This window comes from Choloepus didactylus, chromosome 2, assembly GCF_015220235.1.
Source record: "Choloepus didactylus isolate mChoDid1 chromosome 2, mChoDid1.pri, whole genome shotgun sequence".
Taxonomy (NCBI): domain Eukaryota; kingdom Metazoa; phylum Chordata; class Mammalia; order Pilosa; family Megalonychidae; genus Choloepus; species Choloepus didactylus.
In genome coordinates, this window is record NC_051308.1 from 200725514 (window position 1) to 200869692 (window position 144179).

The following is a 144179-nucleotide window of genomic DNA, read 5'->3' on the forward strand; positions in this document are numbered from 1 at the left end:
ACCAAACAGTATAAATGATGAAAGTGAGATACATTTTAAGAAATCTCATAATAAGAACCTTGGATACTACTCTGCATTAGAAGTGAGGAAGAAGAATAAAAAAGAAAAATGTTTTAAGGAAGAATGGATTTAAGAGAAAATTCCATTAGACTCTACAGTCTTCTTTATGCTGAATCTTTTGATGCTTCAATATGATGCAAAAAAACAGAATTCACCGAATAAAAGTAGCCAGGAAGGGAAGCAAACATTTATAAGATATATTTATTATTTTTCTGACCAAAGTGCAATGATTTTTAAATCTTCTTAAACAAGTAACTATGAAAAAAAGTATTCAAGAAAATAAAACACAAATAAAAAATTTAATCAATAGCATCTTCTTGTCTACTTTATACTAAACCTATATTTAATCCAGGGGGGGAAAGAACAACATTGTTACTCAATGCTAACTGAATAATTTTACCAGAAATCTACCACATTCATTTCAAGGTTTCACTGCTAGGAATTTTGTTAAGACCAGTTTAATCATTAATAACTCTATATAATAGAGCATAAGGAACATATGTCACTAGGTGTGATCCTTGTCCCCTACCCTCAAATTTAAGTCAGAATAAAGCTGACATTCTGCCAGGCTCTGAACCCCAGTGTTCCCAACCCAAACCCTGGAAGCAAAGAATATGCGCTGTCACACAACTCTGTACAAGTTGTAATAAAACAAAGCCCACATTTTCTTACCTTTCTATAGGAAATGGTCAATTATTTGATAAATACTAAAACACTTCTGAGAATCCATTTTATGAGTTTCTTTACCGAACACATTTCCAAGAACTAACTACACAAGTTCCTTTGAATTTGGTCCATAAATTCACTTAACAGGTTGGAAATTTAAAACCTGCATGAAAAAGAGAAACGGGGGATCCCTAATCCTAATATGTTTTAACTAGTAAAGGGATATACACACATACTAAAAGTTTTGCTCACAGAAGGCACAGACTATAAAAGGGATACTCTTTTTGAATAAAAAGAAAGAACTAGCTGATACCCTTCTTTGTTTTGTGAGCACCATAACTAAGATGAAATTGAACCTAAAGTCAATGTCACTGTGACAAAAAAAAAAAATGAAGATAAAAAATATAATTTGTCTTACTACACACTTTCCAGACATTGAGATGAAATTATTAAAAGATTAAAACTGCCTTAAAAAGGGGTCATGATAGCAGCTATCAAAGCAATATTCAAGCATGATTTCAAGGATGCTTTCAGGTTTAGAGTTAGCCTTCTTTGTCAAAAATCTTCACAACTTCATCAAAAACCTGTAAGGAAAAAGATAATAATGATTTTTAAAACAGACATTGCTAAAACACTGAATAGTTAAGTTCTTGTTAAAGACAGTCAATTTTAAATTAATTTTCAAAATGGCCGTCATTTTAAAAATCACATTAAATTTTTTAGTTTCATTTATTTTACTTTAGACAGTGATTAATATAATACAATATAACATAATATAAACTGTAGTATAATTTTTTTATTAGTATTTTTAGGACAAATTTCTTGATAGGCTACCAATAATTTGATAAAATATAAACTGAAGTGGCTTATCTTACTAGCTGTGATTCTAAAACACTAAGTTTTCTCATGTACTACCTTACCTCCATAGGAGGTAGCACTGGATAATAAACAAAAGTGGCTATAAGATAAAAATGAAAAGTCTCAGAGGAAGAAGATTCAGGGAATCAGGGAAAGAGAGATTAGATGAACCAGGGAACCCGGCAATCTTTGGGAACTAAGGGCATGCAAACCACAATTTAGAGATCCCTGGTTTATGAAGGAAGGGAGACTGATGAGTGGTGGAAACTCTGCACCTACATGCTTCATGATGGAGAAGAAGAAAGCAGCCTGGGGCTTTTGCGCTAGATGAATTTGCCATTAATATCACAGATTTTTTTGTAAATGAACATGGCCCAAATCATAGTTCTCAAAATGCCAATTTTCGAGTGCTCAAGAAAAGGAGTTCATAATTAATAAACCATCCACTTCTCATGAATAACTCTGAAATTATACTGCCCATTTTAGACACTAAATGAATAAGGAGAAAAGCCTAATTCCTCATTTAGTCTCCAGTGTCTAAATAAAACACTAATCCATCATAGTTTTCCCCCTACTACCCTAAAAGAAAATAATCACATTTTTACTTGACTTCTTTTCTAAGGCTGGCTAGGGATACTCACTTCATCAACAGACTTAGAAGCATCTATTTTCTTGACTTTCCCCATTTCCTCATATAAGTCAATAATTGGCTTTGTTGACTGAAGATAGGTCTGAATTCTGCAAAAGAAGCAATATTGCAAGGTTCTAGTTATCCATCCTTTTTCTTTTTTCATGTTACAGGAGAGCTTAGAGGACAAAAATGGATCTGACCCAACTCACTCATAATCTTTTTAGACAAGATCCTTTACATATTTAATCTGTCACTCAAATTCCCACTGGAAATGAGGTGGCTATGCATAAAAACTTAAAAGTACCTCTTTTCCAAGCTCTCTCTGTTGTCATCAGTCCTACCACTACTCTTTCCCCTTTCAAGGCATCGTTGAATACAGATCTAAAAAGAGAAATAAAAAGTTATTACAAGAATAAAAAGTTGTGAATTTGCCATTTGTTTAACCTGAAAACAGAATAAAGTTTGAAGAGATTACAAAAAAGTTCTGCAATAAACCCAATGTGTCTAATTCATTAATCAACAAGCAAGGCCCTTTTAAATTTAAACATGTGGTTCGATTTATATAAACTAGGCATAAGAATTCATTCATGACTCAACTTTTCCTGTGTTTTTTTTCTTTTACAAACCACAACTTAAGAAGATCTGTATGTGTATGGTTCCATCTAGGATATGTTATTAACTTATTAGGTATGAAGTTCATGCCTCAAACTTTGTTCCATTTTTGCCTGTTGATAATTCCATAAATATCCAAATAGTTAGGAGTCGACATAAATGCATTTATATAAAGCATCCCGTTAATAGTGGGCAAACATTCCTTAGTTATAAACCTGTAGTAACACTCTAAAGTTAACTTTTACGAGTAAGTGAAAACATATTTTTAAGGGTTGGAAGAAGAGAGTCACAAAAGCTTCAGCATGTCTCCCCAGGAGAGGTACACTGAACCTAAGAATAGCAAACCTGCTGCAAGGCACTACAAATTCCTTTTCTTTCAGGATATTAGCATTAATTTAATGAATTTTATATTACAGCAGCTGTCAAACACATTGAGGCATTTCAATGAGATGATTCCAAGAAATTCATTTAATTACTCAAAGGTAAGTCTAGGAGTATTATTAGAAATGTCAGAAAGAAAAAGAGCCTTTCCCTGCTTTTCTCCAGATCATTTCACTCTCAGAAGACAAATCAGGATAATCTATGTTTCTTTAAAATAGAACTTTTCCAACTTCCCAAAAATGTCTTTCTCTTCTAGTAAACAATAACCTAAGACAAGACACTGTATGACAGTGTGCATACTTAATAGTTCCACTTCTTAGCTAACATCACTGTACATGTCAATTCTTATTTTTTAAAAAATAACCAGATTCTTCTTATTTTAAAAATAAAGCAAATTTAAAGTCCACAAGATTGTTGATGCCAAACAGTTTTTTATACTTCAACAGCAACCGATCAATTTGGAAAATATTACTACCAATATAAAACGTAAATCTCAATTTAAATAATCACTTTTTTTTCTAATAGTTGACTATCAGTTGCTAAAAACCCAAATGGGCAGAGAAAGATTTCCTTTACCTCGTTATTACAGTCAAAAAACAGAACAAAAGCTACATCTGCCTTCCCATCCATGGTCTTATTCCAACCTTGAAGGTTGTCTTCATTTCTTGGAAACCCATCAATCAAGAATTTATTCTTCTGAGCATTGGCAGCCATTGTCTGATCCATCTCCTAATGCAAAAAAAATGGGACTTAGGTTCAATACTGTACACAAAACAAAAAGCATGGTGGATACATGGGCATTTATTATTATTGTTTAAACTATAAGAATGGAGGGGGCATAGAAAAGACTAGCTAATAGGGAAATAAGCCAATACATTAATGTGGTTGCCTCAAGCTGGTGAAGTTAAGGATATGTGCCCCCTCCTCTATATTTATTTATATATATATGTATTTATAGTGTGTGTGAATGTATATATACATATGTAAATGTATATGTATATATGACTTTTTCTGTAGTTTCCAAATTTTCTACAGTAAGCATATATTACTTTCACAGTTATTAATAAACAGCAATAAAAAAAAACAAGCAGTAACTAATATCCTTGCTCCAGCCACCTGAGAGCCTATCTTGCCTCCCCTTTCCCCGTCCCAAGTCATTCTGGTGTGGCAGGAAAGATGTTGCGTCTACAAGTGACCAATTCTGCTATAATTCAACTCCGATAACAGAAAGCTTTGGACAAATATACTCTTTTTTAAAAAAAAATTAAACCTAAATGCCACTAGCTACCCCAAAATACAGGTAGCAAAAGGAAAAATACATTGAAAAAGATGGCGAGAGCAACACATTTCACTATCCTCTTCCAAAGTCTGAATTTCGTAGATAGAGTGTGAGACTATGTGAATGGGAAGTACAGATCTCTAATCACCAAAGTCTTGCCACTGCCAGTCACCATAGGGTAAGCACAGATGCATGGCTTTGACAAGGTCTAGAAGAGCCTCTGTTCTGAAATAAATTGAGGTCTATCCCCTCAATGCTAAGATGGCTTCCTGGTTCCTCAAGAAAAACTATGGCTGTCAAGACCCTGATTCCTTTGGCATTTGAGGTCTGGCGTTATCCCAGCATCTAGCTTCCTTTCAAATATTCACAAAACTTCCACAGAATGCTTTTAGGCCCCATTATAGCATTTCTATCCCTACTACGGTAGTGAAAGATGTCTGAAGAAGGCGTATCAGTGTTCTACTCACTCAACATACATTTATTCAAGGCCTACTATCAGGAAACATGAAGAGCAAGGACATGGCTCTTGTACCTGAGGGCTCACAGTCTAGAGCATGACAAATACATGTAAGGAAATGCGTTAAGTTCTAGGATAAGGTATGCAAAGGATGCTTTGATAAGAAAGAAGTAAGCACAACTGCCTGGACAATAACCAGAGGACACGTTACCAAACAGATGGCACTGAAATTGGATCTTGAATAAGTAAATGGCAGGCAGACAGGCATCAATGTACTCCAAATAGCAGAAACTGGATGGATAAATGCTCAGAAAAGAGAAAGTATAACAGCTCTGATGAATCCAAAGTAAGCTGGCACAGCTGGATCTGAGGATATATGTAGAGAGTGGTGGGAGAGATGACTGCAAAGGGACAAGATAAAGAACCTTTTACGACACTAAAGATTTAGCTCATTCTGGAAAGTTTTAAGCAGATAATGACATGTTCATATTGTTTTTTTAGAAAAAAAATCATTCTAACTGTACCATGAAGGATGACCAAGAAGAGGACAAGGCTGATTAAAGGCAGAACTACTAATTAGTAGGCCTAATGATGGTCTAGATAAGAAAAAAAGAGGACCTGACCTAAGGTAATAGTGGTGATAGAGAAAATATACTAGATAGAAGAGGGCTAAGAGAAGAATAATTGAAGAATCTGCTAACTGAATGGATTGGGAACAGGAGGAAGAGGTGGAAAACACAGAATGGCTCCCAGATTCTGGGTTGGGTAACTGAGTAGATGGTAGAATCACTGACCAGGACAGGAAATAAAGGAAGACCACATTTTAGATGATATATATAGCCTCTGATATGTTGATTTGGAGACACTTAGACATGCAGATGGATACCTAGTAGTCAGTTAGAAATATAGGTCTGGAGTTCAGAACAGAGATTTGTGCTGGAGCTATAGATTTAGGCATCATTAGCATCATAGTGAAAGCCTTGGGCATGGTTAAAACCATTCAGCAGAAATATATAAATGAGAGTTTAAGAGAAACTTGCAGAAGAAGAAGAGCTACTAAAGGAGACTTGGAGCAATCACTGAAGTAAGAAGAGAACTGAGAGAAACAGTGTTACAAGAAAACAAAAGAGGAATGAGTTTCAAAAAGAGAATGATTAGGGTTAATTGCTACAAGAAAAATGACAAAGTATTCTGTAGAAGGCAGAGTTATAGGATTCTCGGTGGTAGTGGTGGTGTTTCTCCTTTTTATTTATTTTTATTTATTCTTTTATTTTTTTTCTCCTCTTCTTCTTCCTTTGCAGAAGAATTAGAAATGTTCTCATATAGATTGTGGTGGTGAATGTGTAACTATATGATTATACCAGGAGCTACTGATTGTTCACTTAGGATGGACTGTTTGATGTGTGAATAAAATTGTTTAAAAAATAAAAAGAAAGACACAAGTGCTGGAGAAGATGTGGAGAGTAAAATATACCTATTCACTGTTGGTAGGGAAGTTGAATGGTACAGCCCCACTGGAGGGCAGTGTGGTGGTTCCACAGGAGGCTAAGTATACGGTTGCCATATGATCCTGCAACCCCATTATTTGATATATATTTGGAAGAACTGAAAGCAGTGACACAACTAGGCATTTGCACACTGGTGTTTATGGCAGCAGTAATCACAATCAGCATGGATGGAGGTAGTCTACAGGTACAATGAAGGGTGAACAGAAGGGCAAACTGTGGTGTACACATACAATGGAATATTGAATGGCTGCAAAGAAGGAATGACATGAGGGATGCAACAAGATGAATGAACCATCAGGACATTGTGTTGAGTGAAATAAGCCAAAAATGAAAGGATGAATACTGTAATGTCTTACTAATATAAACTAACTATCATGAGCAAATGCTGAGAATTGAATTTGAGGGCACAGGTTATCAAGGGATAGAATGTGGGCAGAGATTGGACAACTGACAATGCAGAAACACAGAATGTTCAAGACGGCTTATTGTAAAGGTCCCTAGATTGCAAGCTCTTACAGCAGTCACATCCATTCCTGAGTTTTAACTGTTATTTAAGAGATATTCATTTGATATAAGATTTATATTTTCTGTATCACACTATCTAATTTTAACCTATATGGTCAGTTTAAACAATGTAATTACATGGAACCTAGAATAGGGAATGAGATCTTGTTGTTCTGTACAGGTTAATGTAATACCCTGATACACCCCAGAATACTTTGGGCAGAAAATAAGAAAAGTATTTACAAAGTCTCCTCGAGGGACTAGGGGAAAATGTGGAATATTAAACTTCCCCACCTGGGGAATTCCTGATATCCTCACAAGCATTAAGGATTCCCAAATTTAGTAAATCAAGCCCTTGATGTTGGGGCTTGCCCTTATGAAACTTATCCCTGCAAAGGAGAAGCTAAGCCTACTTATAATTATGCCTAAGAGTCACCCCCAGAGAACCTCTTTTGTTGCTCAGATGTGACCTCTCTTTCTCAGCCAACTCTGCAAATAAACTCACCACCCAGCCCCCTACGTGGGACATGACTCACAGGGATGAGCCTGGCCTTGGCATTGTGGGATTGAGAATACCTTCTTGACCAAAAAGGGGAAAAGAAATGAAACAAAATAAAGTTTCAGTGGCTAAGCGATTTCAAATAGAGCCGAGAGGTTATCCTGGAGATATCTTTATGCATTATACAGATATTCCTTTTTAGTGTCTAGTGTATTAGAATAGCTAGAAGGTAATACCTGAATCTGTTGAACTGTAATCCAGTAGACTTGATTCTTGATGATGACTGTATAACTATATAGCTTTTATCATGGGACCATATGATTGTGAAAACCTTGTGACTGACACTCTATCCAGTGTATGGGCAGATGAGTAATAAAATAAACACACTATAAAATAAAAATAATGGGGGGGTAAGGGGTATGGGATGTTTTGTGTGTTCTTTTTTATTTTTATGTTTTTCTTTATTTTGGAGTAATGAAAATGTTCTAAAATTGATTGTGGTGATGAATGCATAACTACATGATGATACTGTGAGCCACTGATTGTATACTTTGAATGGATTATATGGTATGTGAATAGATCTCAATAAAATTGCGTTTAAGAAAAAGTATTCTGTAGATTTGATAGAGAAGAACACTGGTAACATCAACAAGAACAGTTTCAGTGGTGAGGGAAACAGACCCTGACTACAAAGTGTTGAGGAGTGAATAGAAAGTGAAAAAGTAAAAAGAATGCAGACTACTCTTTCCCAATATTTAGCTATTAAGTAGAAGAAGAGGATTAGATCCAGAGAACAGGGAGAGAAGATTCACTCCAGAATAAAAGCAGGTTTCACCAACCTCTGAGAAGAGAGGTGGTAAGAATGTGTGTAAATAAGCCATCTCTTCATCCTCATGTGGCCCTGGTTCCATCCATATGTTTATATATCTCTTTCCCATCAGGCTTCAGCTATCTCTTGCTGCTTCCACTCTTGCATTTCTCCTTCACACTTTCTTATATGTGAAAATACCTGTTAATGACTACAGTCTTAGGAGTCCATACTGGAGACTCATCAATCAATGCAAGGTGTTGTTTAGAAGGGACATATTTTAGTTTGATAGCTATTAGTCTTAGCATTCATGCTAAAGATGGTGACACAAGCACCAGAAAAGAAGTTCTCAAGACTGAGAGACTATCAACAATGGGTAAGCTCATAGGTTAAAAAAATGAGAGAGAGAAAGAAACAAAGAAGATTTACAAGAAAACAGAAAAGAGAAATAAGAGGAAATAGAAGAGAGAATGATTGAATGTTGGGAAGGAATAAGCAAGTGCATATATATAGATATTAAGCTGAAATGTAGCTAATCCAAAACCAAGGTATAGAAAATCTCTGCTACTGTATAATAGCAGCACTTCTTCCCAAGTGAAAACAGAGTTTCCAGTCTACTATGATCTCCCAAAACTTGACCACCTTCCACAAGCAAGAAATTCAATACCCTGAATACCATGACTCAGATAAAAGGTGAATGTAATTTCTTTTCCTGCTAGTTTGAATTGGTTGGCAGTCATACTTCTTACCCTCTTTAATAAACTGATGGTTATCTCAACTGGCACAATCTTTCCTTCTTTAATGTACTTTTCAATGAGTTCACCATACTGTGAATCTGGGTTCTTCCTTTCATCACGAAGAAGTTCTCCTGCAGAAAGGTGTGTGTAGCCATATTTCTGAAACAATACACAGGAAAGAAAAAATCAGAATACATTCAACCCAATGATAGGACTATGGATTTTCTTCCCTTTGTGTTAATTTGTATATTCTAATTTTCTTACAATAAACAAATTTTGTTTGTATACTAACTAAATAACTAATTTGAGAGATTTCATGCAACCCAGTTTGCTTAATAAATATCCTTAAGCTACATGGGGTATAGTAGCTATAATATTCATACACCATGAAATCACCCCTAAATTTATCTAACTATTCAAGGCAGATTAGGAATTGGATATATGTTTAACATCTCACTATATTTCCTCACAAACTTAATCAAATTTTAAATGTTATTAGTGTTCAAAGAAATGTCTAACAAAAATCTAACTACAACTGAAGGCAAAAAAAATTCTAAATCTTATTTGTTGACTATACTCACCTGCTATAAAATTTCTCCCTCCTTAAGCTTAACATGCCTAATTTGAACTCATCACCCTTTACACAAATCCCATTCTCCTGGTGTGTTTTTTTTTTTTTTTTTTTTTGCCTTTCTTGGGAAGCAGCACAAGTTCTACCTCCTCCATGAAATCAGCTTTCCTGACCACTCTTGGGAGTGGTAACATTATCAAATAAGCATTTTAGGGTATCACTGTCTTTTCAACTAGACCATATCCTCCTTACCATGCCTAAAAGTCCACTTCATCCCTAATACAATGCAATATAATAAAATAATACAATATAATACATAATGCAATAATATAATGCAATACACTATAAATTTTATAAGGTTGTGGGGTGACTAAATGACACATAGTAGAGGTTAAAAGCTATCAATTACCTCCTTGTTATTACAAAGATACCTATCTTAAATAATTTATGTTATTTGTATATATATATTATATCCATAGCATTTGTATATTATTTTTTTTCACTTTAATGGTTTTGATAGAAAGACCTAGTTAAGGGAGCTTAAGTGAGATAACAGATATGAATATTTTATGAAAGGTCAGTAGCATAACATTATTATGAGTGAGAGGATCATTATCATTATCATTAAGGATTTACAAATGATATATTAGGTCAAGATACAGGGTAAAAGTTGAGTTAAGTCACATCAGATGCTAAGTTACATCAGATGCAGATCGGATATTGTTCTGCCTCTTTCCCATGGGTGTAAAACAATATTGATCTGAGAGATAATTCTGAAAAATGAAAAGTGTCTTTTTTCACACAAACTTGCATATTCCCTTTTGTTAAACCAAAATAGCTATATACTCTTATAAAAAAAATTGTTTTTACTCTCAAATATTAGGACACTCAGAACTATATTCAATGCTTAGTTAAAACAATCCTAAGTCCTAAATAGGTTTCATCTGAAGGCACAAAACATATTTTTCCCTGTTAACGTGTATTTATTTATTTATACAGACTTTCCCTGTATACATAGACAGTTGCAATTAGCCTACATCTATAATTTTATACACAATACATATCTGATAACTTAAATTTCATCTTTTAGATAAAGATTTGAGGCAGTCCCTGACCCCTTTAAGGTAGAATATTTAAAATGCACATTTTACAAAAACCAATTCTTTCAACTATCCAGGCTTTGCTGGGTTGCCATTTTTGGACTGTAAAAGTCATACATTCTTCACACCTTTTCTACTTCCAAATTGTTGGTTAAGTTTTGTCTTGCTTACTAAACAGTAAACTAACAGTAAGGTAACCAGCAAAGGAAAACAAAACTCTAGTCCATTTGTTGAATAAAATTGGGTATAAAGTTTAATGAGAATAAACAAAAACTATAGTATCATCCATGTCTTCTCTCTCTTGGTTGTATTATATAGCCTCAGCCATTAGAAGAAATTACCAAAAGTATATTTAATCGTAGTAATAGGCTTTAAAAAAAAACTTCCAACATTTACAGAAAATAAATAAATTTTTAAAATTAATTATTTTAGAATGATTCCCACGCCATTTATAAACACCCACTTTGATCACCAAACATAAGCAAACTTTTGAAAGTTGAGTGCAGAAAGGACTATAAAAATGGAGTGTGACCTACTTTCCCATTTACTACGTACAATTTTTAAAACGTATTTTGCAACTACTGCGCACAAAATTCAGCCTCATTTCCCACTGTTTCTTTTGGCTCCTGCTTGGCAGTCTGTTTTCCTGACACTCTAGCCTAGTGATTATAGCTTATGATAATATTGAATAAATGCTGAGACAAACAGTACTAAACAATGGCAAATGATCACAATGAAACACCAACAATACAGACTGCTCTATGATGCTTCGCTGTATGAACAACATATACATTTAGAAGCCTAGCTAGTAATTTAAAAATTAGTGCATATGTGGTTTGTTTCCTGACATTGGAAAGCTCAAATTTGCACACTTTACATGGCATTAAACTGGATTTTGGCATTATATCACTAGTTTTGTTTTGTTTTTTAAAGAGAAACTAGCTGTGAATTGTAGAGGTATGCAATTGATATTTTTTTAAATTACTGTTCGTCAGAAAGAGAAAATACCTTACCTGCAAAGTTCAAGGAAACAGGAAATTTAAATAAACATGACCATGTCAAACCTATACATATGTCTATTTATCATCCACATTCCATTTTTCAAAATTGTCCACTGACCAGTTACATTTCTAACCTATATTTTTCTTAAGGATTTTCTTGAAGCTTTCCTTTCAATACAGAGTCTGAACAACAACAAAGAACTATTCTTTACATGCTAGTTATTGTGGTATTTTAATAAATAACTAGACTTTAAAGAGCATTTAATGTTTTCAAAGCATTCTGCAGTCATTAAGTAATCACCGATGCTAATTTCGAGAAAGTGAAAACGGAAAATTTCCAGCCTTAACCAAAACATTTTCACATTCTATGCAAGTCTGAACAAATTAAAACCTGGTAGATCAAAAACTGCAGTCATAAGAGCAACATTCAAAACCACAGCAGGTTATAAATACTACAAACTAAAGTATAATTACAAGCTACTTACCACTCAACTAAAAATTGCAGTTTTCTAGTGACAAATGTATAAACTCAACTCATTCATATGTCTCAAATTTTTACTTTCATTTCCTTAGTTAAGAAGTTGAAACACAACTCAATAACCTTTATGTATCATACACTAAGATTTAGAAGGGGAAAAAAGCACCATGTTCTTAACAAGTGTAAAATGGCACTCTATTTTACTATAAATAGGAACATGTTGACAATTTTACAGTGTCAAATCTCAAATCATCTTGACCAACTTTTCTCACTCATTAGCAACTGCCTTCCCACCTTCTAAATTTAGGGAAGTGTTTGTTCAGCTTCCTACATGAATAATAGCAAAAAAATATTTTTTTAATAAAAAGCAAAACCAAAACAATAACATCAAAAAATAATGTTCAGGGAGGGGGCAAGATGGCAGCATAGAGAGCAGTGGAATTTAGTTATTCACCTGGAAAAACTAATAAACAAACAGAACAACTAGTAAATAATTTTGAATAACTGCTGGGGGACAACTGTGACTTTCCATATATTGTACACCAACCTGGATTGGGAGGAATGCCTGAGATCACAGCTTAATATCTATAAGTAAAAAATGCAGACCGGCGCTGGGAGCCCCCTCCCCCCATGGCAGACTGAGCTGCAAAACCTCACTGTGGTAGAGGGCAGCACTCTCCCAGCAAGCAAATATAGCTCAACTGAGCTCCAACTGGGGTTTTAATTAACAAACCAGGACTGCTGAATACAAGCTACAAACTCCCAACAAGCAGACAGAGGCTTTTAGTGATGACTGACCTTAAAGAACCAAAAGACTCATTTGTCCCAGAAGGGAGAGCCCAGAAGACCAGGTGTTACCTCTGGCCAATGAGTGAAACTGGGGGGCCATGCACTGTCTCTGAAAGGGGGCTTTCTGTCCCTTTTCCTCTCTCTCAACCTGAGGGGCTCAGAGGAGAGACGCAGCCATTTTCAGTTCATGGCACTCTGACCCCGAAAGGGGTTGAGATAACAAAGTCAGAGAGACAATTCAAATGCAGATGATAACTCCCTAGGGGGTGTGTATCTTCCCTAAGAGTAAGGAGGTGGGGCCCAGCTTTCCCTTCAGAACCAGACCCCAGAGCCTGGGGGAAAACAGCCAAAACAGAAACTGAAGGGGCCACATCTCCTACACCAGTCTGACAGGCTGACAGGTGCCACCTGCTGGGCAGGTTAGGAAAAGCACAGTGACTGGAGACCTCACAGGAAAGTCTGTCATTCCTCCCTGAATATAACCGCATTCTGAGACCTGAATCTGTTCTGGTCTGGGAAAATTTCATTGGGGTAACCAAGGAAACCAGATGCCTAGACAACAGAAAACTATAATCTATACTAAAAAAACTAAAGACATGGCCCAAAGGAACAAACTTACACCTCAATCAAGACATAGTTGAGATACTGTTTCACTTTAATGAAATAATCTATTAAACATTTTCAAAGAAATAGGCTAAATCAAATAAAAAACAAATTAACGAGTTCAGGGAAGATAAAAGAGATGAAGGCTATAAAGAAAACACTAAGCGAACATAAGGTAGAAATCAAAAGTTTGCAAAAACAACTGGCAGAATCTACGGAAATGAAAGGCACAACACAAGACATGAAAAATACAATGGAGACATACAACAGCAGATCTCAAGAGGCAGAAGAAAACACTCAGGAACTGGAGAACAAGACACCTGAAATCCTACACACAAAAGAACAGATAGGGAAAAGAATGGAAAAGTAAGAACAATGTTTCAGGGAACTGAATGACAACATGAAGCACATGAATATATGTGTCATGGGTGTCCCACAAGGAAAAGAGAAGGGAAAAGGGCAGAAGCAATAATAGAGGAAATAATCAATGAAAATTTCCCATCTCTTATGAAAGACATAAAATCACAGATCCAAGAAGCACAGCGTACCCCAAACAGAATAGATATGAATAGACCTATGCCAAGACACTTAATAATCACATTCTCAAATGTCAAAGACAAAGAGAGGATCCTGAAAGCAGCAAGAGAAAACAGATCCATCACATACAAAGAAAGCTTGATATGACTATGTGTGGATTTCTCAGTAGAAACCATGGAGGCAAGAAGGAAGTGGTGTGATATATTTAAGATACTGAAAGAAAAAAACCACCAATCAAGAATCCTATATCCAGCAAAACCATCCTTCAAATATGAGGGAGAGTTTAAAATATTCTTTGACAAACAGACAACGAGAGAGTTTGTGAACAAGATACCTGCGCTACAGGAAATACTAAAGGGAGAATTACAGACATGAAAACACAGGAGTCAGAGGTTTGGAACACAATTTTGGGTGATGGTAGTACAGCAATATAAGTACACTGAACAAAGATGACTGTGAGTATGGTTGAAAGAGGAAGGTTAGGAGCATGTGGGACACCAGAAGGAAAGAGGAAAGATAAAGACTGGGACTGTATAACTCAGTGAAACCTAGAGTGCTCAACAATTGTGATAAAATGTACAAATATGTTTTTACATGAGGGAGAACAAATATCAACATTGCAAGGTGTCAGAAAATAGGGTAGTATTGGGGAAAAAAATACAATCATTAAGACTACACTTAACAGAAACATTGTATTATGCGTCCTTTAATGTAACAAAGGCAATATACCAAAGCTATATGTCTTTAAGAGGGGGATATAAGGGAAGGGTATAGGACTCTTGGCATTGGTGATACTGCCTGACTCTTATTCTACTTTAAGTTAACTCTGTCTTTCCTTTTGTGGCTTTTTTAGCTCTCATAGTTTTGTTTTGTTTTGTTTTGTTTTTCTTTCTTTCTTTTTATTTTGTCTCTCTGTCTTCTTTGACCCTTCCTCCTCCTTTGTGGAAGAAATGGAGATGTCTTTACATAGATAGTGGTGATGGTGGTGAATACATAAATATATGACTGTACAGGGAACCATCATTCCCTTTTTGTTTACTTAGGACGGAATGTATGGTGTGTGAACAAAACTGTCTTTAAAAAAACAAAAATGGATTGATGAAGAAACCTTGAAGGCACTACATTGAGTGAAATAAGTCAGACACATAAGGACAAATACTGGATGGTCTCACTGACATGAACCAATTATAATATGTAAACTCATAAGACATGAAATATAAGTTACCAGGATACAGAACAAGGCTAAAGAATTGGGAACAGTTGCATATTATGAACAGAATGTTCAACTAGGTTGAATTTTAGTGTATGGAAATGGACAGAGGACGGCAGCACATTATTGTGAGAATAACTAACAGTGTGAACGGTATGTGAATGGGTGGAAAGGGGAAGCTTAGAGTCACCAGAAGGAAAGTTGGAGGTTAAAAGATGGGAATGTATAAAACAGTGAATTTTGTGGTGGACAATCTCCATGATTAACTGTACAAATATTAAAAATCTCTTTCATGAACTAGAACAAATGTATGACTCTGTAACTAGAAGTTAATAATAGAGAGGTACATAGGAAAAAATATACCTATTGCAAAGTATGTACTATAAGTTAGTAGTATTTTAACATTCTTTCATCAATAGTAACAAATGTACTATACCAATACTATGAGTCAAAAATGGAGGGGGGTGGCTAGGGGTATGGGAGAATTCGAGTTTTCTTTTTGTGTACTTATTTCTTTTCTGGCATAATGAAAATGTTCTAAAAATTGAAAAAAATAATTGTGGTGATGGAAGCACAGCTGTATGATGGTACTGTGGGCAACTGATTGTGCACTCTGGATCTTTGGATAATTGTATGGTATGTGAAAAATCTCAATAAAATTAAATTTCAAAAAAATAATGTTCAAGCTACAAATGTTGCATAAATGGCATCACTGGAGACAAGGTGAAATCTTGATCCAAGGCATTACTTCCTGTTTCTGTGGCAAGTAGTAAGTGCTACTGCGTCTTCCATTATATAGAGCAAACAGAGCTATTAGATAAAAGTATTTTAAAATTAACTGAGTTTAAACTATTGGGTGTCCATTACCTAGCCTACGTAAGAAACATTTAACACCAAATTTACTTTGCATTCCCTGTAAGATTATTGAACCTTAAAATCTAAATACTAGTTACGTTCTGTCAACAATCCACCTTCAGCAAACCAGGAAATGCTTCAAGGACTATGCTGAGCCATTTAGACTCTCCAAAGTTGCAAAAAAAATACTGTTTGTTACCTGTTACAAAAAATAACATTAGAGCTATAGCATCCCAGCACACACCTTATGTAAGGCTAACATTTGTTTCAAAGTCATTTCAATTAATCTAAATGAGATGTCTGATAAGTATTTTCCAAGAATGACACCTGCCTGTCCTGGGAAACTTACTTTTCTTTGACTCTAAGTACAACTGCTACACAGTGCTCAGATACTTAAAACTGGCCAACTTTTTAGGGTTCCTTACAGTTCTACCACAAATAGTTGGAAAAAAGTTTTTTTCCTAAAATAATAATTTAAGAAAGGTTACCATTAAGAAAAAGACTATATCAAGTGGGAGAATAACTCAGTTTAACATCTGACTTCAATTGCTAGAGGATTTCCAATCTCATTTTTAGTCTGCCCTCATTGTATTTCTAAATGTGTGCACTGCATTTGACCATGCACACTTAATTGCGAATCTACATATTAACTATAAACTATGGAAGTCATTAACCAACCTTAATCTTTTCTTAAGCAAGAAGCTTTAGCACACAGATTCAAAAATAATGTGAAGCATACTTCTTTCTCTAATTAAAGAGTGATATTTTAAAAGCTTACATGCTGCAAAGGAGAAGAGGGATATAATCCATTCAAATGCAGACAATTACAGCAACATTTAATTTTCCTCAGTGTTTTGCTCCTCATGCAAAAACACCTTAATTCAGGCAATCCTTGGAACGTTCTTATTTTAAATCCATAAATATTTACTGAAGGTCTACAAAGTGCCAGGCCATGTGCTGATTCAGGGAAGGTAAGCAGGTTATATCCCTTAAGGATGCAATAGTTGGCCTGCCCCACCTTGATGGTTGCTAACATGACCACAGACATAGGGGACTGGCGGTTTGAGGGGTTGAGCCCTCTACCATAGGATTTACCCTTGGGAAGACGGTTGCTGCAAAGGAGAGGCTAGGCCTCCCTATAATTGTGCCTAAGAGCCTCCTCCCGAATGCCTCTTTGTTGCTCAGATGTGGCCCTGTCTCTCTAGCTAAGCCAACTTGAAAGGTGAAATCACTGCCCCTCCCCCCCTACGTGGGATCAGACACCCAGGGGAGTGAATCTCCCTGGCAACGTGGAATATGACTCCCGGGGAGGAATGTAGACCTGGCATCGTGGGACGGAGAACATCTTCTTGACCAAAGGGGGGATGTGAAAGGAAATGAAATAAGCTTGAGTGGCAGAGAGATTCCAAAAGGAGCCAAGAGGTCACTCTGGTGGGCACTCTTAAGCACAATTTAGGCAACCCTTTTTAGGTTCTAAAGAATTGGGGTAGCTGGTGGTGGATACCTGAAACTATCAAACTACAACCCAGAACCCATGAATCTCGAAGACACTTATATAAAAATGTAGCTTATGAGGGGTGACAATGGGACTGCGAAAGCCATAAGAACCACACTCCACTTTGTCTAGTTTATGGATGGATGAGTAGAAAAATAGGGGAAGGAAACAAACAGACAAAGGTACCCAGTGTTCTTTTTTACTTCAATTGCTCTTTTTCACTTTAATTATTATTCTTGTTATTTTTGGGTGTGTACTAATGAAGGTGTCAGGGATTGATTTAGGTGATGAATGTACAACTATGTAATGGTACTGTGAACAATTGAATGTACGATTTGTTCTGTATGACTGCGTGGTATGTGAATATATCTCAATAAAATGAAGATTTTAAAAAAAAGGATGCAATAGTGATTTACAAATATAAAGTGACTAGAGCTCTACTACTACTCATAAAAGCAATCTTCATATTTGCATAAATTTTCCTAAGTAATTCAACATCTTTACTAGCACTGTCTGCTTCAGAAAGAAGTTGATTTTTCCGAGTCAAGAAGACAGAACAATAAATAACAATCTGTTTGAGTGAAAAGCCACAAACAAATTGTTTCTTCATCTGTGTAAGGCCTGGATATGTTTCCAACATTTTGCAGAAGGCTTCTCGGATAATTGAGGATTATGACATCTGATATACATACCAAAAGGCCCCCTTAGCAACTGTGAATTAGAATTCACACTCCAGTTTCATTCTCTAGTTGGTCATTTCCAGTATTTTTATTTATTTTAATTCACCCAAACCATTCTGAACAATCTACATTCCCTAAATAAGAAGTGGATGGAAAATGGTCAGAAATGAAGACCAGGTCCAGAAACCGCCAAGGATTCTAGTTGCCTGTAGGCAATAATTTAAAAACTTCCAACATTAATGGATAGGCACGGAGGTCTTGATACTCTTAGGAAAACATTCATTTTGTCTTGCTAATTCAATGTCAATTCTTACAGTCACTGCAGAGCCTACAAACTACCCATCTTATTTCTGGAGAGAAGCAATATACTTGTTTACCTTAAGAAGTCTCTCATATATATAACTACAACTCAAATATTGTTGCAGCTGGCCAAAGAGCCTAGAATTCAGTTCACTCAATTCTTGTGAGGACATCAGGAGGACAGATAGCAATGGTTAGTGTAAATTTTTATAAATATCTGACTCAAAGAAGCCCTAGCCTCTGCTATTTCTTCTTTTAAAAAAGAGATGTTTCTTAAACACTAAGCAGGCCCAATTTACTTGTTTCTCATTTTAAAAAAGTAACATTAGAATGAGAGTATCATTTACCCAGGGAAAAAGTAAGTCAGTCAGAGATACAACTTGAGAATGCAACTTGTAAAGATACTCATCACAAAATAATCACATTTTAATAGCTCCAGTTCTCTTTAAGAACTAGAATTTATTTGGATTTAAAAATCAACTCTTGAGAAAAATGTGCAAAGGACATAAAACTCTGAATAGTATATGCAAACCTAACATTTGAGCACTCGCAAAATTATCAAACCAAGAGGGAAACGTATTTAGAGAAATACAAAGCATTCAACAAGGATCATGTGAACTTAAGAATCTTGTATGAAGTCACACTCACAACACTGAACTGGAGTTAGTAGATAAGGTTTTACAACTAAACTCTGTCACAAACCACCTGTGACACTGCATAATTTACTTAACCTTTCTAGGTCTCAGTTTCTTCATTTGTAAAACAGAAATATCTATACTACCAGTATTCAACAACAGTAAAACATCAATAGTTGTTACTAGAAGTATCTAGTGAAAAACATACTCCTAGAACCTGGACTACACTTCTAGATTCAAGACCCACTATGAGAGTACTCAAATAGGTGAGAGAGAAGTGAGACAAACTTACAGGTTATTCCTAGAGCAAAGTCCTAAAGAATCAAAGACTAAACTACAAATTATACACCAATAAAGGAACAAAACTACCAAACTGGATCAACATGAAACAAAATGTTACATAAGAAAGCAGCAAAGGCAAAGAATAACTATAGAGCAAGTAAAGTATAATACACGAAAACTCAACCCACTAGGCAAATACACTCCAACATAGAGGCTCCAAAAGTTGGTATCACAAATATATGTGAGTGTACCAAAATAAAAACTTTGCTGGTCCCCCAGTTCCTTCTATTTATACTGAGCCCAGGACTATGCCTGATAGTTCACAAGCAGAAGAGATCACAGAGTGGGGCCATTTGCACCAATAGTCTTAGAGTAGGGGCTGGCCACATCAGAAAGAGCAACCCTGTGGTTAGGGTGCAGGGTTCTGAGACCACTGTCATGTCAGCCCGACTTCCCTGACCTCTGGAAGAAGAGGGAGGCTGGAGACTGAGTTCAATCAGGTGGGCACTGATTCCATCAATCATGCCTACATAATGGAACACAAAACAAACTCAGGACACTTGATGCTTAGGTGAGCTGTCACAACTGAGAAGATACATTGCTGTACCATGGGTGACACATCCTGACTCCATGAGAAAAGGAAGACAGGATGTGAAAGCTTGCCTTTGAAACCCTCCCAGACTGTGCCCTATGCATAGTGCCACTTCTTTTGGTTTCTTCTTTTGGCTTCTTCTTAAAGTATAAGGATAAAAAAAAACTATAATCGTTAAGTATAGTGCTTTCAATGAGTTTTGTGAATTGTTCTAGGCAATGACTGAACACAAGGGAGTGTGCAAAGCCCCGAAATTTGTAGCCAAATTTGTAACCTGTAGTGTCTGGCCTAACTCCAGATAATTAGTCAAAATTGAATTGAATCGTACTGTAGCTGGTGATTGAACTGAAGTTTTACAACCTTTATAGTGAGCATAATAAAACTTTTATGAGAAGTGTGGTGGTTTGAAACTGTATGCACCTCAGAAAAACATGTTCTTAAGTTTAATTTGTTCCTGTGGGTGTAATCCCATTTTAAATAGGACCTTTCGATGTGGTTACTTCAGTTAAGATGGGGCCCACCTCAATCAGAATGGGAAGTAATCCTATTACCAGAGTCCTTTATAAGAGAATAAAAGTCATACAGACATGGAGAGAAAGACACAGAGAAAGCAGCCAGAAGCTGAAATCAACAGAACCTGGAAGAGAAGGAGGAGACCAGGAAATGCCACCATATGCCTTGCCATGTGACAAACTATGGACCAAGGATTGCAGGCTGCCAGCCCCAGAACAGCAGTCTTCAGGAAGAAACACTGCCTTGATGACACCTTGATATGGACATTCTTTTAGCCTCAAAATCAAGCCAATACATTCGCACTGTTTAAGCCAACCATTTCACAGTATTTACTTGAGCAGCCTCAGTAACTAAAACAAGAAACAAACAAGAATTTATCTAATTTCTCTACTTATAAATAAACAAGATCAAAAGCCTCCCAACATTCTAGAAAGGATTAAATAGACATTTTTAAAGATTCTTTTCAAAAAACAGCAATGAAAACATAGATCTAAAACTAAAATTGTATGAAAACGCTAAAACAAAACAAAACAAAACAAAACCCTGCCATAAAACTAAACAAAACCAGTATCATAAAAATTCAATACTGTAAATAGCGAAAAGAATATTAATAATTACAAATAGGGACTTGTCCTACCAGGTGGCATAAAATATTATAAAGCTTCATTAATTAAAACAGTATGATATTGGTAAAAAAAATAGACAAATACAACAGTGGAACATAATACAATCCACAAAACAGGCTCACTTATAATGGGAATTCAGGAAGTAATAACATTAGCACCTAAAACGTAGTGGAAAAAAGATGAAGATACTTGTGCAACTGGCTACCCATGTAGAAAAAAATAAAATTAGATCTCCAGGTGGATTAAAGATCTTTAAAAAACACACACAAAAAAACAAAAATATTATAATCATAATAGAAAATATAGGATTGCAACAGCCTGAAAGAAAATATTTTCAGCATACAAAGGTGATAGGTGAATACAGATCATATACAAAGAGATCCTACTATTAAAGTAAACAATAAAAAAAAATGGCCCAAAGGGTAAGAACAATTTACAGAAAAGAAAAAAAAAAAAATCAAACAGATGCTCAACCTCACTAGTAATCATGAAAATGCAAATTAAAACAATATGATTAGATTTTCCACCCATCAGATTGGTTAAAATGAAAGACTGTAATATCTGGCCATGGCAAGGATATGGGGGAAACCAATATCCTCATACTTTGTGGGAATAGAAATTGATGCAGTATTTTAGAGAGAAACCTGGCAATCTGTTTTTTGCATACCCTTTGACTCAGTAATTTCATTTCTGGGAGTTGTACTACTGAAATAGTTGTAAATGTGCACAAAACACGGGTACATGAATGTTCACTGCAACATCATTTGTAAACAAAAAAAATCTAAAGGTTCATCAAAATATGAAAAGCTCTCTGGGATGTACTGTTAAACAAAAAAAGCAAATCACAGAACAATAAGTAGCATATGTGTGTGTGCGTGCATGCATCACATGTATGCATAAACACACTGAAAATGAACCAGAAAAGCAAGCAAAAAAATTGATAACTGATTGCATAAGGGGAGTAGGATGAAGTTGGTTAAGGAGACCTTTCACTTTTACTTTACGTATTTTCTAAATGTTTGAAGTTTTTACAATGTACATGTATACATATAAACTTGTTAAAACTTTAACTAAAAAGAAAGCAAGTGTATATACTTACCCTCACATCTTTAATAGCTAAATATCACAAAGCAATACTGAAGGTTCAGATGTTTCAGTATCAAATCCTAAAAGCACATCAAAATGAAATTCAGGCTTCCAGCAAGATGGCAGATTAGGAGAGGCAGAGTAAAATTCTCCTCCATGAAAAACAAGAGATAAAGGACAGAGAGCACTCCAGAATAGGAGTTCGAAGATGCCACTTACTGGGCAGCAACTTCTACACCACTTAGTAAGGATGTAGCCGTAGAGGCAGAGAGACGGCGTTTAAGGCAAGTGAGTGTTCAGCTTGCAGCACCGCTGGGGACCGGCAATTGGAGCTGGCTGCAAGCGCAGAAGGGAGCAGCCATCCATGCCCCGTGCACCCTCCTCAGCAGTTGGCTGGGGTGATAACCCTTCGCAGCCCCATGGCCTAGAGCTCCCATGCCAAGGACTGGTGGTTGGAGCTGGCACACGAGTGGAGAAGGGAGCAGCTTTCCATGCCCCATGAGCCCATCTCAGCAGTTGGCTGGGGAGATAACCCTTCATAACCCCGAAGCTGAGAGTTCCTGTGAAGGAACTTGGGATTCAGCAGACTTGTGACTGCAAACCCCCTTGCTTCCAGAGAAGCATGCAGTATGCACAGCCGAGAGGAAAAGGTGTCACACAGAAATGCAAGGTGACCCTCCCTAACCCCAGGGCTCGCAGGCACACAGCAGACAAGGACTGTGGTGCATTTGAGCTGGAAAGTGAGACACACAGCCCCGCAGCTCCAGAGTGGTCCACTCACAGCCATGGGAATTTCTGGGACCACTGTGCCATGGAGAGGACTCCATGCTAAACTGCTCAGGACCCACTCTCCTCCCACAGGGCTGGCAGTCCCCAGTGCACACAGAAAATTGGGGCACTGATTGGATCGCCACCCAGTCTGGACCTACCAAACTGTAGTTCTGCAAAACTGTAGATAAATGTTCAAATAATCTTGCATATCCTAAAACAACCTTATCAAGATAAGCAAATGCCATGAGGCCAACAGCAACAGAAAATCACAAAGCATATGAAGAAACCAGAAGATATGGACAACTCAAACAACCAAATTAAAAAGGTGGAGGAGACACAGAACTTGGAGCAATTAATCAAAAAAGTATAGACATATCTAAAAAACAGCTTCAGTGAGATGGCTAAGGACATAAAGGACACCAAGAAGACCCTAGAAGAGCATAAAGAATAATTTGAAAGAGTAAATTTTAAAAATTGCAGGTCTTATGGAAATAAAAGATACTGTAGATCAAATTTAAAATATACTACAGACACACAACAGCAGATTTGAAGAGGAAGAGGGCACAACAAGTGAACTAGAGGACAGCAATGGCATTCGAGCACACAAAAGAACAAATGGTGAAAAAAATCGAAAAATTCCTAATGGATCTCACAGAAATGATGGACAACATGAAGTGCACAAATGTAAGAACCATTGGTGTTCCAGAAGGAGAAGAGAAAAGGGCTAGGAAGAGTATTGAAAGACATTGTTGGGGAAAACTTCCCAACCTTTCTAAACAACATAAATATGCAAATCAAAATACCCAACAAACTCCAAATAGAATAAATCCAAATAAACCCAATCCGAGAGATATTCTGATCAGATTGTCCAATGCTGAAGAGAAGGATAAAGTTTTGAAAGCGGGAAGAGAATCAATTCACCACATACAAGGGAAACAAGATAAGACTAAGTACTGACTACTCAGAGGTACCACTGAGACCAGAAGGCAGAGTTATAATGTATTTAAAATTCTAAAACAGGAAACTGTCAGCCAAGAATTCTTTATCCAGCAAAGCTCTCCTTCAAATTTGAGAGAGAGCTTAAAATTTTCACAGACAAACCAATGCTGAGAGAATTTAACAAGAGACCTGCCCTGCAAGAAACACTAAAGGGACCTCTACCAGCTGAGAAAAAAGAAAGGAGGGAGAGGTCTGGAGAATAGCACAGAACTGAGGAGTCTAAGTAAGGATAACTTAAAAGAAATAAAAGAGAGAGAGGGGAAAAATAGATCTGACAACAACAACAAAAAAGGTTAAGATGGCAGACTCAAGAACTGCTTTCACAGTAATAAAATTGAATGAGAATGGATTAAACTCCCCAGTTAAAAGACATAGATTGGAAGAATGGATTAAAAAGTATGGTCCATGGATATGCTGTTTACAAGAGACTCATCTTAGACCCAGTGGCACAAAGAGATTTAAACTGAAAGGATGGAAAAAAATATTCCACGGAAGCTACAGCCAAAAGAAAGCAGGGGTTAACCCAACTCGGCAGGTGAACTCACTGCCTTCCCCCCATGTGGGACCTGACTCTCAGGGGTGTAAATCTCCCTGACAACACAGGAAATGACTCCCGAGGATGAATCTGGACCTGACATTGTGGGATTGAGAACACCTTCTTGACCAAAAGGGGGAAGCGAAATGAAACAAAATAAAGTTTCAATGGCGTCAAGAGGTCACTCTGGCGGACATTCTTACACACTATATAGATAACCCTTTTTAGGTTTTAATGTATTGGAATAGCTAGAAGTAAATACCTGAAAGTATCAAACCCCAACCCAGTGGCCTTGACTCTTGAAAATGATTGTATGACAGTGTAGCTTACAAGGGGAGACAGTGATTTGGACACCACAGATTACTGTATGATATGTGACTATATCTCAATTAAACTGAATTTAAAAAAAGATCCAACTAGTTGAACTGGGAGTAAATTTAGAATTAAATGATTATTTTTAACAAATTTAAAAAAAAAGAAAGCAAGCAAGCTGGGGTAGCAATACTAATATCAGATAAAATATATTTTAAGTGCAAAGATGTCAAAAGAGACAAAGGAGGACACCATATACTAATAAAAGGAACAATTCACCAAGAAGAAATAACAATCATAAATGTTTCTATACCCAATCAAGCTGCTCCAAAGTACATTAGACAAACATTGACAAAACTGAAGGAAGCAATAGACATTTCTACAATAATCGTGGGATACTTCAATACACCACTCTCTTCTATAGATAGAACAACCAGAGGATCAATAATGAAACTGACAACCTGAACAATGTGATAAATGAATTAGACATACACAGAGTATTACATCTCAAACTACCAGGATATACATTCTTCTTTAGTACTCAAGGAACATTATCCTGATAGATCATATCCTGGGGCATAAAACAAGCCTAAACAAATTTTAAAAGATTGAAATTAGTCAAAGAACATTCTCTGACCACAATGGAATACAACTAGAAGTGAATAACCATCAAAGAACCAGAACATTCAACAAATTTGTGGAGGTTAAACAACAAGACTCCTAAACAATCAGTGGGTCAAAGAAGAAATTGCAAGAGAAATTGCTAAGTATCTAGAGACAAATGAAAACAAGAATACAACATATCAAAACCTATGGGATGCAGCAAAGGTGGTGCTGAGGGGGAAATCTGTACTCTAAATGCATACATTAAAAAGCAAAAAAGAGCTAAAATCAAAGAACTAACAGAACAACGGAAGAAGGTAAGGATCAGCAAACTAACCCGAAAGCAAGAAAAGAAATAACAAAGATTAAAGCAGAAACAAATGATATGGAGAACAAAGAGAGAGAGAGAGAGGGAGGGAGAGAGAGGGAGAGGGAGAGAAAGACAGAGGAAGGGAAGGAGGGAGGGGGAGGGAGGGAGAGGGAGAGAGAGGGAGAGAGAATAAACAAAACCAAAAGCTGGTTCTTTGAGAAGATCAACAAGATTGACAAACCCTTAGCTAGACTGACAATAAAAAAGAAGACCCAAATAAACAAAATCATTAATGAGAGGGGGGACATTACTGTGGATCCTGAAGAAATTTTAAAAATCATAAGAGGATACTATAAACAACTCTACATCAACAAACTATAGACAATTTACAGGAAATGAATAATTTCCTGGAAACACATAAACAGCCTAAAATGACCTGAAAAGAAACAGAAGACCTCAACAAACCAATGACAAGTAAAGAGATCCAATCAAGTCATCAAAAAGCTTCCAACAAATAGAAGCCCAGGGACAGATGGCTTCACAGGGAAATTTTACCAAAAAATTGAAGAAGCTCATTTTATGCAGCTAACATCACTCTAATACCAAACCAGATAAAGATGTACAAGAAAGGAAAACTACAGGTCAATCTCCCTAGTGAATGTAGATGCAAAAATTCTCAACAAAATACTTGCAAATCGAATCCAAAGACACATTAAAGAAATCATACACCACAACCAAGTGGGGATCCTCCCAGGCATGCAAGGGTGGTTCAACATAAGAAATCAATCAATGTAATACAAAACATTAACTAAATCGAGAGGGAAAAATCAAATGATCATCTCGGTAAATGCTGAAAAAGCATTCGACAAAATTAAGCATCATTTTTTTGATAAAAACACTCCAAAATGTAGGAATGGAAGGAAACTTCCTCAGTATGATAAAGGGTATGTACAAAAAACCCACAGCAAGCATTGTACCCAATGCAGCGACTGAAAGCCTTCCCCCTAAGATAGTAAACAAGACAAGATAATACTCGCTGTCACCACTATAATTCAACATTGTGCAAGAAGTTCTAGGCAGACCAATCTGGCAAGACAAAGAAATAAAAGGCATCCAAATTGGAAAGGAAGAAGTAAAACTGTCATTATGTGCACATATGATCATATATTTGAAACTGAGAAATGAACAATATGGCTACTTGAGCTAATAAACAAATTCAACAAAGTGGAAGGATACAAGATTAATGCACAAAAGTCAGTAACGTTCCTATACACTAGAAATGACCTAACTGAAGAGACATTCAAGAAAAAAATTACATTCACAATAGCAACAAAAAATCAATAACTAGGAATAAACTTAAACAAGTATGTAAAAGACCTCTACACAGAAAATTATAAAATGTTACTAAAAGAAATTAAAGGGGACCAAAAGGGATGGAAATACATTCCATATTCATGGATAGGAAGGCTAAACATCATTAAGATGTTAATTCTATCCAAACTGATCTACAGATACTGCAACTCCAATCAAAATTCCAATAACCTACTTTGCTGACTTGGAAAAGCTAGTTATCAAATTTATTTGGAAGGGAAAGAGGCCTCAAATTGCCAAAAAATATTCAAAAGAAGAAAAATAAAGTGGGAGGACTTACACTTTCTGACTTTGAAGCCTAGTATAAAGCCACAGTAGTCAAAACAGCATGGTATTGGCACAAAGACAGATACATTGATCAATGGAATTGAATCGAGAGTTCCGAAACAGACTCCCAGATCTAAGTTCGACTGGTTTTTGATAAGGTTCTCAAAGCCACTGACCTGGAACAGAATAGTCTCCTCAACAGATAGGGCTGGGAGAACTAGATATTCACATCCAAAGCAATGAAAGAGGAACCCTACCTAACACCCTATACAAAAATTAACTCAAAGTGGATCAAAGACCTCAATATAAGAGACACTACCACAAAGATCCCAGAAGACAATGTAAGAAAACATCTTCAAGACCTAGTATTAGAAGGTAGCTTCTTAGACCTTACACCGGAAGCACAAGCAATAATAGAAAAAATAGATACACGGGAATACCTCAAAATCAAAAGCTTCTGTACCTCAAAAACTTTGTCAAAAAGGTGAAGAGCAGCCAACTCAATGGGAGAAAATATTTGGAAACCATATATCTAATAAGAAACTGGTATCTTGCATATATAAAGAAACCCTACAACTCAATGATAATAGTACAAACAGCCCAATTACAAAATGGGCAAATGATAAGGAAAGGCATTTTTCCAAAAAGGAAATACAAATGGCTAAACAATATATGAAAAAAATGTTCATCCTCACTAGCTATTAGGGAGATCCAAATCAAAACCACAATGTTATACCATCTCACACCAATAAGAATGGCTGTCATCAAACAAACAGGAAACTACAAATGCTGGAGAGGATGTAGAGAAATTGGAACTCTTATTCATTGCTGGTGGGAATGTATAATGGTACAGCCATTGTGGAAGTCAGTTTGATGGTTCCTCAGAAAAGTAGATGTTACCCTACAATCCAGCAATTTCACTTCTTGGTATACACCCAGAAGATCTGAAAGCAGTAAAACAAACAGACATTTGCAAACCGATGTTCACAGCAGCATTGATGATAACTCTCAAGAGATGGAAACAATCTAAAAGTCCTTCAACAGATGAGTGAATAAACAAAATGTGGTACATACATAAGATGGAATACTATGCAGCAGTAAGAATGAACGGGATCTTGTAACATACAACATGGATGAACCTTGAAGACAGAATGCTGAGTGAAATAAGCCAGACACAAAAGTAGAGATATTGTACATTACCATTAATGTGAACTCCATTGACAACGTAAAATAGGTGTATTATTATATACGAGATCTACAGATAGACAGAAGCTAGTGAAAGGAGAATCATAACCTAGTATGTACAGACATGATAATGAGGGTGAACTTAATGGTATAGGAATGGTCAGGTGTGATTATGGTTCGTTAATGGGATTATAAGTATCAGTGCTGCGCTGAAGGCAAACACATTCAAGAGTGGATGCTTAAAGGCATATAACACACAGAATAACACTATAAATATAAAGTGTTTGCAAGATATACTTCTAAGGTATGGCAGTAGTACAAGGAGTTAACAACAAAGTGGTACATGGAAAAACCACCCATTAACTACATATATATATTTTAAATTTTATTTTGAAATAAATTCAAACTTACAGGAACAGTTGCAAAAACAATAAAACCCCATACACAGAACTCCAGCATACCCCAAACGCCTCCCCCTATACCCCGATTCACCACCTTTAACATCCTGTCACACCACCATTTCTTTCTTTCCCTCCCTCCCTCCTTCCCTCTTTATCATCCATCATCTATTGCTCTGTCTTCTGAACATATGAGAGCAAGCTGCACACATCCTTGAACAAACAATATAATTCACATATACATTTCCCATGAACAAGAACATTCTTTTATGCAATCCCATTAAGCTTTGCTAAGAAGTTCAAGAAATTCAACATCGATACAAAGCTTACATTCTACATTTCCTTTTTTTTTTTTTAACTTATGTCCCAACTGTGTCCCTTTGAGCCTTCTCTCCTCCATCCTCAGATCCCATCCAGGATCATCCTTGGCATTAAATTGTCATTATCTATTTAGACTTTTTTTTTTTCCAATTGTGGAAACATATATACAGCCTAAATCTTCCCATTCCACCCCCTCCTTAGCATTCCATTAGTGGGATTAATCACATTTAGAAACTTTCAATGCCATCATCTTCCCACCATCCATTACTAGAAATTTCCCTTCACCCCAAACAGAAACCCTACGCTCATTTCTTAACTCCCCATTGCCCCTTCCCCCACTTCTCAGAACCCCTACTCTACTTTTCATCTCTATGGTCATATTCTCTGATACTTTCTTTGTGTTTACTATGGGGCTTCAATTTAACCTCTTAAATCTATAACAATCTGTTTTTCTTTGATACCAGCTTAACCTCAATAGGATACATAAACTATGTTCCTATACACCTCCATTCCCCCACCTTTATGTAGTTCTTATCAAAAATTACATATTTTACATTGAGTCCAAACCACCGATTTATCATTACAGTTTATGTATTTTAGATCCTGTAGGAAGTAAATAGTGGAGTTACAAATAAAAAATACAGTAGTATTGGTATTTATATTTACCATGAGATCTTTACTGGAAATCTTTATTCCGTCATGTGGTTTCAGTCAATTGTTTAGTGTCCCTTCCTTTCAGCCTGCTCAATTCCCTTTAGCATTTCTTATAGGACTGATCTACTGGTGATGCAGTCCCTCAGCTTTTGATTATCTGGGAATGTTTTCATCTCCCCCTCATTTTTACCCTCCAGGTGTTTGTGAATTTTCTAAGTCTCTGATGGTTATTGACTTCTATTTGTATTCCACTGTGGTCAGAGAATGTGCTTTGAATAAATTCCATTTTTTTTTTTAAATTTATTGAGGCTTGTTTTATGTCCCAGCATGTGGTCTATTCTGGAGAAAGATCTGTGATCACTAGAGAAGAATGTGTGTCCTGGTGATTTAGGATGTAATGTTCTACATATGTCTGTAAAATTTCTCCATATCTCTCTCTCCTTTCTTTGTTTCTGTTGGTAGGGCTCTGTGCCAGTTTGAATATATTGTGTCCCCCAAATGCCATTATCTTTGATGTAATCTTGTGTGGGCAGACGTTATCAGTGTTGATTAGATTGTAATTCTTGAGTGTTTCTTTGGAATGTGTCCCACTCAGTTGTGGGTGAAGACTCTGATTGGATAATTTCCATGGAGATGTTGCTCTGCCCATTCAGGATGGGTCTAAGTTGAGTCACTGGAGCCATATAAATGAGCTGATGAACACAAGGAACTCAGTGCAACTGTGAGTGATGTTTTGAAGATGAGCTACAGCCAAGAGGGACACTTTGAAGAAAGCACAGAAGCTGCAGATGAGAAACAGTTTGAAGATGGCCATTGAAAGCTGACTTTTGCTCCAGAGAAGCTAAGAGAGGACAAACGCCCCAAGAGCAATTGAAAGTGACATTTTCGAGGAACTGAAGCCTAGAGAGGACCACCCTGGGAGAAAGCCATTTTGAAACCAGAACTTTGGAGCAGATGCAGCCACGTGACTTCCCAGCTAACACAGTTTTTTCTGGACACCATTGGCCATCCTCCAGTGAAGGTACCCGATTGGTGATGTGTTACCTTGGACACTTAAGGCCTTAAGACTGTAACTGTGTAACCAAATAACCCCCTTTTGTAAAAGCCAATCCATCTCTGGTGTTTTGCATTCTGGCAGCATTAGCAAACTAGAACAGGCTCCCTTTAGTATCTGAAGTAGGGCAGGTCTTTTATTAGCAAAATCTCTCAGCATTTGTTTGTCTCTGAAAAATTTAAGCTCTCCCTCAAATTTGAAGGAGAGTTTTGCTGGATAAAGCATTCTTGGTTGGAAATTTTTCTCTCTTAGAATTTTAAATATGTCATGTCACTGCCTTCTCACCCCCATGGTGGTCACTGAGTAGTCACTACTTAGTCCTATGTTGTTTCCTTCGTATGTGGTTAATTGCTTTTCTCTTGCTGCTTTCAGAACTTGCTCCTTCTCTTCAGTGTTTGACAGTCTGATCAGAACATGTCTTGGAGTGGGTTTATTTGGATTTACTCTATTTGGAGTTCGCTGGGCATTTGTGCTTTGTATACTTATACTGTGTAGAAGGTTTGGGAAGTTTTCCCCAACAATTTCTTTGAATACTCTTTCTAGACCTTTACCCTTCTCTTCCCCTTCTGGGACACCAATGAGTCTTAAATTTGGACATTTATTTACTCCATCATATCCCTGAGATCCATTTTGATTTTTTTGATTTTTTTCTCCATTCTTTCTTTTGTTCTTTCATTTTCTGTTCCGTGGTCCTCTAGAACACTAAGTCATCATTCAACTTCCTCTAATCTTGTACTATGAGTATCTAGAATTTTTTTAATTTGGCCAACAGTTTCTTTTATTTCCATAAGATCATCTATCTTTTTATTTACTCTTGCAATTTCTTCTGTATGCTCTTCTAGGGTCTTCTTCATGTCCTTTATATCCTGTGCCATGCTCTCATTGTTTATCTTTAGTTCTTTGATTAATTGCACCAAGTACTGTGTCTCTTCTGATCTTTTGATTTGGGTGTTTGGGTTTGGGTTACCCATATCGTCTGGTTTTATCATATGCTTTAAAATTTTCTGTTGTTTTTGGCCTCTTGGCATTTGCTTTACTTGATAAGGTTCTTTCAGGATATAAAAAATACCAATCTCTAACTTGTCAGATCTAGTTTGGTGGTGTACACTTTCTCTAACTAACCAGCAGATGGCATCCGCGAGTCACCTATTCCCTTCAAGTCAGTTCTCCCCAACTTTGTTTTTGTGGTGTGTGGGGATCTGATTCTTGTGGTGCACTAAGTTTGGGTGTGTTGTTGGTGCTGTCCACCCTGAATGTGGGGCGTGTGTCTGGGTGGTTAGGGAAGCAGGGCAGCTTTAATAATCAAACCTCCTAGGTGTTCCCAGAGATTTAAGGCTGGTATAAGAGTCTAAGCCTTCATTTCAGTCTTGCCACAGATTGTCTCTGCTGCTGACCCACAAGTCCTTGGTATTGGCATAGGGTCCCTGGGATTTCCGAGTGGGTCCCCCTTCTCAGCCATGCTCTTTCAGGACCTCTGCTGAGGGAAGGCTGTGCCACGTCACAAGTGTGCGCCGGCCCTCCAGGAAAGCCCTGGGCCGCCGAGCCATACAGGGGTGTTCCCAGCCTGCTGTGAAGATGGTTGAATGGGGCGTGTTAATTTCCCCCTTTTCGCACAGCCCCGCCTTCCAAGCTCCAGAACAATTAGCTGTGGGTGCACTAAAGGCCACTGTCCACGGCTGATATTGTGGTGTGTGCATGGTGCTGCGGGAAACACTCCCTGTCACACTGGGACCTTTGGCGCGGCTCTGGGCTATGGCTCTGGCCCCAGGCAGGAGCGTTCCCAGCCCACTGGGGAGATGGCTGCAAGGGGCGCAATTTCTTTCTCCTTTTGGCTCCCCTCTGCCCCCTGGCCCCGAGACTATCAGCAGCAGGTGTGGGAAGGGCTATCCTCCACGCCAGACACCGAGGCGTTGGCACAGCCCGCTCCTGCCGTGCTTCACTGCGCGGTTCTCACTGCTGTATCTGCAGCCGCTCCCAGGTTTTTTTTTTTAAAAAGAACTAGTCCATCTCCAAACGTCAACCCACGTTTTCCCCACACCACAGCATGGCCACTGTACTTTTAGCTGGCTCACTCACTCGTTTCAGAATGCAGACTCCCGGTTTCAGCAAATGCATGCATGGTCCCTGTGGATTTAGCAGACCTTGTCCGGCTGATGCATCGCTGGAACTGGTGTTCTGGGTCACTTTCTGGCTTTTATGTAGTATTTTTAATGGAGGTGTTTTTTTGCCCTGTTTCACCTAGCTGCCATCTTAGGTTCTCCCCTACCCATTAACTATTATAGACTATATTTAATAGGAATATCTTACCAGTACTACACTAATACTAGTGATGAATAATTAGTGGCTGATACTAGCTCTGGGATGTTTTACGTTATGATAATTGTTTAAAATTGAGAGTGAGGATGATTGTACAACTAAGCGAAGATAATGTAAGAAAATGACTCTTTATCTTGGGAAAGAATATATATTATGTGAAATTAGGAACCCCCTACTTAATAAATTAGGCCCTCAATCTTAAGGCTTGCTCTTGTGAAACTTAGGGCTGTACATGGGAGGCTAAGCCTTCCTATAATTATGCCTAAGAGGCACCTCTAGACAACCTCTTTTGTTGTTCAGAAGTGGACTTTCTCTCTCTAAGCCCAACTCAGAAAATAAATTCATTAACCCCCCCTCCCATGTGGAACATGACTCCCAGGGGAATGAGTTTCCCTGGTGATGCGGGACATGACTCCCAGGAATGAGCCTGGCCCTGGCATCGAGGGAGTGACAATGCCTACTTGACCAAAAGGGGGAAAAGAAAGGTAACAAAATAAGGTTACAATGGCTAAGAGATCTCAAATAGAGGTGAGAGGCTATCTTGGAAGTTTCTCTTATGCAAGCTCCAGCTAGATATCCCAAATGGCCACAGTATGCCATCTCCTTATCAACAGTTGTTCTGAAATACCTAGGTTCCTATATGAGATTCTATAAAAGATTTACTCACTAAGTTTTATCTCTCAGAAACTTAAATCCACCAGGGTGTTCCTATGCCAGACAAGTCCTAAAACCCAGAGGCTATAGCCTCTTTAAGAACAACAATCAGATGCATCCCCCTTCCCCATAATGTCGACACCCCCTTTCAATAGGAACAAGTTAGGGTGGTCACTAGACACCCTGGAAGATTGAGAAAACAATTAAATGAGAGGAAGAGGTAGCAACAAGATTTAACAAAGGATTACAAATAGTGAAGATTTGTATATATACATTTAGATGCTAGGGTATTAGAATAGCTAGAAGGAAATAACTGAAATGGTGGAACTGTAGCCCATAACATTCTTGGAAATTTGCTCTCTAACTACTTGCTAAATCATACTTTGAATGTTATCACTGTTATGTGTATATGTTAAAGTACACAAAAATGCATAAAAAATAAAATTCTTTTAAAAATTCTTAAAAATGAAATTCAAAGTAACCTCACATTAACTAAGAATAAGAATCACAATGTAAAACACCATCTGATTTCAAGAAAAAAGGGAAAAGTACCTACACTATCAAAAACATTTAAAACTAAATCACTGTAGAGAATAATAGCTTTAGTAAAGCCAGATATTGCTGAACTGCTTTAAAACCAAAACTCATTTCAAATGTTGAGATAAAAATTTCTCTGCAAAGTGATCCATCCATTAAACAAAAGAGAAACAAAAGCATAATAGAGCAAAACAGAAACACTCCATGGGCATGAAATCAAGAGACACAAGAAGAGACAGAAAACAGTCCAGTTTTATAGCCTAGAAACAGATGGCAACTTAGAGACACACTCCATTTGAGAAAATCCAAACCTTTGAGGCAGAGCAGCAAAGGTTTAAAAGGAAACATTTCAAAGTAGCCCTACTCTAGACACTAGAGTTCAAAGTTACAAGCAAGATATTCTGGAAATGCTACCTCCACCCCATAGACAATATATCCACCCTACTTCTAATCCCCAGAATGACCTCACAGAAAACTTTCAGAATTTTATTGTGCCAAGCAACATCTCAACTGACTTTGAGAGAAAATGAATCATTCTTTGGACAACAAAAATCACCCTCATTTTTAGTCCAACAATTAAATAGGAAAAGTATGAGCAAAATCATTTGACCTTTAAAGTAATACATGTTTTTTAAATTTGAGGAGGGGGGATAAAGTTTACCCCAATGATTACATTTTGCTCAACCTAAAATTAAAGTCACTCAAGGAATATAAACTTTTGAAGACACAGCAATCAAATCCCAGTCAAGCCTGGAATTTAATATTGATAATATTTCTTTATGGTACAGTCTTTTTTTAATCATTAGGAAATTGTGGGGTTACAGAACAATCATGCATAAAATACAGGATTTCCATATACCGCCCTATTAACACTTTGCATTGATGTGCTACATTTCTTACAATTGATGAACACACATTTTCAGAATTGTACTATTGACTATAGACCATGGTTTAACTTAGGGTGCATAGTTTATGTTGTAAAGAATTTTTCTTCTACCAGTATCTATACAACTTAAAAATTTCCCATTCAAATGTATAATTCAGTGCTGTTAATTACATTCACAATGTTGTGCTACCATCACCACTATTCATTACCAAAAGTTTTCCAACATCCCAAATAAAGACTACATTTTAAGCCTTAACTCCCTATTTCCTACTCCTAACCCAACCCGTGGTAACCTATATTCTAGATTGTGACTCTCTGAGTTTGCTTACTCTGATTACTTCTTATCAGTGAGATAATACAATATTTGTCCTTGTGTGTCCGGCTTATTTCATGCAACATGATATGTTCAAAGTTCATCTATGTGGTTGCGTGTATTAGAACTTCATTCCTTTTTATAGCTGAATAATATTACATTGTATGTATATAAAACATTTTGTTTATCCATTAATCTGTTGATAGATACTTGAGTTGCTTCCATCTTTTGGCTATTGTGAATAATGCTGCTGTGAACTTCAGTGTAAAAATATCTGTTCAAGTCCCTGCTTTCAGTTCTTTTGCATTTACACCTAAAAGTGGATTGTTGGGTAATAGGAGTGTGAAAATATCTGTTCAAGTCCCTGCTTTCAGTTCTTTTGCATACACACCTAAAAGTGGATTGCTGGGTAATAGGGCAATTCCATACTTAACTTTCTGAGGAACTGCCAAACTGTTTTCCACAATGGCTATTACATTTTACATTCCCACCAGCAATGAATGAGGTTCTGATTTCCCTACATAACACTAGCAATATTCCATTTTTTCAAGAGTAGCCATTCTAGTAGGTGTGAAATGGTACCTCATTGTGGTTTTGATTTGCATTTCCCTAATGGCTAATGATGTTGAGCATCTTGTCATGTGTTTTTCTATTTGTATATCTTCTTTGGAGAAATGTTTATTCAAGTCTTTTGCCAATTTTTTAATTGGGTTGTTTGTCTTTTTGTTGTTGAGTTGAAAGATTTCTTTGTATATTCTGGATATTAAACCCTTATCAGATATGTGGTTTCCAAATATTTTCTCCCATTGTGTAGGTTGTCATTTACTTTCATGATAAAGTACTTTGAGGCATAAAAGTTTTTAATATTCATGAAGTCCCATTTATCTATTTTTTTGTTTGTTACTTGTACTTTGGGTATAAAATCTGAGAAACCAGTGCCTAACACAAGGTCCTGGAGATGCTTCACTATGTTTACTTCTAGGAGTTTTATAGTTCTGGTTCATATATTTAGGTCTTTTCAAAGAACCTACTTTTAGTTTCACTGGTCATCTCTATTGTTGTGTGGTTTTGGTTTTTTGTTGTTGTTGTTGTTTTGTCTCATTTATCGCCACTCTAATCCTTGTTATTTCCTTCCTTCTCACTTTGAGTTTAGTTTGCTCTTCTTTTACTAGTTCTTACAGTTTTGAAGTTAGGTATTTCATCTGAAATCTTTTTTAATAGGAGCATTTAGAGCTATAAATTTTCCCCTCAGCACTGCCTTTGCTACATCCCATAAGTTTTGGTTTATTATATTTCATTTTCATTCGCCTCAAGATATGTCTTAATTTCCCTTATGATTTCCTCTTTAACCCACTGGTTGTTTAAAAGTACATTAATTTCCACATAGTTGTGAATTTTCCATTTTTCCCAATTATTGATATCTAGCTTCATCCCGTTGTGGTTGGAGAAGATAGATTGTATGACTTCAGTATTTTTTTAATTTATTGATACTTGTTTTGCAACCTGAGGTTAAGTTCTATCCTGGAGAATGATCCATGTGTACTCAAGAAGAATATGTATTTTGCTGTTGTTGGGTGACGTTTTCTATACATGTCTGTTAGGTCCAGTTGGTTTAGAGTATTGCTCAAGTCTTACATCTCCTTATTGGTCTTCTGTCTAGATGTTCTATCCATAATTGAAAATGGTATCTTAAAGTCTCCTACTATCATGGAGAACCATCAATTTCTCCCTTCAAATCTGACAGTATTTGCTTTATATATGTTGGGGTTCTGCTGTTAGGAGCATATATGTTTGTATTTGTTACACCTTCTTTTTTAATTGACCCCTTGGATCAGTATATTAGGACCATCTTTGTGCCTCTTAACTGTTTTTTTATTTAAAGTCTATTTATTCTGATATTACTATAACTATCCCAGCTCTCTCTTGGTTGCTATTTGCATGGTATATTTTTTTCCATCCTTTCACTTTCAACCTACTCATGTCTTTGAATTTAAGATGAGTCTCTTGCAAACAGCATATAGTTGGGTCATGCTTTTTTATCTACTCTGCCAATATCTGCATTTGACTGGTGACTTTAATCCATTTACATTTAAAGTCACCATGATAATGCAGGACTTTCTTCTGCCATTTTGCTATTCAGTCTTTGTAAGTCTTACATCTTTTTTTCCCTCAATTTTCCTATTAATTCTCTTTTCATATTTATTTGATTTTTTTGTATTATACCATTTAATTCCCTTATTTCTATCTGGATATATTTTCAATATTTTTTCCTTGTTGTTACCTGGGTTAAAATCTAATATCCTAAATATAACCATATAGCAATCATACTTGATTTGATATCAACTTGACTTTAATAGTATACACATACACTGTTCCTATAGTCCTATCCCCCCACCTTTTCTTGTTTTGCTACAACCTTTATCTTTGTATCTTGTATGTACAAAACCATAAATTTTTAATTACTTTTTAAGCATTTGCATTTTATCACCTGTAGGGAATAAGAAATGGAATTACATACCAAAAACTACAGTACAATATTACTGACATTTATAATTACCCAAATAGTTAAGTTTACCAGAGGTCTATTTCTTTATGCTGCTTTGAACCACTATCTGGTGTCCTTTCCTTTCAGTTGGAAGAGTTCCCTTTAGCAGTACTTGTAGGGCAGGTCATATGGTGATGAATTTCCTCAGCTTTTGTTTATCTGGCAATGTCTTAATCTCTCCCTTATTTTTGAAAGAAAATCTCGCTGGATATAAAATTCTTGGTTGGCAATTGTTTTCCTTCAGCACTTTAAAATTTCAACCCACTACCTTCTTGTCTCCATGGTTTCTGATGAGAAATCAGCACTAATCTAATTGGAACTCCCTTATACACAACACGTTGCCTTTCTCTTGCAGCTTTCAGAACCCTCTCCTTATCCTTTGCATTCAACAGTTTGATCAGTAGGTGATAAGTCATTTTTTTCTTCAAGTTTATCCTGTTGGGTGTTCTCTGGGATTCATGGATGCGCATATTCATACCTTTTGCTAAGTTTGGGAAGTTCTCTGTCCTTATTTCTCTGAATATTCCTTCTGCCCCTTTCTCTCTTTCTTTTTCTGGGACACCCATAATGCATATATTGGTATACTTGACGGTGTCCCAGAGGTCTCTTAGGCTACTTTCCCTCTTTATAAGTCTTTTTTCTCTCTACTTCTCAGGCTAACTCAATTATATTCTCTTCAAGTTTGCTGATTTTTCCTTCTGCCAGCTCCAATCTGTTGTTAAAGCCTCCTGGGAATTTTTCATTTCAGTTATTGTGGTCTTTAACACCAGCAGTTCTGCTTGGTTTCTTTTTTAAATTTCTATCTCTTTATTGAGATTCTCATATTGTTCATTCATTAATTTTTTGATATCTTTTAGTTCTCTGTATTTTCCTTTATTTCCTTGAGCATACTGAAGATCATTTTCTTAAAATGATCTGGTTTTCTTTGTTGATGTTTTCTGGATATTTATCCTCTTCCTTTGCATGGGTCATCACTTCCTGTTTCTTTTCTTGTCATCTTTTTTTTGCACCCTGTACATTTTAATATTTTCAAATGTTAATTCTGGAATTTATTCCTTGGGTGTCAGCTACTTGAGTTTGTAACCAGCTGGTGATATGACAATTTTCAGGAAGATCAGCCCAAGGCAAATCCAAAGTTCAGAGTTCTCCTTGTCTTTTCTGGGCCTGTGTCTTGTCCTAGGCTTGTGCTTGCTAGTGGCCTTGGGCATTCTCCTATTTACAGGGTTTGAATGTTCCCTCTACTTCCCAAAATACTCACTTTCTCCCTCTCAGGGGTGTTCCATATCACACTTAAAGCAGGTAAACTTTTGCCCCAGGCTGCCCACCTCAGTTGTTTCTCACACTGCTTTGTCTCTGGATACTCTTGCCCAGAGGGCAAATTCTTGGAGTGGGGCACAACAAAGAGGAGTTTCCCAAGGCAGTCTTTTCCAGTGGGGAAAAAGGGAGCACCAACTGGCTCTAAATTGCCCTGCACATGGGATGAGGGAAAAGTCACAAAGGACAAAAAGGAGCTTCTTCCACAGCTTCCTAAAGCTGCACTTTCTTGACCTGCCAGCAAATGCAGCTCTTCAACTGTCTTCTGCAGCTCTGAAAAAGCATACTGTCTCTAAGTCTCCTCTGCCACCTTTGTCCAGGGCAGGTTGGAGGAATGGCCATCCTCAGAGCTGGGAACCCAACAATATGAAACAGCTAATCAAAAGCCATGAACTGTGTTCTGCCCATGGCCACCCCACATTGTGGGAAGTGGATTTTTATGTCCTTTTTTGGCACCAGCAAGCTATGCTAGGGGCCAGACCCCACTGCTGCCTGCTGCGACTCTATGTGCTGCACAGAGAGCATGTTTCTGGTATTTACCATAACTTACCGGCCTTTTCCACTCTTCTCTGGATGTTGAACAGTGTTTCACTGGACTCCAGAGTTTTGAAACAGTTGATTCAGACAGTTTGTGCCTGTCTAATAGCTGTTCTGGTAGAAGGACTGATTCTGGAGCTTCCTACTCCACTATCTTCCCAGAGTCCTCCACCGTACCCATTTATATAATCTATACCAGAATTTAAGGGGCCTGATTCTTGACTGGATCCTAACTTCTTCATATAAGAGACTTTCCTTAAAAAGTAGTAAGCATAAGGGAAACTCTTAGGAAAATTTTCTTTCTTCCCATGACTAAGCAACAGGAGAAACATTGGAAACCATATGCAAAACAGGCAACTTTTCCCACCCTATTAGTCTGACTTAATTAACTTGAACACAGTTATGCTCTATAATTGGTCACGGAGGTAATGAGAATCTATTACCTGCACTTTTCCCTTCCATCTGCCACTATCCTCTTTCTTTTCCTCCACCCTGTTTTAGTTTCCCAGCTGCTAAAACAAATACCATGAAATGGGTTGAATTAACAACAAAAATTTATTGGGTCATGGTTTCAGAAGCTAGGAGGCTTTCTTCTAGTATCTTTAGTCAGTATCTTCTGGCTGGCCAGCAATCTTTGAGATTCTTTGGCTTTTCTACCACATACCAATGCACATGGCAGCACTTGCTCCTCTTCTGGATTCTGTTGAATTTCCAGTTCCAGAGGAAGCAGAGTGGTCCTCATGCACCACAATCTATCCAGTGGTGACCTGAGGGAATCACCATCTCAGAAATAGCCCTACATGTATGTACCAGTTTGGATACATTATGTCCCCCCAAAAGCCATATTCTTTAATGAAATCTTGTGGGGGCAGATGTACTAGTGTTGATTAGCATGGAAATGTGACTCAATCAACTGTGGGTGAAACATTTGATTAAATTATTTCCATGGAGATTTGGACCTTGCCCATTCAGGGTGGGTCTTGATTTAATCACGGGAGTCCTATTAAAGAGCTCACAAACAGAAGGAGCACAGAGAAGCTGAGAGAGACATTTTGGAGAGAAGCTAGTAGCCAACCCAGACACATGCTGATGCCTAGAGATGCTTGGAGATGCAGACAGAAGGTCATTTGGAGATGCTAAGCTAAGAGATGAACCCCAGAGTTTGCCCTGGTGAAGCTAAGAAAGGAACTCAGACACTTAGATGCACAGGAGCTGAAGAAGCTAAGAGAGGACAAAATGCCCCAAGAGCAACATTTTAGAGACAGCCGTTGAAAGCAGACTTTTGCTAATGCTTTGGAGATGCTAGACCAGAGTTTGTTACCGAGAAGCTAAGAGAGGTACCCTTGAACACTTTTATGGCCTTAGGACTGTGATTTTGTAACCAAATAAACCCCCTTTATAAAAGCCAATCCATTTCTGGTATTTTGCAAAACAGCAGCATTAGCAAATCAGAACACCTACCTTCCTAAAACACAGCATTTTTAACAACAGCCCTGAGTGCAGAAATGCATGAATTTTAGGACCAGTCTCCTATGTGGAAGAGCAACATGCGCTGCTTCCTGTCGATCCTCCCAAGGTGGCTCCTCCCATGCCCACTGTTGACAGACAAGGAAGTAAACCTGACTCAGCATAGTATACTGACAGATGGGCATACAGGCAATCTGCTACCTGGATGGTCGTAGCTGTCACAGCCCAGTACTGACACCATCTGGTGGGAGACTGGAACTTCACAAAGAAGCCAGTGGGCCAGCTGCGGGCTGTATGGATGGTCACTGTCCACGAACCAGGGGGCACTTTGACTGTTTGTACAGACAAATGGACCATGTACCGGGGCTTAACTGTATGGATGGACACCTGGAAGCAAGAACAATGGACAGCAGTTGGTCATCCCCTGCGGGAAAGAGAAATGTGGGAAGTCATCTGGACTTCCTGCCACAAATGCAAAGTAACCGGTTTTCATGTCTTTGACATAACACCAATTCATTACCAGGTAACATAGAAGCCAACGCCCTGGCAAAAATCCACAGCCTAGCACCAACAACGCACAAAGCTGCTGAGTGGCTGCATCAAAAAACAGGGCACCGAGGATACCAGACCCTGTGGAGGCTGGCACAGCAGTTTCAACTACCCATCACCAGACACCTGTTAAAAGAAGTAGTGCGCGCTTGCCCCTCCTGCTTGCTGCGATGGCCCAGAATGCTTCCTCACCAACTTGGGCACACTGGCCAAGACCAGATCCCTGTCACCTAGTATCAAGTAGACTATATTGGCCCCCTTCCTCTGTCCAAAGGGGCAAAATATGCCTTCATCACAGTAGATACAGCTACAGGACTGCTACTGGCCTTCCGAGTGGACAAGGCCAACCAAAGGACTACAATACATAGCCTAGAAAAATTGAGTGCCTTTTTCAGGGTCCCCACACATGTGGACAGTGATAGAGGGACCCCATTTACCAGGCAGCTAACCCAAGCCTGGGCTGCCAAGCATGATGTCCTTTGGACATTCCACCTGCCTACAACCCCACTGCGGCAGGGGTGATTGAGAGAATGAACGGCCTTTTAAAAGAACACTTGAAAGATGATAAAAATTCCCGACAGCAATGGACTTAATGACTGTATTCAACACTAATCAGTATCAACTCCAGGCCTAGGGTGGCTGCCCCGGCTCCCTAGATAGTAACCCGCTGGGCCTGTGCAAGCTTTGCAAATTCAGGTAATGGGATCAGCAACCTTACAACTGCAGCAAGATAACAATGACAATTTACTCTTGCCTGTGCCACAAGCACTAGAAATTGGGGAAAATAAGGTCGATTGGCCCTGGTCCTGGCCAATGCAGCTTCGTGGGCTGGGTGTCCTAAGCCCATGGGGGGTTGGGACCACCCCAAACCTAAACATCAGAACACAATTTAACCATGGATGCAACCCCTGGGGGTCCTTTGCAACCCCAAGGGAAAAGGATATGGTATTTAAAGCCCCCTCATAATGCCCCCTCACCCAGAACACTGTTATCCACTAATGGAAATGTAGCTTGCATGTTGTTAGACCACCAAGACTTGCCTCTTATTGTACTCCATAAACACCTTTTCGCCTATAGCACTGCAGGAAACACATTTCTACAGTGGGCATCTGCAGTAACCTCCTCATATAACAGGTCTCAGTGCTGGGTACGCACTGAGTTGCAGTCATCTGGTGCCACTGGCCTCCTGTGGACCATTACTGCTGCCAACCAGATGACCTGGGACTCCATACTGATGTGGCAACACACTCAATGACAGCAAGCGTGGAAAGACTTCTTCCCTTTCTCTGCATCACCAAATATTTTTCCCTCCAAGACTGGAGTATTCAGTACATGATGGTTTAGGATGGCTCTCTGCCAAGACTGTAACTATAGATTAAGTGGCTCCGGTTTGTATGGAGTGTAGCAAAGGATACAAAGAAATGGGATGGCTGCACCATGAACTCTGCGGCATAACCATCCGCCTACAAAAAGATAGCTATTTTCAGTGGCTATTCATCCCCTAACGGATGGCTCTGGACCTGTGGGCAGAACGGCTAGCCCTACTTGCCTTATGACTGGATTGGACGATGTACTTGGGGGCAACCCTACGTGCCTGCTACCTTTTATGACACCTTACCAGATACACTCAGCAACTGGGAACTGTCAAAACTAGATATAGGGGAGGGCGGGGCAAGATGACAGACTGGTGAGCTGTATGTTTTAGTTACTCCTCCAGGAAAGTAGGTAGAAAGCCAGGAACTGCGTGGACTGGACACCACAGAGCAATCTGACTTTGGGCATACTTCATACAACACTCATGAAAACGTGGAACTGCTGAGATCAGCGAAATCTGTAAGTTTTTGCGGCCAGGGGACCCGCGCCCCTCCCTGCCAGGCTCAGTCCCGGGGGAGGAGGGGCTGTCAGCTCCGGGAAGGAGAAGGGAGAACTGCAGTGGCAGCTCTTATCGGAAACTCATTCTACTGATTCAAACTCCAACCATAGATAGACTGAGACCAGACACCAGAGAATCTGAGAGCAGCCAGCCCAGCAGAGACGAGACATCCATAGAAAAAAAAACAACACGAAAAACTCCAAAATAAAAGCGGAGGATTTTTGGAGTTCTGGTGAACATAGAAAGGGGAAGGGCCCTGAGGCGCATATGCAAATCCCGAAGAAAAGCTGATCTCTCTGCCCTGTGGGCCTTTCCTTAATGGCCCTGGTTGCTTTGTCTCTTAGCATTTCAATAACCCTTTAGCCCTTTAGATCTCTGAGGAGGGCCCGTTTCTTTTTTCTTTTTTTTTTTTTTTAATCCTTTTTTCTTTTTCTAAAACAATTACTCTAAGAAGCCCAATACAGAAAGCTTCAAAGACTTACTATTTGGGCAGGTCAAGTCAAGAGCAGAACTAGGAGAGCTCTGAGACAAAACGCAATAATCCAGTGGCTGAGAAAATTCACTTAACACCACAACTTCCCAAGAAAAGGGGGGTGTCCGCTCACAGCCATCATCCTGGTGGACAGGAAACACTCCTGCCCATCACCAGCCCCATAGCCCAGAACTGCCCCAGACAACCCAGTGTGACGGAAGTGCTTCAAATCACAGGCACACACAACAAAACTGGGCGTGGACATTAGCCTTCCCTGCAACCTCAGCTGATTGTCCCAGAGTTGGGAAGGTAGAGCAGTGTGAATTAACAAAGCCCCATTCAGCCATCATTTCAGCAGACTGGGAGCCTCCCTACACAGCCCAGCAGCCCAGAACTGCCCTGGGGAGACGGCACTCACCTGTGACATAGCACAGTCATCCCTCAACAGAGGACCCGGGGTGCACGGCCTGGAAGAGGGGCCCACTTGCAAGTCTCAGGAGCCATACGCCAATACCAAGGACTTGTGGGTCAGCGGCAGAGACAAACTGTGGCAGGACGGAACTGAAGGATTAGACTATTGCAGCAGCTTTAAAACTCTAGGACCACCAGGGAGATTTGATTGTTAGAGCCACCCCCCCCTCCCTGACTGCCCAGAAACACGCCCCATATACAGGGCAGGCAACACCAACTACACACGCAAGCTTGGTACACCAATTGGACCCCACAAGACACACTCCCCCACTCACCAAAAAGGCTAAGCAGGGGAGAACTGGCTTGTGGAGAACAGGTGGCTCGTGGACGCCACCTGCTGGTTAGTTAGAGAAAGTGTACTCCACGAAGCTGTAGATCTGATAAATTAGAGATAAGGACTTCAATTGGTCTACAAATCCTAAAAGAACCCTATCAAGTTCCGCAAATGCCAAGAGGCCAAAAACAACAGAAAATTATAAAGCATATGAAAAAACCAGACGATATGGATAACCCAAGCCCAAGCACCCAAATCAAAAGACCAGAAGAGACACAGCACCTAGAGCAGCTACTCAAAGAACTAAAGATGAACAATGAGACCATAGTACGGGATATGAAGGAAATCAAGAAGACCCTAGAAGAGCATAAAGAAGACATTGCAAGACTAAATAAAAAAATGGATGATCTTATGGAAATTAAAGAAACTGTTGACCAAATTAAAAAGATTCTGGACACTCATAGTACAAGACTAGAGGAAGTTGAACAACGAATCAGTGACCTGGAAGATGACAGAATGGAAAATGAAAGCATAAAAGAAAGAATGGGGAAAAAAATTGAAAAACTCGAAATGGACCTCAGGGATATGATAGATAATATGAAACGTCCGAATATAAGACTCATTGGTGTCCCAGAAGGGGAAGAAAAGGGTAAAGGTCTACGAAGAGTATTCAAAGAAATTGTTGGGGAAAACTTCCCAAATCTTCTAAACAACATAAATACACAAATCATAAATGCTCAGCGAACTCCAAATAGAATAAATCCAAAAAAACCCACTCCGAGACATATACTGATCACACTGTCAAACATAGAAGAGAAGGAGCAAGTTCTGAAAGCAGCAAGAGAAAAGCAATTCACCACATACAAAGGAAACAGCATAAGACTAAGTAGTGACTACTCAGCAGCCACCATGGAGGCAAGAAGGCAGTGGCACGATATATTTAAAATTCTGAGTGAGAGGAATTTCCAGCCAAGAATACTTTATCCAGCAAAGCTCTCCTTCAAATTTGAGGGAGAGATTAAATTTTTCACAGACAAACAAATGCTGAGAGAATTTGCTAACAAGAGACCTGCCCTACTGGAGATACTCAAGGGAGCCCTACAGACAGAGAAACAAAGAAAGGACAGAGAGACTTGGAGAAACGTTCAGTACTAAAGAGATTCGGTATGGGTACAATAAAGGATATTAATAGACAGAGGGGAAAAATATGACAAACATAAACCAAAGGATAAGATGGCTGATTCAAGAAATGCCTTCACGGTTATAACGTTGAATGTAAATGGATTAAACTCCCCAATTAAAAGATATAGATTCGCAGAATGGATCAAAAAAAATGAACCATCAATATGTTGCATACAAGAGACTCATCTTAGATACAGGGACACAAAGAAACTGAAAGTGAAAGGATGGAAAAAAATCTTTCATGCAAGCTACAGCCAAAAGAAAGCAGGTGTAGCAATATTAATCTCAGATAAAATAGACTTCAAATGCAGGGATGTTTTGAGAGACAAAGAAGGCCACTACATACTAATAAAAGGGGCAATTCAGCAAGAAGAAATAACAATCGTAAATGTCTATGCACCCAACCAAGGTGCCACAAAATACATGAGAGAAACACTGGCAAAACTAAAGGAAGCAATTGATGTTTCCACAATAATTGTGGGAGACTTCAACACATCACTCTCTCCTATAGATAGATCAACCAGACAGAAGACCAATAAGGAAATTGAAAACCTAAACAATCTGATAAATGAATTAGATTTAACAGACATATACAGGACATTACATCCCAAATCACCAGGATACACATACTTTTCTAGTGCTCATGGAACTTTCTCCAGAATAGATCATATGCTTGGACATAAAACAAGCCTCAATAAATTTAAAAAGATTGAAATTATTCAAAGCACATTCTCTGACCACAATGGAATACAATTAGAAGTCAATAACCATCAGAGACTTAGAAAATTCACAAATACCTGGAGGTTAAACAACACACTCCTAAACAATCAGTGGGTTAAAGAAGAAATAGCAAGAGAAATTGCTAAATATATAGAGATGAATGAAAATGAGAACACAACATACCAAAACCTATGGGATGCAGCAAAAGCAGTGCTGAGGGGGAAATTTATAGCACTAAACGCATATATTAAAAAGGAAGAAAGAGCCAAAATCAAAGAACTAATAGATCAACTGAAGAAGCTAGAAAATGAACAGCAAACCAATCCTAAACCAAGTACAAGAAAAGAAATAACAAGGATTAAAGCAGAAATAAATGACATAGAGAACAAAAAAACAATAGAGAGGATAAATATCACCAAAAGTTGGTTCTTTGAGAAGATCAACAAGATTGACAAGCCCGTAGCTAGACTGACAAAATCAAAAAGAGAGAAGACCCATATAAACAAAATAATGAATGAAAAAGGTGACATAACTGCAGATCCTGAAGAAATTAAAAAAATTATAAGAGGATACTATGAACAACTATATGGCAACAAACTGGATAATGTAGAGGAAATGGACAATTTCCTGGAAACATATGAACAACCTAGACTGACCAGAGAAGAAATAGAAGACCTCAACCAACCCATCACAAGCAAAGAGATCCAATCAGTCATCAAAAATCTTCCCACAAATAAATGCCCAGGGCCCGATGGCTTCACAGGGGAATTCTACCAAACTTTCCAGAAAGAACTGACACCAATCTTACTCAAACTCTTTCAAAACATTGAAGAAAATGGAACACTACCTAACTCATTTTATGAAGCTAACATCAATCTAATACCAAAACCAGGCAAAGATGTTACAAAAAAGGAAAACTACCGGCCAATCTCCCTAATGAATATAGATGCAAAAATCCTCAACAAAATACTTGCAAATCGAATCCAAAGACACATTAAAAAAATCATCCACCATGACCAAGTGGGGTTCATTCCAGGCATGCAAGAATGGTTCAACATAAGAAAATCAATCAATGTATTACAACACATTAACAAGTCAAAAGGGAAAAATCAATTGATCATCTCAATAGATGCTGAAAAAGCATTTGACAAAATCCAACATCCCTTTTTGATAAAAACACTTCAAAAGGTAGGAATTGAAGGAAACTTCCTCAACATGATAAAGAGCATATATGAAAAACCCACAGCCAGCATAGTACTCAATGGAGAGAGACTGAAAGCCTTCCCTCTAAGATCAGGAACAAGACAAGGATGCCCGCTGTCACCACTGTTATTCAACATTGTGCTGGAAGTGCTAGCCAGGGCAATCCGGCAAGACAAAGAAATAAAAGGCATCCAAATTGGAAAAGAAGAAGTAAAACTGTCATTGTTTGCAGATGATATGATCTTATATCTAGAAAACCCTGAGAAATCGACGATACAGCTACTAGAGCTAATAAACAAATTTAGCAAAGTAGCGGGATACAAGGTTAATGCACATAAGTCAGTAATGTTTCTATATGCTAGAAATGAACAAACTGAAGAGACACTCAAGAAAAAGATACCATTTTCAATAGCAACTAAAAAAATCAAGTACCTAGGAATCAACTTAACCAAAGATGTAAAAGACCTATACAAAGAAAACTACATAACTCTACTAAAAGAAATAGAAGGGGACCTTAAAAGATGGAAAAATATTCCATGTTCATGGATAGGAAGGCTAAATGTCATTAAGATGTCCATTCTACCCAAACTCATCTACAGATTCAATGCAATCCCAATCAAAATTCCAACAACCTACTTTGCAGACTTGGAAAAGCTAGTTATCAAATTTATTTGGAAAGGAAAGATGCCTCGAATTGCTAAAGACACTCTAAAAAAGAAAAACAAAGTGGGAGGACTTACACTCCCTGACTTTGAAGCTTATTATAAAGCCACAGTTGCCAAAACAGCATGGTACTGGCACAAAGACAGACATATAGATCAATGGAATCGAATTGAGAATTCGGAGACAGACCCTCAGATCTATGGCCGACTGATCTTTGATAAGGCCCCCAAAGTCACTGAACTGAGTCATAATGGTCTTTTCAACAAATGGGGCTGGGAGAGTTGGATATCCATATCCAAAAGAATGAAAGAGGACCCCTACCTCACCCCCTACACAAAAATTAACTCAAAATGGACCAAAGATCTCAATATAAAAGAAAGTACCATTAAACTCCTAGAAGATAATGTAGGAAAACATCTTCAAGACCTTGTATTAGGCGGCCACTTCCTAGACTTTACACCCAAAGCACAAGCAACAAAAGAGAAAATAGATAAATGGGAACTCCTCAAGCTTAGAAGTTTCTGCACCTCAAAGGAATTTCTCAAAAAGGTAAAGAGGCAGCCAACTCAATGGGAAAAAATTTTTGGAAACCATGTATCTGACAAAAGACTGATATCTTGCATATATAAAGAAATCCTACAACTCAATGACAATAGTACAGTCGGCCCAATTATAAAATGGGCAAAAGATATGAAAAGACAGTTCTCTGAAGAGGAAATACAAATGGCCAAGAAACACATGAAAAAATGTTCAGCTTCACTAGCTATTAGAGAGATGCAAATTAAGACCACAATGAGATACCATCTAACACCGGTTAGAATGGTTGCCATTAAACAAACAGGAAACTACAAATGCTGGAGGGGATGTGGAGAAATTGGAACTCTTATTCACTGTTGGTGGGACTGTATAATGGTTCAGCCACTCTGGACGTCAGTCTGGCAGTTCCTTAGAAAACTAGATATAGAGTTACCATACGATCCAGCGATTGCACTTCTCGGTATATACCCGGAAGATTGGAAAGCAGTGACACGAACAGATATCTGCACGCCAATGTTCATAGCAGCATTATTCACAATTGCCAAAAGATGGAAACAACCCAAATGTCCTCCAACAGATGAGGGGATAAATAAAATGTGGTATATACACACGATGGAATACTACGCGGCAGTAAGAAGGAACGATCTCGTGAAACATATGACAACATGGATGAACCTTGAAGACATAATGCTGAGCGAAATAAGCCAGGCACAAAAAGAGAAATATTATATGCTACCACTAATGTGAACTTTGAAAAATGTAAAACAAATGGCTTATAATGTAGAATGTAGGGGAACTAGCAATAGAGAGCAATTAAGGAAGGGGGAACAATAATCCAAGAAGAACAGATAAGCTATTTAACGTTCTGGGGATGCCCAGGAATGACTATGGTCTGTTAATTTCTGATGGATATAGTAGGAGCAAGTACACAGAAATGTTGCTATATTAGGTAACTTTCTTGGGGTAAAGTAGGAACATGTTGGAAGTTAAGCAGTTATCTTAGGTTAGTTGTCTTTTTCTTACTCCCTTGTTATGGTCTCTTTGAAATGTTCTTTTATTGTATGTTTGTTTTCTTTTTAACTTTTTTTTTCATACAGTTGATTTAAAAAAGAAGGGAAAGTTAAAAAAAAAAAAAACAAAAAAAAAACAAAAAACAAGGAAAAAAAAAGATGTAGTGCCCCCTTGAGGAGCCTGTGGAGAATGCAGGGGTATTCGCCTACCCCACCTCCATGGTTGCTAACATGACCACAGACATAGGGGACTGGTGGCTTGATGGGTTGGGCCCTCTACCACAGGTTTTACCCTTGGGAAGACGGTTGCTGCAAAGGAGAGGCTAGGCCTCCCTATGGTTGTGCCTAAGAGCCTCCTCCCGAATGCCTCTTTGTTGCTCAGATGTGGCCCTGTCTCTCTAGCTAAGCCAACTTGAAAGGTGAAATCACTGCCCTCCCCCCTACGTGGGATCAGACACCCAGGGGAGTGAATCTCCCTGGCAACGAGGAATATGACTCCCAGGGAGGAATGTAGACCTGGCATCGTGGGACGGAGAACATCTTCTTGACCAAAAGAGGGATGTGAAAGGAAATGAAATAAGCTTCAGTGGCAGAGAGAATCCAAAAGGAGCCAAGAGGTCACTCTGGTGGGCACTCTTACGCACACTTTAGACAACCCTTTTTAGGTTCTAAAGAATTGGGGTGGATGGTGGTGGATACCTGAAACTATCAAACTACAACCCAGAACCCATGAATCTCGAAGACAGTTGTATAAAAATGTAGCTTATGAGGGGTGACAAGGGGATTGGGAAAGCCATAAGGACCACACTCCACTTTGTCTAGTTTATGGATGGATGAGTAGAAAAATAGGGGAAGGAAACAAACAGACAAAGGTACCCAGTGTTCTTTTTTACTTCAATTGCTCTTTTTCACTCTAATTATTATTCTTGTTATTCTTGTGTGTGTGCTAATGAAGGTGTCAGGGATTGATTTGGGTGATGAATGTACAACTATGTAATGGTACTGTGAACAATCGAAAGTACGATTTGTTTTGTATGACTGCGTGGTATATGAATATATCTCAATAAAATGAAGATAAAAAAAAAAAAAACTAGATATAGAACAAAGCAGACTGCCTGGTGGTTTTATCCTTTAGCTATCTTTTAGCTCCACGTGATGCCGCCCTAGTAACTAAAAAACATGTAGCTGCTTTAGCTAAACACACAGCACAAGTACTCAATGAGCCAAAATTAGCTATATCATTGCTTAATGATGAAACTACACAACTTAGGAAAGTAAATCTTACAAAACAGAATGGCTCTGGATGTTTTAACCATTACCCAAAGCAGTACCTGTGCTTTAATTAATATTCAACATTGTGTATATATACCTGACAACTCACAAAATGTAACACAAGTTCTTAATCACATGTAAGAGCATACACAAAATATTGAATATTTATCTAATGATCCTTTGTCCAAATGGTTCCATTCTTTAAGTTGGCCATGGTAACAGGATTACAGTCCATATGTACTGGTTTACTGTATTGTTGTGGATTATGGATGCAATAATAGCCTGTCCTATGGTCAACGCAAATTGCTGCTTGGGGGTGGACTGTGGAAGCCCTGGACACAAGGCCTTCCCCAAGGGCGTTGAAGACTGTGTACACAGCAGCTTGCATGACCTAGGTCAGTTAAGGTTTGACCTACTCTCCTTGTAGGATCAGGCCTCCAGCTCTAAATGTAATCTATAACTTACCTCCTCCCTGAAACTCCCTGAGATACTATCATCTACAAGATAACCTATAATCCTCCACTCTTCCCTGTTGACTACAATCGATCCCTCCCTATTCACAAGACCCCTTCCCCCCACCCCACCCCCATGCTTATGCTCTCATACCCACTGGAATGTCTTTGTCCTAACCCTTACAAACCACTCCCTGGTACCCCCTGCTTTTGCAGAGTATCTTCACATTTGAGCTCTGAACTTGCCACCATTCAGAGCAGCTGACTTCCATCTCCTTATAAGAAAGCCCTGAATAAATGTTCATGCCTCAGAACATGCCTGGTGTCTTCTTTGGTCTCTTGGCAGGAAAGGCCTCCCTTGGGCCGTGACAAGGGCATATATGAAAAACCCACAGACAGCATGGTACCCAATGATGAGAGACTGAAAGTCTTCCCCCTAAATCGGGAAGGAGGCAAGGATGCCTACTGTCACCATTATAATTCAACATTGTGCTAGAAGTTCTAGCCAGAGCAATTAGGCAAGAAAAAGAAATAAAAGACATCCAAATTGGAAAGGAAGAAGTAAAACTGTCATTATTTGCAGATGATGTAATCATATATTTGGAAAATCCTGAGAAATTGATGACAAAGCTACTTGAGCTAATAAACAAATTCAGCAAAGTGGGGCAGGATTTTAGATTAATGGCAAAAGTCAGTAATCATCCTATATAATAATAATGACACAACTGAAGAGGCAATTAAGAAAAAAATTCCAAACACAATAGCAACTAAAAGAATCAAGTATCTAGGAACAAACTTAACCAAGAATGTAAAAGACCTCTACATAGAAAATTACAAAGTGTTACTAAAACAAATCAAAGAGGACCTAAATACGTGGAAAGATATTCCGTGTTCATGGATAGGAAGGATAAACATCATTAAGATGTCAATTCTACCCAAACTGATCTATAGATTCAACACTATTCCAATCAAAATTCCAACAGCCTTTTTGCTGACTTGGAAAAGCTAGTTACCAAATTTACTTGGAAGGGAAAGGGGCCTCAAATTGCCAAAAACATTCTAAAAAAGAAGAATGAAGTGGGAGGACTTACATACACTTCCCGACTTTAAACCTACTGTAAAGCTACAGTAGTCAAACCAGCACAGTACTGGCACAAAGACAAACATATTGATCAATGGAATCAAACAAAGCATTTGGAAATAGACCCCCAGATCTAAGGTCAACTGATTTTTGATAAGGCTCCCAAATCCACTGCACTGGAACAGAATAGTCTCTTCAACAAATGAGGCTGAGAGTACTGGTCAGCCATAATCAAAAGAATAAAAGAAGACCCCTACCTCACACCTTATACAAAAATTAACTCAAAGTAGATCAAAGACCTCAATATAAGAGACTACCATAAAACTCTAAGAAGATAATATAGGGAAACATCTTCAAGACCTAGTAATACAAGGTAGCTTCTTAGACCTTACACCCAAAGCACAAGCAATGATAGAAAAAAATAGATACACGGAAACTCCTAAAAATCAAAAGATTCTCTATCCCAAAGGACTTCGTCAGAAAGGTGAAGAGGCAACCAACTCAATGGGAGAAAATACTTGGAAACCATATATCTGATAAGAGACTGATATCTTGCATACATAAAGAAATTCTACAATTCAACAACAATAGTACAAACAGCCCAGTTATAAAACAGGCAAAAGGTATGAAAAGACTTTTCCCAAAAAGGAAATACAAATAACTAAACACATGAAAAAATGTTCATCTTCACTAGCTATTAGGGAAATGCAAATCAAAACCACAATGATATATCATCTCACACCAATAAGAATGGCTGCCATTAAACAAACACTGGAGAGGATGTGGAGAAATCTGAACTCTTATCCACTGGTGGTGGGAATGTATAATGGTACAGCTGCTGTGGAAGACAATTTGATGGTTCCTCAAAAAACTAAATATCAAGTTACCCTATATGCTGGTTTGGGTCTATTATGTCCCCCAGAAAAGCCACGTTCTTTTAATCCAATCTTGTGGGGGCAAATCTATTGCGGGTGGGAACTTTTGATTAATTATTTCCCACGGAGATGTGACTACACCCACTCAAGGTGGGTCTTGATTAGTTTACTGGAGTCCTTAAGAGACCTCAGAGCTGACACAGACCCAGACATTTGGAGATGCTGAGCTATGAGATGAAGCCTAGAGTTTGCCCCGGAGAAGCTAAGTGAGAACCCACAGATGCTTAAGGAGAAAGCCACTGGAATAAAAAACTGAAAGCAGTGCAACCCTGGAGCAAAGGACCAGCAAACCTCCAGTTATGTACCTTCCCAGCTGACAGAGATGTTCCAGACGCCATCAGCCTTTTCCTCAGAGAAAGTATCTTCCTCTTGATGCCTTAATTTGGACACTTTCATGGGCCTAGAACTGTAAATGTGTGAACTAATAAACCCCATTGCAAAAGCCAATCCATTTCTGGTATTTTGCATTTTGGCAGCTTTAGCAAACCAGAACACCTTATGTTCTGGCAATTCCACTAATCAGCATATACCCAGAAGATGTGAAAGCAGTGACATGAATGTTCATCATGGCATTAATCACAATTGCCAAAAGATGGAAACAATCCAAGTGTCCTTCAGCAGACAAGTGGGTAAATAAAATGTGATATATACATATGATGGAATACTATTGTTCTAGTTTGCTAATGCTGCTGGAATGCAAAACACCAGAGACGGATTGGCTTTTACAAAAGGGGGTTTATTTGGTTACACAGTTACAGTCTTAAGGCCATAAAGTGTCCAAGGTAACACATCAGCAATTGGGTACCTTCGCTGGAGGATGGCCAATGGCGTCCAGAAAACCTCTGTTAGCTGGGAAGGCACGTGGCTGGTGTCTGCTCCAAAGCTCTGTTTCAAAATGTCTTTGTCCCATGACATTCCTCTCTAGGCTGCAGTTCCTCAAAAATGTCACTCTTAGTTGCACTTGGGATATTTGTCCTCTCCCAGCTTCTCCGGAGCAGGCGTCTGCTTTCAACGGCTGTCTTCAAACTGTCACTCATCTGCAGCTCCTGTGCTTTCTTCAAAGTGTCCCTCTTGGCTGTAGCAAGCTCACTCCTTCTGTCTGATCTTATATAGTACACCAGTAATTTAATTCAGACCCACCCAATGGGCGGGCCAACACCTTCACGGAAATTCTCCAATCAGAGTCATCACCCACAGTTGGGTGGGGAGCATCTCCATGGAAACACTCAAAGAATTACAATCTAATTAACACTGATAGTCTGCCCACACAAGATTACATCAAAGATAATGGTGTTTGGGGGGACATAATACATTCAAACTGGCACAACTATGCAGCAGTAAGAAGGAATGAGGTCCTGAAACGTGACAACATGGATGAACACTGAGGACTTAATGCTGAGTGAAATAAGACACAAAAGGAGAGATATTGTATGTTATCACTAATATGAACTCCCTGAATAATGTAAAATCAGTGTCTTAAAATGTAGAATATAGGGGACCTAGAGATAGACAATAGCTAGAGAAGAGAGAATGATTACCTAATATGTACAGACCTGCTAACAAGGTTGAACTTCAAAGGTATGGGAATGGAAAGGGGTGATGATAGTTCATTAATAGGACTATATATATTAGTACCATATTAAAAGTGAACATGATTGAAAGGGATTGTTTAAATGCATGTATCCCACAGATTAGCACTACAAATATAAATAAGTACATACAGGATCTACTTCTAAGGTATGACAATGGTACAAAGAGTTAACAACAGAGTGGTATATGGGAAGAACTACCTATTGCATACTATGGACTATATTCAATAGGAACACTTTACTAGTACCACACTAATACTAGGGATAAACAATTAGGGGGTGATAAGAGCTTTGGGGTGCTTTGGGTTGTTAATTGTTTAAAATTGAGAGTGATGATTGTACAACCAAGTGAAGATAGTATGAGACACTGTTTACCTTGGACAGAATATATACTATGTACAATTAGGAACCCCCTATTTAATAAGTCAGGCCTTCGATCTTGAGGCTTTCTCTTGTGAAACTTATGGCTGTAAAGGGGAGTCTAAGCCTATCTATAATTTTGCCTAGAGTCACTTCCAGAGAAACTCTTTTGTTGCTCAGATGTGGACTTTCTCTCTCTAAGCCCAACTCTGCAGATAAATTCATTACCCTCACCCCTACATGGGACATGACTCCGAGGGGAGTGAGTTTCCCTGGCAACGTGGGACACGACTCCCAGGAATGAGCCTGGCCCTGACATCAAGGGATTGAGAGTAACTTCTTGACCAAAAGGGGGAAAAGAAAGGTAACAAAATAAGGTTTTGGTGGCTAAGAGAACTCAAATAGAGTTAAGAGGCTAAACTGGAGGTTACTCTTATGCAAGCTTCAGCTAGAAATTCCAAAGGATCACAGTATGCCAAACCCTAATCAACAGCAGTACCACAAATCCTAAAGAATACCCAGGACCCTATCTGACACTCTATAAAAGTTTCACTCACTAAATTTCTTTCTCAGGAACTTAAATCCTCCAGAGTGTTCCTATGCCAAGTAAGTCCCCAAACTCAGAGGCAACAGTCTCTTCAAGAATATCAACCAGATGCATCCCCCTTCACCATAATGTAAACACCCCTTTTCAATACGAACAAATTAGGGTGGTTACTGTCCAGATATCCCTGAAGATTGAGACAGTGATCAAAAGAGAGGGAGAAGTAGCAACAGATAAGATAGGATTTAACAAAGGATTATAAATACTGAATCTTTATATAAATATTTCTTTTTTTTATTCTCGAGGGTATTAGAACAGCTAGAAGGATATAACAGAAACAGTGGAACTCTAACCCGTAACGTTCTTTGAAACTTGCTCTATAACTACCTGTTAAACCATACTTTGCAAATTATCACTTTTCTGTATATATATTTCACAATAAGGAAATGGCTGAAATTGTGGAACTATAACCTATAACAGTCTTTGAAATTTGTCTATAACTACTTGTCAAATCATACTTTGAAAGTTATCACTTTTCTGTATATATGTTATATTTCACAATAAAAAAAAATTTAAAAAATAAAGCTGCTAGTGGTGGGGAAATGGGGATGTGTCAGTTTTAAACTTTAATGTACCCAAGGAAAGACTATGTTCTTTAATGCAATCTTGTGACGGTAGACTTATTATGAGTGGGACCTTTTCATTAGGTTGTTTCCATGGAGATGTAACATATGCAATTGTGGGTGAGATCTTTTGATTAGATTATTTCCATGGAGGTGTGACCGCACCCATTTAGGGTGGGTCTTGATTAGTTTACCAGAGTCCTTTAAGAGAGCTCACCGAGAGGAGCTCAGAGAAGCTGAGAGAGATATTTTGGAGAGAAGCTAAGATATATAATCCAGAGTTTCCCAGACACTTGGAGATGTAGAGAGAAAGATGTTTGGAGATGCTAAGCTAAGAGATGAAGCCCGGAGTTTGCCCTGGAGAAGCTAAGAGGGGACCCCAGATATTTAGAGAGAAACACCCTGCGAGAACAAGCAAAGAAGCACAGGAGCTGTGAGAGAGAAGCTAAGAGAGACAGAAGCCCAGAGACATTTTGGAGAAAGCCATTTTAAAACCAGAACCTCGGAGCAAAGGACCAGCAGATGCCAGCCACATGCCATCCCAACTGACAGAGGTGTTCCAGACGCCACCGGCCTTTCTTCAGAGAAGATATCCTCTTGTTGATGCCTTAGTTTGGACACTTTTATAGCCTTAGAACTGTAAATTTGTAGCCTAATAAATCCTCTTTATAAAAGCCAATCCATTTCTGCTATTTTGCATAACAGCAGCTTTAGCAAACCGGAACAAGGGAGTTAACGCATAATGGATATAGGGTTTCTGCTTGGGGAGATGGAAAAGTTTTCATAATGAAAGGTGGTAAGGGTATTGCAATACTGTGAATGTGATTAATCCTATTGACTGGGAATGCTTGGGAATGACTGAGATGGGAATGTTTACATTGTACATATGTTCCCACAATTATAAAAGAAAGAAAAAAAGAGCTACTGAAGAGAAAGTGATGATTAAATGCAACATGTGACCCTGGATGAAGTCTAACAAAGGAGGAGAGAAGCCTCAAAGGGACATTATTTTGACACATGAAAAAACTGGAACACAGAATGTAAACCCTGTATCATGTCAAATTTCTTGAACTTGATAACTGCACTTAAGGTGGTTACAGAAATGTATATCCTTGTTCTTAGGATATGTAGATGGCAGAATTAAATGTTCATGGGGCATCATGTACACAAGATACACTCAAATGTTCAGAAAATGGATGGATAAGACAGATGGGCAGATAGATAAATAGAACGATATGAAAATGTGACAAAATGTTAAAACTGGTGGATCAGGCACCTGAGAGGTGGCAGAGGTATGTTGGTGTTCTCTGGGTTTGCACTATTTTTGTAACTGTCCTGTAAGTTTGAAAGTATTTCAAAATAAAAAGTTAAAAAAAAAAACGCATACTGAATGTTATAATGTAAAAGATGCAAAACCTCATCAAAATAAAAGATTTTTATGCTTCAAAGATACCATCAAGAAAGTGAAAGACAAACCACAGAGTGGGAGAAAATAATTGCAAATCATGTATGTGGATAAAGGACTTGTATCTCTAGATCATATGTTAAACTCAACAATAAAAAGACAAATAATCCAATTTAAAAATGGACAAAGGCAATAAAAAAATTACTGTTTTGCAAAAAAATGAACAAAAGATTTGAACATTTCTCCAAAGAAGACATACAAATGGATGATAAGCACGTGAAACGCTGCTCAACAATATTAGTCATGAGGAAAATGCAAATTGAAACCAAATGAGATATCACTTCACACCCACTAGGATGGCTATAATCAAAAAAGAAAGATAGTAACAAGTGTTGGTGGCAATGTCAAATGATGAGTTACTCAAAAGGTGACCAAGAGAAATGAAAACATATGTCCAATCAAAAACTTATACACAAATGTTCAAAGCAGCATTATTCTTAATAGCCAAAATTTGGAAACAATCAAAATGTCCATCAACTGATGAATGGATCAATAAAATGTCGTGTATCCACAATTATTTCGCCATGAAAAGGAATAAAGTATTGATACATGCTACAACATAGAAGAACCCTGAAAAAATTACGCAAAGTGAAAGAAGCCAGTCACAAAGGACCACATATTGAAAATCTAATTTATATGAAATGTCAAGAATAGGTAAATCAACAGAGACAAAGTAGATTAGTGATTGCCTAGGGCTGAGAGGATTGGGGTAACGGGGAGTGATGGCTAAATGGTATTACAGTTTCTTTCTGGAGTAATGAAACTGTTCTGAACTTGTGATGATGGTTGCAAAACTAAACATACTAAAAACCACTGAAAGCAGGGCTCAAGGAGCAGTGGTGGCTGCGGGACAGCAGCAGCAGGCAGGCACGTTGGTGGGGAAAGCTGAGGACCATGCCTGAAGCAAGGAGTCCAGGGACCATCTCGTGAGATCTGCCTACAAGATACAACCTCAAAACTGGCTTCCGTGTCATGCCATGCAACAAATGATGTAGCCCCACTCATTCAGGAGGATAACTTATCAAATATGAGATGATTGAAAAGGCCTCTGCATAATAATGGAAAATAAAGAATATGCTCTTTGAAGGGACAGTATTACCACCTACTGCTGCTGAGTCACAGATTCCATCATCCCAAGCAGTCTTGCTAAGGAAAAATACGCTGTATGCTATTTTTACTAACCAGACTCTTTTTATAGAAATAGTTGAGAGTATCTAAACCAACCTTACAAATATTGGATATTTTCTTTTCATAAAGAGTAGCTTAAAATATGCAATTAGTTTAATAATTTCCAATGATGGTTTTATCTGCAGTACTATATACATATGATATATTAGAATTTAATATATAATATATAAAATTATATACTGAAAAAATATATATTATATATTGAAAAACTAAAGAGAACAAAATTTATGACTACTTAGCATTTAATAGAATTTTTGACATTTTCTTATGACAAGACAACCAACAGCTGACCTCATGCCTAAAATTTTAGTGTTTGAAAAATTTGTCTGTGTATTTCCATGCAGTGTGAACACTGAAATGCTGTAACTTAATGACAATAAATGAATTAAATATTTGCTTTTAAAAAAAACACTGAAGTATACACTTTAAATGGATGAACTGTATGGAATGTGAACTATATCTCAATAAAATTGTTGTTTAAAAAAAGACAGACTATAAAATCTTCCATTCACTCTGACCTTTGATCTATGAAAAGTAAAGGATCCTTTTGGCTCCATGTGGGAAAGTACCTAACCTGCCCCATTCATAAGCAGTTTTCCATTCATAAGTGGTTTTCTTTTCCAAGAAATAAGAATTTTTCCAGATGTGTGAATATGCTTAGATGGGTGTTCCATATGCTTCAAAGAAATGTGCTGGATGAAATGAATGCTGATGTTACTATAATTTACCACATATATCTTGTTTCCAGCAAACACTACTTTCTTGGAGGCGGAGCGCCTGCATTACTTTTATTTTCTTAGTACAGAAAAGCATCATTGAACAATATCATCTAAGCTCCTCAATCCGTTAGTCTATCACGAAGTCTCTAAACAACTGGATCCCAAAGTATTTTTCCAATCACAGCTCTGATTGTTCCCCTGTAAACCTTCCTCTCTACTCCCTCGCCATTGCTTCAATAGGCCTTACACTTTCCAGGTACTTCATCTGTGCTCTTCTTCCCTGGGACATTCTTCCCGCTACTCTTCTTGGTTTAATATTACAAATTTCCCAGTTAGGACTTCACTGGCTTGTTACATCTATCTATGCCACTTTTTCCTTAATTCCCTGATTTGTGGATGTTTTTGAACGCCTAGTAGGTGACTTGTACTACATTTCAAATTAGCATACAGGGGCGAATAATACATTCTTTAAAGAATTCATAGTCTATCTGGGAGGGATATGTAAATATTAACATGGATGGAACTAATGAAACCAGATGAAAGGAAACTCAGAAGCAGCAATTAGAGAAGAAAGGAGAAAACTTAAGAGAGAGCACGGCCATGACAATCAGAGAAGACAGTACCAAGAAAGGAGTAGTCATTGTTTCCAAAACCTCCCAGAGGTCAAGCAACATAAGGGCTAAAAAATCCCCTGGATTTGGCAATTAAGGGGTCATTCATGACCTAGAAAGAAAAAATTTCAGTGCAGCAATGGGGCAGAAACTAGCTTTCAGAGAGCTGAGGAGAGATGGTGAGGTAAGGAAGCACAGAAAACAAATATAGACTATTTTATGAAGTCTGGTGCAAAAGAGAAAGAAAGCAAGGGTGGTAGTTTTCAAAAGAAAACAGGGCTAAAGGGTTCTTTTTGGAAGATAAGAATGAGAAGCAAATTTATAGACTTAGTATAGGAGACATTTAAGATATAGGACACAGAGGGGGGTTAATTCATAAACTAAGATCAGGGAATAAATGGGAGGAAATGGGATTGAGGGTCGAGGTGGAAGAGTTATGTTCTAGTTTGCTAATGCTGTGGAATGCAAAACACCACATATGGATTGGCTTTTATAAAAAGGGGGTTTATTTGGCTACACAGTTACAGTCTTAAGGCCATAAAGTGTCCAAGGTAACACATCAGTAATCGGGTACCTTCACTGGAGGATGGCCAATGGCATTCAGAAAACCTCTGTTAGCTGGGAAGGCACGTGGCTGGCATCTGCTCTGGTTTCAAAATGGCTTTCTCCCAGGACGTTCCTCTGTAGCAAGCTTGCTCCTCTTCAAAACGTCACTCACAGCTGCACTCAGTTCCATCTCCTTGAGTCAGCACGTTTATATGGCTCCACTGATCAAGGCCCACCCTGAATGGGTGGGGCCACGCCTCCATGGAAATATCCCATCAGTTATCATCTACAGTTGGGTGGGGCACATCTCCACACAAACAACCTAATCCAAACATTCCAACTTAATCCCCACTATTATGTCTGCCCCACAAGATTGCATCAAAGAATATGGCTTTTTCTGGGGGACATAATACATTCAAACCAGCACAAGTTACTCTTGAAAAATAAGAGAAAAGCTTACAAATGATAGGTAAGTTCCCTTTCCAGAGGGAAACTGAGGGAGACAGTGCATATCTACTGTAGTGCAGTAAATACAACTCAAGGCAGGAGACCAGGTAGGATGGAAGAGCCTCCCCACTAAAAAAAAAAAAAAGACCAACCAACAAAAAAACAGTAAAAACAAATTTTGAAAAATTAAAAATTACAAAGTTGCCAAAAATAGGGAATGGGTTAAATAAAAAATGTACCTATCTATGGAGTATGATGTAGTGATAAAGATTGTATGGTAAAAGTACATTTATTAACATAGTAATAAGTTTGTGACATAAATGAAAAGCAGGTTTCCAGACAGTTATGAAACTAATTGAAAAAAAAAAGAAGTCTGGAAGGCTATACTCCAAAATATTAATGGTGGTTGTCTCTGGATGGCAAGAATACTAGTAATTTTTTATTTTCTTTTTATTTATTTACCTGTATTTTCTAATTTTTAAACAATGTATGTATATTATTTTCTTCAAATGGCTACTAAAGTTGTTAGAAAATAAATACTTAAATTGTTTGGACCTGATTACTTATTAAATATAACTGTTAAGCATTTCTTTTGGACTTAGGATGCTGTGGGGAAAAAAAAATTACCAAGACACTAAAGGCAGCATGAACTGAATGTTTTTGGGAACTTCCCAACACCACACAGAATGGAGCGGGGGGAGCAAAAGACAGGGTCTCCAGTGTTAAAAACACTGCATTTAGTTAGGGGGAAAAAACTGAAAGATACACAATTTTAAAGTCAGCTTAAAATTAAATAATATTTGCAAAATTCTTTCATCTCTTTTCTCATGAAATTCTATGAAGTATGTGTGTGCATCCACTCCAAATAGAGAGCCTCTAGAAGCCTGTATTCCCACATACAGACACAGCACAGAGTGCATTCAAGAAGTGTTTTTCCACTCAGACTCTTATGCGGGTTTACGTTAGGGCTTTTCTCAGAATTGAAACCTCCCTATGTAAGGGTTAACTCTGCTTCAAGTGCTCTCCACTCCTCAACATCTCCCAGCTGCTTCTTTCCTAATGCCCTTCAAAACTGAGCTCAAACATGTCACCTTCTGTGGGAGGCCTTCCCTGACCAACTGGACTGAGATTTAGATGTCCCTTAACTAAACGGTATATTTGGTATGTTTCTATCATAGGACTTACAACTCTATCCTGCAGTCACTGATTAACTTCCTTGTCTCCTCAGCACACTATAAACTTCTTTGACAGCAGGGTCTGTGTCTTTATCACCTCAGCAACTGGAATAGTGCCTAACTCTCAGAAAGTATTTTCCGAATAAATGACAAGTACAGGGAGATATTAAAAAAAAAAAAAGAACAGATAATTAATTATACCATTTCACTTTAATGGACCTCTTGGAAAACATGAGGAATTTACTAGGAAAATCTTTAGAAAGGAAAACCTCTCAAATGTCATATTTGCAAAAATTACAATGATTGATAGTCATCTGGTACTGGTAAAGAAACAGACACTCTGATAGAAATGTAATAGGTATGTTTTTGAAAAGTAATCTGGTGGTAATATATCAATTGGAATTAAAAGTGCACATATCCTCTGATCCAACAACTCCATTTTTAGGAATCTAGCCTACAAAAACAAAAGCATCCACATGCAATACTATATTTTCAAGGAAGTTTACTGAAGCACTGTTTGCAATAACAAAATAACCCCGGAAACAACTATGAATCTCCATCAATGGGGAATGGCACAACCATGCTATAGTAATATCCATATTAGGGAATATTCTGCAGCTACTGATAAGTATGAACTAAATCTGCATGTATAGACCTGAAAGGATATTCATGAAATATTCAGTAAAAAATAGAATAATCCCATCTGGAGGGTAAAAAAAAAAAGATAAATATTTACATTTTTATTTATAAGAAGATTAAGAAATGGGAAGGAATATACACCAAGCATTCAATACTGGTAACCTCAGTATTAGAGATTTAACTTTTCCCAACAAGCATGTGATACTTTCATAACTGAAAATGGAAAGGCAAAAAATTAAAATTTCAAAAGGACTGTTAACAATCTAACATATCTCTCTCCCTGAAAGGTTCTTAAAATAAAAATACCACTTTTACAACCACTTTTAACAAAACTGTGATGCTTCAGGATTGAGGATTCTGTGGACCATCTCTTTTATTGAAAATATAAACTCTCTTTAAAACAAAAACAAAAACAACCTATCTCTTACTCCACCCCTAACACCAAAAGGAGAAAGGCCTAATCTTAACCTTAACATCCAGTGCAACAGCCTACTGTTTTTTTCCTATGAGTGGTAATCTGCTTTGAGGATTCCAAGAGCTTGGAAATTTTAGAATGCTTACCAGATTTTCACAATCAGACTGAGAGTAAACAGAAACATTACACTGAGAAATCTGAGGAAGACAGAGCGAGACATCATTCAAACACTTTTGGTCCTGAAATTGGGAGAACTAACTACTACTTAGGTGCCCCCTGGGGACCAGATTTTTAAAATTTTTACTTCTTCAGGACAAATGCCGTCTATCAATATTCATTCAAGGAATACTTACTAAGCACCTACTGCATGCCAGACACAATGTTCAGGAGAGAAGACACAAAGATAAATAAAACCAAGTTTACCATTTCTACATGCTTATAGTAAATATCACCCGAAACTTTTTTATAAGTATAGTAATCAGGATGTCTATGTAAAGTATGAATTACCCATATAGGCCCTGGAGGAATTTATGACACAGATAATAAAATATACTTTCTGGGCATTCTTACGGTTTTTGTCATAGATAAAAGCATTAGTCATAATAATAATAATAATAATAATACACTAAATAACATAATAAACAAAATGTTCATAACCTTTAAAAGAGAGGAGGCTTAAATATCCCTTCTAGCTAACACATAACACAAGAGTGGTTGTTATTTTCAAACATGAGTTTTACTGCATCATAATTTCTCTTGGGCCAAGACAACAAATATAAATAAAGCTCAATTTAAAAAAAAATTTAGTGACATAGAATCCCCAGCATGAATTTTTAGTAACAAGTAAATTATTACACATTAACTCCACTCTGAGTACTTTAATAAAGGATTACACTGTTTAGAAAATGTCTAATTTTCAAAAACAAATTTAGTACTGGAAGACACTGATTTTGAAACAATTAGCTAGAAAATAACAAAACAAAACACTGAAAAAGATCAATACAAATAAAGGACAAAGTCAACCCCAAAATCTTTGGTTCCCAATTCAGAACACTTTTAGAAAGTGTCTTTTCCTCCCCAGGGTTTTGTAGCACAATTAGCAGAATGGTAGAATTAGCCTCCAGTGATAAAACAAATACCAGCTTCTCTCTACCCACACCCCATCCCTAAGGAAAAATCCCAGGGCCTTAGAGGGAAAGATAGCCTCAGGTTCTGTTGCCAGGGCCCCAAGATGTGCTTCTGGCAGCCTGAAGTGGACATCAATGTAACTCTGGCAAAGATACACTTCTATTTTAGGCGCTTTTCAGGTACCCCTTATGCTAATTCAGCACTGGCATGATAGCTGGGGAATTTAATCTTGATTTATATAACTTTTTACCCACAGAAACTATATTTTAGTTCCAAAAATTGTAATATTTTAGAATTCAGTTATGTTTGCATGTATAATAAAATATTGAGTCAAAATATAAGAGACTAACAAAGGAAAAAATCCTCTGACTTAACCAACCATAGACATTCCAGTGTTTTAATTTATTTAGTTAGCTAGGGGTATCATTTGCAAAATTATAAACTATTTGGAATTATTTTATATCAGCTTAATAATGTTTTTGACAACTGGAATCAAGAGCAAAAATTCTCATGAAAGAAGACAACAGTTAAGATTGAACTGCTGAAATCTTAAAGAATAAAATTATTATTACAGAACAAATTATCCCATCATGGAAATTTCACAATTGACATTCAACAGGTTCAAAATATTATCAGCCATCACTGAAACAGAGTAAAGAATAAATACTAGTTAGGGAATATGTAGATTATTTTTAATCCAGGGCACTAATGTGGGTATTATTAGCTCAGGTGTGGACATTTAAAGCCACATTATGACTCAGAACAATATATGTAAAATACGTTCAGGTATAACAGTTATAAACCAATTTTAAAAAACTAATAATACCTATGAGTAAAAATAATCAATTTAATTTAATGTAAAAATCAGGAAGTCTAAAGTGTAGAAAAAAATTACTTGCACCTGTCTATGCCTGGCAGCCATTTTACATATACCTCATTTAATATTCACAAATATCATTCAAGATACAGATTATTTCTTCCTTTACAAACACAGAGAAACTCAAGCTAAAAGTAACTTCTCTGGAGGTAGAGAAACAGCAGAAGGCAGAGTCGGAATTTGAACCCATATTTGTTTGACTCTTGTCTTTGCTCCTTCCCCTATCATGCTATTTACATGTAAGAGTCACTTCCAATGTCAAGCAAAAATCTGAAAGATACACTTGCCACTTGTCTTTTTAAATAATGAAAAGAAAAAAATTAAAATGAGGAAAATATTAATTTTTACTTTCCCATTTTTTGGTTGAACTAATTCCACTTTTATTCCTAAAAATGATCAGCAATTATTAACACAGCTGTAGAAAACATAATGAATTAGATATCACCACCTTACTTTTTCTGGATACTCCTTAAAGAATACAGAACAAGAGTTGACTGTGTGAACATAGATGGGAGAGGAGTACAAGCGCAATGCTAAACACAGACCATACACCCTGGAACTGAGAGAAAGAGTGAATTATTTTAGTAGTTAGGGTCAAAAACTATTCTTAATCACCAAATTTCACACTGATTACTTGGGTGTTTTCCGGAACCACTACTTGTACCTTCTATTCTAGTTATCCTGTTTTCCTTCTCTCCCAAATATTCTCCAAAATCTCTATTAAGCCTTTCTCCTCACAGTATCACAGCAACTAACCAAGTATCTGCCACTGTGGTTCGAAAATTATTAATAGAATTGAACTGGTAACAGACCATGCCTTGAAGCAAAAACAAACAAAAAATAATTTTAGAGTTGGGGAGGTACTCTATATTCTGGATAAATCTGGGTGCCCAGTCTCCTTTTAATTTACAGAGAGGGCAAATGAGACTCGGAGAGAAGTGACTTGTCCAAGAACAAAGTGCGAGTTGGCAGCAGGGCCAGAGGTTGCAGCAGGGCCAGAGGTGGCAGCTTGACCTCAGTCCACCGCTCCACCGCTTTTCCAACCACCGGAACCCCCGCTGAACTTCACAGCTGGAATTATCCAAGCCATTGACCCGGCCAGAAAGAGCTGTCCACAGATCACAGACGACCTAAAATAACGCCCCGCCCCACGGGCTCCTTTCTAAAGTAAAGACGGGTTAATTGAGGGTTCGGAGTGCAGATGGCCTGCGGGAAAGGGCGGAGAGGAAAAACAGGTCTCCGATTCAGGCAGCTGTGGGAGAATACAGCCTCTAACCTAAATCCCCAGTTCCGTTTAGTTCACGCACACACAACCACTGACCTCTAGGCGCAGGAGGTATCCGGAGGCTGACCCTCACGGTAACTAGCTCCCAGCCCACTTTTGAGGCGATATTAGTCCCCAAAATTTAAGAAAAGAGGAGAAGCCGGAACAAAGCGACTCCAAGCAGTACTCTATTCTGGGCGCCCAAAAGCGGGCGGACACGGACTACGAGTCCCGACATGCCGCGCGCCGGCATAGCCTCGACCGCAGCCACGCCGGCAGCTCGACAGTTGCTGGGACTCGTAGTCATCAGTTCCACAGCTCTGGGGGGCGCGGACAGCCAGGCCGGCCCGGCGTCCCGTCAAGCCCTACGATGCCCGCCAGCTGCCCGGGCCTCACCTCGACGATGCGGCTGCACTGGGTCCCCTTGCCGGCACCAGGCCCGCCGAGGACGAACACGACCAGCGGCTTCATGAAGCAGCGAGGGCAGAGGAGAAGTGGCTGGCGGGTCAGTAGCGGGAAGCCAAGGCCCAGAACGCGCAGCAGCCGGAGGTGGCAGAGACTCAGCATACACCGCGTCTCGACTGGACGCTACAGAGCTGACAGCGACCGGGGCAGTGGAGGCGCTGGGCGGGGCGGAGGAGGCGGCGGAGAGAAAGGGGCGGGCCATGCCCGCGCCCGCGCCCGCCGCGGCAGGCCGCTGTGGCAGCCAAGGCATCCGCGCCGCGGCCGGAAAGGGAGGAGCTTTCCAGTCCCAAGCTCGGCGGTGGTCTCTGCTAGGCTGCTTCCAGCGCCCCAGCCAGTCGGCCCGGCATTCTTTTTCACCCCGCTGTTTGTTCTTTCATTCGTTCTTTCCGAAATAGGCTCAAAACTCTCCCACTGCTAGGAAGCAGGAACTAGGACGTAGGTCAGCTGAAAACAAGGACAGCTGGTCATATTATTAAATAGTAGGTAGCGGGAGTGCAAGATAAGGCCATATTGAAGCGTCTGACTTTTCCTTTGTGCTTTTTCTCTTAAGCGACTTTTCTGTCTCTTCTGGCAATTAGAGTTGAAAGATGTTAAGGGTATGAGGTATGTGGAAAAAGTGCTTAGAACAGTATTTGCATGCTTTTAGTGAAGACATTTTTTTTGCTCCTCTGATGGTGTCCACCAGAGCTAATGATTACACACAGGGATTTGGATGCAAAGCTTCATTGTATACCTACATATACCAATATGTGGTGAGTTTTCTCTCCATGTCTCCGTGGAGAACTATGACCACAGTTGAGTACTTAATGCCCTGCACCCTGTGCATCTGCCAACCATGCTAGGGAACTAAGGAAAATACTGATGTGGGAAGACAGAAGAAAACGAAACCTAGATACCTGTCTCTGCCAAGGGTTTCCCAGAGAGTTATTTCCAGGAAGGACAAGGCTAGGCAAAAAGAACATTTGGGGCCTGTTCTGGTTATCTATTGATGCATAACAAACCACCAAAACTTAATGGCTTTAAACAACAGCAAACATTTATTTTGCTTTGATTTGCAATTTGGGCTGGGCTGAATAGGGACAACTCATCTTTGCTCCCAATGGCATCAGCTGGGGCAGCTCAACTGGGGGCTGAAGGATCCAGTTCCAGGATGGCTCATTCACATGATTATCTGTTTTGTTCTGGCTGTTGGCTGGGAGCTAAGCTAGGACTGTGGGCCTTGCTACAGATTGCTGGGGCTTCCTCTTAAACACAATGGCTAGGTTCCAAGAGTAAGCATCCAAAGAGATGGGGAATAGAAGCGCCAATCCATGTTCTTTCAGTCAACCAGACACAGAGTCTAGATTCAGGGAGAGGGTGCATAGATCCTACCTCTTAATAAGAGGAGTGTCAGAATTTTGGAGCCATGTTTGAAAACTGCCAAAGGGCCCTAAACCTCTCTGTGGAAACTTAGCATTAGAGAGCTGAGCTGGAGAACTCTCATGTGTAATTTAGGCAGGCCTAGATGACCCTTCTTTCCTAGACCTTCCCCTGTTGAAAGGCAACCCCAGGTCAACTAACTTGAAAGCACTCAAGAAGAGAAACAAGCCAAGGAGGTAAGGATCTCCAAGCAGTTTCTGGTTTATCTTACCACACCAGGAAGTCACATGGAGCCAAGCCTCCTTGGCTTGGAGTTATAAAAGACACCAATCTATACTGATGCTTGAATATTTAAACCCTCTGCTTGTCCACAGTGAAAGATCTACCTGTTAGTATCCTGGTCCTAATTTGTCCCTAAACAATCTATGTTGTCTTAGCCATATACCTCCTTGGAGATAGCAGAGAAACACTAAATTCTACCTAGATGTGAACAACCAGACTCTCAATAATAACATGCCTCAATAAATATACATTGAATAAGTGATGACACCTGGTCAGAGCCATTCTTTAGCTAAATTCACAGACTGAGCCTACAGACTAAATGAATTTGATGAGTATCTACTGAATGACCACTATGCTAGGCACTTCATTTATATTACTTTTTTCTTGATATTCAAATTATCTAATAGCCAATATAATCAGAACGTATATGCAGAGCTGGAACAGGATCTGTCCCCCACCTTTTCTGTACCAGCCATCAACCATCTAATTGCGGGTCATGGGGAGGTCCAGGATGTCCCAGGAGAGGAGGCACTCAGAGTGCTCAGGGGAGTACCTATTTACCGACCCAAATGGCTACATAGTCAGTAGATGGAAAATTCAAATTCAAACTCAGCATATGGCTTCAAAATTTGCATTCTTTCTCTACAATTCTGATTTCCTATGAGATAAAATGTCGCATGAATATTTGTGAATCGAAATCTCTTCAAAGTAAATTAAAGATAAGGCTGAATTCAGAGAGATGTGTAGCAAAACACACCTCTACCCATACATGTTTGTTTATCATCGTCTACATTAGATATTTTTTGGCATATCTTCATGCTTTCAAACTATTATTCCCAATTGTTCTGTTCCTAATGCACTCTGTAGGGGCTTAAGAAATAGGGCCTTATCACTATTCAGCTGCCCCATTCATCATAATTGGCCCTTACAAATAGACTATCTGTCCCCATACTTCTGATTTTTCCTCTTGATCACTCCTCTTTGCCAGCTATATTCTATTCATTTTCCAGTTTTCAGTTCATATTTTTCCTCCCCCAAGAAGCCTCTCTGAATTTCCAAGACTGTATTAGGTGCTCCTCTGTTGTGCCTCCACACTACCCCCTACCCCTGCATCCCATGCTTAACTTCTGTTGTAGCAGTATGTTGTATTGTAATCATTTATGTTATCTCTGCACTAAATTTCAAGCTCCTCAAAAGAAGGAACTATTGTCTGATTTACTCTCCAGGATTAAACTAAATGCAAGACAATGTGTTATTGTTATAACATGGTTCACTCTCTTAAGAGAACTCCAAATCCTGGACGATTTAGACTATGTAACTTGGTTGCTCAGGTTGTATCTACCACTCAGGTGGTAGAGCCACTTGATGGTCTTTGGCAGTTATTTTCCTGTACTTCCAGAGATACCTTTCTTGACTATTCCAAGGAGGAACTGGTTTTGAGGATCAGTCTGTGTGATGGAGCAAAGCCATGGCATGTGGGTGGTGGCATAGCTGGGTGGGTGGTAGGCCGTGTATATTGCATTTGGGCCTTGATTCCCTTCTATTATATTGTAATGTATTTCCTGGAGTCATACCCAGTGCATTGCATAACCTGATGCTTTAATGGAATTTCTAAAATGAAGATTAAGATTACATGGTTATTGCTGTAAGTCTTTATCAAAGGATGTGCTATCAAAGAAACCAAGAGCATTAGTTAAGGGAAACATAGTCTTTAAACTAGCTGATGTGCCAAATCTGGCAGCAAACAATTTGCTGACCTTCACAGGAGTAGTTGTGTCAGCTGAGCTCAGGCAGGTCCATACTTGTGGAAGCTCAGGGCCCAAGCCCCCTCCTAAATGGGAATAAGACCCTGAGCATGTAACCAGACTGCTTTAACTAGGAAAGGTGGAGAAAGTAAACAATCTCCCTAGAGAGAGAAGAATGTAATAACGGACATAAAGGGCTTTGATTGTATCTCAGTCTTAAACATTAATCTTAGTAAAACATCAGGTCTTAAGCTAAGCCCCTTTAGTGATTATAATAGAGGCCTGACGTACTCACACTATATGGAATGTCTTTGTTCTATAATCATATACATTTTACCCCTTGTACTCCCTGTCCCTTTGCCGAGTGCTATCCCTCCAAACTGGCTGCCATCGGAGAATCTCTCCTGTTTGTAAGTCCTAATAAATCTGGGTCTACTTCTGTGTCTAGAATGTTTTTTAGTCTCACTGCAGCACCAGCCCATGCTTTGCAAAAACTCGGTCTGTACCGGAACAGTACTGCATAATGACAGGGAGACCAGTGAAAGGAGATTGTCGTTGGCTGCTAACTTTGAAATTTTTTATGATCTTTCTTTGCTCATTAACTTTGATAGCTAATGGAAGTTGAACTATACCCACAATTTCCTTATCTACAAAATCAGGATGATGGTACATTAACTCAGTTTAGCAAATACTTTCAGAGAATTTTTTCATGTTTGATTTTTTATTAATCCAGTCTTCATTCCAAATAATCTAAGTTTTAAAAAAATAAGTAAAATAAATCAATATAACTTGAGGTATAAATTGTTATTGTTACCTCTCTTGAGAGCTTTAAAAGTTTGAAAGGTTTTTTTTTTTTAATAAATTGACAGATTAGCAAGCCTTCTTAAAAATATGTTCCTTAAAAGTAAAGTTGTAATTATTAATAAAATGAAAAAATAACAAGTGATGGCAGGAATACAGAAAAATAGGAACCCTTGTGTATTAATGGTGGGAATGTAGAATGGTAGAGCCAATGTGGAAAACACTTTGACTGTTCCTCAAAAAGTTAAACATAGAAATATCATATGACCCAGCAATCCCACTTCTGGTATATACCCAAAAGAATTGAAAGAAACATTCAACGAGATATCTGTACACCAACGTTCATAGCTGCATTACTCGCAATAGCCAAAATGTGGAAACAACCCAAGGGTCCATCAACAGAGGAATGGATAGACAAAATGTGGTATATACATATGACAAAATATTCAGCCCTAAAAAGGAATGAAGTTCTGACATGCTACAGCATGAATGAACCTTGAAGACATCATTTTAAGTGAAATAAACCAGATGCAAAAGGACAAATATTGTATGGTTTCAATTATATGAAATAACTAGAATATGCAAGTTCATAGAGGCAGAAAATAGAGTGCAGGTTACCAGGTGTGGGGCAGGGGGGAGGAGTTATTGCTTATTGGGTATAGAGTTTCTGTTTAGGGTAATGGAAAACTTTTGGTAATGGATGGTGGTGATAGTAGCACAGCATTGTGAATGTGATTACTATCACTGAATTGTATACTTGAAAAAGTAGTTACAATGGGAAATTTTATGTTGTATATATGTTACCACAATAAAAACCCCACAGAAGTGTACAACACAAAGAGTGAACCTTCTTTGTGGACCCGAGTTAATAATATGATTCCAGTAATATTGGTTCATCAACTGTAACAGATGTACTACACTAATGCAAAATGTAAATAATAAGGACAAGTAAGTGTGTGTAAGGAGTGTGGTATACGAGAACTCTGTACTTACCACATAATTTTCCTGTAAACCTACAACTGCTTTAAAAAATAAAGGATATTTTTTAAAAAGAGTGAAGTTGTAGTTGTTTTTAAAAGCAGTAGTCCAACTTAGCTTGGAATTGTAAATTGAGAGAGGGAAAGTTGCACTTAGTACAGTAAATAAGTAACAGAACCAGGAAGAGGAGACAAATTCCCTGTTCCTGATGATAACAATAGCTCTTTAATCCCCTCAGTGAGCCTATTAGCAGATACAGTAAATGGTTTATTTAACACTGAACATTTACCTGGTCTAATCATAAAGACTATGTCACATGGATATGGACTGAAAAGGAACAAGGAAAAATGAAAACAACTGGATATTGAATTTTAAATGAACTTTTCCCTTTAAAATTTTCCTTTCTTGTTATAACATTGTGTAATAAATTTATACATTTTCTAAAAGTATGGTACACTGGAAATGGTTCTCTGTGATACAAATTAGAGCACTTGGATATTCTAAAAATAAAATCGGTAGCTTTTCTCTGTAGGAGCCAATAGCCAGAGCAATTCCAGTGTCCTAAAATGACAAATATATAAAAACAGGGATCAAGGGTAGCATAACATATCCTCAGTCTATTTAAACTAGTCAGCAATTTAGCAATAATTCATGTTTGCTTTGGATAATTTACCTTTTATTACCCTCTTTTAAAATTGTGCCTTTCTTGTTCTGTTTGTCATGTCTTTTCAATTCTTCACTCCCTATGCTCCCCCACCCCATGTAGCACAAAGCTCAGTATATAGTAGGTCCTTGGTGTAACATTTGTAGTTTTTATTTCATTAAACTTATGCTCTTTCTAATTTAATCAGTTCTTTTAATCTTCTATGTATGTAGGGCAATGTGTTGCTTATTTATTACTACCATCAATTGTCAGTACACCTAGACTAATAATAATTTATGGGCAGCCCTGTTAATTAACTTTCACACATTATATATCAACTATTTTATGATAATATATACTATGTAAATGAGGAAAATCAATCTCAGAAAGATTAAATGGCAGAATTGGGGTCAGGTCCCCAAAGCCAGGGCTTGTTGCATTATGTCATAATTTAAAGAAAATATTTTTAAATATCTGGGGAATTAAGCTCTTTATGCATCTCCAAGCTATCCTAAATACATAGCTGAGTCATTCCAATCTTAAAATGGTAACTCAATAATTACTGTTATCTTGATTCAATTTAAAAAGTATTTACTCTATGCATGGCATTAAATGTATCTCCTGCTTATTACTAACTAGTCCAGTGGTAATAAAATGTTTAATTGAGGTCTTATTGGTATTTGAATTATTATTAAACAAAAAGGAAGACATTTTATTTTATTGTTGTTTTTAAAGGATTAGCATATGTTCAACTCTCCCCCACCTCTTTTTTTTTCTTTCTTTGCAATAGACATTTTTAGAACAGTTTTAAATTTAGAGAAAAGCTGAGATGATAGAGTTCCCATATATACCCCACCCGTTTCCCCTATTATTATCTTACATTAGTATATTTGTGACAATTAATAAACCAATATTGATACATTATTATTATTAACTGAAGCCTATAGTTTATTCAGATTTCCTTAGTTACCTAATGTCATTTTTTTATTCCAGGATCACATCTGGGATACCACATTACATTTATTTCATATCTCTTTAGGTTCCTTTTGGCTGTGGTAGTTTCTCACTTTCCTTGTTTTTGACAAGCTTGACAGTTTTGAGGAGTACTAGTCAGATATTTTGTAGGATGTTCCACTACTGGAATTTGTCTGATGTTTTCTTCATGATAAGACTAGAGTTATGGGTAATTGGGAGTGTGAGAACAAGTGCTATATCTGAAAAGGAATAAAAGTTCACCAGACTGTGGAGAAGAAAAGATTTTATTCATGATCTTGCAAGAACAGGTGCGCAACTGAAATATGGTGGAACACAGCACTATTTATCCCCTAAGCCTAACACACAAGTCCCTCCCCTGTTTCTCCATTGGCTGGCTACTCCAGAGGTTACAGCCTATTCAACAGGCCTAACCAACTCATGCAAATCTGAAACATCTGAAACAAGTCTCCACCCCTGACTATAACTGTTATGCCCATATAAGGCACTGACACCACTTCTAATGCTTAGGTGGCCTCTTTCCTTGGTTCTTTAACCACAGAGCCAGTTTGAGCTAGTTTGGTAACAAATTAGGAGGCTATTTCAGGAGTTTCTACACCTGAGTCTCCATTTCCCCTATTCCATATCACCTATGTGAAAGCTAAACTTAATTTTATTCTCACAGGGGGAAGACCGCAGAGGCAAAATGCCATTTTCATCACATTATATCAAGCGTATATAAATCATCAGCATGATTTGTGACTATTGACATTGACCTTGATCATCTGTCTGAGATAGTATTTTTCCATATTTGTCACACATTCTTCAGGAATTCCACTGTAAAGTTATTCTTTTTCTCCCCTTTCCATACTGTATATTTTGGTAGAAAGTCACTTATGTGCAGCCCACACCCATGGGGAGTGGGGAGTTATGTATTATGTTTTCTCCTTACTTTTTGTCTAACTCATATTGTATTACATTTCTCTTTCAGACATCTTAAGGTTGTTTTAAAGAAAACTGTAAGCAATGATCTAGGAGTCTCCCCTAGATTATTGCAGCAGCTTTCTGTCTGCTCTCCTTGCTTCTGCCCTTGGCCCCTACAGTTAATTCTTCTGTACCAACTACAGTGATGCTTTAAAAACCTAGAAGTCAGATCATTGTTGGTCCTCAATTTAAAATCTTCCAATGGCTTCCCATCCAACTCAGAGTGCAGCCAAGTCCTTATCATAGCCTATAAGGCTCTACATGGTCTACCACCCCTGCCCCAATTCCACCTCAACTCTCAATACTCTTTTCCTCACTCCCTATGCTCAAGACATACTGGCATCCTGGCTCTTAATGTACTACACGGCAACCATAGAGGCATGTTCCTTCAATATCATTCCAGAACTTGCCGTTTGGCTGCAAAGAGTTCAGTTAGCTGACAGCCTTCTGTGGTGACCTTTAGAGTCTCCTTTCTGAGAAGCCCCAGGCAATGACTATGCACAGCAAGGGTTCTAAGCATAGCTGATTGTGCCTAAAGTGGGACTCCTCTAATGTGCAATCTTGACTACAGCGCTCCCCATTTGCTTGACCAACACTTTGTCAGACATTTATCCCTGACCAATCCTGCTTCTTTCCCCTTTTATCTTTCATAGGCTTTAGCCTCCAACCCCCAATAAAGCCTATTGAACTCTTAATCCATCTCAGCATCTGCTTTGTGGGTGACCTAACGCATACCTCTGCATGGAACGCTTTTGCCCAGATATTCCCTTGTCCTACTCCCTCACTTCCTTCAGGTCTTTGCTCAAATGTCTTCTCAGTGAGGCATTCCCTGACTACCCTACTTAAAACTGTAACCCACCTCTTTCCACCCATTCCCATTCTTATCCTCTTTCTCTGCCCTGCTATCTCCGGAGCACTCATCACCATCTGACTTATTATATATTCCATTTATTTCTTTGTCTTCACAGCTGCATCTCCCTAAGTTCCATAAGGGCAGACACTTTTGTTTTGTTCATTGTCACTGTGTGACACTCAATAAATATTTGTTGAGAATGTTTTAAAGAATCTTATAGATTTCAGTTTTGACATTCTTCTGTCTTAATCTATAATATCCCCAAAGTGTTTCTGGTATGCAAAATTTCTACCACCTTAGTCACATCTGTCAGTTATTTTGACTCAATTCAATTGAACAAACACATAAAAGCATCTTAGATATGTTACAGATACTGTTCAATCAAATCTGTAACAAAGTTTTTGTTTGTTCTGTTTACCAGCTCACTACTCCTTTTATTCTGGCTTATTTTATTTCTTTTTATATTAAAAACAAAGCAAAACAAAAAATGATTGGGTTTGGGGATCAGACACAGATGTAATTTTGAAGTACTTGTGCAACCTTGGATAAATTACTTAAATTCTCTGATATTCAGTTCCTTTACATGTAATACAGGGACACTAATGTCCATTTCATTCAACTGTTGTAAGTGATTAAACCAAGTAACATGTGTAAAGCACTTTGCACAGTGTTTCGGAAGTACCAGGCACTCAGGAAATGTTTGTTTCCTTAGTCCTTTAAAAATACACAGGTACTTTTGGAGGAGGGATATTTTATATCAACTACCACATAAATAATTTTACAGAAGATATATATATATTTTCTCATCCATCCCAGCAAAAATTTATCACAAACTTTCTTAACTATATATACCATATTTGTCACACATTCTTCAGGAATTTTTTATTTTTCGTTCTCTCACCTGGATTGAATCTTGGCTCCTTTGCTTAGTCTGTGGCCTCTTCTCCTCCCTGAACAAATATTTTTTGAGCGTGTATTATGTGCAAGGCATGGTTCTGGGGATAGAGAATGAGCAAAATTAGCATGGACTGTGTCCTCAAGAGTTTACAGATAGGGTGTATGACTTTCGGAAAGTCAACTTGACGTCTCCAAGCCTCTGTTTCCTCATCTATAGAGTAGGAATATCAATACCCATCTCTAACGATGTATGTAAAACACCTATCAAGGTGCTTGGCACACAGCCACCACCTTAAAACTGTAGTTCTTTTATTATTAGCTATACTCTTTCAGAGTGAATTTGGTCCAGGTGGGGCCCTTGGAAAATGGGATGGCTAGATTCCAAAATACTTCTGGTGCTTCCACACCATTTCTTTTAGATTTTTTTATTTAACTTCTAATACTGAGCTGAGGAACCCGTTTACCATTTCCCTTAAGATATGCCCTATATTCCAGGAATTTTTCCAGGACAAGCAGAGAATGACACTCTATGAAACACCTATTTCTTGGCTAGTTCAGTACATTTTTCAGGATAGCTTTTCATTCCCTTGATTGAGTGGATGCTTATTCAAAACAGGACAACCTACAAATGCAGCTCAGACTTAGAGATTTCCATATTACTCAGGAGACTCTTAACAAAAGTGGAGTGTAGAGCAAAGTGGCATTTCAGATCTTGACTCTGCACTACTAGATGTGTGATCTTCAAAGTTCCTTCCCTTGTAGAATAGTGATTATATGCCTGTTGCATTACCTGTTGGGAGAATCCAATAAGAAAATGGTGGGGAAGACACAATACCAATCAGTTAGTTATGGAGGCAAGTATAAATGATTTATAAATTCAAGACACGCTCTTTTCTGCTTTACATGAATTTCCCTATTTTTTTTAAAAAAAATTTGTTATTCAGAGGGAGGGGATGCTTTTTGAACTCTAACTCCCCTCTCTCTTGCCCACTCAAGCAAAGGGATTGAGAACTGTTCCTAAGGCCTCCGCTTCCAGTAGCCTAAACTACCGCTAGACGACCGACTTCCTGGGCAGCGAGCACTTCCGGCTTCCTCCTCTTCATAGTTGCCCAGATAGCTTTTCATTGCGCGTGCGTGAGACCCGCCCCACCCCGGAACTCAACCGTTGACAAAAATGAAGGTTTAAATCTTCCGTATCCTCATCCGGGAGCGCCTGTGGTGCCCTAAGTTCTCCTAGGAGGCTTGGGATTGGCTGAGCGCGGGACCGACACGGGGCGCTGGTTGGCCGGAGAACAAGCACGTCACGGCGACCTGCGTGTCGTCCTAGCACCGCCCCCGTCCCCTGATGGGTCGGGGATCTGACCATTCAGCAGGCGCGGCGCGGGCTTCGGTTGCGCGAATTTGTGTTTGCCGCCTCAGTTCCCGCGGCCCCAACGTCCCAGGGGCGGGACCGGAGTCGGTGTCGGTGGCCTTCCTTGGAGCCAGCCTCTGGTCTGACCCAACAAACAGACCCTGGCTGGGGCGGCGGTTGCGGTGAGTGGGACTTTGTCCACCTGATTCCTCTTGAGGGGCAGCAGCTGGAAGCGGCTGAGGGTCTCTCCCCCAGTTCGGGGATCTCTCCGTGGGACTAGATGAAGACAGTGGGTAACGTTCAGGGCCCTGTGGTGGGTTCAACCCTCCAGGAGCCTGGGACTGATGACGAGAAGGGAAACTATTGGGGGAAGCTAAGTGGACCACAAATCCTTGAGCTAAGATTTGTGAAAGAGGGTTGCGATCGAAAACGTGCCTTTTAACGTTGTTTTTGCTATGAAAATTTCTTCAGTACAGACTGAGAGCCTGGATTGTACGTCCTTGCACTCCTCACAATATCCAGGCTGTATATGAGGAATGGATTTTGCTTCGATAATGTTTAGATGGAGATATCCAGTGGGCAATTAGAAATAGATATTGAAACTCGGAAGAGAGGTGGATTCTAAAGGATGTGTGTGGAAGCTATGGGAGTAAATGAGATTACCCAGAAAGGGCATGTGGGGCAAAAAAAAAAGACCACTGATTTCGCATTGATACAAGTCAGTTTGTGGGAATACAGAATTCATCTTAAATCTCCTTAATGACTTCATCATATGTCCAGTAACTGCCTAACCAAAATTGTTACTTTCTATGCTTTGTGGTTTCTGCATATTGTGAGGGTTTTGGTCAAAATCTATTAATTTAACCAGTTTGGTATCAGTATGTTAGATTAACTGAAGAAATGCTAATTGATTTCTTTAAATCTCATACTTGTTCCCTTAGGAGTAAAGGGAAAAGCTACATACAATAGAGTTCTCAAAATCAATGATTGTTTGCATATCAACTTAATAAAGATATTTTGCCACATTTGAAAAGAAGGTAATGTTTAGATTCTTTCCTCAGCCCCTAAGGATCCTATCAACTATAAACTATCAATACATAATACATAAAAATACTGCAACAATTTTTTACCTTGATGTACTGGCAAGAGCATGATAGGCCTGGGAATCAGAAATCTCCAATTCTAGTTGTAGAGCATTTTCTCACAAGGTACAAGACCTTGGCAAAGTCACATAACATGCATCTTCTGTGTATATGTGAAACCTGGTTAAAATATTACCTCCCCTACCTAGCTCATTAAGTTGATGCAAGGATCTTGGGGAAGAATCTTGTGTTTTCCTTAATAATAGGTAGGTACATTGGTAGGCTTCATTTCATAGAATAACTATTAACATTAATCTATAGGGAGAATGACTATAAAGGATGAAAATGATCAGCAAAATCTATAAGGATTTTATCTCATTCATCTATAATCACACTAAATATAAGTAAGCCAGATATGTTTGCCTGTAATTTTGTTACTATGTGGTTAAATCATGTTTCTTCTCATTCTTTGTTTTTCTCACTCATTCATAATATTCTCTTTCCTTCTTTAGGATACTTAGCATTTGAAATAGAATAAATCATTCACCAAATATCCTAGAGCTTGCAGGACCCCAGATGAATACCAGGTATAGAAATATTCTTACAAACTGTTTTCTCCACAGCTGCTTACATAATTTGGGAAGATAGGTTAGAATAGAAAAAAGAATATAAGTTTTAGAATCAGGAAAATCTGGGTCCATATCCCAGCTCCACCATTTAGTAAGTGGGTGGCCTTGGTCAAGTTAATTAACTTTTCTAAGCCTCCTTTTCCTCATCTGTAAAATGGGGAGGGTAGTTTCTGTCTAATACAATATTATTGTGAAGGGTTAAGTAAGATTATGGAAATAAAGGTCCTAGTACATAGTAGACATTCAGTAAATATTAGTTTCATCCCCTGCTCTTATTTTAGTTCCACGGAGGATCATTTTATTGATGGAAAACACTACCTGAACTCCTGAGATTAAAAATCACTTATTTATTTACATTCTAGACAATTGGGAAAGTGGTTGGGTTCCCTCCCTCTTCCAAACACTAGTTCCTTAATGAGAAAAATTTCACATTGGGTATACCAAGTTTCCTCAAAAGTCCCCAAGCCTTTTCCCCCCTCAATGGAGTAGGAAGGAGGAGTTTGCCACCTGTCTTCTGATTTTCTCAGTCTGTCTTTAATATGGGGACCACAGAAAATTGACTTGTTATTTGTCTCCTTGAAACATTTATTTCTCTTTTTCTCCTAGGGAAAAGCAGTTAAGGCTGACAGATGGATTTTTTTTTCCTTCTAAATTAGAGTTGCATTCATGGAGTACCTTTATTCTTGTATTGTTTTTCTTTGTGCCAGATGTTCTTGATGAATACAATGGGGAACATGATCCAGTGAAGCGATCATATTCCTTTTGCTTTAATTTTGGCCCTTCTGTTCTACCCTGCTGCAACATCACTGATTCAGGCTACTATAAGATATTCTTTGAGAATTTGTCAACTTCTGTTAAGTCTTTTGAAAGGTCCAGATGTGCAATAAGTTCAATGCATTTTCTTTTTTAAAAATGTCATTATCAAATTAACTATAGGATCAAATTCATTTCTTACATTCTAGGTAAGATAGTATGCTAACTTGCTGTAAACTGGTTGTTTCTGCTTTATCCAACTATAGTTTCTTTTATTCATTTAGTGATCTCTTGGTTTTCTGTAATCTTTGGGGTCTAGGGCAGCAGTTCTGAATTTGAGGGGGGGTGGGGCGGTGTTTATAGACCCCTTTGAAAATCTAGTAAGAGCCCTGAATCCCATTCCCCAGAAAGAAGCACTTACACACATACATGGAAAATTTTATACCCAATTTTAGGGAGTTTGTGTCTCCTCTGCCTCCAAAGTCTATGTACCCCAAATTAAGGAAAAGACTAATAGCTAACATTTATTGAATCTTACTTTGTGCCAGGTAATGTGTAATAGCTGCATTTATTATTCTTATTTAATTCTCATGATCTGTGAAACAAGTACTGTTATCCATGGTTTCTGGTTATTGTTGTTTTTGTTTTTAATGAGGAAAGTGTAGCATAGAGAGATTAACTGTATCTAAATCATATAGTGGTAAGTGATATAGCCAATCCTGGTTTAGCTTTTACCCTATACTGCCCCAAAAGTAAACCTAAAGTAGTGTAGGTTGGGCTTTAAAGGCACTCTTAACTACTGAAATTGTTAGAGAAATTTCTAAAATTGAGTGCTTTATATCTATTGATTTATTCAATACTCACTAAACTCTATGAGAAGTACTAATATCCCATTTAATGGATAAGGAAACTGAGGAACAGAGAAGTTATCTTGATCAAGTTCTCATTGCTAGCAAGTTTTAAAGCTAGGTTTCAGATCCAAGCAGTTGATTTGTAGGTTCCTTGCACTTAAACACTATATCATACTGCCTCTCATGAATAGGTGAATGATAAATACATTAGATAGAGAGACTCAGATAAACTGAAAGTTTTGTCACTTATTAGCTTTGTGACCTTCAAAAAATTTAATCTCTACTTGTTCCCTTGTTTTCAAAATAGGGGAATTTAAAACTTTCATTTAGATATTATGAGCTCAAATTAGACAAGGATTGAAAGCACACAGCTAGGAATGCAGTGGATCCAGAATTTGAACCTAGGCCCGAAACCACTACACCATTCAGCTTCTAGAAGTAAAAACTTTACAATCAGACACACCTAGATTCAAATCCCAGCACCACTATTTAATTGATATATGAAGTTAGGCATGTTACAATTGGTTATCTATAAAATGGATAATAATGTTTTCCTGAAACAATTATAGTGAGAAATATTGTGTGCCTGGTAATTAGTAAGCTCTAGTAGATGGTAGGTGATCAGTAAACTGGACCTAATATTTTAGTTCAGAAGCTTCATCAGATGACACCTGAATCTAAGATCGAGAGCAATGTATTCTTAGTACAAGATAAGATAAATATTTTTTCAATTAAACTATTTAATAATCTGTCACCATGAGAATACATTGTGGTAGGTAGCTCACTGTCAGCTTTCTTGCTTTAATTGTATATGGCTTTGGGCTGTTATTTTCTCCTCAGTGTTCCTTTCCATTGTCTTTTTCTTATGATACTTTTATAAATTTACTCTGTTATATAAAATTAAAACTTTATAATGGAACCGTATGAGATTAAACATTGAATGAAACTTGCTTTGCACTGTCTTTAGGATCCTTGTTGAGGAATTATTTATAATTATGACCTTTTGGTGCTTCAGTAATTACACTTGCTTGATAGGGCCCAAGATAACCAAACTTAGAAACACTAAAATTAAGAATCTATTAAACTTGTGTATTTTTCATAATTTCATTAGGTATTGTGTAGCAGTTATCTAGAAATTAGGTCAGAGGACAGATTTTAAATTTAAATATAAACTCATGGTTTATACAAATTTTTCTATGACTTAAGGAGAATTTTATAGAATTGATGCTCCAATTTTTTTTTAAGCTTGTGTGTATAGAAATTTATGCATAAGGGAAAAAAAGACAGAAAAAAGTCATACCCAAATTTTGAGTGTTTATTCTGATAGAAGTTGCAGGTGATTTTTATTCTTTTGAACTTTAAAGAAATGTTTCTCTAACTCTTCTAAAATTACAAAAGTAACCTGAAAAAGCCCTATCACTTAAAAATAGCTAACTTCTTTCCTACCAGTTTCTACCAAGTTTGTTTTTTTCTGTGCTTTGATTTAAACATTTTTTTTAAAGGTTTCCTTCAAGCAGGATGGTCCCATTCTACTTTCCTCCATCAAAATGTGCACTTTGGAACCCAACACCGATTGGAGATTTTACCTACTTACGTCTCAATTACTACAGGTATGAGATGTTTCTCTTTTCCAATCAAGCTAGTATAAACAGGAGACATAAAAGGATATGTAAGACAAGATAATTACTATAACCAATTATTCATTTTTTTTTACTTTATCATACAGAAATTCCCCATGACTTCTTAAATCTGTTCCTCATGCTTTTGAGAAATAATCTTAATTTCACATTTAAAATATTCTACAAAAAGTTTTAAATATTGTAGGAATTCAAAAGAGAAGAAATACAGGAAAACCGGAAAGGGTTTTTCATCATTTCGCATGGAATCTTTGTGGAAGATTGAGAAGACTGAATTGATTTTGAGTGGACAGACCACCATAGAAATAATATAAAATGTCATGTTTAGGACAAGGACCTTGAAAGAAAGACATGGAAGTTTAGATTTAAATTAATAGGAAATAGAGACCCATTGAGTAAGGGAGTTACTTGTTAAAAACAATATTCTAAGATGATTTTATAGTGGGAAGAGCCTAGTGTCAGCCTAGTTGAGAGAGTTTTCTTTCATCTAAGCAAGAAAGGCTTTATGCCATAGTGGTGTAAGGTGTTATTGTTGAGTCAGACTACCCAGAGGATCAAATCCTGATTTTACCACTTATTATTTATGTGACCTCAGTAAAGTGGCCAAGTATCGGTTTCTTTGTTTATAAAATGAGGATAATAACATTCATTTTTTAGCACTCTCATAAAGATTAAATGAGACAGACTCTAAAGTAGTTGGCACCATGCCTGGAACATAGGAAATATTTAATACATGATAGCTCTTACAAGAATTTAGAGCAATGTGGTGGCATTGAGAGCAAAAGGGAAGACCAAAACAAGGAGTTTTTAAGAAACAGTTTATAAGATTTGATGATTGACTGGATAGAGGAACTGAACAAAAGATATAAGTCAAAAAGTGTTCAAATTCTAAACCAATAGGTATAGAAGGATGGTACCTTTGTCAAAAACAGTGACATTCATGGGGAAGTTCAAGTGGATTATGTTAGACTTGTTCATTCTTTTTCCCTGTCTCTTAACCTGTATTTCATATTTTCACTAGTTGTCTTTCTGTGCTACATTTTGAATCATTTCTTCTGCTTTTCTACTCTTAATTTTTCTCTTTAGCTGTGCTTAACTGCTATCTAACCTGTACCTTTAGTTTTTTAAAATGTGAAATATACTATATATACAAAAGAATGTTTATAATATCTATGTACAGTTTATAGAATAGTAATAAAACACATTCAAATACCTGTCATCCATTGATTACAGGCATACCTTGGACATTGTAGGTTCAGTTCCAGACCATCACAATAAAGTGAATATCGCAATAAAGCAAGTCACGAATTTTTTGGTTTTCTGTGCATATAAAAGTTATGTTTACACAATCCTGTAGACTATTAAGTGTGCAATAGCATTATGTCTAAGAAGACAGTGTACATACCTTAATTAAAATGTGACAGGCACGAAATGAGCACATCCTGTTGGAAAAATGGTACCAATAAAGTTGCTCAACACAGGGTTGCAACAAACCTTCAATTTGTAAAAACATGCAATATCTGAAGCAATAAAGTGAAGTGCAGTAAAACAAGGTATGCCTGTATATAATCCATGGAGTTTTTATTGATTACATTTTTTCATTTCTTAAAGTTCTGTGTGGTTCTTTTTCAAATTTGCCTAGCTTTGTTTTATTCCCTTTTGTTTCTTGCTCATATTTTGGAGTCCCACTTGTATTTCTTTAAACATTTTAATCATACTTATTTATATTCTGTATTCAACAATCTAGTATCTAAAGTCCGTTGACAGTATGTAAACAAATGGGTGTGACTAAGTTCCAATCTAACTTCTTTCACAAAACAGAAGGCTGGCTTCATAGTTTGCCGATCCCTGTTCTTATTCATAGAGATAAGCAAATGCCTGAAGAACAGCTATAACTTCAATGTCTGCTTATTGCCACTCTGGCTTCCAGACATTTCCCTCCTCTCCCACCTCTGCCACCTTTGATCCCTTGGTATTTCTCTGAGGATGATCTTCCTGTACTTTTAAAAGATTCGTGTTGTATTTTAGTTAGCGTTCCATGGCAGGAGGCTTTTTTAGGATATCAGATCTACCGTATTCATAAGAGATTTTTGTTATTTTCTAGAAATCCAAAGCTTGTGGTGACTGAAAAGACCATTCGACTTGCTTATCGTCATGCTAAGCAGAATAAAAAAAACTTGCCATGTATTTTACTGGGTTCTCTCACAGTGGATGAAGGTAGTGTATTTGAAAACATTATTTGTATGGCTGTAATATAAATTATATTGTTGATTCAGAAAACTTGTGATGATGTATTTTGTGCTTTTTTTTGCTGTAAGTAAAGCAAACAAATTTACAGACATCATAGTGTAGTCAGGTGGAAGAATATATATATGAAAGTCATTTTTAAAAATAAAGTGTTTAGAATGAGCAAAGTGCTTTGTTATATGTAGTCTTGCTAATTTTTAATTAGTGTGCTGTATAATAGCTGTTACTTTTATTCTTCAGATGAAGAAGGTGTGACATTGACAATAGATCGTTTTGATCCTGGACGAGAAGTACCTGAATGCTTAGAGAGAATCCCTACTGCTTTTCTTCCTGGAGACTTTTTGATTCCATGCAAAGTTCATACTCAAGGATTTTGTTCAAGAGAAATGCTAGTTCATAATGCAGAAGACTTCAGTTCAGCTTTTAAGGTGAGATCTGTTTGATATCTTGATTGTTTGTAACTCAACACAAGAATGAAACTATGTATAATAGGTTGTATTTTAATAAACCCATAACTGAGAAATTTTCATAATAGTTTCTGATTGGATGATTGTTGACCTAAGATTCAATTAAATGTGGCGTCTGAGTATAGGAATGCTAGGTAGATGACATGAATAGCATTTTAAGACAGGAAAGTACAAGAAATGCTCAAGGTGATGTTAAGGGTATAGATAGTTGCTGGATTTGTGGACGATAAGACTGTAGTTGTAGTTCGGCTAGATTATAGAAAGCCTTGAATGCCAGACTAAGGAATTTGAACTCGGTAATATGGGCCATGTAGAATTGTTGAAGGTTTCTGAAAATACGAAGCACTGTCAAATCAGGAATGATTAGTCTGATAGAATAGGCCTGCTGAAATCTGAGAGAGCAGGTGGGCCATTGCAGTAGTCATGTGTACTAGAGAGGAGTGTGTAAGTCTGTAGTAGAGTGATGGCGTTGACACTATAGAGGACACCATAGGCATGAGTAACCACAGTGGACTAACTTAACAATAGGGGTAACATAAAAAAAGAGGAATGGACTTTAGATTCTCTTAAGTGGGAGTCAGGGTTGAATTATGTTTATTTTTTCCCATGTAATAAGTATTTGTTGGGGTCAGTATTCTTTTTTTTTTTAGTGCAATTTTATTGGGATGTAATCACATAATATACAATCATTCAAAGTATACAATCAGATGTTCACAGTATCATCATATAGTTGTACTTTCATCACCACAAACTTGGAACGTTTTCATTACTCCAAATAATAAAATGAAAATTAAAATAAAAAATATCCAAAACATCCCATTCCTCTCCTCCCCCATTGTTCATTTCCTTTTTTTAATACAGTTTAATTGAGATCTATTCACACACCCTACAGTCATCCACAGTGTATAATCAGTTATTCACAGCACCATCATACAGTTGTGTGTTCATCACAGAATCAATTGTTGAACCTTTTCTTTACTACAAATTAAAAATAAAAGCAAAAAAGAACACCTAAATCTTTCCATCCCCTCCATCCCACCCTGTTATTCATCTAATTTTTTCCCCCATTTTTCCACTCATCTATCCATATGCTGGATAAAGAGAGTGTGAGCCACAAGGTTTTCACAGTCACACAGTCGCACCATGCAGTGGATACAGTTATACAGTCATCTTCAAGAATCAAGGTCACTGGGTTGTAGTTTGACAGCTTCAGGTATTTCCCTCTAGCCATTCCAACGCACTGAAGACTAAAAGGTGATATCTATATAGCGCATAGGAATACCCTCCAGAGTGACCTCTCGATTCCATTTGAAATCTCTCAGCCACTGGAACCCTACTTTGCTTCATCTCTATTCCCACTTTTGGTCAAGAAGATCCTCTTAATCCCACAGTGCTTGGTCCAGGCTCATCTCCAGGAGTCATTTCCCATGTTGCCAGAGGGATTCACACCCCTGGGAGTCATGTCCCACATAGAGGGGAGGGTAGTGAGTTCACCTGCCAAGTGGGCTTAGACAGAGAGGGGACCACATCTGAGCAACAAAGAGTCTCTCTGGGGGGACTCCTAGGCACAATTATAAGTGGCCTTAGCCTCTCCCTTGCAGCAGCTAGCTTCACAGAGGAAGGCCCCCAGATCGAGGGCTTGGCCCACTAAATTGACAGTTCTCAATGTTTGCGGGAAAATCAGCAGTAGCCAAGGTGGGGAAGTCCAACACTTTCTCATTTCTCCCCAGCTCCTCGGGGCAGGGGGTGGGAGGGGTGCAAATACACTTATACTCTCTGCCCATATCACCCTGGGATGTGTCAGGATTTCATGGGGCCAGTATTCTTTACTAAGAATTTGAGGTGCTGTTGGGACATCCAAGTTGGGAATGTGGAAGTGTGTGATGGAGCTTGGGATATTAAATTTTTTGAAATAATTATGCATGTAACCTTTTTGATCATATGGAAGAAATGAGAGAATTGAAATGCTGCAAATCAGAATTCATTTAATTTTTTTTGTGCAAGCGATATATACTTCTGTGTGGTGGTGGGGGGGGTCAGTAAACAGAAACCTTCAGTGTTATGGATAAATTTCAGAGTTTTAAAATAATTATACAATATTGATTCCTCAGGCTTTGCAACACCATGTATGTAGCAAAGATTCCTTGGACTACAGTAAGCTGCTTTCCCTAAGAACTCATATCACTTCCAAGGAGAGCCTGGACAACATAGATTTTGACTTTCATTGGGCAGCAGTAACTCTAGCAAATACCTTTAGATGCACACCTGTGAAGCCCATCCCCATTATCCCAACAGCTCTGGCAAGAAATTTGAGCAGTAACCTGAATATTTCCCAAGTTCAAGGAACCTATAAATATGGGTAAGTAAAACATATATTAATCCAAAATTTTAAATATTGGTTGCATTAGTATATTTTCAGAATATCCACATAATATGAAATAATCATGTAGTTAGTTTACATGCCAGGGATCTGTGGCAATGTGATAAACAACCAAGGAGCGTAAAATATGAAAGTGTTAATTTTTGCTGAATATAGCATTTCTTTCAAAGAGTTGTACCCATTACCCCAAGAAAAATCAGTGGTAAATTTGTATTAAAATTGGTTGAATTTTGTGATTTGAAAATGTAAGGGAAATTATGCTTTTGCCCTTTGTATTTTTATTACTATAATCTGACTGATTATGAAAGTAAGAGAGGCTAGAGACTTTGATTTTAAGATGCTATTTTAATTGTAGATAATGAGCATTGCAGGTAGAGAAAGAATAACTAAATAAAAATTTAGAGTACTCTTGCTTACCAAATTGTTAACTATTTGAGGTGGAGTTTCCTCACTTAGCTGGAGCAGCTTCCTATTGCCATTCTTGGGTTTCTTGGGAAACATAAGTCAAAATGCATCCTTTCTGATCCTCAGCAGGGCTCCTTCCCTGGATCCTCGTCCACTTTCTTTATCCATTGTCTGCTGAGCTGAGTTAGACCACGTAGGCACCATGCTGCTCTAAAATGTGACCACAGGCAGCCCTAAGCAATTCTTTTTCTGGCTTTTTCCCATTTCCCCCAGTTCCTGTTAGGTCTTTATTAGGTCTTTAATGTTTGCCAAAGTACACTCAACTCCAAGTCTTTATCCTCTAAAAATACCTCTTCAAAATGGACGAGAAAAAGAGAGGACTTTTTTTCAGAGGGTCCTTGGGCTAGTATGAAAGATTACATTTTTGAATTCCAGACGCTGGCCAGAGCTCCTTTCTGGTTGGAGGGCACAAAGGAAAAAGTTGGTATATTCCAAAATCATGGATATGGTTGGTGGTCAAAAAATGGAGGAATGTAGTGTATGGAACATTTAATTCTCTTAGAGTAATAAAGTATTTCTCAATTGGGACATGGGAATTTTGGGTAACATTAACCAAAAATTAATTTGTTTTTCCTTAGTACCCAAGCACGAATCTACTTTTCTTTGAATTACCCATCTGTGATCTCTTGGCATGCTGGTGGACAGTCAATATTCTGTCCAATGTCCTGTTTCTCTTACCCCTTCCTACCTGGAATTATCTTCTGAATTTGTGACATTTGCCCTTTCCCTGACTATGTTCATCCTAATATTTATTAGGATCCATTTCAGACTAGGTATTATGTTTGGCACTAGAAATAGATTTTAAAAAATACTTAACTGTGTATTAGTATATTAACATTTAAACATGATGTGCTATAATTGAGGTTTATATACAGTGCAGGGAAAGCAGGAAGGTATGTCCAGGTTGCCTGAGAAAATCATGGAAAGCGACAGCTGATTTTTAAGAAGTAGGAATTTATCAGGTAGGCAAGGAAGGGGAAGAGTTTTCAAAGTAGATGTGTCTTTGTTGATACATAAATCTGCCAGCTCAATCTTTATTTTCTTGTCAGATGGCCTGATTGCATTTTAGGGTTATTTTAGCAAATACATATATTTCAAAACCTTTTTGGCCAAATATGAATTAAAATGTATATAAGCATATGAATCTAGCTATACTATGAATATACAATCAATATTTAGATAACCTTATAAAACTTCAAAGGCTGGTTTTTAAACTTTCTTATTTTAAAAGCAAATATATATACTAAATAAATACATATTTTCCAGTATAAGGTTTTCTATCACTGATAGCATTGTTTTTATTTTTGTGTTTTAAAGCCATTATAATAAAATTGACTCTCAGTAGTTCTATTGTGGTTTTTCATATGAAACATACTATCAGAAATAAATATAACCACAAAATATAAGGCCTTTGGGGGAAAAGTGAGCTTTTGGGGTCTCTCATGATGGTTCCAAAGTTCTTTGATAGTGATTGAAGAAATGTAATTTATGAAAAGTTGAATATACCTGACTTAAATCAGCCTCCTTCAGTGAGAGTTCACATCTGTGTCAGGCTTGTCAAGTCAGCTGGATGGTGGAATACTTCCAGTTAAGGGGGAGTTCAGTTCTCCCAGGGAAACCTATTTGGTTCAGAATATGACTTGATTTTAATGCATTTGATTAAAGTAAGTTAAGTTGGTACTTTTAAAGGAAAACTTTTAAAAGGTATATAATCCTCAATGACTATTTTAACAGAAGTTTTAAGGTATTAAGTGTTTTTCATCTCTTCCTCTTAACTAGAGTTTTTTAATAGACTTTAAGATGTTTTCTTTGTGTGTGTAAGTGTGTGAGCGAGTGAGAGACAAAGTTTCATTTGAATTATTTCCTCTATCTTGATTGTTTCTTCAACACTTAAGTAAAAAGTACATATAGTAATGCTTTCAATTATTTTCACATGAATGTCTTCTCTTTAGATATCTTACCATGGATGAAACACGCAAATTGTTACTTTTGCTGGAATCTGATCCCAAGGTTTATTCTCTACCATTAGTGGGAATGTAAGTGTTGCATTATTTCTGAAAACCTTTTCAGCCAAATGTGAACTAAAATGTATATAAGCATATGAATCTACTTATACTAAGAATATATAATCAATATTTAGATCACCTTATAAAGCTACAGAGGCCGGTTTTTAAACTCATTTTAAAAGCAAAGCCAGCTAAAGCAAACTTGTGCCAAATATAGGAATTTAAACTTTAATATGTAAAACAGATGAAAATTGAATTTTGGTTGAAGTTGAAGCTTTAGAATCCTGTTCCTTCAATCATTGCTCACTACCCCCTGTCCTTAAGGCACCTTGAAGAACTTCAGGAGTCAGAATAACACAGTATAAAATTCTCTGCCAAGCAATTTTGCAGAAATTCCCTTTAGTGTTAATGGCTTTCTCTTTAGAATTAATGGTTAATGACATTTAGAAGGATTACTCTGAAATTTATATTCATTCATTATTTATTGAGTGTTTTCCATATGCATAGCGATATGTTTGATACCATGTTGGAGTTTAAAGCTCCTTCTCAAAGAATTTATAAACTAAGTGAGGAGATAAAATATTCAGTTATTCACACACAGAAAGATGATAAGGAAGCACATGATTAACTATGAAATGAGCAGCATCAACAGTGAGCACTATACTGTTTATTAGAGAGAGATGATAAAGGACATTTCCTTAGAGAAGGCAAATTTGGGATGGACCTTTTAAGGTTTTGGAGGGTAAAAGAGGGAAGGTTGTTGGAGAAGGGAACCCATAAGAGGACATGGCATATGCAAAGTTAAAAGATGAGAATGTGTAAGTGTTCTGTGGACCATGAAACCTATTTATAGTGTATTTGCTGTCGTCCTGGTATGGCTATGGTTTATTGATGCCTACTGAATATTTATTAAGAGCTTTCTATGTTTCTGGATACCTATATATGTAACAGCATTTAATTCTCTCAACTCTATATAAAGTAGTTTTAGGCTTCAGCTTTCAGTCTCCCCTAATTCAGCCCATCTTTCCAGTCCATGCTAGTTCATACCAGTGTGCTTTCATCTCTTTCCCATTTTCTCTCCACATTTCAGGTGGAGGAGGACAAATAGTTTGGTCTAGGGTTTACACATTTCTGTTTTGTGAGACCCTTTTAAAAATATATATAGATAGATGAAGAGAAGTTGTGAGTTTACAGAAGAATCATGCATAAAATACAGGACTCCACTGTAACACCCTATTATTAAACACGTTGTGTTGGTCCAGTAAATTTGTTATAATTGATGAAATAACATTTTTATATTATTTAACTATGGTCCATGGTTTAACTTAGGGTTCACTGTGTAATGCAGTTTTTAAAATTTTTATTCTATTACCATATATACAACCTTTTCTTCTTTTAACCACATTCAGTTATATATATTTCAGAGCTACTGATCACATTTACAATGTTGTGCTACCATCACCACCATCCATTACTATAATATTTGCATCATTCCAAATAGGAACTCTGTACATTTTAAGCCTTAATTCCCTATGCCCTATCCCCACCCCATCCTCTGGTAACCTGTATTCTAGATTCTGACTCTGTGAGTTTACTTATTCTAATTGTTTGAAATAGATCATGCAATATTTGTTCTTTTGTGTCTGGCTTATTTCACGCAATATGATGTCTTCAAGGTTCATCCATGTTGCTGCATATAACAGTACTTCATTTCTTTTTATGGCTGAATAATATTACATTGTTTGTAAATATCACATTTTGTTTATCCATGGAAACTTGGGTTGCTTCCATCTTTTGGCAAATGTGAACAATGCTGCTATGAACATCACTGTATGTGAGACCTTTTAATGTGTTTCTGGTGAATATTAAGAAACTGCTGTATTACCTTGTGAAGAACATAATCCAAATATTGAATATTAATTTGTGAATGATTATAGTTTTTAATTTCTAGTTTTTCTTCTTTTAGTTGGCTGTCTGGAATTATTCATATCTATAGCCCTCAGGTATGGGCTTGCTGCTTGCGATATATGTTCAGTTCTTCTATTCAAGAAAGGCAAGTGTTATTTTCTTCGATAGTATTTTATTTAGATCTTTTCCTGCATTCATATTTTATTTGTCTCATTTAAAATTCATGCAATGCCTTAACCTTCTGCAATACTTATAAACCAGAAGAACAAACACATTAAGAAAAACAAACCTTTTATTAAATGGGAATGAAAGAATAAAACCAGACAAAAAAGTTGAGTTTGCATTATACTTGGAAATATGAAGGAATTGACTTGCCTAACCACAGAACTGTGACACTAAAGGTATGCTTTAAGAGTTGAGAAAAACCCTAGAGATTGCCTACTCCAGCATCGTATTTTGTAAATGAAGAAATTCATTTTCAGTGAAATAAGTGTAAATGAGTTAGAATTTGTTACCTTCAAGTGTTAAGTTAAACAATGTGGCGACTATTTGGGAAGAGATGTTTAATTTTCTTCCTGGAACTAAAGCATAAGCTTTGGAATTAATAGTCAGGAAAACTTTATTTCTAGCCTCAGTGCCACATTTACTTGGTATGTGATGTCACCACTTATCTCTTAACATCTTCAACTATTAAATGAGAATTCCAAAGTTTCTTTCCAACTTGGGAGACTATAATAGACTTAAAAAAACAACTTTGTTGCAAAGGCAGGACAAGGAAATAAATCAGACATACATAAAGATACACAATAAAAATAAATCTTCCATTCCATTTCCCCAGTCCCTATCCCCAGAAGCAATCACTGCTAAATATTTCCTTGTTTCCTTGCTGAAATAGTCAATGCATAGACAAGTATCTCCCCTGGTCTGTAAAAAAAAAAGTATCAAATGATAGCATACCATTTTTCCTTTTCTTCCTTTTTTCTCTGTATCACTATATCTTGGAGATCATTACATCTTGACATGTACAGATTTAATACATTTTTTTTTATAAGTGACATGTAGTATACATAGTATATATAGTATTTTTCAAACTGGTCCTATTGCTCTTGCATTCGGTGGTAGACTGAATATTTTGTACATACATCTTTGTGTGCAAATACTAGTATATTGCAGGATAAATTTAAAGTGGTTTTTCTAGGTAAAAGAATGTGTAATTTTAAATTTTGATATTGTCAAAACGTCCTCAAAAAAGACTTTACCAATTTATAGTCCTTTCAACAGTATATGAGATTGACTGTTTTTTCCACCCCCTTACTAACATTGTGTTCATTCAACAAGTATTTATTGAATGCCTGTTCATAATACTGGGGATAAGCAGTAAAGAAAATAAAAACCCCACTAAGATTGACCATAAACAGAACAAATAAGTAAAATAAATATTAAGGTAATAAGTGCTGTAGAGAAAAATAAAGATAGGGAAGGGGATTTGAATCTGGATGGTAGTGGAGGGTAGCAGGTTGCAATTTTAAATAAGGTGGTCAGGGAGGCAAAGATTTGAGGTACAGGAGGAATCCATGTGGCTCTTTGGGGCAGTGTTCCAGGCAGAGGATACATTACATGTAAAGGCCCTGGGTGGGAGCTCACCTTGCATCTTCAAGGAACAACAGTATGGCTGGAGAGGAGTGAGGGAAGGGTGGTTAGTAGGAGAGGAGCTCAGAGAAGTAACAGGAAGGCCATTATTAAATTTTTGATCTTTGCAAATCTAATAGGTGAAATATGATCTTTGTACTGATTTGTAAGAACTTTATATATAAAGATGGCAAGCAAGATTTTTCCTCAGTTTTCTTTTTGTTTAACTTTGGTTAATGGTATTTTTCTTAAACAGGCTTTTTTTTTTTTTTTTTTTTAAGTCAGATTTATCAAGTCTTTTTTTCCCTTTTTGGCTTCTCTATTTTATATCTTGCTTAGAAAGGATTTTCCCATTCCACAAGACTATTGAAATAAAAAAATTTCTTATATTTTCTTGGATGTTTCTACAGCTAACTTTTTTACATTTTGTTTCAACTTTGCAAGAAAATTAGCTTTCTTTGCAATAAAGTAGACATTAAATATTTGATTTTGATCCTTTCCAATGATTGTCATGTTTTAGGGTACTTAATTTGCATTGTTAATTAGTGATCTTGCTTTAATTATTACTTGACAAAAGTGCATGGCATAATTAATTTTTTTAAAACTGTTGTAGCAACTGATATAGAGCACAAAATTTCCCTTTTTAATCATATTCAAGTCTACAGTTCAGTAGTATTAATAATAGTCACAATGTTGTACTACTGTGCTATCAAGTCCTACATCCATTACCTCTCCTTTTTCATTACCTCAAATGGAAACTACTTACCCATTAAACTATAACTCCATCTTCCTGCCCCCCCCACCTCTTTGTCCCTGGTAACTGATAAAACACCATCTGCTTCTTCTAGGTATTTCATATATGTGATATCATACAATATTTGTTTTTTTTTTAAACGAGTTTTATTGAGATAAATTAGCACACCATGCAATCCATCTAAAGTGTACAATCATTGTCTTCTAGTATATTCATAGATTTGTGCTTTCATCACCACAATCAATTCTAGAACACTTTCACCCAAAAAAGAGTTCACTGTGTTATACAGTTCCGTGTTTCATCTTCTGGCTTTCCTTCTAGTGACATACACAACTCTCAACTTTCCCTTTCAACCACACCGGCATCCACATAGCATTGCTTTTAAATGCGCTTGCTGTAATGTGCTATCACCTCTATCCATTTCCAAACATTTACGATCAACCTTATTACAAATTCTGCACAAATTAAGTATCAGCTCCCCATTTGCCACTCTCATTCTATCTTCTATTGATCTGTGTTCTAGATATTAACTCCATGAGTTTGCTCATGATATTTAGTTCATATTAGTGAGGTCATACGATATTTGTCCTTTTGTGTCTGACTTATTTCACACAATGTGTCCTCAAGTTTAATCCATATTATCACATGCATCGAAACTTCGTTTCTTCTTATAGCTGAATGCTATTCCATCGTATGTATATGTGACATTTTCTTTATCCATTCATCAGTTGATGGATTTATTTGAGATTTATTTGAACATCTTTGAGTAGTTGTTCCAAATTCTGTATCTCCTCCGACTTTTTTATTTGATTCTTTGACTGGGCCATAACTTCCTGTTTCTTGTTATGGCTTATAATTTTTTGCTGATGTCTGGGCATCAGATTATCTTGGTGAGTTTACTCTGAAGGGAGTACCACCTGGCTCCAAACTTCCCCAGGGTGGGGATGATGGAGGGGCCAACAAAGTCTCGAGGAGCTTCTTCCAGGGGTCCCCAAAGCTGTGCTTGCTTGATTTGGTACCTGCCTAGCATATGCAGCCCTTTAACAGTCCTCCAAAGCTCTGAGGAAACGTATCATCTTTAAGTCTCCTCCAATAGCTAATCAAAAGCAGTCATCCATGATTGGACCATGCCCTGCCCTCACACTCTTGGAACTTGGGGTACTGAATTTTTATGTCCCTTTCTGGCACCAGCAAGTTTCACCATAGGCAGGCCCCACTGCAGTATCTGAGAGTGGGGATGGGTACTGGTAACTACCACGCAGAGAGCGCAATTTATTGGTATTTACCATAATTTACCTGCCTCTTCTTGCTCTTCCCTGGATGCTCTGCAGTGTGTTCTACTGGACTCCAGAGTTTCACAATTTTTGATCCTGACAGTTTCTGCCTGTTTAGTAATTGTTCTGGTGATAGGACTGATTCCTGGAGCTCCTGCTCTGCTGTCTTCCCATAATTCCTCTGTTTGAAGTTTTTGATTATATTCTCAAGTTCCGTAAAAGTTGATTCTGGACATTTTTGCCAGCTTAATTGTTGCTATTTTATTGATATCATATTTTCAGTGATGTCACTTTATTTTAAGGACTCTTGATGACTGAATATTTGTTGAGTCATTTAATGAATAAGACAGTGAATTTTCATGCTATAAGTTTTTATAATAGTGGAATTCTATAAATATAGTAGGTACTTAGGTAAATCAATCACAGAACATCTATAAAATGTAATAATGGGGTTGTCACTAAAAAAATGAGGTCTGAGTTCTGATATAGAATGGTGACATGGAACGAGATCCAAGATATATTGTCAAGTAAAATAGTTACTGCAACCAGTATGTAAAGTGTAACTGCATTTTTCTTAAATTACATCAAATGTTTGTATAAACCTAGGGAAAAGTTCTGGGGGTATATATATATATACTAAACTGGAGAGTATGGGTGATTTTTATTTTGTTTTATACATTCTTCTTTTATTTGAAGTTTTTATGAATATATTACATAATAAAAATGTATTTTAAAAAATAAAAGTAAATAACACTAAAAGTAAGCATAAATTTGCTCCCCAGTTTTCTTCCAATGACTGGACTGCTTAGTTAATTCATTTACTAGATTGGGAGACTTACATGAGGTACTTTGGGTTTACTCTTGTTATCCTTAGTAAATTTTGATTAAATGGCATTTTTCTATCCAGAGTTTTTTCAGAATCTAGAAGTTTCATCATAGTTCTCTATTCTGTGACACATAAGGAGCCTGAGTTTTATGAATGTCTCCCTTGTGGCAGCATAACTGATCTTCAGTTTCAGTTACTAACCAACCAGGAAACAGTGCATCTTTTCAAAGTAAGTGATTTGATTACTAGTATATTAATGAGTCTTTGAGTTTGCACTTAGACAGTTTAAAGCCAATGCTTTTATCTTTTAAACTTAATTCGAACAATCGTTTATTTACAGCCAGTATTATTGAACAGTAACTTCATTCATTTCTGGTTAATTTTGTTTAGTGTCTATACCATATCTCCAGAACCAAATTACAATAGAGGATCAGAGGTAATCTACAGAATAACCTACTCAAATTTTTCTAAAATCTTTGAAGAATAGACCAGTAATTTGTATATTGTATCATGTTATGATTTTGACAGTTAATTTTGTGATGTTATTGTTTCCTTTGCTCTGGTTGTGTGTTATTTTAAAAAATATGTTTTTTTCCACACTTAAAAGGTAATTGTTTATATGATAGAATTCTAGGATTCAGAATAGATTGTTACTGTATCATTTATTCATTTTTACTATTTAAGTGATGTGGTCCGTTCTTTGAGTGAGTTATATTGTTGCCCGTGATTAAGTTTTCACTTTCAGTTATGTAGCATAGAATGGACAGATTTTTAAAAGATTACAGTTACAGAAATCCGAAGTTCTCCACTCTTATACTATTACCTCCATGTTTAAAAACTACTTTTCATCTAAATAGATGAAATAGGTCATCTTATTTAAGTCATATCTCATAGTGTGACCTGCTTCATTTCAGAATGTTGAACCTTCAGACAAAAATCCAATCCATTTTGAACTGAGTGCTGAAAGCCAAAATGTAGAAGCACAGTTTTTCAACAAGATTTCCAAGAATCTGTCAACTAAGAGGTGAAGGATATTTTTCTATTAGCATGTGCATTTTTTCATTATATTAATTATCTTTTTGGTGAGTAATTAAAATAACTCCCCAATTATTTCTGATGAAATTACTTATAAATCTTTTGTACCATAGGTGTCTTTGTTTTAAATGCATTTCTTCATAATCACTAGGAAGTTGTGTGATACTTTTAACAAAGTGACAACTTATTATGGTTCTCATTTGAGTAGATACATTGTGTAGGAAAAACAAAAAGTAACTGTCAAGAAGTTACCTTGCTTAGGAAGAAGCATCCTGTTTTTATTTAGTTTGCCTTTTGTTTTTTATCCCCTTCCTTGTAGTTTTAAACAAACATGGGCCTATCAGAAAAATGGCTATTAAAAAAAAACTCCTCATAGATCACAGGGGGTGACAGTGTGATTGTGAAGACCTTGTGGATCACACCCCCTTTATCTAGTGTATGGATGAGTAGAAAAATGGGGATAAAAACTAAAGGACAAATGGGGTGGGATGGGGGGATGATTTGGGTGTTCTTTTTTCACTTTTATTTTTTATTCTTGTTCTGGTTCTTTCTGATGTAAGGAAAATGTTCAGAGATAGATTGTGGTGATGAACGCATAACTATGTTATCATACTGTGGACAATGAATTGTATACCATGGATGATTGCATGGTGTCTGAATGTATTTCAATAAAACTGAATTTAATAATAATAAAAAAAAACTCCTCTAGTGAAAAATAGCTCGTTTTAAAAATTTTAAAGCACATACACTTGGGGACTATTAATTAAATAGGACTTAAGAGTTTATGGGTCAGTATATCCATCTTTTGTAAAGATTCTCTCTATTCCAGCTTTCTCACTACTTTGTGCCAGGTAATGTAAAGGAGGCTGTGGATATAGTGGTGTACAAAATAGATGCAGACACAGTCCCTTCTCTCATGGAATTCATGGTTCAGTGATGGTTGCATGTTGTCCGTAACATTGGAGAGGTTCATTGGTTTGAGTTAATAATTGCCAAATATTTAATAACCTCATCCCTTTTCTTTTGGGATTATATATAACCTTGTTAGGTACTAATGGAGTACCAATTCTGATGATGTTGGGTGACTTGATTATCATCCACTGCTGAGGTATTTTCATTTGTCTTTGATCTTTGGCAGTAGGTCTGTGTAGGTTCCCACTGTGACCTGTTCAGGTCTTTGGCTTTCTATCATGTCCATACTGCACTGAAGAATGTGGGATATCATTCTATATTCCCCATGTTATTCTTTAGTGTGGGGGACAGGGAGCTTTGTAGACTAGTTCAGACCACTCTGCTTTAACATGCTATGCAAACATTCCAGTTGCTTCATTGCAACACCATGGCACAGAAAGAACTCTGAGTTTTGGGGGTTTAATACATAAACTCTTTTAGCTTCCTTCTAGTTTATCTCTCCCCTTCCCTAGCCTATCCTACTGAGATTTTGTTTAGTTTAGAGTAACCAAAAAACTGATGCGTAGTCTTCCAAATCTTTAGTCTTAAACTGTCACTTAGCTTTTGCAACTCAGTACTGACACTCAAATTTTTTTGTGTGTTCTGGTGGTGCATTCCACCTGTGATATTATAATGACTACAGCTCACTAAATGGGAGGAGGTTCCTCAATTAACATCTCATCATTCCCACAACAGATTAAAGTACATAGGAAAATGTAATTGCTTACATTTGAAGGCAGGTGCTGTGTTTATTTCTCCGTTCCTCAAAGTGGTTAGCCAGAAGATAGATACACAATAATTGTTGATTTGTTGTGACATTAGGAATACTGGGTTAAACTTAACTATGATCAGGCAAAGAGGGTAATTTATGAAGCATGAGTGTGACTGGGACAGCTCTCCTGGTCAGCTAACACTGACCTGAAAAAGAAAATAATCTGTGATTGTGAAATACTAACTAAATGACCCAACTACTACTGTGGCTTATTAAAGGCCTTTATTCAATTTCAAAAGAAAAAGTATGGGGTTGCTGAAGGTTTTTCTTGACTTCTCTTCTACTCTTTAGGTTTTCCCAAAAGTTATCTCCTGGGAAAGTGCCAATGAATGATCATGACTCTGGTGTTGAAGATGAAGATTTATCTCCAAGACCAATACCTAGTCCTCACCCAGTGAGTCAGAAGGTATCACTGATCTTTTTATTTATTTATTTTTTTAAATTCAATTTTATTAAGATATATTCATATACCATTCAGTCATACAAAGTGTACAGTCAGTTAACACTACCATTATATAGTTGTGTGTTCATCACCAAAATTAATTTTTGAACATTTTCATTACCACACGCACAAAAATAATAAGAATAAAAATTAAAGTGAAAAATAACAATTAAAGTTAAAAAGAACACTGGGTGTTTTTTTGTTTCTTGTTTTTTGTTTTTTTTGCCTCCATTTTTCTATTCATCCATACATGCACTGTACAAAGGGACTGTGGTCCATACGGCTTTCCCAATCACATTGTCACCCCTCATAAGCTACATTTTTATACAATCATCTTCAAGATTCAAGGATTCTGGGTTGTAGTTTGATAGTTTCAGGTATTTACTACTAGCTATTCCAATTCATTAGTACCTAAAAAGGGTTGTCTGTATTGTGAGTAAGAGTGCCCACCAGAGAGTGACCTCTTGGCTCCTTTTGGAATCTCTCTTGCCACTGAAGCTTATTTCATTTCCTTTCACATCCCTCTTTTGGTCAGGATGTTCTCCATCCCACGATGCCAGGTCTAGATTCCTTCTTAGGAGTCATATTCCACATTGCCAGGGAGATTTACTCCCCTGGGGGTAGCACTGATCTTATAATGTACTTACCTCTGTAGTTAGGAACTTAAAAGTTTCTTCATGTTAAAGCACTGAAATACTACTTCCTAAAACTTACCTACGTATCATGCCACAAAATATCTAAATATATCTATGTATCTTCCTATGTCTCTATATATGGATGTATCTAAGAAGTATGTATAATTATTTTTCCCAGAGAAAACTGAGACACAGATTGGTTAAATAACCTGCCCAGTATTACACAGCTAATAAGAAATAGAGCTGGAATTCTGTTTTCAGAGTCTGGTGCTTTCAACCCTCATACTGTTACCAGGGCTTTACATTAGTTTTTTATTACCATAATCTGGAAAGCATCCTGCTTGCTTTAGTAGGTAAATTTCTAATAATCTCTGTCATAATTTTTTGATTGCTGCCAGTCAGTGGGTTATTTTAGAATTGTTGTTTATGTTAGTTGGAAAAATTGCTTATTTCAAAAGAAAAAAAAAAAGGATAGGAAAGATTTTTTTAAAGTTAATATCAAATTATGACCAAATTCATAATAGCAGGTATTTTGTTTACTCTTTAATGCTTTCTTACAACTCTTTTAGTTGGCATTAGTGAAAGAAATAACAGTGAGTAATTCAACTTAGTGGAGAAATATTCTGAATTGTTTATCTGAAGATAATTTCATTCTTTTTAAAACTTTGTAATTTAAAAGTCAGAATCATTATCTACTTCTGTCTAGATCTACTGAAACATTCTACCTGTGTTTTGTGTTTTTTGTTTTTTGCAGAGAGGATTAAAAAAAAATCTATCATATAAAACCCAAGTTTCCCATATTGTGTTCTGTGATCTGAGCAGTGTTAACCAGTGTTCTAATAAAAGAAATTCCATCATTAAATAAGTTTGAGATATGCTTAGTTATGTTCTTTGAGGGCAACACTCTTGTTTATTTTGCTCTCAATTGTTTTCCTAGTGCCTAATATATAGAAAAAGCCTAGAAAATATTTGTTGGCTGTCTGAATAGAGGGAAGAAATGGCTCCTTTAAAAAATAAATATTTGGCTATAATTTGGGAAACTTTGGTCTAAGAAAAGTGAGGCATAAGTCTTTCTCCTAAAAAATATTTTTTCCTCCTTAATTTCTTTTCCATATTTAGGTTTCTAAGATCCAACCATCAGTTCCTGAACTTTCACTTGTATTGGATGGCAATTTTATAGAATCAAACCCTCTACCTGATCCATTGGACATGGTGAATAATGAAAGTCCTCCTTTGTCTATTAATCACTGTGAACTCTTGGAACCATTGCAACCCCAGCTTTATGATGAGAAACACAGCCAAGAAGCCAAAGCTGGAGAGCTTTCTTTGAGAGAGCTACCAAATCAATTGAATGAAGACTCTGCTTCTTTGAGACACTGCAATATAAGACAGCCATCTATCTTTAAAAAAGGGAATCTTCATATCCAGAACAGTGTTAAATCATCTTCTCTTAATGGGCCATCTGCTGACACATCTGAAAAGCTTCAACCATTTTCTGCTGGAACTGTACAAAGAGAAGAGTATCCTATAAAATCATCCACCTTTAATTCTAGGCATTCTTCTCTTGCCTCACAGCCCCATACACAAAATTTTGTTTTTTCACCCCATAATTCAAGAAGACCAATGGAACTTCATATACCTACTCCCCCCCCACCATTTTACCATTCCGCAAATGTTTGCAGTTGTTATCAGCATCATGGCCGTATTCAATATAGTCCAATAAATTCATGGCAAGGAATGGATAGAGTAGGATCCATTCAGGACCTCCATTCTGAAGCTCTTCAAAAGCATTCATTATTTCATCCAAATGGATGTCCAGCTATGTACCACAATGCATTCTGTTCTTCAGGTAGTCCTATAACCTTGAGACCTCAGGGAAGCATGGGTGGTTGTTCTCCCCAGACTACTGTGGAACCATCACCTGTGGCAGGACTGCCTTCACACATGGACTCATGTAACCCTCAACCTTGTGCAGTGTGCATGCACACACCCAAGACTGGGTCAGATAATGGAATGATGGGACTGTCTCCGGATGCTTATAGGTTCCTTACAGAACAAGATAGACAGCTGAGACTACTTCAGGCACAGGTTTGTTTTGAGCTTTCTTTCTTAGTTCTCTTATTAAATTCTTGGTGTTAATATAGTTTCTTAAAGATCACTGGTAACTCTCTTCAGTAATAACATTTTATAGAGTAGAATCACAGAATATAAAACCTAGGAGGTATCTTAGAAACAGAACTCTAATCCCTCTTGTTTCATAGGTAAGTAAAATGAGGAGTACAGACAAAATAATTGGCCCAATGCCACACTGCTAGTTAGTAACAGAACCAGGACTAGAAAGCAAGCCTTCTTTATCTTGCTTTATCTTTGTCTTTATCTTATCCTAACATACTGCACCATAATTGGCATTTTCTTTCGTTTTTCTCCCTAATGGAAAGTATATAATTTAATATTCCTTTATATACTACTAAATATAAGGGCTATACAGTAGATTCAGATACATCTGTAGTTAGTAAACCCTATAGTAGGTATGCTACACTAACCCTTAGCCAGTGTAAGAAAATCTTCTGTTCCAATCATTTTTTTCTGGGACATTTCCTTTCCTTATTAGAGAGTTCTTTGTTTTTTACTTATGTCTCTGCACAGAGTTTTGTCTGTAAGTATTGTCTTTTTTTTTCTCTCTCTCTCTTTCTTCACTGACACCTTTCCTCTACCTACCTTCGAAATCAACTGTTGCTCCCTTCACCCCAAATACCCATATGAACATCCTGAAATATATCCTTCATATTTTTTTTCCATGATCTTATAACTATACAAATATATGTATAATATGCATATAGACATATGATTTTTAAAAAATCATTGTTTTTAAAATTGGAATCATTCCTTGCATTTTGCAAAATAAAAAAATAGGCAATGACATTTCCAATTCTGCTTAAAAATGCTTTAGATATGACTACCTGAGAAAAAGGTAGCCTTGCTGTTTTTTAAACATAGGTAAATTCTTTGAAATTATAAACCTGAAGTTTGATTTTTTTTTTTATTAGAGAAGTTGTGAGTTTACAATACAATCATGCATAAAATACAAGATTCCTGTGCATCACTGTTGCGAACTAATTATAATAAGCAAGCTCATAGAGTTAGGATCTAGAAAATAGGTGACCAGTTGACAGATTGATGTTAGAGCATGGGGAGTTGATGCTTAACCTGTTTAAGTTCGATTTTAACAAATCATTATAAACAGCAAAAACTTTGATGTAGCTAACTTTTCCAGTTGAAAAGAATTATTCTGTTAAAAAAAAAGATTAATACAGGCTAAAATATCATTTAAGCTATTTATAAATCTTAGTTACTTGGGATTTGTATACTTAAAATGTAATTTTATAGACCACTGGCTCTGCACTAAATTATCTGAATCACTATACTTATGCTGTAGAGAATGCTTCCCTGGTAAATACAAATAGTGTTTTCCTGACGTGAACTTTTTTTAGCTACCATTTTATTTAAATTTTTTGAACAGTACTGAATATAAAGTAAAAGGGACAGTCTCTTCCCTTCCTAGAGATAAACACTGTCAGCAGTTTCTGATCTATTTTCTGCCCACATGCACACAATCATGCCTGTAATTACCACCTCTTCACTACACCTTAAACAAGTACAGATGGAATCATAGCACTCATATTGTTCTGTGTGCTTTTTTTAAAGTATCTTAGACATCTTTCTATAAGAACTGCCTTATTCTAAATACTGTTGCATTCTATTGATGTACAACAATTTTTCTGATTTTTCTCCTATTTCTGCTCTATGAAATTTCTGCTATTGTAAACTTCCTGTACATATGCAAGGATCTCTGTAACATAGATTCCTAGAAATAAAACTGTGAAGTCAAAGGACACATACCTTTTAAATGTTGGAAGATATCCAGACTTGTTCCTTATCTAATACTCTAAGTCTCATTTTGGTATAATGGTAAAGGGAGAGCGCTCTGGTCCAGTCTCTGGTTCTGATCTAGTTGCTTGGTAACATAATAAAGTTTTGTGACCTTAGGTAAGTTACATCTCTAACTTCAGTTTTCTCATCTACAAAATATAAATATACATAATTTTGAATCTTTAGATTGGCTGGGTTCTGAAGATTGGCTAGTTATGGACTTAGAATAGTGCCTGGCATATAGTTAGTGCTCAATAAATGTTAATTATTACTATTATTTTCATTATCATTATTATCTCAGGTAATGGCATCACCTCTCACTAGTTGCTTAAGCTAAAACCCAGGAGTGAAAAACTTAGGCACTATTTTCTAGATGCATCTGAATCTAACCACTCTTTACTATCTTTCCTGCTACCACCCTAAGTCAAACCATTGTTTTCTCTTACCCATATATTCTTTTTCTAGAACTGTACCTTCATGTACTCTCTGCAATTGGAAACACAACTACCATCTCAGCACCCTGCAGTAGTTTTCTATTACAATTAGAATAAAATCCAAATTCTTTACTTTGGCCCTCAAAGCCTTTTGTGAGGCTGTTTCCTTCTCCCAACTCACCTCTTCTATGTTCACTACATTCCAGCTACACTGGTATGCTTTTTCTTCTTGAAACATACCAGAACATGCTTCTACTTTAAGTTCTTATACTTGCAGTTCCCTTTGCTTGAAACATTCCTCCTCTAGTTCTTCTAATGGCTCCTATCATTAACACCTTAATTACATAGGGTTTTGATCTATCTACAACAGAAAGTAAGCTCTAAGTAGGGTATTCTTAGCACCAAGAATAGTACTTGACATATGACTGCTAAATGCATATTTTATTACTTGAATGAGTGAAAGTGGCCACCACACCAGAAATTTAATATTCCAAACCATTTTTCTACATCTTCTCAGACATTGGAGATATCAATCTTCTAAATTATTGTCAGTCTTTTAGATAGAAACTGGTATCTTGCTTTAATTTGCATTGTATTATTATGAGTAAGATTGATCATTTTCTTATTTATCGGCCGTTTGTATTTTTTTTTCAGTGAAATGTCTCTCATTTACCCATTTTTCTTTTAAGTCTTTTTCTAATTAATTTATAAGAACTCTTTATATATTAAGAAAATTGGTTCTTTATCGTATATTTCTTAGTTTGCCTTAAGTGTATTGTGCCTTAACCATTGTATTTTTGTTTTGTTTTGTTTTGTTTTTTATGTACAGGATCTTCCAGTTTAGATACAGTCAAAATTATTAGTCATTTTCTTTCTGGGTTTTGTGTTATATTTAGAAAAGCCTTTCTACCCTTTAAGATGATAAAAAATTTCTTCTTCGTCTCCTTTTCTCCCGGGATTATATTTGTTGCTTCTATATTATTTTGGCATATGGGATGAGGGATTTTCTTTTTTTATCCTCAGATGGCTGGCCCCAAATATTTATTGAATTATATGTCTTTTTGTTAATGATTTAGAAATGCATTTTATTGTATAGTGAAAGTACCATGTGTTTGCATCTATTTCTGGACTGTATTCTGCTCTATTGATCTGCCTGTCTATTCTAGCGCCAGTACCTTTAGATTTAATCACTGCAGCTTTATAATATATTTTAATATTCTTATCGAAATGCCTTTTTTTTAAATGGGCTTCAGGAGAGGAACTTGAAAGAATAACACTAAAGTGCTGTCAGATGATCCTTGAAAGTTCTGAAAAACTAACTCAATCAAATGTTAAATGTATTATAGAACTCTAGTGATTGAGTCAAAATATGAAAAACTAGAAATAAAAGTAATAAATGAAATACCTTTATTAGAATATGCTGGTTAATAAATTTTAGCCCTGCATATGTATAATCTTTTTTGGGGGGGTTTTCTTTGTGATCTCTCTTAACTTCAGTTTTCTTATCTGTAAAATGGGAGTGATAATAGGTATTATATTGTATGTAGAGTTGAAGGGTGAGTTAATATATATAAAGTGCTCAGTGTAGGGCACTTTATTTAGTAAGCACTCAACGACTATTTTGTTTATCTCTATTTTGTTTATCTCTTAGTCCTTAGTCCTGACAACAACCTTAGTTTTACATTATATTGAGGCTCATAATGGTTAAATAACTTTCCAAAAGGTAGCAGAGTAGGATTTAGATTTCCATCCGCTGGACTCCAAAGCCTATGCTCTTAACCACTATATATACATAGGTTATTTTGTATTGTTAACACAGGCCATATTTCTACTAATCTTGGTAATTTATTGATAATACTTTTTTCCCTATATGTAATTAAGTTATTTCACTAAAATAAAAAAATGAGTTGAGTATAATAGTATCATTTTTAAAGAGAGAAAAATCACAGTTTAAAAAGGGAATCTCTTTTGCTCCTGTGTATGAAGCATATGACCACACAAAAACTTTTGCACGAATGCTCATAGCGGGTCTCTTCACTATAGCCGCAAAGTGGAAATACCCCAAACATCCTTCAACAGATGAATGGATAAACAAAATGAAAATGGAATATTTTTCAACCATAAAATGAAATGAAGTACTGATATATGCTACAACATGAACGAACCTTGAAAACATTAGGCTAAGTGAAAGACCCATATTGTATGATTCCATTTATATGAAATGCCCAGAATAGGCAAATCTGTGGAGTGGATTAGTGGTTGCCAGGGGCTGGGTAGAGAGGGAACGGGGAGTGACAGCTAATGGGTACAAGTTTTTTGGTGGAAGTGATAAAAATGTTCTGGAATTAGATAGTAGTGATGGTTGCACAGCTTTGTACACTTGAAAGGGGTGAATTTTATGGTATGCAACTTATCTCAATTTTTAAAAAGGGGTGGAGGAGCTCTCTGTGTTTGAACCTCAGCTTTGCTACTTGTTAAAGTTACCTGGGCAAGTAACTTAATTTTTTAGTACCTTATCTATGATATGCATTAAATAATAGTTCCTTCTTCATGTGACTGTTATGAAAATCATATGTAAAAGCTCCATAGTATCTCACAAATGGGAAGTCATTGTCATTAATATAATAATCCTTTGTGAAATGTTCAATATTTATTATATAGAGTCAGAGTATACCTCCGATATTGCTCTTGATTGTGAATAGGAATAAATGTTGGTTTGAAATGTTAACTATACAGCCTTTTTTTTCTATATGAGTACCAATTTTTGTATGCTAATATAGATACCATTATGTTTTCACTTTTATATTTAGCACAAAGTGCCTGTTAATAACCCAAAATAATGATATTCTACTTTAAATTTCATGATGTGATCTAGTTGGAATATGAGAAAACCTGGTTAAAAGAGTTAGTTATAGTTAGGACATTTTGTAATTCATAATTAAACTTTGCTGCCAGTTTTGTTGCTTACTTCACTTTCAATTTAAAGAATATTTTAAATTGAGACAGATTCAGCGTTTACTGGAGGCCCAGTCTCTGCAGCCCTGTTCCTCTAAGACAACCACTGTTGAAGACGCAGAGCAAGCTGCAAGGCAAACGGAGTTGGTCTCCATGGAAGCACAATCTTCCCCTAGCTTGCACATGAGAAAAAGTGTAAGCATTGCAGTGAGCACAGGTAATTTAATTTTTTTTATTTGTAAGGAATGGTTTATAAAATTTTTTGCATTGAAATCGGTGTACAGTAAAAATCGAACCAAAATCAAGGTGATCAGAGTATAACTTTTAAAGGTTTTTATGTAATTTTACTCTGAAAACAGGCACACAATCATATAATTCAATACATTGTTTTTGCTACTTTCCCAGACTGGCCCCAGATAAGAGAATTTATCTGTGATTTGAGGGATCAGGGAAGGTTTCATGTATGCAGTATTATTGAGCCTGGGCCTTGAAGGATATGTAGGATTTCAGTAGGTGTTGAGAGATGGGAGAACATATTGAGTAGAGAAAACGTGGGTTCAGTGGGAAAACACAGGGCTCTGTGAATTTTCCAGTTTGGCTGTGAGCTTGAAGCATACAAAAAAGCGATTATAGTGTGATGGGGAAGGGGGAAAATGATGATAGCAGTAAAGCTAGCATTCATTAAGCATTTACCATGTGCCAGGCAGTCTTCTAAAAGTTTAGCCTATGGATGACTTATTTAATCCATAAAACAGCCCTTTAAAGTAGGTATAATTGTTATACTTTTATAAATGAGGAAACTGAGGCATACAGAGGTCAAGTTGTTTACCCTAGATTACACTCTTGGTAAGTGACTGATTCTATCATGGAATTCACACAATCTGGCATCATAATGTAGGCTCTTAATTACATCTTTCACAAAAGAATGTTTACTTCTCTGAAGGCATTTTTAAAACAATTGATGTAAATGACATGTATTTGTTTACATGTTTCCTCACCACCTCTATGGTGAGATCTTCAAGAACATGTTTGAATCCCCAGCATCTAGCAAGGTGCCTGGAATACAGGGTGGTGGTAATAAGATTTGATAACTAACTGGATATGTTGCTTGATGGAGAAGGAAGACTCAAAAGCTAAATGCAGTGTGGTATCCTGTTTTGGATCCTAGAACAGAAAAAGGACATTGGTGGAAAAACTGGTGAAATTTGAATAAAGTCTAGAGTTTGGTTAGTAGTAATGTACCAATGTTGGTTTCTTGATTTTTGATGAATGTGCTATGGTAATGTAAGATATTAACATTAAGGGAAAATGGATGAGAAATATATGGGAACTCTGTGTTATCTTTTTATTAGTCTAAAATTATTCCAAAATTTTAAATTTTGAGATGAAATAAAAAGTTACTCCAGGATTTTAAGCCTGGATAACAAGGGGAATGTTGAAAGTGTTAAACAGAAAAAGGCAAGTTAGAGAAGTAGAAGAGAGAGAATGAGTTCAGTCTAAATCCCTGTTGAGTTTTGAGCTACTTTTGGAAATATGGATGGGGACACTGAATGTCAGAAGTATAGGAGTGAAGGCAGACTGATGATGTAGATTTGTGTAAGCAACAAAAGGAAATTAGAAACTGGAGAATAAAAATTTAAGGGAGAATGAAGGAAGGCAGATTTCTGTATTTTTCTGGACCCATGCATTATCTAAACTATGTAGAGGAGAGCAAGGAGGGGAAGATACCTCCAACTGCATGTACATTTATAAGACAACCACTGTTCAGGCACTCCTAAGTATTAGTTAAGATTCTTTGGCTGCAAGTAACATAAATCACCTTGAACTAATTTAAGCAAGGAAGGAGAATTTACTGGAAGGATATGGGGATGTTTCACAGAAACCAAGGTCAGGAGTAGAGCTGGATAGACTTCAGGAAAAGACTAGGAACCAGAAACTGGGATACCATTAGGATTCTCCAGTTATTCTACATGGCTGTTTCACTCTACTCTTTCTGCAGTCTAACTTTAACTGCTTCACATGTTAGAATGTGGCTGACTCAGAGCTGCAAAGTTTATGTGTTACACGGTTCTAGCCATATACACAAGCCAGCTTTACTATACAGTACCTCAGTCCTAGTTTCAAATTCCAATGTAAGGGGGTCTAGAATAACATAATAAGGACAAATTTGCTGGAGGTCTACTTCTGTGGATCACAGGGGTGATAGTTCCCATGTTTGCATGTTTGTGTTGTGGACGAGTGGTGGAAAGGAGGAATTGTGAGCTAAGTAAATGTACCAAAAAGTGTCAGTTTCCTCCTATGTCCTCTTGTAAAATGCTGTATTTACCACATTACAGCTGCTTATTATCTGTATCTCCCTCTAAACTGTAGGTTAGCTTTTGAAGATCTGGGATACTGACTTATTCACCATTATATCTCAGTACCTAACATGATGCCTGAAAACATAATAGGTAAAAAAATAGATGATAATTGAGTCAAAATTATTCACATATTTGAACTGATTTTCTGAAAATTATTTGAAGCAAGTTATCAAATATGATATTTAGAATTCAGGTATTTTAAAACTTAGATTCATATTCAGAGCTATTACATACATATGTGCAGAAAAATGTATTGGTAATAGTCACTTGAATGGCTTCTAAAAGCATTTTATTTTACAATGTACTTAATTTCCTAAAGATATATATTGATATGTATTCAAGAAGAGTAGCAGTACTTACATAGCTTTTCAAAATAGTCCTTTTTACAAAACTAAAAAATGTTTAATACAAAATTAAAACATGCTTTTATTTATTTTCATAAAAATCACACATGTCCCCTCATAGTAGAAAAATTTTGACTGAGATTTACTCTTTGGTTTTAACCATTCTATATATTCCCAAATTGTGGAATGCATATCGCTTATAGTACAAAAATGACTTTGGGTGGTATACAGAAGAATATTTTTAGCTCATACATATATTCTTATAAGTATTGGAAAAATATAGCTATCATAAAATCTATGATTTCACAATTGTTACAGCTTTGAAGCTAGGTAAAAATAAAGTGAGTTGATTTAAAAAAAATAGTAAACATGATAATACATGTATATAACTGCAAATGTTGTGAAAGTGGTTCATAAAGTTTAGGAAACATTTGATACAAGGTCAGAGAATTCAGATATTCGGTGTTCTTGAACTTTTGTATCTATCAAAACCACCAAGCATTGTAAATATCTGCCTGACGTTACATGTCTCCTGCAACCCAAATGTAGTCTCATAAACAGAGTATTTAGGGATCAAAATCAGTGCCTGGGGGATTTGTATTTTATATATTTTCTCCTGTTATTCAGAATAGCACTTTTCAACATCCCCACCTCCAAATTGTATTCAGAACCCTACTGTGTAAAACATAAAAGCTACTCCTCTTGAGGCTGGAGTGATTAGGCAGGGCCCAGAATGTCACCTTTCCCTTTATCCCCCAGCTTTCTATCTTTCCACCCTTCACCTTCTTCTTAGTGGCACTTCTGAGGAAATATAATCTGAAAACAGTTCTAGGTAATTGCAGTAAAAAAGTGTAGCTAGTCTTACTTAATGAACATTTGTTGGGTAATTATTTTTAATAGTTGAATGTTTGTTTCATTATTTACTAAATCATTTAACCTCTAGGTGCTAGCTTATTTTGGAATGCAACAGGTGATCAAGAACCTTACTCTCAGCTGAAGCAAGATGATACCAAGATTTCCAGTGAGGATATGAATTTTTCTGTTGATATTAATAATGAAGTCACAAGTCCTCCAGGTAGTGCTTCTTCATTAAAGGCAGTTGATATTCCCAGTTTTGAAGAGAGCAACATTGCTATGGAAGAAGAATTTAATCTGCCACCCTCTGTATCCAAGTAAGCATTCTTTGATTCAATGTATCATCCTACTTCTTTTTTCTTTTTAAATTTGAATACTCTTAGTGTTCTAATTCAGAAACTATTTGTTTTCTAAATGGTATTTTCATTGGTATCTTTGCCTGTTACGATTCCTATGTAATTGACGATTCTGACTTTCTAGGACCATTCCCAGAGGCCAATCATCAGATGTATATAACAGTCTAGCTGAATCAGAAACATCTATAGAATACTTTAAAAATGCATATTCTCAGGTCTCACCCTAGAAATTCTGATACTTTAGTTTCCCGATGGAGATAGAACCCCCAAATTTTGCAATTTTTAAATTGTTGCAATTATGTATTAGAGAGTCTGTTTATATATGAAATGATATATCTGTAATTTGCTTAAAAATAATCCACTGGGAGATGAAACAGCTAAGAGTATAGCTGAAACAAGATTGACTATGAGTTTGTAATTGTTGAAACTGATGTAGTATGTGGTGGTTTGTTAAACTGTTCTCTCTTCTCTCACCTTTGAAATTTTTCGTTATAAATTTTCCATTAAAAAAAGTATTCCTGACTAATTCAGATCCTTGGTAAATTTGCAAACAAATTCAACAAATATTCTTTGAAATTCTGGTATGTATTGCCACAGAACTAGGCATTAAAGATCAAGCAGTAAGTTCAATAATGCTCCTAACTTCAAGGAATTTACTTGAGTTATGGAGACAAACATAAGCAACAAATAATGATTTCATATGATGTTAACTACTCTGAAGAAAATAAACCAGGATAATGGAGTGGCACATAATTAATGGTAGCATGGAAGGGAGTATATATATGAAGTAAGCCTTTTCTGATTAGGTGACATTTGAGCAGTGACCTGAATGATGAGAAGGAACCAGCCATGAGAAGGCATGGGGGAGGAATGTTCCAGGTGGAGGAAATGGCAAATGTAAAGGCCCTGAGTTTTGTGTGAGTTTGACAGTTCCAGGAACAAGAGGGAAAGCCAGTGTTGCTGGACATGTTGACTTGGAAGGAGAGTAGAGGAAATGAGAACAGAGATATAGGCAAGAGCCAGATATGCTCTGTGTGATGTAGAAAGGAGTTTTGAATGCATTCTATGTTCGTTAAAGCCAACGGAGGATTTTAGACACTGGAATATGATCTTATTTTCATTTTTAAAGATCATTCTAGTTTTATGGAGAATGAACTGAAGGGGGTTAACAGTGCAGGTAGGGATACTGGTTAATAGACTAGAGATCAAGCAAGATAAAAGTGGTTTGGACTTATAGTAGAATTGGTAGAAGGGATCAAATACAGGATAAATTTTGAAGATAGGGAAATAAAGTAGGTATAAAACACCACAGGGTAATATTACATGAAAGAGTTAAAAGAGGTGATCTCGGTGGTGGAGTAGAGTGGGGTGGCATGGGGCAGGCAGAGAATTACTTTTTTTATAAGCCTTGTGATAATATATGACTTTTTAACTTATTCTGAGTGCAGCAAAGATTAAAATACTAAACATGCTCCTCCAGAAAACTATATAGAAACATTTATCCTCTTGTTTCATATAGTGTGTGTTCTAATCATGTAATTCAGTTTAGTACTCATAGTATATATTCCAGTGTATTGAAAAGATCTTTTGTGTACATGAATCCCCCACTAGATTGAGTTCCTAAAGGAAAGGGATCATATTTATTTCTGTATCTTAGGTACTTCATAAATGTTTACTAATATGAAGAGCGATTTGGGGTGAACCCCGAGGTCTACGTTTTGTTTGGATTAATTATGGAAACTGAGAACAAAGAAGAATAAGCTGTGTTTATCTTATTTATTTTCCTTAAATTCTATAAAACTGCAGGCTACCTTCTAGAATTATGGTTTTTAAGTCAGAACTTTAAACATTTCATATCCTTTGTGGTTTTTAACTTCAGAAAACTGATCTGAGTTAACTGATAGAATGCAGTTAATTGCTTTTTCAGAGCAATTAATCAGCTCTATTGATTTTTACACATGACTAAATGTAAATCTAATCTGTGTTCAACATAATGTGTTGGTTTGGATTAAATAATATCTCCAGTGTTACCCATGTGGTTTTGGTGCTTCTCTAGGATCCTTCCCAAATATCTGATCTGATGGTTCCTGCTGCTAGGTATTCATAGATGGCACCTAGATACATGATGTTTCAGTCCCCCTTGGATGTCTTGCTGGACTGTATCAGTTCTTCTGATGTTAAGTCAGTCTGTGAAGGATAAATTTACTTGCCTTGTAGCTTAATTGGTTATTGATTGCTTTTTCCCAGTGGAGAGTAGTGGTATGTGGTATTTATAGAAACTTTCTTTTAAAATGATCCTTATTTTTCTTTAGAAATTATGCCTTGGGATATACCTAATAATAATAAGCCGTATTGGGATCATGTTTTAAAGTTTCTTTCATCTTAAATCTTTTGAGGTTTGAAGGCTTTTCTTCTTTTTCACCTTCTGTTTTTGCTTGCTAGGTTTGACATCCAAGACAGATACTTTTAAAGCCTTGAATGTGCAGTATATAGCAGAGTGATGAAGAGCGCTCTCTCTGGTACTAGATTGCCTGAATTTGAATCACAGCAGTATGACTATGGGCAGGCCTCATAACCTGTTGGTGACTTGGTTTTCTCATCTTTAAAGCTAGGATGATACAAGTACCTACCTCTTAGGATTGTTGTGAGAATTACATGAGTTAATATATGTAAAGCACTTAGGATAGTGCCTAGATTTGTATTTGTAAAGTGATGAGGCAGAAAAGAAACTATTTATAACATAGTATAAATCATGGCTCCTATTTACTGCTATCATTTAGCCAAAGATTGAATAAGGCAAACTCAATAACTGATATGGAACCTGCTTAAAAATAAAGTGCTTTGCAAACGTTTGGATAATAAAAATGCTGCTCAGTACAAGTAATTTCCAGAATATCCATAAAATCTCTGAAGGCTAGATTTCTGCTTCTATATTTGAGAGTTTTGGTGTTTTCATTAAAGTGAAACTAGTTTAACATGGTTGAAGATAAAGGCTCAATCTGGTGTTTGGGGCACAGGGGAAGGGCAGAAGATGAAGAGAACTAACATCATCCACCATGTCTATCTTGTGCTGTGTGAGGTGCTTAATTCTCTTTTTTTTTTTCAAACCTGAGACATAAATGTTGTTTTCTGTTTTATTGATGAAGAAATTGAGACCAGAGAGATTAAGAAGTTTGCCAAAGACATGATGAACACACAGATAGCTGTAATATAAATGAGAATATATGTAACGTAAGAGAAGGAAGATACTAATTGGGGTTAAAAGAAGAGAACATATCTAGTTAGGGTTTTAGGAAAAGCTCCAGAAAGGAAGCAGACTTTTAGAATAACCTTGGAAGGATGGATAGGATTTTGACAGTCAAGAGAAGAGTATGCCAATTAAAGAAATTTGAGCAGTAGGTTTTGATCCTATGGCATTTGAAAATAGGGAGAAATCTGGGCCCTCCTCCAGTCCAGAATCTCTGGGAAAGAGTACCAGTTAGTTATTTTGTAGAATATCTCTCAATTTGGGTTTATTTATTGTTTTCTTATTATTAAATTGTGGTTTTGCACTTTTGGCAAGCATACCACGGAAGAGGTGTTGTAGCTTTTGTAGGGAGTCATATTAGTGGGTACATGATGTCATATACATCGTTAACCTTAATCACTCAGGTAAGGAGGTGTCCACTCGTCTATAAAGTTGCCATTTTTCCCTTTGTAATTAAGAAATATCTTGAGAAAGATACTTTGAGACTCTGTAGATACCCTTTCCTGACTTTTTCACTCACTAATTTAAGCATCCATTTATGTATCTAGTTTGCAGCAATTATTACTATAGTATCTGCCTAACTTTGATTTTTACTTCTTCCTCATCCCTTCTACATTTATAAATTGAAATTCTCCAGTAAGGAAAAGCTGTTCCTTCTCTCCCACTTATTTATTTATTTGTTGATTTATTTATTTATATTAGTATAGACTCCTAGCTATTTGCTTTATTCTGTGAGCTATAATCCAATACTATCATTTATTTTGTTGCTCACATTGTTCCATCTTTGGCCATTGGGAGTGTTTTCCAATTGACTTCTGCTTCCTTTGACATGCCTAATCCTTTTTTGAGCACTTCTTATTTTCTGTCATTACAAGATGTTCCAGGCTCATTTTGTATTTTCCCTGCCCAGACTCTACCATTGAAGCCAGGAGCACTGGTTCCTTTTATCAGAGAATGGTTTTTAGAAACCAAGATTTGAGTACTATGTATGCTCATTGCTACTGGTGTACTTCTAGGCCCTTTTAACAGACAAAGTTAGAAAATTACATGTATGTTAAATTTAAATATATATCATACATTTAAGAACTTGAATTCATACTGATCCTCTGATTCCAATCCAACATCCCCTAGATGACAGATATATACTAGAAAAATACATTCTAGAGTATGTATTTGTATACGGTTCTTTTGATCTTAGCCTTATAATATTCAAAGTACTGTTTTCCAGAGTTATTTAGATTAGTTCTTCTCTATTCCCTTTAGAGTGATTGTTATTCTTGGTGATACTGGGTTCATTTCTTAGTGCTTGTATTCATGAATACTGAGTTCATTTCTTAGTGCTTATATTCCATTTTGGGTTTCCCCCAATATCTGTTTGATTTATCCATTTTGGGTTTCCCCCAATATCATGTTTTGGGGATACATGAAACATTACATAGGTTCTAAGAGACAAAGCTGTATAAAAAGATACATACTTAGAGACACGTAGCTCCCTTCTCATCCCAGGTACCGTGTTCCCATTTCCTCCTTTCTCCACCCTCTTTTCTACCCATCCCTTTTAGATAACCAATCCCTTTAGTTTCTGACTTATCCTTCCTGTATTCCTTTTACACAGATGAGCATATAATATATGTTTTCTCATATCCCCTTCTTTCTTACATGAGGAGTAGCATACTATAAGTACTCTTTTGGACTTTGCTCTTTTCATGTATCCATATATCCTGAAAATCACTTCAAATCAGTTCATAGAGATATTTCCCCATTCTATTTTTTTAAAATCATATTTTTTATTGTAGGATATAACATGTAACCATAAAAGTGATAACTTTCCAAGTATAATTTAACAAGTAGAGAGAAATTTCAAAGAATATTATGGGTTACAGTTTCACAGTTTCAGCTATTTCCTTATATACATATACACAAAAAGAGAATATCTTTCAAAGTATGATTTAACAAGTAGTTATAGGAAATATCCAAAGTTGTTAGAAGTTACAGTACCATAGTTTCAGTTATTTCCTTATTGTGAAATATAACATATTTACAAAAAGGTGGTAGCTTTCAAATTAACGATTTAACAAGTGACTATAGAACAAATTTCAAAGTATGCTGTGAGTTACAGTTCCACCATTTCAATTCTTTCCTTCTAGCTGTTCTAATACCCTAACAACTAAGAAAAAGAAAATTATATACAGATTCAGTATTCATAATCCTTTGTTAAATTCCATCTTTGTTGCTACCCCTTCCTCTAGTTTAATCACTTTCCCAGTCTTCAGGGATGCCTAGGCAGTGACCATCCTAACTTGTTCATGTTGAAAAGGGGTGTCAACTTTATGAGTAAAGGTGACACATTTGGTTGATGTTCTTGAAGAGGCTACTGCCTCTGGGTTTTGGGACTTAGCTGGCATAGCAGTTCTCTGAGGGATTTAAATTTCCGAAGAATAAACTTAGAGAGTGAAACTTTTATAGAGTCTCAGATAGGGATCTGGGTATTTTTTTTTTTAAGGTTTTTTGGACTACTGTTGGCTTGGGCTTATCATACTGTGGTCATTTGGCATATCTCAGTGAAGCTTGCATAGGAGTAACCTCCAGGACAGCCTCTTGACTCTATTTTAATTCTCTTAGCTGCTGAAACCTTATTTTGTTGCCTTTCTTTCCCCTCTTTTGGTCAAAAAGGCATTCTCAATCCCTCGATGTTAGGCTCAGGCTCATTCCCAGAATCGGTGTCCTACGTTGCCAGAAAGACTCATTCATCTGAGGGATCCTGTCCCATGTTGCGGGGAAGATGATGAATTGATTTGCAGAGTTAGACTTAGAGAAAGTCCACATTTGAGCAACAAAAGAGGTTCTCTGAAGTTCACTCCTAGGCATAATAATAGGTGATCTTAGCATCCCCTTTACAACTATAAGTTTCACAAGAACAAGCCTCAAGATCGAGGGCTTGCTTTTTTTTTTTTTTTTTTTTTTTTTTTTTTTTTTTTTTTTTTGTTAATTACACTGACTTTTATTAAAGGATGCTAACCTATGTGCTCCACTTGGTACATGCTTTCACATTAATATTTTAACATAATGTGAAAATAAGACAAATGCATTTTGGAAAGCAAACAAGAGCTAAATAAAAACACACCTTAGGCAAAATCTTCCACATCTCAAATTCATTGTTAACTAAGTTTTAGTTCATTAGGTTAAAAATGTAGATGCCTAGGTGTTTCTACCCAGAAACTGGATCCTTGAGGGACTTCCATGTCTGGGTAATAAAATTATCACATGACACTTTCCAGAATTATTAATTGAACACATCGTATTAGGAAAAGTCATATTCCAATGAGGTTGGTCTTCAAAAAATAAAGCTCTTGCTAAATGAGGTCATAAGGCATGCCAAGCCAATCTGCTTATGGCTATAGAAATGATGATGGTGGGTACAAAGATACGGTTGGGGTAGGACAACAGGATAAAGGGTTTTTTATTAAGTGATGGGCAAGAAATATCAACAGCATATCTCAATAAAATTGGATTTAAACTATTCAAAACATAAAGCAACAAAATGACAAGGAACATATGAACAATTCACAAATTGCTGATAAACTAATTAGGTCACCCTGTTAAATTTCCAATTGGAAAAAGCAGTATGTACGAATTATAAGTTTAAATCCATTGGGTCACTTTGCACGCTGTGAAATGTCAGTTTACCTCTCAGGATGTATGTTTCATAAAAGGTTATACCTACTTCTAGCCTCCATGAGATAACCTGGTACAAGGAAAGCATTCTTCCTGTAGTTAAGAAATTTGGATTATGTGAATATCCGAAACATAAATGGAGGGCTTGACTTTTATATAAAGTAGGGAGTTCCTTAGTTCACATACCATATGTTATGTCCACAATAATCCATTCATATCTCACATAATCATCACTTAGTTGTACAATCCTCATCACTCTCCATTTTAAATAATTCTCAAGACCCAAAACACCTTGTAGCTCTTGTCAGCCCTTCATTATTTGTCCCTAGTATTTGTGTGGCGCTAGTAAGGTATTCCTATTACTTATAGTCCCTAGTATACAATAGGTAGATTTTTCCCATACCCTTCTATTTTCAATTCTTTGTGCTAGTGTCAAACCTTGGAAGTATATGATGTAAGCACCTATCTGTTGTTGTTGTTGTTGTTTTTACCTTTTTAATTTAATTTTATTGAAATATATTCACATAACATACAATCATCCAAAATATACAGCAGTTGTTCACAGTATCATCATACAGCTGTGCATTCATCACCACAGTTTTTGAACATCTTCATTACTCCAAAAAATAAAAATAAGTATAAAAATAAAACTAAAAAAGAACACCCAAAACATCCCATACACCTCCTCTCCCCTAATATTCATTTACCTTTTGTCCCCATTTTCCTCTCATTTGTCCATATACTGGGTAAAGGGAGTGTGAGCCATAAGGTTTTCACAATCACACGGTCATATCATTATAAAGTATATAGTTACACGATCATCTTCAAGAATCAAGGATACTAGATTGTAGTTCAAGATTCTCAGATAATTCTTTCTAGCTATTCTAATAAAGTAAAAACTAAAAAGGGATATCTATATAATGCATTAGAGTTACCTCCAGAATGACCACTCGACTCCATTTGAAACCTCTCAGCCACTGAAACTTTATATTGTTTCATTTCTCTAACTCCTTTTGGTCAAGAAGGCTTTCTCAATCCTATGATGCTGTGTCTAGGCTCATCCCCAGGAGTCATGTCCCACATTGCCAGGGAGATTTACACCCCTGGGAGTTGTGTCCCACATAGAGGGGAGGGCAGTGAGTTTACCTGCTGAGTTGGCTTAGAGAAAGGCCACATCTGAGCGACGAAAGAGGTTCTCTAGGGATGACTCTCGGGCACAATTATAAGTAGGCTTACCCTCTCCTTTGCAGTAACAAGTTTCATAAGGTCAAACCCCAAGATCGAGGGCTCGGCCTACTAAACTGGTAGTCCCCAATGCTTGTGAGAATATCAGGAATTTCCCAGGTTTTTAAAGAAAATTTTCTACCTTTTCCCCCAGTCCCTCAAGGGGGCTTTGCAAATACTTTTTATTCTCTGCCCAAATTAAGGAGAAAGGGTTTTGATATCTAGCAGGCACGTTCATGCCACTTACTTGCTGTGACCTGGCCAAGTTATTTAACGAGTTATCTTCTCTGACAAATGGGATTTAAAATTGCCCCTTCCTCAAGGTTTCTGTGAGAATTAAAATACCTACACAATATAAAGGACAGCACTTGGTCCATAGGAAGTACTCAATAAGTGTTAGGTGTTACTCTGGTAAATATTGTTGTTATTAGAGAAAATTCCACAACTGTGACAATAGACATGGCTAACACTACTACAAGATTAATGGTTGCTAATTTAGGTTTTAAGCCAGTCTTTACAACCGCCTTTCTAAGCCTTACACATTCTATTCCCCACCCAATCTTTTTGACCTTATCTTCTGCAGTTCCCACTGCACCCCACCCCTGCCCATGTATACACACATGTACACTCTGCTGCAAACATACCTGGCCTCCTCATTGTTTCTTTCTGTTTTTTTTTGTTTTTAATTTTTTAACTATTTGTTGAAAAGTTTTAAAGACAAACAACAAAAAAACAAAACATTTCAAACAAAACAAAGCAAAGGAGTAAGAAAAACAAATAATCTCAAATAACTACTTTGCTTCCAACATGTTCCTACCATACCCCAAGAAAATTAACAAACCATAAACAAACAAAGGCAAAAGGAAACCAGATAACCTAAAATAACTACATTGAAGCTAATTTTTTTAATGCAGTAGCTTTTTTTACTTTATCAAAAAATTAAAAAAAAAATAATTCAAACAAAGCAAAGGAATAAGAAAAACAAATAACCTAAAATAACTGTATTGCTTCCAACATGTCCCTCCCATACCCCAAGAAAATCAACAAACCCTAACAAAACAAAGGAATAAGAAAAACAAATAACCTAAAATAGCTACATTGCTTCCAACATGATCCTACCATACCTAAGATAGTTTGTAAACCGTAATCATTCCCGAGCATTCCCATAACATTGAGATTACCCTCAATAGCTTATCTGTTCCATTAGATTATTGTTCCCCCTTCACTAGTTACTGTCTATCTCTACGTCCCCTGCATTCTACAATATAAAATATTTATTTTACATTATTCACAGAGTTCACATTAGTGGCAACATACAATATATCTTTTTGTGCCTGCCTTATTTCACTCAGGATTATGTCTTCAAGTTTCATCCATGTTCTCATATGTTTTCACAACCTTGTTTCTTCTTACTGCTGTGTAGTATTCCATCATGTGTATATACCACATTTTGTTTATCCACTCATCTGTTGAAGGGCATTTGGATTGTTTCCATTTCTTGGCAATTGTGAATAATGCCGCTGTGAACATTGGTGTGCAAATATCTGTTCATGTCACTGCTTTCTTATCTTTTGGGTATATACCGAGAAGTGAAATTGCTGGATCAAAGGGTAACATGATATCTAGTTTTCTAAGGAACCACCAGACTGTCTTCCAGAGTGGCTGTACCATTATACTGTCCCACCAGCAATGAGTAAGAGTTCCAATTTCTCCACATCCTCTGCAGCATTTGTAGTTTCCTCTTTGCTTAATGGCAGTCATTCTAATTGAAGTGAGATGATATCTCATTGTGGTCTTAATTGCATCTCCCTAATAGCTAGTGAAGATGAACATTTTTTCATGTGGTTTTTTAGCCATTTGTATTTCCTCTTCAGTGAAATGTCTTTTGCCCATTCTATAATTGGGCTGTCTGTACTATTGTCATTGAGTTGTAGGATTTCTTTATATATGCAAAATATTTGGTTTCCAAATATTTTTCCCATTGAGTTGGCTGCCTATTCACTTTTTTGACAAATTCCTTTGAGGTACAGAAGCTTTTAAGTTTGAGGAGTTCCCATTTATCTGTTTTTTCTTTCGTTGCTTGTTCTTTGGGTGTAAGGTCTAAGAAGTGACCTCCTAATACAAGGTCTTGAAGATGATTCCCTACATTATCTTCTGGGAGTTTTATGGTGCTATCTCTTATATTGAGGTCTTTAATCCACTTTGAGTTAGTTTTTATGTAGGGTGTGAGGTAGGGGCCCTCTTTCATTCTTTTGGATATGGATATCCAGTTCTCCCAGCCCCATTTGTTGAAGAGACTGTTATTTCCCAGTTCAGTGGTTTTGGGGACCTTAGAAAGATCAGTTGACTGTAGATCTGGGGGTCTGTCTCCAAATTCTCAATTCAATTCCATTGATCAATATGTCTATCTTTGTGCCAGTACCATGCTGTTTTGACTACTGTGGCTTTATAGTAAGCTCAAAGTCAGGAAGTCTAAGTCCTCCCGACCTATCTGTATTTGTGATGCTGATCTGTGGGAAACATGCTTTTAAACAACCCCTTTCAATCCTATTCACCTTCAATACAGCTCTGATACTTAATGATCCTGTTAACAATTATAACCCCAATCCGTTCCCATACCTTTGAATTCACCATCATTAACATATTCTGAACATATTAGATAATCATTCCCCCTCACTAGCTTCTGTCTATCACTAGGTCTACAATATTCTACATTATAAGACATGGATTTTACATTGTTCAGAGAGTTCATAGAAGTGGTAACATACAATATCTCTCCTTTTGTGTCTGACTTATTTCACTCAGCATTATATCTTCAAGGTTCATCCATGTTGCCATATGTTTCAGGACCTTGTTCCTTCTTACTGCTGCATAGGATTGCATTGTGTATATATACCACATTTTGTTTATCCACTCTTCTGTTGAGGGACATTTGGATTGTTTGCATCTCTTGGCGATTGTGAACAATGCTGCTGTGAGCATCGGTGTGCAAATATCTGTTCGTGTCACTGCTTTCAAACCTTCTGGGTATATACTGAGATGTGGATTTGCTGGATTGTAGGGTAACTCGATATCTCGTTTTCTGAGAAACTGCAAACTGTCTTCCACGGTGGCTGTATATAATGTACCATTACACATTCCCACCAGCAGTGAATAAAAGTTCCAATTTCTCCACATCCTCTTCATCATTTACTGTTTCCTGTTTGTTTAATGGCAGCCATTATTATTGGTGTGAGATGGTATTTCATGATGGATTTGATTTGCATTTCCCTAGTAGCTAGTGAATATGAACATTTTTTCATGTGTTTTTTAGCCATTTGTATTTCCTCTTCAGAAAAATACCTTTTAATATCTTTTGTCCGTTTATAATTGGGCTGTTTGTACTATTGTCGTTGCGTTACAGGATTTTCTTATATATGTGAGATATCAGTCTCTTTATCAGGTATATGGTTTCCAAATATTCTCTCCCATTGAGTTACTTGCCTCTTCACCTTTTTGACAAAGTTTTTTGAGGCACAGAAGCTTTTGATTTTGAGGAGTTCCCATTTGTCTAGTTTTTCTTTTGTTGCTTGTGCTTTGAGTGTAAGGTCTAAGAAGCGACCTCCTATTACTAGGTCCTGAAGATGTTTCCCTATATTATCTTCTAAGAGTTTTATTGTACTGTCTCTTATATTGAGGTCCTTGATCCACTTTGAGTTAATTTTTGTATAGGGTGTGAGTTAGGGGTCTTCTTTCATTCTTTCGGTTATGGCTATCCAGTTCTCCCAGCCCCATTTGTTAAAGACTGTTCTGTCCCAGTTCTGTGGATTTGGGGGCCTTATCAAAAATCAGTCAATCATGTATCTGGGGGGTCTATTTCCAAACTCTCAGTTCGATTCCGTTGATCGGTATGTCTATCTTTATGCCTGTACCATGCTGTTTTGACCACTGTAGCTTTATGGTAGGCTTCAAAGTCTGGAAGTGTAAGTCCTCCCACTTCATTCTTCTGCTTTAGGATACTTTTGGCAATTCGAGGCCCCTTTCCCTTCCAAATAATTTTGATAACAAACTTTTCCAAGTCTGCAAAGTAGATTGTTGGAATTGTTACTGGAATTGTGTTGAATCTGTAGATCAGTTTGGTAGAATTGACATCTTAATGTTTCCTCTTCCTATCCATGAGTATGGAATATTTTTCTACCTATTTAGGTCTTTTTATTTATTTTTGTAAAATTTTTTAATTTTTTGTGTAAAGGTCTTTTTATGTCCTGGTTAAGTTTATTTCTAGGTACTTGATTTTTTTTAGTTGCTATTGTGAATGGAATTTTATTTCGATTGCCTCTTCAGTTAGGTCATTAGTAGTGTATAGGAACATTATTAACTTATGTGCATTAATCTTATATTCTGCCACTCTGCTGAATTGTTTTATTAGCTCAAGTAGCTTTGTTGTCAAATTCTCAGGATTTTCCAAATATAAGATCATATCACCTGCAGATAATGACAGTTTTACTTCTTCCTTTCCAATTTGGATACCTTTTATATCTTTGTCTTGGTGAATTGTTCTGGCTGGAACTTCTAGCACAATGTTGAATAACAGAGGTGACAGTGGGCATCCTTATCTCATTTCTGATCTTAGGGGGGCAGGCTTCCAGCCTCTCACTGTTGAATACTGTGCTGGCTCTGGGTTTTCATATATGTGCTTTATCATATTGAGGAAGGTGCCCTCAATTCCGACCTTTTGAAGTATTTTTATCTAAAAGAGATGTGGAATTTTTTTCAAATGCTTTTTCAGCATCTATCGAGATGACCATTTGATTTTTTCCCTTTCAATTTGTTAATGTGTTGAATTGCATTAATTGATTTTCTTATGTTGAACCACCCCTGCACGCGAACAATGAACCTCACTTGGTCGTGTGTATAATTCTTTTAATGTGTCTTTGGATTCGATTTGCAAATATTTTGTTTAGGATTTTTGCATCTGTATTCATTAGGAAGAATGAACTATAGTTTTCCTTTTTTGTAGCATCTTTATCTGGTTTTGGTATTAGTGTGATATTAGCTTCATAAAATGAGTTAGATAGTGTTCCTTTTTCTTCAGTTTTTTTGAAAGAGTTTGAGCAGAAATGGTGTCAGTTCTCTTTGGAAAGTTTGGTAAAATTCCCCTGTAAAGCCAGCTGGCCCTGGGTTTGTAGGTAGGTTTTTGATGACTGTTTGGATCTCTTGCTTTTGACTGTTTTGTTGAAGTCTTCTATTTCTTCTTCAGTCAGTCTAGGTTTTTCATGTGTTTCCAGGAAATTGTCCATTTCCTCCAAATTGTCTAGCTTGTTGTTTTACAGTTGTTCATGGTATCCTCTTATGTTTTTATTTTTATTTCTTCGGGATCCATCGTAATTATCCCCTTCTCATTTCTGATTCTGTTTATTTGGGTATTCTCTCTTTTTGACTTTATTAGTCTAGCTAAAGGTCTGTCAATCTTGTTGATCTGCTCAAAGAACCAACTTTTGATTTTATATGTTCTCTCTATTGTGGGTTTCTTTTTTGTTTGTTTTTGTTGTTGTTGTTGTTGTTGTTCTCCAGCTTATTTATTTCTGCTGTAATCTTTATTTCTTCTACTTACTTTAAGGTTAGTTTGCTAATCATTCTCTAACCTCTTCAGTTGTTCAGTTAGGTCCTTGGTTTTAGCTTTTTCTTGCTTTTTGATATATGCAATTAGAGCTGTAAAATTCCTTCTCAGCACTGCCTTTGCTACATCCCATAGGTTTTGATATGTTGTTTTCTCATTTTCATTCATCTCTAGGTATTTACCAATTTCTCCTGCAATTTCTTCTTTGAACCACTGATTGTTTAGGAGTGTGTTTAACCTACATGTATTTGTGAAAGATCTGGTTCTTTGGTGGTTATTGATTTCTAGTTGCATTCCTTTATGGTCAGAGAATGTGCTTTGAATAACTTCAATCTTTTTTTTATTTTATTTTATTTTATTCAATTTTATTGAGATTGTTCACATATCATAGAATTTTCATCCAGTGTGCACAATCAATTACCCATGTTACCATCATACAGCTGTGCATCCATTATTCCAGAAAGGAAATAAAAACAAAAAAGAAAACTCAAATCCTCCCATACCCTACTCCCCCCCCCCATTATTGACTCATGGTATTAGTATAGTACGTTTGTTACTGTTGATGAAAGAAAGTTAAAATACTATCAAGTGTAGTACATAGTTTGCAATAGGTATATTTTTGCCCTTTATACCCCTCTATTATTAACTACTAGTTATAGTGTCATACATTTGTTCTAGTTCATGAAAGAGATTTTTAATGTTTGTGCAGTTAATCAAGGACATTGTCCACCACAAGATCCACTATTTTATAAATTCCCATATTTTAACCTCCAACTTTCCTTCTGGTGACATACATGACTCTAAGCTTTCTCTTGCCACTGCATTCACATACCATTCAGCACTGTTAGTTATTCTCACAATAACATGCTACCGTCACCTCTGTCCATTTCCAAACACTTAAGTTCAACCTAGTTAAACATTCTGTTCATAATATGCAACCGCTTCCCATTCTTTAGCCTCATTCTATATCCTGGTAATTTATATTTCATGTCTGAGTTTACATATTATAATTAGTTCATATCAGTGAGACCATACAATATTTGTCGTTTTGTGTTTGACTTATTTCACTCAATATAGTACCCTCAGGGTTTCTTCATCATCCCATTTTTTTTGTTTGTTTTTGTTTTTGTTTTTAAGATGGCTTTGTTCACCCACCATACCTTCCGTCCTTAGTAAACAATCAATGGTTCCCTGTATAATCACATATTTGTGCATTCACCACTATCACCACTATCTATATAAGGACATCTCCATTTGTTCCACAAAGGAGGAGGAAGAGTCAAAGAAGGTAGAGAGACAAAAGAAAAAGAAAAGAAAGACAGCTAAAAAAAGCAACAAAAGGAACTAAAGTACATATTTGTACATTATATCACAATTGTTGAGCACTCTAGGTTTCACTGAGTTATACAGTCCCAGTCTTTATCTTTCCTCTTTCCTTCTGGAGTCCCACATGCTCCTAACCTTCCTTTTTCGACCATACTCACAGTCTTGTTTGTTTAGTGTACTTACATTGCTGTGCTGCCATCACCTAAAACTGTGTTCCAAACCTCTCACTCCTGTCTTTTCCTATCTGTCTGTAGTGCTCCCTTTAGTATTTCCTGTAGCACAGGTACCTTGTTCACAAACTCTTGTTGCCTGTTTGTCAGAGAATATTTTAAACTCTCCCTCATATTTGAAGGAGAGTTTTGCCGAATATAGGATTCTTGGTTGGCGGTTTTTCTCTTTCAGTATCTTAAGTATATCACACTACTTCCTTCTTGCCTTCATGGTTTCTACTGAGAAATCTGCACATAGTCTTATCAGGCTTCCTTTGTATGTGATGTGTTGCTTTTCTCTTGCTGCGTTCAGGATTCTCTTTGTCTTTGACATTTGATAATCTGGTTATTAAGTGTCTTAGCGTAGGTCTATTCAAATCTCTTCTGTTTGGAGTATGCTGCACTTCTTGATCTGTAATTTTATGTCTTTCATAAGAGATGGGAAATTTTCATTAGTTATTTCTTTATTACTGCTTCTGCCCCTTTCTCCTTCTCCTTCTGGGATACCCATGACAAGTACATTCATACATTTCATGTTGTCATTGAATTCCCTGAGACGTTGCTCGTATTTTTCCATTCTTTTCCCTATCTGTTCTTCTGTGTGTAGGATTTCAGGTGTCTTGTTCTCCAGTTCCTGAGTGTTTTCTTCTGCCTCTTGAACTCTGCTGTTGTATGTCTCCATTGTGTTTTTCATGTCTTGTGTTGTGCCTTTCATATCCACAGATTCTGCCGGTAGTTTTTATTCAAACTTTTGATTTCTATCTTGTGTTTGCCCAGTGTTTTCTTTATATCCTTCATCTCTTTTGCCATATCTTCCCTGAACTTGTTGATTTGGTTTTTGATTTGATTTAGCATATTTCTTTGAAAATCTTTGTTTCATTAGCGTGAAACAATATCTTGACTGTATCTTTATTAAGAAGTGTTTTTTTCCTTTGACTGGGCCGTATCTCTGCCCTTCCCAGTGTAGTTTGTAGTCATCTGTTGTCTAGGCATCTGGCTTCCCTGGTTACCCCAATCAGATTTTCCCAGGCCAGAATGGGTTCAGATCTGAGAATGGGGTTATATTCAGTTTCAAGTTTACCTGAGGGTATGTCCTAGAGTTTGACAGACTTTCCTGTGAGGTCTCTAGCCACTGTGCTTTTCCTAACCTGCCCAGCAGGTGGCGCCTGTCAGTCTATCATTCCCAACTGGTGTAAAGAGGTGTGGCCCCTTTAATTCTTAGGTTGTTTTTGTTTTGGCTGCAGGCCCTGGGGTCTGAGTTCTGAGGGAGGAGCAGGCCCTTGAGCTGAGCCCCACTTCCTTCCTCTTAGGAAAGATACACCCCCTAATGAGCTATCTTCTGCATTTCAATTGTTTCTTTGTGTCTCTGGCTCTGTCAGCTCCACCCCTGTCTGGGTCAGAGCTCTGTGAACTGAAAATGGCTGAGGCTCCACTAAGCCACTCAGGTTGAGAGAGGGAAAAATGGGAAGAAAGCCCTCCTTCAGAGCCCGTCCACAGCCCCCCAGTTTTTCCCGTCGGTCAGATAGACCACCTGGTCTTCTGGGCTCCCCCTCCCAGGGCACAGGTGTTTTCCGGCTCTCTAAGTTCAGTCTCTAAAAGTCTCTGTGTTTTGTTGTTGTTGTTTTTAATTAATTATTTTCCTCTTTGTTGGCCCCACCTCCTCTCCACTGGGAGCGACCTCAGGGTACTTTCCTGCTTGTCTATGTTTGTAGGTTGAATTCGGCAGTCCACATTTTTAAATTAAAGCCCCAGTTGGAACTGGTCTGAGCCATATTCGCTCGCTCAGAGAATGCTGGTTTCTCCCACAGTGATGTCCTGCAACTCAGCCTGCCATGGGGGTAGGGCGCTCCCAGCGCAGGTCCGCAGTTTTTACTTACAGATTTTATGCTGCGATCGCAGCCTTTCCACCCAATCCAGCTTTGTGTACGATGTGTGGACAGTCACAGTTGTCCCCCAGCTGTTTTTCCAGATTATTTACTATTTGTTCCTGGTTGTTTATTATTTGTTCCAGGAGACTGACTAAATTCCACCCCTCTTTATTCTACCATCTTAGCTCCTCCCTCCAATTTCAATCTTTTTAAAGTTATTAATACTTGTTTCATGCCCCTGCATATGGTCTATCCTGGAGAATATTCCCTGGGCATTAGAGAAGAATGTATATCCTGGTATTTTGGGATGTAATGATCTATGTATGTCTATTAAGTCTAATTCATTTATCATATTGTTTAGGTTGTCAATTTCCTTATTGGTCCTGTGTCTAGTTGTTCTATCTATAAAGAGAGTGGTATATTGAAGTCTCCCACTATTATTGTTGACATATCTATTGCTCCCTTCATTTTAACCATTGTTTGTCTCATTTTTTTTAAATTTAAATTCAGCTTTACTGAGATATATTCATATACCATGCAATCATCCATAGTGTACAATCAGCTGTTCATAGTACCATCTTATAGTTGTGCATTCATCACCCCAATCTATTTTTGAACATTTTCCTTACACCAGAAAGAATAAGAATAAAAAATAAAAAAGAACACCCAAATCATCCACCCCATCCCACTCTATTTTTCATTTAGTTTTTGTCCCCATTTTTCTACTCATCCCTCCATACACTGGATAAAGGGAGTGCAATCCACAAGGTTTTCACAATCACACTGTCACCCCTTGTAAGCTACATTGTTATGCAATCATCTTCAGGTGTCAAGGCTACTGGGCTGGAGTTTGATAGTTTCAGGTATTTACTTCTAGCTATTCCAATACATTAAAACCTAAAAAGGGTTATCTGTATACTGCTTAAGAATGCCCACCAGAGTGACCTCTCGACTCCATTTGAAATCTCTCAACCAGTGAAACTTTATTTTGGTTCATTTCACACCCCCCTTTTGGTCAAGAAGATGTTCTCAATCCCACAATGCTGGGTCTGGGTTCATCCCCAGGAGTCATATCCTGCATTGCGAGGGAGGTTTACACCCCTGGGAGTCAGGTCCCATGTAGGGGGATTGTCTCATGTATTTTTGAACTCTTTGGGTGCAAAAACAATTATGATTGTTATTTCTTCTTGGTGAATTGTCCCTTTTATTATTATTGTAGAGTGTCCTTCTTTGTCTCTTATGATAGCTTTGCATTTAAAGTGTATTTTGTCCAATATTAATACAGCTACTCTAGCTTTATTTTGGTTGCAGTTTGCGTAAAATATTTTTTTTCCATCCTTTCAGTTTCAGTCACTTTGTACTGCAGGGTCTAAGATGAGTCTCATGTAAACAGCATATTGATGGGTCCTACTTTTTAATCCATTTTACCAGTCTTTATCGTTTAATCCAGTCACATTCAAAGTCATTAATTGTGAAGGGAATTCTTGAATCAGCCATCTTATCCTTTGGTTTTTAGTTGTTAGATCTGTTTTTTTTTTTCCCTCTCTTTTTCAGGTTATCCTTACTGATATTCTTCAGTTCTGTACTCTTCTCCAGACCTTTCTCCTTTCTTTTTTGCTCAGCTGGTAGAGCTCCCTTTAGTATTTCTTGCAGGACAGGACTCTTGTTAACAAATTCTCTCTGCATTTGTTTGTCTGTGAAAATTTTAAACTCTCCCTCAATTTTGAAGGAGACTTTTAGTGAATAAAGAATTCTTGGATGGCAGTTTTTCTCTTTCAGAATCTTAATGTCATACCACTGCCTTCTCACCTCCATGCTGCCCACTGAATAGTCACTACTTAGTCTTATGTTGTTTCCCTTGTATGTGGTGAATCGCTTTTCTCTTGTTGCTTTCGGAAGTTTCTCCTCTTCAGCATTTGAAAATCTAATCAGTATATGTCTTGGAGTAGGTGTATTTGGGATTTATTCTATTTGAGGTTCTTTGGGCATCTTTGATTTGTATATTTATCATTTAGAAGGATTGGGAAGTTTTCCTGAACTATGTCTTGAAACACTCTTCCTAGCCCTTTCCCCTTCTCTTCTCCTTCTGGGACACCAGTGATTCTTATATTTGTTTGCTTCATGTTGTCCATCATTTCTCTGAGCTCCGTTTCAAATTTTTCGATTTTTTTTCCCATTTTTTCTTTTGTGTGCTCATATTCAATTAGGTTGCCCTCAAGTTCACTTATCCTTCTGCTTCTTCAAATCTGCTATTGTGTGTCTCTGTCCGGCGCTTCTCCGCCCCGCCTCGAGTCCTCGGTCGGCCGGCGATGGGGACCAGAGAGATAAGGGGAGAGAGGGTGCGGACAACGTCTTACCCGGAGCACTTGTGATCACTCAGGACTCGCGGTGGTAAAGCAGATAAACTTTTAATGGGACTAGGCAATCATCATCTTTACAGGTTCCACCCGGGGCGAGACACCTCGGGGGAGAACAACCTCGATGCGGCCGTCAGGTACGGCTCCTTGTGGGCTGTCTCTCCGAGCTTTGCCCGGGAACTTTCTTATAAACCTTGCGTGTATCCAATGGGCTAACGCCACGCACACAAGCATGATTGGTGAATACAGCGGGTGGTTACATACATCAGAAGCCGGAAGCAGGATGTGGGCGCCATCTTGGCACCACTCGATGGGCGGGGGGAACTCAAGGGCAGGCTGCAGCTTGTCTACTAGGCCAAATCCGGAAGGTGGCTGCTCACATCTCCCCCTTTTTTGTTTTTTATGCCCCAGTGTCTCCAGTGATGAATGTGCTCCCGTGGACCCAAATGGTTCACAACCTCTTTGGTGCTTTGGGGAGTCTGGACTAGGCCTCAGCCATCCAGCGGCGGAGCCTCTAGCACCAACCAGAATGCTCACGTCATATGGAGACCGGAGAGTCCGTAAGCTGGAAGCAACGTGACTCTCCCTGCAGTGCTTTGCCTGGCAACTGGGGAACAACGACGGGGGCAGGAACAGCAGTAACCAGAGTCGGGGGTGTCACTAGGTGTCTCTGTGCAATGGCTAGGGTCCAGTCTGGCCACAACTAGGACTCTGCCCTAGAGACCCACCTGAGACAAAATTATGACTACTGGTGTCGCCTTTTACACCCGAGAAACAGCCATGCGATTCGCTACAAATTTTGCTCCAAAGCGCCCCACCTGAGGCGACCAGGAAGGGGTATGGTTAATAAATCGGTCACTATCGGGGGTAACAGAGGTGGGAGTCATAGCCATCATAGTGGTAACACGCAATTGCTGCTGCGCTTGAAACAGGCGTTCTAGCAAACATTTAACAACGACTAATCCCACCAATAATCCCACTGCAATGAGGATCCAATTAGTTAAATTGGGCCAAGAGAACCAGGAAGAAACACTGTGCAATAGTTTCTGTAGAACCTCGCCTAACCCGGAGAGATCGACTTTAACGGGTTTTAACTTGATCCCCCCAATTGTGTCTAAACTAGATTCCACCTGTTGGGAGAGATTGACAAATTCAGGAAAATATGACCTTTTCAGCCAATCAGAGACTCTGGAAATGCTTCCGGTCACGTTGGCCCTGACAGGAGTGACACAGAGTTTAACCGTAAGCCACCGGGTGTCACATGTTTGCTGAAGCACTCTCCAGAGTCCATCTATTTCCAGTCCAAGTTCATCTATCTCCGCTTGGAGTTTCTGAATGGCCTGGAAATTTAAGTTCAGCATCTGATTGTGGCGGCGTAGCACGTCTCGGGTAAGGTTGACCAAGCCATTTACCGTTTCCATCGTTATGGCGAGCTGCCGATCTGTCCATGCTTGTAGCACAGCCTGCCCGATCGTTGGGACAAACAAAGAGGAAGCTACACTGGCAGCATTCGATAGCCATTCTTTTATGCCTCTTGGACGCCTAGACTTAGAGAAGGGGATATTGTTAAGTGAAACAACTTGAGAAACAGGGCCAACCCAGTCGGTTGCCTTGACGGGGAGCCAGACATAACTTGGGCGATACACTAGGATAGCGGGGGCGGCGAGGCATCCGGGTCTTTGGAACGGTTTGCAGACTGTAGGAGCAAGCCCTGGAAGGAAAAGGCACCTTTGAGTCTCCTTTTTACTCAAGATCCCTTCACAAGACTGGCGGCTCTTCCCTGTAACGTTAAGAAATTCAAGCAAGACTCCCTTACTTAACTCGCCATTACCAGTTTCACAAGTAGCATTCGCCGCAACTGTGGTGTTGACAACCTTGACAGAGAGGTTAGCAAAAGAGAGGATCAGTGTGTCATTGGTGAGGGGGAAGGACTCATTGAAGCTTGTGGAGGAAATATAGTTCCACTAAAAAGAAAAAGGCAGATTAGAAGGATTGCTATAGGAGAGCAAAGAACAGAGTTACCGATCCTCTTTTTGGGCAACCGCGGGGTGGTCAGTCCTACTATTATCGTCTTGTCGGTCGTCGCCATCATCAGCAGGGTCGGAGGCTTGGTCTAATGGTTCAGGTTGTATATTCGTTGGCGTTTCTGACAGCTGTTCCTTGGCTTCTTCAGGTGATGTCACGGTTCTCACCAGTCTTTCCGGAACCCACACTGGTTGACGTCCTGGTTCCTGGGGAAAAACACAAACAGAGCCTCTGGCCCAGCTGAGCACCGGGTCAGGGCCTTTCCACTGCCCCGACAGGACATCCTTCCAACGGACTAGACCTCTATGCGGAGGACTCGGGGTGGTGTGTTGCAGGGCAGGTGTCATTCCTTGTGAATTTTCGTTTAAAAAATTATATGTGAGCAAGGCTACAGACAGTCGAGCTTTTGGGGACAGGCCGTGGCCTATACCCTCTTTCTGTTTTTTAAGCAAGTCTTTGAGAGATCTGTGCGCTCTTTCAATGATTCCTTGCCCCTGAGGGTTATAGGGGATGCCATGTTTTAATTGGACATCCATGTTGTCACAAAATTTTTGGAAGGATTTACTAGTGTAGGCAGGCCCGTTATCCGTCTTTAACGTCTTTGGCTTACCCCAAGCTGCCCATGCAGCAAGGCAGTGTGCAATGACGTGGGAGACTCTTTCTCCTGGTTCAGCAGAGGCAAATAAAACTTGGGAGCATGTGTCCACCGACACATGTAAGTACTTGATCTTACCATACTCTGAATGATGAGTGACATCCATCTGCCAAGTATCCCCTGGGGTGAGACCCCTAGGGTTGACCCCAACCGAGGGGACTGCTCTCTGCTCTGCACAATTGTTGCAGGCTCGGACAATATCTCGAGCAGCTGCACGTGGTATGCTGAACCGCTTGGCTAGGGTACCTGCATTGATGTGAAACTTGGCATGGAATTCTCGGGCTTGTTGATACGGTACCAGCGTCGGAAAGATGTGCAGCTGTCGAGTGGCTACATCTGCGCTATGGTTCCCCTGGGCCATAGGGCCAGGCAAACCTGTGTGGGCTCTAATATGGGTTATGTAAAAAGGGTGTTGCCTGGTCCATATAACCTCCTGTAGTTTGGCAAAGAACGTCTTTACTGTAGAGGAATGTTTAACAATGCCCACCGTTTCTAAAATTTGTACAGAGTTCACAACATAAGCAGAATCCGAGACGACATTTAAGGGCTCGGAAAGGCTTTCCAGGACTGCAATGATAACCTGCAGTTCTACCCATTGAGGCTTTTGTGGTTGGAAGAGCACTGTTTTAGGAGTGTCCCCCTCCACACAATACGCCCCTGTTCCAGAGCTGGAGCCGTCCGTGTATATGGTGGGGGCGCCTGCTAGTGGCCTAGGAGAGGTTACTTTGGGAAAAATCACTGGGTGCCGGGTGACAAACTGCAAGAGAGGAGCCTTAGGGAACTGATTGTTAATGGGACCAAGAAATGTACACCGGAGAATGGCCCATTGATCTATGCATCCGGTGAGTATCTCAAGCTGCTGGGAAGAATAAGGCACCCTGAGATTTTTGGGCTGCTGACCGAAATGCTGCACAGCCCTTTTAATGCATTCTAGGGCCAAGTCTGCAACCGCTGTAGGATAGTGCTCTAGGACTTTTTTGGGGGAAACTCCAGGGTGGACCCAGAGCAGCGGCCCCCGCTGCCACAGTACCGCAGTGGGCTGTAATTCTGTCGGCAGCACGCAGGCTTCAAAAGGCTCATCAGGGTCTATTCTCTTCAATGCAGCGCCACTGAGCGCCTGTTCCACCTGGCATAGTGCTCGCCTTGCCTCTGGAGTGAAGCTTCGAGGTGAGTTTATATTAGAATCCCCCTTCAACAGGTCGAACAAAGGTGTTAGTTTGACATTGGGTATTTTTAGGTATGGACGGATCCAATTGATATCCCCCATGAGTTTTTGTAGATCATTGAGAGTGTGTATATTGTCTAGCCTGAGAGACACCTTTTGGGGGGAAACATGAGTGGGTGCGACTTTCGCCCCCAGGAAAGTGGTAATGTCAGTCATTTGGATTTTTTCAGGGGCAATCTCTAGGTTAGCTTCTCTAAGACTAAGGACTAAATGTGACAAAACTGTTTTAAGAAGATCTGTGTCTCTATGGGCTAAGAGAATGTCATCCATATAATGGATGATTTTCACTTGAGGGAACTGCTGCCGAGTGCTAGCTAGCTTCGCAGCGACATACAGCTGGCACATGGTAGGACTATTAGCCATGCCTTGGGGCAGGACTGTCCATTCAAAGCGTTGACAGGGCTCCTCTTGATTACTAGAGGGCACAGTAAAGGCAAACTTAGGGGTGTCTTCAGGGTGGAGCGGAATAGAAAAGAAGCAATCTTTCAGATCTATGATGAAAATCGACCAGTGCTCCGGTAATGCCGAGAGGAGGGGCAGTCCCATCTGAACGGGCCCTAAAGGCTCCATGCAATCGTTAATAGCTCTTAGATCATGTAGCAGTCTCCATTTACCAGATTTCTTTTTTATTACGAATATAGGGGTGTTCCACGGTGACGTGGAAGGGGCGATATGGCCCTTTTCTAGTTGTTCTGATACTAGGGCGTGCAACGCTGCAAGTTTTTCCTGTGGCAAGGGCCACTGAGGCACCCACACCGGAGCCTCGGTTTTCCATTTTAGTTTTATAGGTGTGGGTGGGAATCTCTCCTCAGTGGCCCCTATGAAAAACCCAAGCCTCGTCTGTCAGACTTGGGGGCAGCTTGTATAGGCTCCGCACGTCCGTGCAGTGAAGCTCCTAAACCCTTGCCGGGGGTATACCCCATTTCTTTTAGCAGTCGCTTAGAGGTTGGGGAGTAGCCGCTAATTAAAGTAACGTCCATTTGGGTCAGAATGTCTCTTCCCCACAAAGACACAGGCAGGGCTAATACATAAGGCTGGAAACTGCCTTGGTGTCCTTCTTCATCGGCCCAATGAAGGGCAGCTGCACTGAGCATGGGCGCTGAAATTTGGCCTATTCCTCTAATGGGCTCTTCCGCCCTGCTCGTTGGCCAGGTGGGGGGCCATTCTTGTTGTCTTATGATAGACCGATCGGCCCCTGTATCGAGCAGGCCCAAGAAAGATCTGCCTTGCACCTTAATGGTTAGCATAGGTCGAGACTCCAGGGACATATGGAGTCCCTCAAAAATCGCTCCACTGGATCCGAACCCTTTTTCCCCTCTCTGTCTGATTCTGCTTGGAAAGACTGCATGTAAGCTGGGTAAGAGCAGGAGCTGCGCCAGCTTATCACCTTCTGCAATGACTAAGGTGCCCCGCTGAGATTGAACCATAACTTGGGCACGGCCTGTGAAATCTGAATCTACAAGTCCTGGTATAACTGTTAATCCTTTCAGGGCCGTGGATGCTCTTCCCAATATGAGCCCTACAGTACCAGCCGGTAAGGGCCCCTTGAAGGAGGTCCCTACTAACTGGACACCCATGGAGGGGGTTAGTACGAGTCTGGAGGTGGCACAGAGGTCCAGTCCTGCTGAGCCGGGGGACGCACGAATTTGATCGGATCCTGTGTTGTCGAATGGCATGCAAGGGGGTCCGTCGAAAGGGTTCCATCTCCAGAAATGTCTCCCACCACTATCTAATGGCAAAGGGTCCTGAGGGCCTGTATACTCGGGCGGGGGGTACGGCAAAGGTTGCCCCTCCCCTGACCGACCCATCGGGGTTTCCGGGTCTGGCAGCAAAGGATAATTACATTTACTGGGCATGGCCACTAGAGGGAGCTCTCGGCGAGGTCCTTTGGTGGGACCGCCCAAGGCGTCAGTTGGGAGCTGGGGTGTCCCTGGGGGTGCAGCGGTAGACATTGGCGGGGCGGAAGGCCGCACGGGTGTGGCGGGAGGCTCCTCCCACTCAATTAGCGGGGATGCTTCCGCCTTCTCGTCAGTATCGCTATCTGACTCTGAGTCAGAGTCACTGGACTCCGGCGGTTTGCCCTTACAGGAGCCGTCCGCTGACGAAACTGACTGGGTTTCTTGGAGCGCGCACCGTGCTTCTTGCAAGACAGAGGACGGGCTTAGGCCGGTAGCCGATTCTAGTTCAAGGACCGCACGGACGGTCTCCCATATGGGTACTAGAATCGGGTCCATACACACGCCCGTCTGGCGCGCTCGGTCTATGTCGCGACCGAGCTTCATCCAAGAGGGTAGGCTAAGGCTGCCGGTGCAGGCAAACCAAGGGGCAAAAGTATCAACATCATCAAGAAAACGCTGAAGGGAGCTTTTCCTGACCGAGATACCCCGTTGTTTCAAAAGGTTCTTTAAGGGAGCTAAGAGAGGTGAACTTCCGGACTGCCCCATGATTGCAGTCGGCACTATACTTCAGTCACTCGGAGAGCTCTTCCGAGTCCCCCGGGGTCACCTGAAAACCCACGGGCCCTAACTATCATGTAATAAGACGCACTCACCTTCTCGCGTTGATCAGGCGCGGGAAGTCCGCCGTAAGCTCGACGCGCAGCGCTGCTCTCCTCACAGAGGGACCGTCGAGAGCGAGGCAGGAGGAGGAGCTTCCCCGTACGGGCCACCACTTGTCCGGCGCTGCCCCGCTCGGTCCCCGGTTCCCGGCCGGCGAGGGGAAACAGGGAAGGAGAGAGAGAGATGCAGACTGCGCGAACTAACCTGGTCATGAATCACGACTCGAACCACACGGCAGTTGTGAAAGCAAGCCCTTTACTACAGCTAGATGAACATTCTGTGTTACTGGTTCCCACACGGGGCACGGCGCCTCGTGGGAGAGCAGCCTCGATGTGGCCGTCAGGCACGGCTCCTTGTGGGCTGTCTCACCCTACCCCGTCCGGGTAAGACCTTTTATACACAATTAACAACCAATAAGCTTCTAGGCTAGTATCGCGTATACAGGATTTCGATTGGTAGGAGCGGGTGGCGGATACATGCGTCACTATGCGGAAACAGGATGCAGGCGCCATCTTGGCTCACTCGATGGGCGGGGGTAACTCTAGAGCAGGCTGCAGCGCATACGCTAGGCCCGATTCGGGAGGCGGCTTTCCACATGTCTCTAGTATATTTTTAATTTGATCCACAGTGTCTTTTATTTCCATACAGTCTGCTATTTTTGTTTACTCTTACAAGTTCTTCTTTATGCTGTTGTAGAGTCTTCTTGATTTCCTTTATGTCTTTAGCCATCTCCTTGAAGTTGTTTTGAAATTTGTTTGTACTTCTTGAATTATTTGCTCCAACTTTTGTGTCTCTTCCATCTTTTTAGTTTATTCATTTGGCTTGTCCATATCTTCTAGATTCTTCAAGTGCTTTGTTATTTTCTGTTGGCTTTGGAGCATTTGCTTCTCTTCATAAGGTTATTTTGGGAATTTCAGGATTATTTGAGCATTTATATATAATTTGGTAATGCTACTTTGCTGGAGTGCAGTTTCCCCAAGTGGCGCTCTTGAGATGCAGCATGCTGAGGTGCAGTTTCCCTAACCTATCAGCAGGTGGTGCTGTCAAGCTGGTCTTCCTTGAACTTCTCCTGGGCACTGAGTGAGTCCAAACCAGTGGGAACAAATCCGCACCGGTTCTCCATGTGCACTGGAGAGTGCCCACCCTGGGGCTGCGATGTGGGCCCTGAGCAGGTAGACAGGGAGTCCTCTCAAGGGCAGCCACAGGTGGAACGTTGGCCCTGCCTGCCCATTTGTTGCCTGCCCTGCGCCTGCGTGTCTCTGTGATGTGGGAGGGGCTCCTGATCCTTGGTATGGCACCTCTCTCTTCCCCACTTCTTGCTGGTGCACCCCCTCACCCCCATCTCCATGGGCGGAGAGTAAATGCTGGCTGCCGGGTTCCCTCATGGGTGCTCCCTGCTGTCTGACTGTGGAGGATCACCTCCCCAGCTAACTGCCAAAGTAGGTGCACAGGATTGGAGAGCTGCTGCACACTCCCTTGCCTGGCAGTAGTCTCGGTGCTGCTGACCAGGAGGAGGTCAAGTGGGAACAAACTCTCCCGGTCCCTGGAACCACCGTCTCTCGCGTTTTTGTTGGCGCCCCCTCCACATACTGTGGGGGACCCTCTATTGGCCAGTCTCACCCTGAGAGTGCCGTCCTGGGCGTCCTCCGGCCCCTCTCTATTTTCATGGAGGAGAAGCCCGTTCTGACTCACCTACTCCACCATCTTCCTTCATTCTATTTTTTTTTTTTTTACCTGCATTGTACTCCTCTCCTGTTTTGGGCATTTAGGTTGTTTTCCGTGTTTTGCAATTACAAACAAAGCTATAGTAAATTGCCATGTGCATATGTATTTTTCTAGTTGTTATAGAAGTGGAATCGCTGGGTCTGAGGTTACATGTATATGTAATTTTGTTAGGTATTGCGAAATTTCCCTCCAGAAGAGTTGTACAGTTGCATTCTCACCAGCAATGTGTGAGAGTACCTGTTTCCCCACAGTTTTGCAATCAGAATATGTTGTAATATTTTAAAAAAATTTTTACCTGTCTGATAGGTATAAGTGATATTTCAGTGTTATTTTAATTTTCACTTTTAAAATTATGAATGAGTTTGAAAACTTCAATGTTTAGGGCCATTTTATATCTTTGTGAATTAACAATTTGTTTTTACCATATTTCTAAAGGGTTTTAGGCCCTCTGCATCTCAATTGTTAAGAGTTCTTTCTATATTAAAGATGTTAGCTCTTTTGTTTGTAATAAATGTTTTGAATACTTCCTAGTTTATCAATTATCTTTTGACTTTGTTTATGATGGTTTTTGTCATGTGAAAATTCCTTAAGTTTGTGTAGTTAAATTTATTGATCTTTTCTAAGAATTATTTTATAAAGATTAGTTTGAGCTTATCATGTACCAAAGACTGTACTTGACACTTCATATCAAGTTAAAATAAGAGGTGGAAATAACCTAAATTTTAAACAAAAGGTATGGTTAGAAGCATCAAACTGTATCTATAAAATAAAATATTATGTAACCATTAAAATTTGATTTTAAGAATATTTAATGAAATGAGAAGATGCTCATAATATAATATTAGGTTTTAAAAGGCAGTTTCCAAAACTATATAGTACGGTACAGTCTTGCAGAGAAAATACATATTTATCTATAGAAGAAAGTATAGATGGAAGTACTCTAAAATGTTAATAGTGGTTACCCCTATGTGTTAAATTACCTTTGACTTATTTTTTTCATACTTGGTATAGTTTTGAGCAGCTACCTAAATCTCTCTGTGCTTTACTTTCCTCATCTGTCAAATGGGGATAATATATAGTATGTAACTCACAGGTTTCTTGCTAAGTATTGGATGAAATGAGGCACTTAGAACAGTGCCAGGTCCATACATAATAAGCATTCTACTAGCTAATTTTATTATTACTTTCGTCTATTTCCTACAATAGCCACAGATTACTATTTTAACAAAAACGACTTTTTAATACTGCTTTCCCTAGTAATTTTAATAATATTTTCTAATTTTGAAAGTAAATGCTAATTTTACAAAATTTAGGAAATTGATAAACATATAAAGAAAAATACCACCAAGTATATAATGTGATTATGTATAGCATTTTATGAACTTTCATTTGACAGAGATCTTGACTATATTTTAAAATTTAAAGTGAACAAATAATATATTTTAAATTTTTGGATACTCTAAATAATTTCCATTGAATCAAATTCAGGAGCTATCAACAGGTAGGGAGGTATGTTTTCCAGCCTTCAAAGAAAGCTGTCTGAATATGTTATAAATATATTTAGCTGTCTGAATATGTTATAAATATATTTAGCAGCCTATCAAGCTGGGATACTTATATAGCAGCACTAAGAGCTGAAAATAGAAACCAGAATGCTACTTGTATCTTATCCCCTTTCTTTCAAAATGTACATTAAAAGTAACTTGATAACTAACAGTTAAATTTTATATCCTTTCAAGCAGCTCTTCTCCCGTTGTGAGAAAAGAACCTGATGTACCTGTGTTCTTTCCGAATTCCCTGTTGTCAGAGAGTGTAAGCATGTGCTTACAGACTGGACCAACAGAGGGTGCCAGTAACAACTCTGTGACATCAGGGGAACCAAAAATTGAGCAAGTAATGCAACCTTTGCCTCATCAACCTTCAGACAACCAGAAAATTTATCAGGATTTATTGGTAAGAAAATACAGAACATTTCACCTTTTACTCAATGGTTATTTAATATAAAGTATATTAGTTGAGGCTTCCCTAGATTTAAACTGATTGTACGTTGAGGTAAAATGATTTTTGGGTAATTAACAATACAAAATTTTATTTCTTTTAACATTTCATAAAGTATGATAAACATAATTCAGTAATTTACTGCAAGCATGTCATTCTTCAGGTACTTAGATAGCCAGAAAAAAAAAAGGCTGTATTTTTAAAATATGTGTTGGTATTGTGCTATTCAACTAAATTTAATACCAAAAAAAAAAAAGTAAGAGTTTGATTTGCAGTAAGTTTGAATATTGAAAAGTATTTGGATATTTACGATAATATTCACTGATTTCAATTCAGGTAAGCAAATGCTTTTTGAATACTTAGTCTAAGAAAATGGACTAAGAAAAGTGGATAATATAAAGATGAATATGCTAGTTTGTCCTCAGGAACATAGGGGAAATAATAACACATGGACAACAGTAACAAACAATTATAAGGCAGTCTGAGAAGTGCTATAAAGCAAAAGGAGCACATAGTAGAAAGGGATAATTTGAGTTGAAGGAAATAGTCTTCTTAGAAAAATTACAGTGTAAACTAGGACTTAAAGGTTGAATGACCCTGGCTGTGACTTCCATCCAAATTGCAGAGATTGTAACATTTGATCTCACCACTTATAAATGAAGGCTAATTAAACATGCTTCATAGGGATCTATATATTCATCATTGAACACGTATTTGTTATTTGTCTCCTAGGTTCGAAATTTGTGCTATGCAGGACATAAGAGAAATAGGACATAATCCATGTCTACAAAGAGATTGTTGTTGTTATTATAAATATTGCTCAGGGAGTGAAATATGCATTAATGGCAAGAAGGCAGAGATAGCATCACAGCTCACTTTTGTTTTTAGAAAGTGTCAGCAAAAGAAAGGAGCTCAGTTCTGAAAGTAACATGAAAGTCTAATTTATAACTCTGAAACATATTATGTATTTTTAAAATGAAAGTGTGCTTTAAAGTTTTGTTTATAAAGAATTTAGCATAAATCATTGAAAACACTAAAAACATTTCTCAAATGCTTTTAAATCTATTGGTTTAAAAACGAATGAGGTCTGATAGGGGACTGGTGGTTTGATGGATTGAACCCTCTACCACGGGATTTGCCCTTGGGAAGACTGTTGCTGCAAAGGAGAGGCTAGGCCTCCCTATAATTGTGCCTA

At 37.8% G+C, this 144179-nt stretch overlaps 2 protein-coding genes across 2 annotated transcripts; one reads left to right on the plus strand and one right to left on the minus strand.

The window, feature by feature from the left end:
- Positions 1-247: 247 nt before the first annotated feature.
- Positions 248-68673, minus strand: CMPK1 (cytidine/uridine monophosphate kinase 1). Its single transcript, XM_037827284.1, has 6 exons — positions 68383-68673; positions 9013-9159; positions 3785-3937; positions 2520-2596; positions 2226-2322; positions 248-1310 (listed from the first exon to the last, which is right to left on the minus strand). Exons 1-6 carry the CDS (start codon positions 68551-68553, stop codon positions 1269-1271), a joined length of 687 nt encoding a protein of 228 aa, XP_037683212.1. The 5' UTR covers positions 68554-68673; the 3' UTR covers positions 248-1268.
- Positions 68674-79387: 10714 nt separating this feature from the next.
- On the plus strand, positions 79388-101393 carry STIL (STIL centriolar assembly protein). Its single transcript, XM_037816869.1, has 11 exons — positions 79388-79498; positions 80911-80985; positions 84134-84241; positions 86373-86485; positions 86756-86943; positions 89094-89341; positions 91780-91863; positions 93800-93886; positions 98306-98453; positions 99139-99306; positions 101274-101393. The coding sequence occupies exons 2-10, from the start codon at positions 80975-80977 to the stop codon at positions 99250-99252; spliced, it is 1101 nt and encodes a 366-aa protein (XP_037672797.1). The 5' UTR covers positions 79388-79498; positions 80911-80974; the 3' UTR covers positions 99253-99306; positions 101274-101393.
- Positions 101394-144179: the final 42786 nt, after the last annotated feature.

Excerpts from the sequence above, each read along its gene's own strand:
- CMPK1 (XM_037827284.1), bottom strand. The coding sequence starts at position 68,553 with ATGCTGAGTCTCTGCCACCTCCGGCTGCTGCGCGTTCTGGGCCTTGGC. Across the intron at positions 3,938-9,012 it reads CCATCAGTTTATTAAAGAGG|GAGATGGATCAGACAATGGC; the intron begins GTAAGAAGTATG and ends TTTTTGCATTAG. Across the intron at positions 2,597-3,784 it reads TTTTTGACTGTAATAACGAG|ATCTGTATTCAACGATGCCT; the intron begins GTAAAGGAAATC and ends TTCTCTTTTTAG.
- STIL (XM_037816869.1), top strand. Across the intron at positions 86,486-86,755 it reads TTCTCTCACAGTGGATGAAG|ATGAAGAAGGTGTGACATTG; the intron begins GTAGTGTATTTG and ends TTTATTCTTCAG. Across the intron at positions 86,944-89,093 it reads ACTTCAGTTCAGCTTTTAAG|GCTTTGCAACACCATGTATG; the intron begins GTGAGATCTGTT and ends TTGATTCCTCAG.